Raw genomic sequence first — 144,179 nt, 5'->3', positions numbered from 1 at the left:
CTGTGCTGCATTATATTCTATGGGGCTGTGCTGCATTCCATTCTATGGGCCTGTGCTGCATTATATTCTATGGGCCTGTGCTGCATTATATTCTATGGGCCTGTGCTGCATTATATTCTATGGGGCTGTGCTGCATTCCATTCTATGGGCCTGTGCTGCATTACATTCTATGGGGCTGTGCTGCATTATATTGTATGGGGGCTGTGCTGCATTACATTCTATGGGGCTGTGCTGCATTATATTGTATGGTGGCTGGCTGCATTACATTCTATGGTGGCTGTGCTGCATTACATTCTATGGTGGCTGTGCTGCATTACATTCTATGGGGGCTGTGCTGCATTACATTCTATGGGGGCTGGCTGTATTACATTCTATGGGGGCTGGCTGTATTACATTCTATGGGGCTGTGCTGCATTACATTCTATGGGGGCTGTGCTGCATTACATTCTATGGGGGCTGTGCAGCATTACATTCTATGGGGCTGTGCAGCATTACATTCTATGGGGCTGTGCAGCATTACATTCTATGGGGGCTGGCTGTATTACATTCTATGGGGGCTGTGCTGTATTACATTCTATGGGGGCTGTGCAGCATTACATTCTATTGGGCTGTGCTGTATTATAGTCTATGGGGGCTGGCTGTATTACATTCTATGGGGGCTGGCTGTATTACATTCTATGGGGCTGTGCTGCATTACATTCTATGGGGGCTGTGCTGCATTACATTCTATGGGGGCTGTGCTGCATTACATTCTATGGGGGCTGAGCTGTAATGCTGGATACAGCTGTAATTATATGTTATATAGTCGTGTTACACTCCCCTCACTTCTTGTAGCCTACAAGTGTACAAAGATATTATACAGTCACCATGTGACAAGTGGGCCTGTGTGACTTCAAATGCCAGGGCTGAATTTTAGTCCCAGTCCGGCCCTGGTCTTCAAAAAAAAGTGAGCTTCAAATTCTCACAAAGTGGATATACTTCAGTCCTGTTAGTTTGTCGTATATCAGCCAGCCACTTTCTGCCACTTACATTGTGTTGTTTTATACACTGGGCCTGAGTTTTGGTTCAGTCTACAAAAAAAAGGGAGATTCAAATTCTCAACAAGTTTATATACACCTTCTACCTTGTTTTACAGTAGCATATAACGGTTGTTATTTTTTTCCAAAAAATGAGGAAGTCTGGTGGAAGAGCCCGTGGGCGGTGGTTGCCAGCTGGTACTGATGGTGGTGGTGGTCGTGGTGCATCTGGTGGTAGTGGCAAAAGCACAATAGCACCTAAGGCTGAAGGTGTTGAGCCAGCATCATCGTCTGGCTACCCAAAATGTTGATGATCTAACCTTCATTAAAATGAACCAATCATGGATTTCAAATTATTTTGCCCCACCTTCCCCTGCTGACACGTAGCTTGCCTGAAAAATGTCTTGCTTTTGGCCTCCTCTTACTGACTTCTCCAATTCCTCCATTTGCAGCTGCTGAATGTCCACCATAGGCCATTTTTATACCTCCCTAAATGGGCTGACTCCCCCCACAGGGCTGTGGTCACCACCTGGCGCAAGCACCCGTGCCGTTTGCCTGGACAGGTGGATGGGCCCACTCTTGGGCGATGGCACTGGCACAGGGTCCCTCATAGTACAATGAAGTGTCTCTGACGGTGGTGGTGCACAACCAACATCAGACACACCATCATAATATGAGGGGCCCTGTGCCAGTACCACCGCCCACGAGAGTGTCCCCCCGCTTGAACAGTGCTCTACCACTTGCAATACTTACCTCTCCCTGCTCTACCACTGTGTAGTCTGTGCTGTTAAATCCTTCAATGGCACTGCCAATACAAATTTATTGAAATGATAGATGATAGTTAAAATATACAGGGGCCCTGGCCTCCATTTAGACCAGTTAATACTTTGCGCCTACTACCACTGTCTGCTACTCAGCAGAGGAGCCCACCCCTGTACCCAGCTATGCCACCTGTTTATTTATGAACTTTTTTTGGCAGACATTTAGCCCACTTTATTATTTGGGCCTACTAACTTAGTCTGCTACTCAATACAATTTTCCAACACTGAGCAAAGCAATGTCGCCTGTTTATTTATGAACAATTTTTTGGCAGACATTTAGCCTACTTTATTATTTGGGCCTACTAACTGTGTCTGCCACTCATTACAGTTGTCCTCCACTGAACAAAGCAATGCCGCCTGTTTAGTCCTGTTACCACATTTGAACTGCATTTAGCCTACTTTGTTATTTGGGCCTACTAACTGTGTCTGCCACTCATTACAGTTTTCCTCCACTGAACAAAGCAATGCCGCCTGTGTAGTCCTGTTACCACATTTGAACTGCATTTAGCCCACTTTATTATTTGGGCCTACTAACTGTTTCTGCCACTCATTACAGTTTTCCTCCACTGAACAAAGCAATGCCGCCTGTTTAGTCCTGTTACCACTTTTGAACTGCATTTAGCCTATTTTATTATTTGTTCCTATATCTGTATTTTCTCCTCATCCTGCCCATTGCCCAGCCAGTGCTAGATGAGTCTGCTGGTACATTGACCCAGACCACTACATTCCCCTTGCACTCTACACAGCCAGAATCTGACCCTGCTGAAAGTCAGGTTCCCCTTCCCGCATACTATACCACCTTACACGGGGACAAAGAGGAAGGTGCAGATGAAAGTGCAGGTTCCTTCATCAGGTAAGGGGGCATACTCGTTGCCAACGTCACTGGCACAGGGCCCCTTAAAGTATGCAAAAGTGGGCCTGTGTGACTTCAAATGCCAGGGCTGAATTTTAGTCCCAGTCCGGCCCTGGTCTTCAAAAAAAAGTGAGCTTCAAATTCTCACAAAGTGGATATACTTCAGTCCTGTTAGTTTGTCGTATATCAGCCAGCCACTTTCTGCCACTTACATTGTGTTGTTTTATACACTGGGCCTGAGTTTTGGTTCAGTCTACAAAAAAAAGGGAGATTCAAATTCTCAACAAGTTTATATACACCTTCTACCTTGTTTTACAGTAGCATATAACGGTTGTTATTTTTTTCCAAAAAATGAGGAAGTCTGGTGGAAGAGCCCGTGGGCGGTGGTTGCCAGCTGGTACTGATGGTGGTGGTGGTCGTGGTGCATCTGGTGGTAGTGGCAAAAGCACAATAGCACCTAAGGCTGAAGGTGTTGAGCCAGCGTCATCGTCTGGCTACCCAAAATGTTGATGATCTAACCTTCATTAAAATGAACCAATCATGGATTTCAAATTATTTTGCCCCACCTTCCCCTGCTGACACGTAGCTTGCCTGAAAAATGTCTTGCTTTTGGCCTCCTCTTACTGACTTCTCCAATTCCTCCATTTGCAGCTGCTGAATGTCCACCATAGGCCATTTTTATACCTCCCTAAATGGGCTGACTCCCCCCACAGGGCTGTGGTCACCACCTGGCGCAAGCACCCGTGCCGTTTGCCTGGACAGGTGGATGGGCCCACTCTTGGGCGATGGCACTGGCACAGGGTCCCTCATAGTACAATGAAGTGTCTCTGACGGTGGTGGTGCACAACCAACGTCAGACACACCATCATAATATGAGGGGCCCTGTGCCAGTACCGCCGCCCACGAGAGTGTCCCCCCGCTTGAACAGTGCTCTACCACTTGCAATACTTACCTCTCCCTGCTCTACCACTGTGTAGTCTGTGCTGTTAAATCCTTCAATGGCACTGCCAATACAAATTTATTGAAATGATAGATGATAGTTAAAATATACAGGGGCCCTGGCCTCCATTTAGACCAGTTAATACTTTGCGCCTACTACCATTGTCTGCTACTCAGCAGAGGAGCCCACCCCTGTACCCAGCTATGCCACCTGTTTATTTATGAACTTTTTTGGCAGACATTTAGCCCACTTTATTATTTGGGCCTACTAACTTAGTCTGCTACTCAATACAATTTTCCAACACTGAGCAAAGCAATGTCGCCTGTTTATTTATGAACAATTTTTTGGCAGACATTTAGCCTACTTTATTATTTGGGCCTACTAACTGTGTCTGCCACTCATTACAGTTGTCCTCCACTGAACAAAGCAATGCCGCCTGTTTAGTCCTGTTACCACATTTGAACTGCATTTAGCCTACTTTGTTATTTGGGCCTACTAACTGTGTCTGCCACTCATTACAGTTTTCCTCCACTGAACAAAGCAATGCCGCCTGTGTAGTCCTGTTACCACATTTGAACTGCATTTAGCCCACTTTATTATTTGGGCCTACTAACTGTTTCTGCCACTCATTACAGTTGTCCTCCACTGAACAAAGCAATGCCGCCTGTTTAGTCCTGTTACCACATTTGAACTGCATTTAGCCTACTTTGTTATTTGGGCCTACTAACTGTGTCTGCCACTCATTACAGTTTTCCTCCACTGAACAAAGCAATGCCGCCTGTTTAGTCCTGTTACCACTTTTGAACTGCATTTAGCCTATTTTATTATTTGTTCCTATATCTGTATTTTCTCCTCATCCTGCCCATTGCCCAGCCAGTGCTAGATGAGTCTGCTGGTACATTGACCCAGACCACTACATTCCCCTTGCACTCTACACAGCCAGAATCTGACCCTGCTGAAAGTCAGGTTCCCCTTCCCGCATACTATACCACCTTACACGGGGACAAAGAGGAAGGTGCAGATGAAAGTGCAGGTTCCTTCATCAGGTAAGGGGGCATACTCGTTGCCAACGTCACTGGCACAGGGCCCCTCAAAGTATGCAAAAGTGTCTCTGCCAGTGGGAGGTGCCACCCGCCGTCAAACACACCGCCGTACTATGAGGGGCCCTGTGCCAGTGCCAACAAGTGGGCCCCCCCTGCTTGCTCAGGATCACAGCACTTGCAAAGTTGAAATACTTACCTCTCCCTGCTCCACCGCCGTGACGTATTCCGCATTTCCTGGGCCCACGAAAATCATGAGCCAGCCCTACCCCCCCCACAACTCTAGCCAAATGACCCCCAGTTTTCAATGCCTAACTATTATTATAAAGTAAATTAAGATTCACAAGCTTAAGTAATAAGAATTGATGTTTTTGGCATTAAAATGGGCACTGTAGGTGTTTTCCTGTCCTCCACTCACTGCCGACTTTGATTCCCCATTGACTTGCATTGGGTTTCGTGTTTCAGTCGGCCCCCGACTTTCCGCAATAATCGGCCAATTTCACCCGACCCGACTTTTGACAAAGTCGGTTTTCACGAAACCCGACACGATCCGTAAAAACTAAAAGTCGCTCAACTCTAGTCATAAGTATTCAGACCCTTTGCTCAGACACTCATATTTAAGTCACATGCTGTCCACTTGTGATCCTCCTTGGGATGGTACTGCTCCTTCATTGGAATCAAGCTGTGTTTAATGAAACTGACAGACTTGATTTGGAAAGGCACACACCTGTCTATATAAGACCTCACAGCTCACAGTGCATGTCAGACCAAATGAGAATCATAAGGTCAAAGGAACTGGCCAAGGAGCTCAGAGACAGAATTGTGGCAAGGCACAGATCTGGCCAAGGTTATAACAGAATATCTGGTGTGAAAAACTTGTTGCATCATTACCAAGAAGACTCATGGCTGTACTAGCGCAAATGGGTGCCTCTACCCAATACTGAGCAAAGGGTCTGAATACTTATGACCATGTGATATTTCAGTTTTTCTATTTTAATAAATTTTCAAAAAATTAGCCACTTCTGTTTTTTTCAGTTAAGCTGGGGTGCAGAGTGTACATTAATGAGAAAAAAATGAACTTTTTCAAATTTACCAGATGGCTGCAATGAAACAAAGAGTGAAAAATGTAAAGGGGTCTGAATACTTTCCGTACCCACTGTGCATTTTTAAATATACAGACAGTACTGTGGAAAAGTTTTAGGTAGGTGTGAAAAACTTTGCTGCAAATGTAAAATGTTTTACAAAATAGAAGTGTTAATAGCTTATTTTTAGCAATGACCAAAATGCAAAGTGAATGAACAAAAGAAAAATCTAAAATCAATATTTACTGTGACCATCCTTTGCCTTTAAAAACAGCATTAAAACATCAATTATTCTCGGCACACTTAAGGTACCTTCACACTAAGCGACGCTGCAGCGATACAGACAACGATGCCGATCGCTGCAGCGTCGCTGTTTAGTCGCTGTGTGGTCGCTGGAGAGCTGTCACACAGACGGCTCTCCAGCGACCAACGATGCCGAAGTCCCCTGGTAACCAGGGTAAACATCGGGTTACTAAGCGCAGGGCCGCGCTTACTAACCCGATGTTTACCCTGGTTACCAGCGTAAATGTAAAAAAATAAAAACACATACTCACATTCCTGTGCCCGGCGTCTGCTTCCCTGCACTCCTCCTGCATCCTGTGTCTGCACTGTGTGAGCGCCGGCAGTGCAGAGCACAGCGGTGATGTCACCGCTGTGCTCTGCTTTTACTTTACGGCCAGCACTCACAGTCAGTGCGGGAAGCAGATGGCGAGGGACGTGTGACAGACAGCAGAAGGTGAGTATGTACTGTTTGTTTTTTTTACTTTTACAATGGTAACCAGGGTAAATATCGGGTTACTAAGCGCGGCCCTGCGCTTAGTAACCCGATATTTACCCTGGTTACCATTGTAAAACATCGCTGGCATCGTTGCTTTGGCTGTCAAACACAACGATACACGCCGATCTGACGACCAAATAAAGTTCTGAACTTTCAGCAACGACCAGCGATAACACAGCAGGATCCAGATCGCTGCTGCGTGTCAAACACAACGATATCGCTATCCAGGACGCTGCAACGTCACGGATTGCTATCGTTATCGTTGCAAAGTCGCTTAATGTGAAGGTACCTTTACACACTGTTTTTAAGGAAACTCAGCAGTAGGTTGTTCAAAACATCTTGGACAACTAACCACAGATCTTCGACAGATGTCGCTGTGCAAATCTTTCTGTCTCTTTATGTAATCCCATACAGACCTGCTGATGTTTAGGTCAGGGCTCTATGGCAGCGATATCATGACTTCCATGACATCACGTTTTTCTTTACTCTGATAATTGTTCTTATTGACATTTGCTATATGTTTACATTTGTTCTTCTGCTGCAGAATAAATTTGGAGCCAATCAGAAGCCTTCAATGATGGTATTGCATGATGGATAAATACTTGTCTGTATTTCTATGCATTGTTGACATTTAGAAATCGGCAATTGAGGAATTGGAATTATTTTTTCCAATTACAAGATTTATTTACTTCAATGTCCAAGTACCATAAATACACTTTTACAGCTATTTTTCTTAAATACAGATCTCAACATAAGACTCTAGCAAACAGTTTTCATTTTTTAATTACATTTTTCTTCCATTAATCAAATCTCCACATCTAACCACAACAGGTTCAAACTACTTAAAAAGAGAGAGAGAGGTGTGTTGGATATTCAAGTCAAGGAGTTCCAAAACTACTTGGACAACCCTTCAGTCCTAAAATTAAAATAAGAAATGCCTATAATGATGATCCCACCTATTAGCTGCTGCTCATCAATATTCCATCAGAACAGATGTCTGAAAAAGTAACGGCTGTAGACATTGTTGCTAGTGATGACCGAATACATTTGGCACTATTCATTACTCGCACGAGTAGTACGGTATTCGGGCTATTCGTTACTCAGTGAGTCAGGGCCGGCTCCAGGTTTTTGAGGGCCCCGGGCGAAAGAGTCTCAGTGGGCCCCCCTTTAACATATACCACGATTCATGATCGCATATAAACACAGCCATGTAGTATATAACACAGCCCACGTAGTATATAGCACAGCCACGTAGCATATAACACAGCCATGTAGTATATAACAGCCCACGTAGCATATAACACAGCCACGTAGTATATAGCACAGCCAACGTATCATATAACAGCCCATATAGTATATAGCACAGCCACATAGTATATAACAAGGCCCACGTAGTTTATAGAACAGCCATGTAGTATACAGCACAGCCCACATAGTAGTATACAGCACTGCCCACACAGTAGTATACAGTACAGCCCACACAGTAGTATAAAGCACAGCCCACACAGTAGTATATAGCACAGCCCACACAATAGTATATAGCACAGCCCACACAGTAGTATATAGCACAGCCGACACAGTAGTATATAGCACAGCCCACACAGTAGACTACAGCACTGCCCACATAGTAGTATACCGCACTGCCCACATAGTAGTATATAGCACAGCCACACAGTAGTATACAGCACTACCCACATAGTAGTATACAGCACTGCCTACGTAGTATATAGCAGCCCATGTAGTACATAACACTGCCCACGTAGTATATAACACAGCCCATGTAGTATATAGCAGCCCACGTAGTATATAGCAGCCCAGCCCACGTAGTATATAGCAGCCCATGTAGTATATAGCAGCCAACGTAGTATATAGCAGCCCAGCCCACGTAGCATATAGCAGCGCAGCCCATGTAGTATATAGCATCCCACGTAGTATATAGCAGCCCAGCCCACGTAGTATATAGCAGCCCATGTAGTATATAGCAGCCAACGTAGTATATAGCAGCCCAGCCCACGTAGGATATAGCAGCGCAGCCCATGTAGTATATAGCAGCCAACGTAGTATATAGCACAGCCCACGTAGTATATAGCAGCGCAGCCCATGTAGTATATAGCAGCCAACGTAGTATATAGCACAGCCCATGTAGTATATAGCAGCCCACGTAGCATATAGCAGCCCAGCCCATGTAGTATATAGCAGCGCAGCCCATGTAGTATATAGCAGCCAAAAGTAGTATATAGCACAGCCCATGTAGTATATAGCAGCCCACGTAGTATATAGCAGCCCAGCCCACGTAGTATATAGCAGCGTAGCCCATGTAGTATATAGCAGCCAACGTAGTATATAGCACAGCCCACGTAGTATATAGCAGCGCAGCCCATGTTGTCATGATTCCCCAATGGCATGGGAACAACAGAAACACAAAAATAACAGACTAGCTCTCGGGTGATGGAAACTCAAGCTGACCGTGACCTAAATCTACCACACAACTAACAGTAGCCAGGAAGCATTCCTACGGCTGCCTAGATGCCATGCGCCAGCCGGAGAACTAACTACGCCTGGAAGAGGAAGGAACAGACCTGGCTTACCTCTAGAGAAATTCCCCAAAGATGATAGTAGCCCCCACGTATATTGACGGTGAGTTCAGAGGAAAAGACATACACAGTATGAAGGTAGATTTAGCAAAGCGAGGTCCACTTACTAGATAGAGGAAGGATACAAAAGAGGACTTCACGGTCAGCTGAAAAACCCTTTCAAAAACCCATCCTGAAATTACTTTAAGACTCCTGTGTCAACTCATGACACAGGAGTGGCAATTTCAGTCCACAAGAGCTTCCAGTAACAGGAAATGACAAAACTGTAAACTGGACAAGAAAAACAAAACAATAAGGACAAGAGTCCACTTAGCTGATCAGCAGACTAGTAGCAGGAACATGCAACTGAAAGACTCAGGTTACAATGATGAGCGGCAAGGAAGTGACTGGAGAGCAAGGCTAAATAGGGAACTCCCAAAACTGATGGAAGCAGGTGAGCTGAGGCAGAAAAGCACACACAAGTCTCCAGTACCACCAGCCACCACCAGGGGAGCCAAAAAGCGGATCACAACACCATGTAGTATATAGCAGCCAACGTAGTATATAGCAGCCCACGTAGTATATAGCAGCCCACGTAGTATATAGCAGCCCAGCCCATGTAGTATATAGCAGCGCAGCCCATGTAGTATATAGCAGCCAACGTAGTATATAGCACAGCCCACGTAGTATATAGCAGCCCACGTAGTATATAGCAGCACAGCCCACGTAGTATATAGCAGCCCACGTAGTATATAGCAGCCCAGCCCATGTAGTATATAGCAGCCCACGTAGCATATAGCAGCCCAGCCCACGTAGTATATAACACAACCCAATCAGTATATAAGAGCCCATACCTTGTCCTCCCAGCCAGGCTCTGCATCCCCCCGTCCCCCGCAATCCTTTGTTCCAGGTGACAGGTGCTGCACACTTCCTGTTTGGCGACGCTCGGCTCATTCTCCAGGCACTGGACAGTCGAAAGTCACTCTGCTCTGCGTATCCATGGTGACGGATTGTGGGCGGCTCTCCAGCAGCTGCAAAAGTCCCAGAGCTCCGTGCTGCCTCTGCCTCCTCTCTTCTAGCGTGCACCTCGGACCGCAGATGTCTGCCTCAGGGGCCACATGCGGGCAGCCTGCCCCTAACGCCGGCTCTAAATGGGCCCCCCTGTCTCGCCAGGGCCCCGGCACTTGCCCGGGTACGCCGGGTGCTGACGCCGGCCCTGCAGTGAGTAATAAGGTATTCGCCTCGGTATATTCGAGTGACCCACCCAGCATGTTTGGCCCTTTATTTACAGCCAATGAACATTCTGGGATGGCTTTGCCAATCACAGTAATGACGGCGCCATCTTTGGTGTGGCAATACTGTGGTTGACTGGCCTTCCGCGTCATAGGGACTATTTAACCCCTTCATGACCGTGGGATTTTCCGTTTTTCCGTATTCGTTTTTCACTCCCCTCCTTCCCAGAGCCATAACTTTTTTATTTTCCTGTCAATTTGGCCATGTGAGGGCTTATTTTTTGCGGGACGAGTTGTACTTTTGAACAACATCATTGGTTTTACCATGTTGTGTACTAGAAAACGGGAAAAAAATTCCAAGTGCGGTGAAATTGCAAAAAAAGTGCAATCCCACACTTGTTTTTTGCTTGGCTTTTTTGCTAGGTTCACTAAATGCTAAAACTGACCTGCCATTATGATTCTCCAGGTCATTAAGAGTTCATAGACACCTAACATGACTAGGTTATTTTTTACCTAAGTGGTGAAAAAAAATTCCAAACTTTGCTAAAAAAAAAAAATAATTGAGCCGTTTTCCGATACTTGTAGCGTCTCCATTTTTCATGATCTGGGGTCGGTTGAGGGCTTATTTTTTGCAAGCCGAGCTGGCGTTTTTAATGATACCATTTTGGTGCAGATACGTTCTTTTGATCGCCCGTTATTGCATTTTAATGCAATGTCAAGGCGACCAAAAAAACGTAATTCTGGCGTTTCGGATTTTTTTCTCATTACGCCGTTTAGCGATCAGGTTAATGCTTTTTTTTATTGATAGATCGGGCGATTCTGAACGCAGCGATACCAAATATGTGTAGGTTTGATTTTTTTTTTTATTGATTTATTTTGATTTAGGGCGAAAGGGGGGTGATTTAAACTTTTATGTTTTTTTTTATTTTTTTCACATTTTTTTTAACTTTTTTTTTTACTTTTGCCATGCTTCAATAGCCTCCATGGGAGGCTAGAAGCAGGCACAACTCGATCGCCTCTGCCACAGGGTGGCGCTCACAGCAACCGGTGATCAGTAACCATAGAGGTCTCAAGGACCTCTATGGTTACAATACTGAAGCATCGCCGACCCCCGATCATGTGACGGGGGTCGGCGATGACGTCATTTCTGGCCGCCCGGCCGGATGCGGTAGTTAAATGCCGCTGTCTGCGTTTGACAGCGGCATTTAACTAGTTAAACGCGCGCATTTTAAAATTACGTCACGGCTTGTGATTGGTTGCGTGCCGCCCATGTGACCGCGACGCGACCAATCACAGCTACCCGTGACGTAATTTCAGGTCCTGAATGCCTAATTCTGCATTCAGGACCTGAAAATTACGTCACGGCTTGCTGTGATTGGTCGCGTCGCGGTCACATGGGCGGCACGCAACCAATCACAAGCAGCCGTAATGTAATTTTAAAATGCGCGCGTTTCCTGCCTCCCGTGACGTCATGGCTTGTGATTGGTCGCGTCGCCCATGTGACCGCGACGTGACCAATCACAAGCCAGAACGTAATTTTAAAATCATCAATGCCTAGAATTAGGCATTGAGGACCTGAAAATTACGTAACGGCTTGCTGTGATTGGTCGCGTCGCGGCCACATGGGCGGCACGCGACCAATCAGAAGCCGTGACGTCACGGAAGGAAGTAAACGCGCGCATTTTAAGCAAAGAACGCTGCCGGTTCCCTCGGTGAGGTCCAGGCTGCGTCGGAGAGGTGAGTATAGCAATATTTTTTATTTTAATTCTTTATTTTACACATTGATATGGATCCCAGGGCCTGAAGGAGAGTTTCCTCTTCTTCAGACCCTGGGAACCATCAGGGATACCGTCCGATACTTGAGTCCCATTGACTTGCATTGGTATCGGGTATCGGTATCGGATTAGATCCGATACTTTGCCGGTATCGGCCGATACTTTCCGATACCGATACCTTCAAGTATCGGATGGTATCGCTCAACACTAATGTTAAGACAAATTGCCAAACAAAACATTTTGGCTGCTTTTACATTACGTCGTTGTAGGTCTTACAAAGTCACCAGAAGTCCAACCCTTGATCGATTTTAGAAGAGTCAGCCTATCTGCATTTTCCATTGACAGGCATGTGCGCCTATCCATTTTCATTGCAGCAGCCAAACTAAAAACCTGCTCAGACCAACACACGTGCAGCAGTGCATGGCAGCTCCTCCAAAGCATAGAAGGAGAGGGTGGGCCAAATGTGGAGCTTTGGCAGCCAATAGTTAACCCCTTTACCCCCAAGGGTCATTTGCACTTTAATGACTGGGCCAATTTTAACAATTCTGACCACTGTCCCTTTATGAGGTAATAATTCTGGAATGCTTCAACGGATCCTGATGATTCTGACTATGTTTTCTCGAGACATATTGTACTTCATGATAGTGGTAAAATTTCTTTGATATTACCTGCTAGGGTTGAGCGAAACGGATCGGTCATTTTCATAAGTCGCCGACTTTTTGAAAAGTCGGATTTCATGAAACCCGACCCGATCCCTGTGTGGGGTCGGCCACGCGGTACGCGACTTTCGCGCCAAAGTCGCGTTTCAATGACGCTAAAAGCGCCATTTCTCAGCCAATGAAGTGGACGCAGAGTGTGGGCAGCGTGATGACATAGATCTCAGTCCCCACCATCTTAGAGAAGGGCATTGCAGTGATTGGCTTGCTTTCTGCCACGTCACAGGGGCTATAAAGGGGCGTTCCCGCCGACCGCCATCTTACTGCTGCTGATCTGAGCGTAGGGAGAGGTTGCTGCTGCTTCGTCAGAAGCAGGGATAGTGTTAGGCAGGGTACATTCACCCCCATACCGCTTGTGCTGTAGCGATTTCCACTGTCCAACACCACCTTTTGTTTGCAGGGACAGTGGAAGCTACATTTTTTTGCCCCAGCGCTGTAGCTCATTGGGCTGCCCTAGAAGGCTCCCTGATAGCTGCATTGCTCTTTGTACGCCGCTGTGCAACCAACTGCTTTTTTCAAAGCACAAATCCTGTTGTTCCTTCCTTTTTGCACAGCTATTTGTTTGTTTGTCCACACTTTTGTTTTTTTTTGTGCAGCTGTCCACTCCTTGTTATTGCTGCCGGCCATACCTTGCTGAGATTACTGCAGGGAGATAGTAATTGTAGGACAGTCCCTTTTTTTTTTTTTTTTTTAATTCTCCCTGAAAAAAAAAAAAAATTGTGGGAGATTAAGATTGGCATTTCTGCTTGAGTGCCGGTCCTGTGTGTGCCATCTGTCTCAAATTATTGGGGCACATAAAACCTAGTGTGTCATACTGGGAATTTTTTTTTTTTTTTTTAATTCTCCCTGAAAACAAAAAAAATAGTGGGAGATTAAGATTGGCATTTCAGCTTGAGTGCCGGTCCTGTGTGAGCCATCTGTCTCAAATTATTGGGGCACATAAAACCTAGTGTGTCATACTGGGAATTTTTTTTTTTTTTTTAATTCTCCCTGAAAAAAAAAATAGTGGGAGATTAAGATTGGCATTTCAGCTTGAGTGCCGGTCCTGTGTGTGCCATCTGTCTCAAATTATTGGGGCACATAAAACCTAGTGTGTCATACTGGGAATTTTTTTTTTTTTTTATTCTCCCTGAAAACAAAAAAAATAGTGGGAGATTAAGATTGGCATTTCCGCTTGACTGCTGGCCCTGTGTGTGCCATCTGTCTCAAATTAAAACCTAGTGTGTCATACTGGGAATTTTTTGTTTTTTTTCAAATTCTCCCTGAAAACAAAAAAAAAAAGTGGGAGATTAAGATTGGCATTTCTGCTTGAGTGCCGGTCCTGTGTGTGCCATCTGTCTCAAATTATTGGGGCACATAAAACCTAGTGTGTCATACTGGGAATTTTTTTTTTTTTTTAATTCTCCCTGAAAACAAAAAAAATAGTGGGAGATTAAGATTGGCATTTCAGCTTGACTGCCGGCCCTGTGTGTGCCATCTGTCTCAAATTATTGGGGCACATAAAACCTAGTGTGTCATACTGGGAATTTTTTTTTTTTTTTAAATTCTCCCTGAAAAAAAAAATAGTGGGAGATTAAGATTGGCATTTCTGCTTGAGTGCTGGTCCTGTGTGTGCCATCTGTCTCAAATTATTGGGGCACATAAAACCTAGTGTGTCATACTGGGAATTTTTTTTTTTTTTAAATTCTCCCTGAAAAAAAAAATAGTGGGAGATTAAGATTGGCATTTCTGCTTGAGTGCTGGTCCTGTGTGTGCCATCTGTCTCAAATTATTGGGGCACATAAAACCTAGCGTGTCATACTGGGAATTTTTTGTTTTTTTTCAAATTCTCCCTGAAAACAAAAAAAAAAAGTGGGAGATTAAGATTGGCATTTCTGCTTGAGTGCCGGTCCTGTGTGTGCCATCTGTCTCAAATTATTGGGGCACAGAAAACTTAGTGTGTAACATTGGGCCTGATTTTCCTTTCAGTGTCAGCCACCTATAAAGGTATATATAAATCCTACAGAAGTTTGAGTTCACCTTATAAGTTGTTTTACATTAACAAATACCGTTACTTTGGTTACGTTTTGCAAACAATGAGGAAGTCTGGTGGAAGAGGTCATGGCCGTGGGCGGTCATTGTCATCTGGTAATGATGGTAGTGGTGGTAGAGCATCAGGTGGTCATGGTAAAAGCAATACAGCACCTAAGTCTCGAGTTGTTGAGCCAGGTTCGTCGTTTGGCTACACAAGGCCTCGAACACTCCCTTTTCTGGGAGTAGGAAAACCGCTTTTAAAGCCGGAGCAGCAAGAAAAAGTTTTGGCTTTCCTTGCTGACTCAGCCTCTAGCTCTTTTGCCTCCTCTTCTGGAACTGGTAAATGTAAAAGCAGCGCGTCCTTAGTGGATGTTCACGGTCAGGGAGAAGTCACTTCCTTGTCTTCTTCAGCAAGAACAACAGAGAAGGATGCGTCTGGCGACACAACGGGTTACTCCATGGAGCTCTTTACACATACCGTTCCTGGGTTAGAAAGTGAAACAGTTAACAGGCTATGCCCATTAGAAGTTGAATCGGACATGGTGTGCACAGATGCAGAGCCACAGCCAGATTACTATGCTGTTCCTTTGACTCAGACAAGAACATTGCCCTCGCAGTGTACTGAGCCAGAATCAAACCCAGCTGAGACTATGGTGCCCCGTCACGAACGCTATACCACCGGCTTACACGGTGACACAGACAAAGTTGCACACGAGATAGAAGAGGAGGTCATAGATGACCCAGTTGTTGACCCCGATTGGCAGCCATTGGGGGAACAGGGTGCAGGCGGCAGTAGTTCTGAAGCGGAGGAGGAGGAGACGCAGCAGGCATCAACATCGCAACAGATTCCATCTGCCGGGCCTGTATCTGGCCAAAAACGCCTGGCAAAGGCAAAACCAGTTGTAGGACAGCGTGGCCATCCGGTTAAAGAAGCTCAGTCTGCAATGCCTGAAAAGGTTTCCCATAGTAGAAAGAGTGCAGTCTGGCATTTTTTTAAACAACATCCAAATGATCAGCGCAAAGTAATCTGTCAAAAATGTTCAACTACCTTAAGCAGAGGTCATAATCTAAAAAGTCTAAATACAAGTTGCATGCATAGACATTTAACCACCATGCATTTGCAAGCCTGGACTAACTACCAAACGTCCCTTAAGGTTGTAGCACCCTGGGCGAATGAAGCTAGTCAGCAACGCTACATCCCTTCCATCACTGTAAGCCCACCATTTCCCGCACCACCTGCAGTATCTGTGCAGGTTTCGTCGCTAGGCCAAAGCAGCCAGGGAATCACTAGGTTCATAGTAGGAAACACTGCATGTAGGGCACCGGCAAGAATACCATCTCCATCCCTCTCTCAGTCTGCCATGTCCACCGGCACCCCCGCTAGTTCCACGATCTCCAGCTCTCCAGTCCAGCTCACCCTACATGAGACTCTCATTAGAAAAAGGAAGTACTCATCCTCGCATCCGCATACACAGGGTTTGAACGCCCACATTGCTAGACTAATCTCGTTAGAGATGATGCCCTACCGGTTAGTTGAAAGCGAAGCTTTCAAAGCCCTGATGGACTACGCTGTACCATGCTATGAGCTACCCAGTCGACACTTCTTTTCGAGAAAAGCCATCCCAGCCATCCACCACCATGTTAAAGAGCGCATCGTCCATGCACTCAGGCAATCTGTGACTACAAAGGTGCACCTGACAACAAATGCATGGACCAGTAGGCATGGCCAGGGACGTTACGTGTTTATCACGGCACACTGGGTGAATGTGGTGGATGCAGGGTCCACAGGGGACAGCAATATTGGGACAGTTCTGCCTAGCCCACAGTCTAGGAAACAGTTGGCTGTAGGCGTTCGCCCCCCTCCTCCTCCTCCTCGTCCTCCTGCAGAAGCGAGAGCTCCTCCACAGACCGCAGTCGCACAACCACTCCATCCGCAGCTGCCACTGTTGCACACCAGGTGTCCCATTATGGGACAGCTAGTGGCAAGCGTCAGCAGTCTGTATTGGCAATGAAGTGTTTGGGTGACAACAGACACACCGCGGAAGTTCTGTCCGAGTTCTTGCAGAAAGAAACTCAGTCATGGCTGGGCACTGTACATCTTGAGGCAGGCAAGGTAGTGAGTGATAACGGAAGGAATTTCATGGCTGCCATAGCCCTTTCCCAACTGAAATACATTCCTTGCCTTACTCACACCTTAAACCTGGTGATGCAGTGCTTCCTGAAAAGTTATCCGGGGTTACCCGACCTGCTTCTCAAAGTGCGCAGACTTTGCATATCCGCCGTTCGCCCGTACACTCCAGCCGTATGCAGAACTATCAGCGGTCTTTGAACCTTCCCCAGCATCGCTTAATCATCGATGTTGCAACAAGGTGGAACTCAACACTGCGCATGCTTCAGAGAGTGTGCGAACAGAGGCGTGCTGTTATGTATTTGTGGGAGGATACACATACACGGGCAGGCAGTTGGATGGCAGACATGGAGTTGTCAGGTGTGCAGTGGTCGAAGGTACAAGACATGTGTCAAGTCCTTCAGTGTTTTGAGGAATGCACACGGCTGGTTAGTGCAGACAACGCCATAATAAGCATGAGCATCCCCCTAATGCGTCTGCTGATGCAAAGTTTGACGCACATAAAGGAGCAGGCGTCTGCAGCCGAGGAAGAGGAAAGCCTTGATGACAGTCAGCCATTGTCTAATAAGGGCAGTCTACAGGACGAGGTAGTGGGCGAAGAGGAGGAGGATGATGGGGATGAGTATTTTTTAAATGAGGAAGCTTCTCCGGGGCCATTGGAAATTGGTGGTGTGGCAAGGCCGGGTTCAGGTTTTTTGAGGAAGACAAGTGACGTAGATTTGCCTGTAACTGCCCCTCAACCCAGCACAACCGCAGATTTGACAACTGGAACTTTGGCCCACATGGCGGATTATGCCTTACGTATCCTCAAAAGGGACCCACGCATTATTAAAATGATGACCGATGACGATTACTGGTTGGCCTGCCTCCTTGATCCTCGCTATAAAGGCAAATTGCAAAATATTATGCCACATGAGAACCTCGAACAAATATTAGCAACCAAACAAGCAACTCTTGTAGACCGTTTGATTCAGGCATTCCCAGCACACAGCGCCGGTGATGGTTCTCACACGAGCTGCAGGGGGCTACAGGGCAGAGGTGTTAGAGGTGCACAAATCAGAAGTGGCGTTGGACAGAGGGGTTTTCTGACCAGGTTGTGGAGTGATTTCGCAATGACCGCAGACAGGACAGGTACTACAGCATCTATTCAAAGTGACAGGAGACAACATTTGTCCAGTATGGTTACGAACTATTTTTCATCCCTTATCGATGTTCTCCCTCAACCGTCATTCCCATTTGATTACTGGGCATCCAAATTAGACACCTGGCCTGAATTGGCAGAATATGCATTGCAGGAGCTTGCTTGCCCAGCAGCTAGTGTGCTATCAGAAAGAGTATTCAGTGCTGCTGGTTCAATATTAACCGAAAAAAGAACTCGTCTGGCTACCCAAAATGTTGATGATCTAACCTTCATTAAAATGAACCACTCCTGGATTTCAAATTATTTTGCCCCACCTTTCCCGGCTGACACCTAGATTTCCTATAAAAAGGTCTTGCTTGTGGACTGGTCTTACTGAGTGTTCCAATCTGTTAATTTGCAGCAGCTGTTTGTCCAGCATACGACATGTTTACACCTCCCTAAATGGGAAAACTCCCCCCACGGGGCTGTGGTCTCGCCACTTGGCGCAAGCACCCATTAGAGTGCCGTTTGTCTGAAGAGGTGGGTGTGCCCGCTTTTGGTCGACGGCACTGCCACTGGGTCCCTCATAGTACAATAAAGTGTCTCTGGCGGTGGCGGCACGCAACCAACGTCAGACACACCATTGTAACATGAGGGGCCCTGGGCCTGTACCGCCGGCCACAAGAGAGTTCCCCCCCCAGCTCAAACTGTGCTCTACCACGTGCAAAATTATCTCTCACAGCTCCAACAATGTTTAGTCTATGCGCTGACATCCTTCAATGCCTGGCACTGACAATACCAATTTGTTGACATGTATGATGCTAGTTAAAATAGTCAGGGTCAGTGTCCTATATTGACACCAGTAAATACTTAGTGCCAAATTACTATGTCTGAAACTCAGCAGAGGAGCCCACCCCTGTACCTAAGTATGCCACACTTTGTTTTTTTGTTTTGCGAGACATTAACATCTATTTATTTTTTGGGAGTACTAACTGTGTCAGACACTCCTTGCAATCGTCCTCCGCTGACCACACCAATGCTGCCTGTGTACCCCTGCGAGATAACTCTAAGTGCCTTGAGCCTATTTTTATTTATTTTAGGCCTAGTAAGTCTGTCTGCGGTCCCTCCTTGCAATCGTCCTCCGCTGACCACACCAATGCTGCCTGTGTACCCCAGCGAGATAACTCTAAGTGCCTTGAGCCTATTTTTATTTATTTTAGGCCTACTAAGCCTGTCTGCAGTCCCTCCTTGCAATCGTCCTCCGCTGACCACACCAATGCTGCCTGTGTACCCATGTAACCTATTTAAAACTGCATAGAGCCTGCTTTTTTATTTTAGGCCTAGTAAGTCTGTCTGCTGTCCCTCCTTGCAATCGTCCTCCGCTGACCACACCAATGCTGCCTGTGTACCCCAGCGAGATAACTCTAAGTGCCTTGAGCCTATTTTTATTTATTTTAGGCCTACTAAGCCTGTCTGCGGTCCCTCCTTGCAATCGTCCTCCGCTGACCACACCAATGCTGCCTGTGTACCCATGTAACCTATTTAAAACTGCATAGAGCCTGCTTTTTTATTTTAGGCCTAGTAAGTCTGTCTGCGGTCCCTCCTTCCAATAGTCCTCCACTGACCACACCAATGCTGCCCGTGTACCCCTGGAACCTATTTTAAAGTTCATAGAGCCTATTTTTTTATTTTATTTAATATTAATAAAGCCATGATGTACTACGCTGTACCACGCTATGAGCTACCCAGTCGACACTTCTTTTGCGAGAAAAGCCATCCCAGCCCTCCACCAGCATGTAAAAGACCGCATTGTCCATGCACTCTGGCAATCTGTGAGTACAAAGGTGCACCTGACAACAGACGCATGGACCTGTAGGCATGGCCACGGAAGGTTACGTGTCCATTATGGCGCAATGGGTTAATGTGTTGGATGCATGGTCCACAGGGGACAGCCTACTAAGTCTGTCTGCAGTCCCTAATTCAAATTGTCCTCAATTCAGATTTTTTAAAAAATAGAAAACTGCATTTGGGCTACTAGTTTGGTTGTGGCCCACTAACGGTGTCTGCCGCTCCTGGGTGTTCTCCTCCTCCTGGGTGTTCTCCTCCTCCTGGGTGTTCTCCTCCAGGTTTCCTTGTCTGAGCTTCAACCTTCAGGCTCTCATTAAGTAGTTGTTTAGATAACACTGCATTAGCCCTACTAGTTTGGTTGGGGCCTACTAACGGGGTCTGCCGCTCCTGGGTGTTCTCCTCCTCCTGGGTGTTCTCCTCCTCCTGGGTGTTCTCCTCCAGGTTTCCTTGTCTGAGCTTCAACCTTCAGGCTCTCATTAAGTAGTTGTTTAGACAACACTGCATTAGCCCTACTAGTTTGGTTGGGGCCTACTAACGGTGTCTGCCGCTCCTGGGTGTTCTCCTCCTCCTGGGTGTTCTCCTCCTCCTGGGTGTTCTCCTCCTCCTGGGTGTTCTCCTCCAGGTTTCCTTGTCTGAGCTTCAACCTTCAGGCTCTCATTAAGTAGTTGTTTAGATAACACTGCATTAGGCCTACTAGTTTGGTTGGGGCCTACTAACGGTGTCTGCCGCTCCTGGGTGTTCTCCTCCTCCTGGGTGTTCTCCTCCTCCTGGGTGTTCTCCTCCAGGTTTCCTTGTCTGAGCTTCAACCTTCAGGCTCTCATTAAGTAGTTGTTTAGGTAACACTGCATTAGGCCTACTAGTTTGGTTGGGGCCTACTAACGGTGTCTGCCGCTCCTGGGTGTTCTCCTCCTCCTGGGTGTTCTCCTCCTCCTGGGTGTTCTCCTCCAGGTTTCCTTGTCTGAGCTTCAACCTCCAGGCTCTCATTAAGTAGTTGTTTAGATAACACTGCATTAGACCTACTAATTTGGTTGGGGCCTACTAACAGTGTCTGCCGCTCCTTGCTGTTCACCTCCACTGAACATAGCAGTGCCGTCTGTTTACTACTGTTACCAATTTTGAACTGCATTTAGCCTACTTACTTATTTGGGCCTACTCACTGTGTCAGCCTCTCATTACAGTTGTCCTCCACTGAACAAAGCAATGCCGCCTGGTTAGTCCTGTTAAAACTTTTGAACTGCATTTAGCCAACTTTATTGTTTGGGCCTATATCTGTGTTTCCTCCTCATCGGGCCCATTGCCCAGCCAGTGCTACATAAGTCTGCTGGTACATTGACCCAGGTCCCAGACCACTACATTCCCCTTGCATGCAACACAGCCAGAATGTGTCCCTGCTGAAAGTCAGGTTCCCCTTCCCGCATACTATACCACCTTACACGGGGACAAAGAGGAAGGTGCAGATGAAAGTGCTGGTTCCTTCATCAGGTGGGGGGGAATACTCGTTAGCGATGTCACTGGCACAGGGCCCCTCATAGTACGCAAAAGTGTCGCTGCCGGTGGGAGGCGCCCCCGCCGTGCAAACACACCGTCGTACTTTGAGGGGCCCTGTGCCAGTGCCAATGCCAAAGAGTGGGCCCCCCCTGCTTGCTCAGGATCACAGCACTTGCAAAATTGAAATACTTACCTCTCCCTGCGCCACTGCCGTGACGTGGTCCAGATTTCCTAGGCCCACAAAATACTTGACCAAGCCCTACCCCCAACAACTTTAGCCAAATGACCCCCAATTTCCAATGCCTAACTATTATCATAAGGGAAATTAAGATTGACAAGCTTCATTAACAAGAATGGATGTTTTTGCCATTAAAATGGGCACTCTAGGTGTTTTCCTGGCCCCCACTCACTGCCGACTATGCTGCCCCATTGACTTGCATTGGGTTTCGTGTTTCGGCCGATCCCGACTTTACGAGATAATCGGCCGATTTCACTCAACCCGAATTTTGAGATAGTGGAGTTCCGCGAAACCCGACTTGACCCTAAAAAAGTCAAAGTCGCTCAACCCTATTACCTGCGTTTATTTGTGAAAAACATGGAAATTTGGCAAAAATTTAGAAAATTTGGCAATTTTCCAACTTTTAATTTTTATGCCATGAGTATGCTGGTACCCCACATGTGGAAGAAAACTAATGTTTGGGCACATGTTGGGGCTCGAAAGGGAAGTAGTGACATTTTGTAATGCAGACTTTGATTGAATGGCCGGTGGGCATCATGTTCCGTTTGCAGAGCCCCTGATGTGCCTAAACAGTAGAAACCCCCCACAACTGACCCCATTTTGGAAACTTGACCCCCTAAGGAACTTATCTAGGTGTGTGGTGAGAATTTTGAACCCCCAAGTGCTTCACTAAAGTTTATAATGCCCGGGCGTGAAAATAAAAAATCCTATTTTTTTCCCACAAAAATTATTTTTTAGTCCCCAATTTTTAAGTTTCCCAAGGGTAATAGGAGAAATTGGATATCAAAAGTTGTTGTCCAAATTGTCCCGATTACGCTGGTACCCCATATGGGAGAAAAACCTGTTTAGGCACACGTTGGGGCTCGAAAGGGAAGTAATGATGTTTTGGAATGCAGACTTTGATGGAATGGTCTGCGGTCGTCATGTTCCATTTGCAGAGCCCCTGATCTGCCTAAATAGTAAAAAAAAACACAAGTGACATCATTTTGGAACCTAGACCCCCAAGGAACTTATCTAGATGTGCCCCCTTTTTGGAACTAATGTACTGTTTCCTGTAAAGTAAATTAGTAGCACATGGAGGTGTGGTACAATTTGAAGTAATCCTTCATACACAGGCCAGGTTTGTCGGGGCAGGTTTCGCATTGATAAATGGTGTCCTTGCTTATTCCCCTATTGTAACACACTCGGCACCTTTTTTTTGGCTTACCTTTTTTTCCAGTTGGCGGGACCACCCCCGGAAAATGCTGGCCTGGTACGATACAAGCACCTTCAGTTCCAGAAGTACTGGGGTCCGCCAAATATCAGGGTCTTAACCACTACCTCCTGGAACTGAAGGTACGACGTATTGGGGTGTGTGACGTGCACATCGTGACAGCAGGAAAGCGTTGAGCATTGCCATTTGTACAATGTGCACAGCCAGCTTTTTGTACCACACCTTGGCCTTTCTCAAAGCACTGTACGGTTGGAGGAGTTAATCAGAGAGATCAACACCTCCATGCTTTTGTTGTACCCCAGTACACAGTCTGGTTTGCTGACCTGTGTAGAGGTACCCCGTACAGTGCTGAGGGCGCTGCCATCACTGTGTATGTAGGTCAAGAGAAGAACATCCCTCTTGTCCTTGTACTTGACCACCAGCAGGTGGTCGCTACATTGGGCTCTGCTCTCACCTTTTCTGAGCATCTGCAAAAGTAACATCTTCGGGAGGCCTCTCTGATTTTTGCGGACAGTACCACAGGCTGCGGTACATTGCGCAGAGAGGGATTTGTAGAGTGGGACGCTGGTATAAAAGTTATCGGTGTAGAGGTGATCACCTTTATCCAGCAGTGGGTGCACCAAATGCCACACAATCTTCCCACTCACTCCGAGGACAGGAGGACACTCAGGGGGTTCAATCCTGGTGTCCTTCCCTTCGTACACTCTAAACCTGTGGATGTACCCTGAGGTACTCTCACACAGCTTATAGAGTTTGATTCCGTACCTGGCCCTCTTGCTGGGCAGGTACTGGCGGAATCCGAGCCTTCCCTTAAAATAGACTAAGGACTGTTATGATCCGGTGACCTTGGAGCCGCATGAGACTTTCTCAGGAGTAGGTGGAACCTATACTGACCGCAAACCCTAAACTGTCACCGCAACTAGAAGTAGCCGTGGGGTGTACCTAACACATCCTAGACACCTCGACACAGCCGGAGGACTAAATACCCCTATAGATGGAAATGGGAATTCTATCTTGCCTCAGAGCAGAACCCCAAAGGATAGGCAGCCCCCCACAAATATTGACTGTGAGTATTAGAGGAAAGACACACGCAGGCAGAAATCAGGATTTAGCAAAAGAGGCCACGCTAGCTAAATAGAAAAGGATGGGACAGAATACTAAGCGGTCAGTATTAAAACCCTAAAAATATCCACAGCAGATAATACAAAAATTCCACCATCTAACTAAAGACATGGAATGTATATCTGCATCTCCTGAGAATCCAACTTGACTGAAATATCCAAACACAGTCTAAGCTGGACAAGAAAAAACATAGAATAGTACTGAATTGTAAAGCACACAGCATGTGTGCTGCAGAAACAAAACCAGACACTTACCTTTGCTGATTTGGCAGCAGGGCAGGAGGAACCAGACAGATGCAAAACTTCCAAGAACAATGGACAACTGGCAAGGGCTAATGAATCCTGCACACCTAAATATCCCAGTCAGAACTGCAATCAGCAGGGACACCTGCCCAGGATTGCAACCCAGGGACAACTGCATTACTACCAACAACCACCGGAGCGAACCCAAGAGCAGAATTCACAACAGTACCCCCCCTTGAGGAGGGGTCACCGAACCCTCACCAGAGCCCCCAGGCTGATCAGGACGAGCCAGATGAAAGGCACGGACCAAATCAGCAGCATGGACATCAGAGGCAAAAACCCAAGAATTATCCTCCTGGCCATAACCCTTCCATTTGACAAGATACTGAAGCCTCCGCCTCGAAAAACGAGAATCCGAAATCTTCTCAACCACATACTCCAACTCCCCATCAACCAACACAGGGGCCGGAGGATCAACAGAGGGAACAACGGGCACCACATATTTCCGTAATAAAGATCTATGGAAGACATTATGGATAGCAAAAGAAGCCGGAAGGGCCAATCGAAAAGACACCGGATTAATAATCTCAGAAATCCTATAAGGACCAATAAAGCGAGGCTTAAACTTAGGGGAAGAAACCTTCAAAGGGACATGACGGGAAGACAACCAGACCAGATTGAGCCTCCTCCTGAGACAATACCAAATTGTCCACCACATGAGCCCAAATCTGCTGCAACCTGTCAACCACAGAATCCACACCAGGACAGTCAGAAGGCTCAACCTGCCCCGAAGAAAAACGAGGATGAAAACCAAAATTACAAAAGAAGGGCAAAACCAAGGTAGCCGAACTAGCCCGATTATTAAGGGCAAACTCGGCCAATGGCAAGAAAGCCACCCAATCATCCTGATCAACAGACACAAAGCATCTCAGATAAGTTTCTAAAGTCTGATTAGTTCGCTCGGTCTGGCCATTTGTCTGAGGATGAAACGTGGAAGAAAAAGACAAATCAATGCCCAGCTTAGCACAAAAGGCCCGCCAAAACCGAGAAACAAACTGGGAACCTCTGTCGGACACAATATTCTCCGGAATACCATGCAAACGAACCACATGCTGAAAAAACAACGGAACCAAATCCGAAGAGGAAGGCAATTTAGGCAAAGGCACCAAATGGACCATCTTAGAGAACCGGTCACAAACAACCCAGATGACAGACATCTTCTGGGAAACCGGAAGATCAGAAATAAAATCCATAGAAATATGCGTCCAGGGCCTCTCAGGGACCGGCAAAGGCACAAGCAAACCACTAGCACGGGAACAACAAGGCTTGGCCCGCGCACAAGTCCCACAGGACTGCACAAAAGAACGCACATCACGTGACAAAGAAGGCCACCAAATGGACCTACCAACCAAATCTCTGGTACCAAAAATACCAGGATGGCCAGCCAACACAGAACAATGAACCTCAGAAATCACTCTACTAGTCCATCTATCAGGAACAAACAGTTTCCCCACTGGACAGCGGTCAGGTTTGTCAGCCTGAAATTCCTGAAGAACCCGTCGTAAATCAGGGGAAATGGCAGAAAGGACCACCCCTTCTTTCAGAATGCCGACCGGTTCAAGGACCTCAGGAGAATCAGGCAAAAAACTCCTAGAGAGGGCATCAGCCTTAATATTCTTAGAACCTGGAAGATACGAGACCACGAAATCAAAACGGGAAAAAAACAAGGACCATCGAGCCTGTCTAGGATTCAGCCGCCTGGCAGACTCGAGGTAAATCAGATTTTTATGATCGGTCAAGACCACAATACGGTGCTTAGTGTTGTGAATTTGCTTTTTGCTCCCTCTAGTGGTTACTAGTTTTTTGACTCTGGTTTTTCTGTCTTTCCTTTTATCCGCACCTGGGTCGTTAGTTAGGGGTGTTGCTATATAAGCTCCCTGGACCTTCAGTTCAATGCCTGGCAACGTAGTTATCAGAGCTAGTCTGCTGTGCTCTTGTCTACTGATCCTGGTTCCAGTTATATCAGCTAAGTCTGCCTTTTGCTTTTTGCTATTTGTTTTGGTTTTGTATTTTTGTCCAGCTTGTTCCAAATCTATATCCTGACCTTTGCTGGAAGCTCTAGGGGGCTGGTGTTCTCCCCCCGGACCGTTAGACGGTTCGGGGGTTCTTGAATTTCCAGTGTGGATTTTGATAGGGTTTTTGTTGACCATATAAGTTACCTTTCTTTATTCTGCTATCAGTAAGCGGGCCTCTCTGTGCTAAACCTGGTTCATTTCTGTGTTTGTCATTTCCTCTTACCTCACCGTCATTATTTGTGGGGGGCTTCTATCCAGCTTTGGGGTCCCCTTCTCTGGAGGCAAGAAAGGTCTTTGTTTTCCTCTACTAGGGGTAGCTAGATTCTCCGGCTGGCGCGTGTCATCTAGAATCAACGTAGGAATGATCCCCGGCTACTTCTAGTGTTGGCGTTAGGAGTAGATATATGGTCAACCCAGTTACCACTGCCCTATGAGCTGGATTTTTGTATTCTGCAGACTTCCACGTTCCTCTGAGACCCTCGCCATTGGGGTCATAACAGTTTGCCAGGCCAGTATTAAATGTTTAATGCATTGCAGAAGAGGGATTATAAGAAAGAAGATTCTGAGTTTTTTTTTTTTCTCCTTCCCCTTTACCTCAGAGTGGCTATGCTTGCTGCAGACATGAATGTCCAGACCTTGATTACAAGTGTGGACCAGCTGGCTACTCGTGTGCAGGGCATACAAGACTATGTTATCAGAAATCCTAGGTCAGAACCTAAAATACCGATTCCTGAACTGTTTTCCGGAGACAGGTTTAAGTTTAGGAATTTCGTGAATAATTGTAAATTGTTTTTGTCCCTGAGACCCTGTTCATCAGGAGATTCTGCTCAGCAAGTAAAGATTGTTATTTTGTTCTTACGGGGCGACCCTCAGGATTGGGCTTTTTCGCTGGCGCCAGGAGATCCGGCATTGGCTGATCTTGATGCGTTTTTTCTGGCGCTCGGTTTACTTTATGAGGAACCCAATCTTGAGATTCAGGCAGAAAAGGCCTTGCTGTCTATGTCTCAGGGGCAGGACGAGGCTGAAGTGTATTGCCAAAAATTTCGGAAATGGTCCGTGCTGACACATTGGAACGAGTGTGCACTGGCCGCTAATTTTAGAAATGGCCTTTCTGAAGCCATTAAGAATGTTATGGTGGGTTTTCCCATTCCCACAGGTCTGAATGATACTATGGCACTGGCTATTCAAATTGACCGGCGGTTGCGGGAGCGCAAAACCGCAAATTCCCTCATGGTGTTGTCTGAACAGACACCTAATTCGGTGCAATGTGATAGAAAAACCGCAAATTCCCTCATGGTGTTGTCTGAACAGACACCTGATTTAATGCAATGTGATAGAATCCTGACTAGAAATGAGCGGAAAATTCATAGACGCCGGAATGGCTTGTGCTACTACTGTGGTGATTCTACACATGTTATCTCAGCATGCTCTAAACGTATAGCTAAGGTTGTTAGTCCTGTCACCGTTGGTAATTTGCAACCTAAATTTATTCGGTCTGTAACTTTGATTTGCTCACTGTCATCTTATCCTGTCATGGCGTTTGTAGATTCAGGTGCTGCCCTGAGTCTCATGGATCTCTCATTTGCTAAGCGCTGTGGATTTACTCTTGAACCATTAGAAAATCCTATTCCTCTTAGGGGTATTGATGCTACACCATTGGCAGCAAATAAACCGCAGTATTGGACTCAGGTTACCATGTGCATGACTCCTGAACACCGCGAGGTGATACGTTTCCTGGTTTTACATAAAATGCATGATTTGGTCGTTTTAGGGCTGCCATGGTTACAGACCCATAATCCAGTCCTGGACTGGAAGGCTATGTCAGTCTCAAGTTGGGGCTGTCGTGGTATTCATGAGGATTCCCTGCCTGTGTCTATTGCTTCTTCTACGCCTTCGGAAGTTCCGGAGTATTTGTCTGATTATCAGGATGTCTTCAGTGAGTCTGAGTCCAGTGCACTGCCTCCTCATAGGGACTGTGACTGTGCTATAGATTTGATCCCAGGCAGTAAATTTCCTAAGGGAAGACTGTTTAATCTGTCGGTACCTGAACATACCGCTATGCGTTCATATATCAAGGAGTCTCTGGAAAAAGGACATATTCGTCCGTCTTCTTCCCCTCTTGGTGCGGGATTCTTTTTTGTGGCAAAAAAGGACGGATCTTTGAGACCTTGTATTGATTATCGGCTTTTAAATAAGATCACTGTCAAATTTCAGTATCCTTTACCGCTGTTGTCTGACTTGTTTGCCCGGATTAAGGGTGCCAAGTGGTTCACCAAGATAGACCTTCGTGGTGCGTACAACCTTGTGCGCATTAAGCAAGGTGATGAATGGAAAACCGCATTCAATACGCCCGAAGGTCATTTTGAGTACTTGGTGATGCCTTTTGGGCTCTCCAATGCGCCTTCAGTTTTTCAGTCCTTTATGCATGACATTTTCCGGAAGTATCTGGATAAATTTTTGATTGTTTATCTGGATGATATTTTGGTTTTTTCTGATAATTGGGATTCGCATGTGGAGCAGGTCAGGTTGGTCTTTAAAATTTTGCGTGAAAATTCTTTGTTTGTCAAGGGCTCAAAGTGTCTCTTTGGTGTACAGAAGGTTCCCTTTTTGGGGTTCATTTTTTCCCCTTCTGCTGTGGAGATGGACCCAGTCAAGGTCCGAGCTATTCTTGATTGGACTCAGCCCTCGTCAGTTAAGAGTCTTCAGAAGTTCTTGGGCTTCGCTAACTTCTACCGTCGTTTTATCGCTAATTTTTCTAGCATTGTGAAACCTTTGACGGATATGACCAAGAAGGGCTCCGATGTAGCTAACTGGGCTCCTGCTGCCGTGGAGGCTTTCCAGGAGTTGAAACGCCGGTTTACTTCGGCGCCTGTTTTGTGCCAGCCTGACGTCTCACTTCCCTTTCAGGTTGAGGTGGATGCTTCGGAGATTGGGGCAGGGGCCGTTTTGTCGCAGAGAGGCCCTGGTTGCTCTGTTATGAAACCTTGTGCCTTTTTCTCTAGGAAGTTTTCGCCTGCCGAGCGAAATTATGATGTGGGCAATCGGGAGTTGTTGGCCATGAAATGGGCATTTGAGGAGTGGCGTCATTGGCTCGAGGGTGCTAAGCATCGTGTGGTGGTCTTGACTGATCACAAAAATCTGATGTATCTCGAGTCTGCTAAACGCCTTAATCCGAGACAGGCCCGCTGGTCATTGTTTTTCTCCCGCTTTGATTTTGTTGTCTCGTATTTACCAGGTTCAAAGAATGTGAAGGCCGATGCTCTTTCTAGGAGCTTTGTGCCTGATGCTCCTGGAGTCGCTGATCCTGTTGGTATTCTTAAAGATGGAGTTATCTTGTCAGCTATTTCTCCGGATCTGCGACGTGTGTTGCAGAGATTTCAGGCTGATAGGCCTGAGTCTTGTCCACCTGACAGACTGTTTGTTCCGGATAAGTGGACCAGCAGAGTCATTTCCGAGGTTCATTCCTCGGTGTTGGCAGGTCACCCGGGAATTTTTGGCACCAGAGATCTGGTGGCCAGGTCCTTTTGGTGGCCTTCCTTGTCAAGAGATGTGCGGTCATTTGTGCAGTCCTGTGGGACTTGTGCTCGAGCTAAGCCTTGCTGTTCTCGTGCCAGCGGTTTGCTCTTGCCCTTGCCTGTCCCGAAGAGACCTTGGACACATATCTCCATGGATTTCATTTCTGATCTTCCGCTATCTCAGGGCATGTCCGTTATCTGGGTGATATGTGATCGCTTCTCCAAGATGGTCCATTTGGTTCCTTTGCCTAAGCTGCCTTCCTCTTCCGATCTGGTTCCTGTGTTTTTCCAGAACGTGGTTCGTTTGCACGGCATCCCTGAGAATATTGTGTCAGACAGAGGATCCCAGTTCGTTTCCAGGTTCTGGCGATCCTTTTGTAGTAGGATGGGCATTGATTTGTCGTTTTCGTCTGCTTTCCATCCTCAGACTAATGGACAGACGGAGCGAACCAATCAGACTTTGGAGGCTTATTTGAGGTGTTTTGTCTCTGCTGATCAGGACGATTTGGTGACATTCTTGCCGTTGGCTGAGTTTGCCCTTAATAATCGGGCTAGTTCCGCCACCTTGGTTTCGCCTTTTTTCTGCAACTCTGGTTTCCATCCTCGCTTTTCTTCGGGTCATGTGGAGCCTTCTGACTGTCCTGGGGTGGATTCTGTGGTGGATAGGTTGCAGCAGATCTGGAATCATGTGGTGGACAACTTGAAGTTGTCACAGGAGAAGGCTCAGCGCTTTGCCAACCGCCGCCGCGGTGTGGGTCCCTGACTACGCGTTGGGGATTTGGTGTGGCTTTCTTCCCGCTTTGTTCCTATGAAGGTCTCCTCTCCCAAATTTAAACCTCGTTTTATTGGGCCTTACAAGATATTGGAAATCCTTAATCCTGTATCTTTTCGTCTGGATCTTCCTGTGTCGTTTGCTATTCACAATGTATTTCATAGGTCCTTGTTGCGGCGGTACATTGTGCCTGTAGTTCCTTCTGCTGAGCCTCCTGCTCCGGTGTTGGTTGAGGGCGAGTTGGAGTACGTGGTGGAGAAGATCTTGGATTCTCGCCTCTCCAGGCGGAGGCTTCAGTACCTGGTCAAGTGGAAGGGCTATGGTCAGGAGGATAATTCCTGGGTGGTCGCCTCTGATGTTCATGCGGCCGATTTAGTTCGTGCCTTTCATGCCGCTCATCCTGATCGCCCTGGTGGTCGTGGTGAGGGTTCGGTGACCCCTCACTAAGGGGGGGGGGTACTGTTGTGAATTTGCTTTTTGCTCCCTCTAGTGGTTACTAGTTTTTTGACTCTGGTTTTTCTGTCTTTCCTTTTATCCGCACCTGGGTCGTTAGTTAGGGGTGTTGCTATATAAGCTCCCTGGACCTTCAGTTCAATGCCTGGCAACGTAGTTATCAGAGCTAGTCTGCTGTGCTCTTGTCTACTGATCCTGGTTCCAGTTATATCAGCTAAGTCTGCCTTTTGCTTTTTGCTATTTGTTTTGGTTTTGTATTTTTGTCCAGCTTGTTCCAAATCTATATCCTGACCTTTGCTGGAAGCTCTAGGGGGCTGGTGTTCTCCCCCCGGACCGTTAGACGGTTCGGGGGTTCTTGAATTTCCAGTGTGGATTTTGATAGGGTTTTTGTTGACCATATAAGTTACCTTTCTTTATTCTGCTATCAGTAAGCGGGCCTCTCTGTGCTAAACCTGGTTCATTTCTGTGTTTGTCATTTCCTCTTACCTCACCGTCATTATTTGTGGGGGGCTTCTATCCAGCTTTGGGGTCCCCTTCTCTGGAGGCAAGAAAGGTCTTTGTTTTCCTCTACTAGGGGTAGCTAGATTCTCCGGCTGGCGCGTGTCATCTAGAATCAACGTAGGAATGATCCCCGGCTACTTCTAGTGTTGGCGTTAGGAGTAGATATATGGTCAACCCAGTTACCACTGCCCTATGAGCTGGATTTTTGTATTCTGCAGACTTCCACGTTCCTCTGAGACCCTCGCCATTGGGGTCATAACAGCTTAGCTCCCTCGAGCCAATGTCGCTACTCCTCAAACGCCCACTTCATAGCCAACAACTCCCGATTGCCGACATCATAATTGCGTTCAGCGGACGAAAACTTACAGGAAAAGAAGGCACACGGTTTCATCAAGGAACCAACCAGATCCCTCTGAGACAAAACGGCCCCTGCCCCAATCTCAGAAGCGTCAACCTCAACCTGAAACGGAAGAGAAACATCCAGTTGACACAACACCGGGGCAGAAGTAAATCGGCGTTTAAGCTCCTGAAAGGCAGAGACAGCCGCAGAGGACCAATTCGTCACATCAGCGCATTTCTTCGTCAAATCGGTCAAGGGTTTAACCACACTGGAGAAGTTAGCAAAGAAACGGCAATAAAAATTAGCAAAGCCCAAAAATTTCTGAAGGCTCTTCACAGATGTGGGTTGAATCCAATCATGAATGGCCTGAACCTTAACCGGATCCATCTCTATAGATGAGGGAGAAAAAAATGAAGCCCAAAAAAGAAACCTTCTGCACTCCAAAGAGACACTTAGACCCCTTCACAAACAAAGCATTATCACGAAGGATCTGAAATACCATCCTGACCTGTTTCACATGAGACTCCCAATCATCGGAAAAAATTAAAATGTCATCCAAATATACAATCATGAATTTATCAAGATAAGTCCGGAAGATATCGTGCATGAAGGACTGAAAAACAGATGGAGCATTAGAGAGCCCGAATGGCATCACAAGGTATTCAAAATGGCCTTCGGGCGTATTAAACGCAGTTTTCCATTCATCACCCTGCTTAATACGAACAAGATTATATGCCCCCCGAAGGTCAATCTTCGTAAACCAACTAGCCCCCTTAATCCTAGCAAACAAATCGGAAAGCAGAGTTAAAGGGTATTGAAACTTGACCGTGATCTTATTCAAGAGGCGATAATCAATACAGGATCTCAAGGAGCCATCCTTCTTAGCAACAAAAAAATAAATCCCGCTCCCAACGGTGAAGAAGATGGCCGAATATGTCCTTTCTCCAAAGACTCCTTAACATAACTCCGCATGGCGGTATGTTCAGGCACAGACAGGTTGAAAAGTCGGCCCTTAGGAAACTTACAGCCTGGAATCAAGTCAATCGCACAATCACAGTCCCTATGCGGTGGAAGGGAACTGGACTTGGGCTCATCGAATACATCCTGAAAATCAGACAAAAACTCTGGAATTTCAGAAGTGGAAGAAGAGGAGATTGACATCAAAGGAACGTCATTATGAACCCCCTTACATCCCCAACTAGTCACAGACATAGACTTCCAATCCAACACAGGATTATGTGCCTGCAACCACGGAAAACCCAGCACGATAGCATCATGTAAATTATGCAACACCAGAAATCGACAATCTTCCTGATGGGCTGGCGCCATGCACATGGTCACCTGTGTCCAGAACTGGGGCTTATTTTTAGCCAAAGGTGTAGCATCAATGCCCCTTAAAGGAATAGGGTTCTGCAAAGACTGCAGGGGAAAACCACAACGCCTGGCAAACTCAAAGTCCATTAAGTTCAAGGCGGCGCCTGAATCCACAAACGCCATGACAGAAAATGATGACAATGAGCAGATCAAGGACACAGATAATAAAAATTTAGGTTGTACAGTACTGATGGTAAATGAACTAGCGATCCTCTTTGTACGCTTAGGGCAGACTGAAATGACATGAGAAGCATCGCCACAATAAAAACTCAACCTATTCTGACGTCTGAATCCCTGTTGTTCCGTTCTAGACAGAATCCTATCACACTGAATTGACTCAGGCATCTGCTCTGAGGACAATGCCACAGCGCGCACAGTTCTGCGCTCCCGCAAACGCCGATCAATCTGAATGGCCAGAGACATAGAATCACTCAGACCGAAAGGCGTGGGAAATCCCACCATAACATCTTTAACGGATTCAGAAAGACCCTTTCTGAAAATTGCCGCCAAAGCATCATCATTCCATTTAGTCAACACAGACCATTTTCTAAATTTCTGACAATACAATTCTGCCGCTTCTTGACCCTGAGACAGGGCCAACAAGGTCTTCTCCGCTTGATCCACAGAATTTGGTTCATCATATAATAATCCTAAAGCCTGAAAAAAGGCGTCTACATTAAGCAAGGCCGGATTCCCAGATTCCAGGGAAAATGCCCAATCCTGAGGATCGCCGCGCAGCAGGGAGATGACAATTTTAACCTGCTGAATGGAATCACCAGAGGATTGAGGTCTCAGAGCAAAAAACAGTTTACAGTTGTTTTTAAAACTCAAAAATTTGGACCTGTCCCCAAAAAACAAATCAGGAGTAGGAATCTTAGGCTCTAAAACTGGAGTCTGAACAATATAATCAGAAATACCCTGTACCCTAGCAGCAAGCTGGTCTACACGAGAAGCTAATCCCTGAACATCCATGCTAGCACAAGGCTCCTCAGCCACCCAGAGAAAAAGAGGGAAGAAAAGACAAAGCAGGCTACAGAAAAAAAAATGGCTCTTTCTTCCCTTCTTCTGAGATGCATTTAACTCATTGTAGGCCAGTTGTACTGTTATGATCCGGTGACCTTGAAGCCGCATGAGACTTTCTCAGGAGTAGGTGGAACCTATACTGACCGCAAACCCTAAACTGTCACCGCAACTAGAAGTAGCCGTGGGGTGTACCTAACACATCCTAGACACCTCGACACAGCCGGAGGACTAAATACCCCTATAGATGGAAATGGGCATTCTATCTTGCCTCAGAGCAGAACCCCAAAGGATAGGCAGCCCCCCACAAATATTGACTGTGAGTATTAGAGGAAAGACACACGCAGGCAGAAATCAGGATTTAGCAAAAGAGGCCACGCTAGCTAAATAAAAAAGGATAGGACAGAATACTAAGTGGTCAGTATTAAAACCCTAAAAAAATCCACAGCAGATAATACAAAAATTCCACCATCTAACTAAAGACATGGAATGTATATCTGCATCTCCTGAGAATCCAACTTGACTGAAATATCCAAACACAGTCTAAGCTGGACAAGAAAAAACATAGAATAGTACTGAATTGTAAAGCACACAGCATGTGTGCTGCAGAAACAAAACCAGACACTTATCTTTGCTGATTTGGCAGCAGGGCAGGAGGAACCAGACAGAGATGCAAAACCTCCAAGAACAATGGACAACTGGCAAGGGCTAATGAATCCTGCACACCTAAATACCCCAGTCAGAGCTGCAATCAGCAGGGACACCTGCCCAGGATTGCAACCCAGGGACAACTGCATTACTACCAACAACCACCGGAGGGAACCCAAGAGCAGAATTCACAACAAAGGACTCATCCAAGCCGATGTCCCTTTTGGGCACGTACACTTCAGCAAACTTTTTGTTGAGGTTTTCGATGACTGGCCAAACTTTGAACAGACGGTCAAAGTTGGGGTCATCTCATGCGCACTGTGCATTATTGGAATAATGCAGGAACTTGTGGATGGCCTCAAAACGCTTCCGAACCATGACCATTCGGAACACTGGAGTGTTATATAAAATATCTACACTCCAATATTGCCGAATTTCTGGCTTCTTCACGATCCCCATGTGGAGGACCAGGCCCCAAAACTGCATAATTTCAACTGCGTCTACAGGAGACCAGTTGAAAAAAGATGAACTGGGGTTTTGCTCCAAAAATTGCCAAGCATACAAATTAGTTTGCTCCACCATGAGGTTAATAATATCCTCAGAGAAAAAGACTTTGAAAAAGTCTGTTTCTGTGAGGCCGGCAGTGTCAAACTTGATTCCTGATTCTGCCACAAAATCAGGAATCAGTGGCTCATAATTTTCGGGGGGTGAGGTCCATATGGGGTCCGCAGTGGGGAGCGCTGGTTCAGGAATGGTGGGTGCTGCCTCATCTTCTGTCCTGGGGCGTCTGCGTGGCGGTTCCGCAGGACCCGAGGAGGAAGATGAGGAGGAGGAGGAAGAGGATGAAGAATCGGAAAAGTAAAGAAAAGTGGGATCCTCTCCCTCGCTATCAGTGTCGGAGGCAAGGAAAGAACATGCCTCCTCCAATGAATAGCGCTGTTGGGATGAACGGGACGAGCGGGACATTTTTGTGTGAATATGGTGCTTGGGTGTACCTTATTGATAACTGTATGTGTATGTGTGGGGGGATAGTGATTGGTACAAACTATTATCTGAAAAGAAAACGCTAAAAGAAAAAAGCAAATAGGGAGAAAAAAATACCTGTGAAAAGAAAAGTCTAAAACAGCAGGCCCTAGCTCTGATAAGTGAACTGTTTCACTTATGAAAGTTTGGCGGCTGCTTGATGTGCGCATGGGGGTCGGGCAAGGAGGGGTGAAAAAAAAAGGAAAACGGCAGGCACAAGCTCTGATAAGTGAACTGCGTCACTTATCAAAATTCGGCGGCTGCTGGATGTGCGTTTGGAGATGGCAAAACTAAAAGTGTCTAAACCAGCAGGCCCAGCTCTGATAAGTGAACTGTTTCGCTTATCAAAGTTTGGCGGCTGCTTGATGTGCGGATGGGGTAGGGCAAGGGGGAGTGGACAAAAAAGGAAAATGGCAGGCGCAAGCTCTGATAAATGAACTGTCACTTATCAAAGTTTGGCGGCTGCGGGATGTGTGTACGGAGGTTGCGCCAAGGGGCTGAGGGAAAAAAGCGAGAGCGAGAGTTGATCGGTGAACTATGTCACCAATGAACGCTCGGCAGCTGTTAAATGGGCGCACGGGAGTAGGTGCAAAGGGGGGGTGGAGGGGGTAAAAATAGGGGGAAGGGGGGATAGGGTGGATGTGGGGATTGGGAAGGGATCAGTGATTATAACGTATGGTTGTAGTCAGGTGGCGCAAAGGGGGTTGAAAAAAAAAGGAAAACGGCAGGCAAAAACTCTGATAAGTGAACTGCGTCACTTATCAAAGTTTGGCGTCTGCGGGATGTGTGTACGGAGTTGGCACAAAGGGGGCTGAGGAAAAAAGCGAGCACGAGCGTTGATCGGTGAACAGCATCACCAATTAACGCTTGGCGGCTACTAAATGTGTGCATGGAGGCAACGCAAATTGGGGTGAAGGGGGGTAAAAAGAGGTGGAAGGAGGGATTGGGGTGGATGTGGGGATTGGGGTGGATGAAGGGGGATTGGGCAGGGATCAGGGATAAAACTTACGTTTTAGTTCTCTTCTTTCTTTAGCAGGGATTGTGGTGCTACAGGCCTCTGTGGCACCACAATACCCAGCACAGCAGGGAGATCCAGCAGGGAGATCCAGCCACGAGATCCAGCAGGGAGATCCAGCAGTATGACCGCTCTGTAGGAATTCTCAGCTACAGTGAGGACCCCTGCAGAGTGGTCATACACAGGTCAGGCAGGTGACAGACAGGTCACAGAGCGGTCATACCGCTGCTGTGACCTGTCTTTGGTGGGATCGACCATAACATCGATCCCACCAATCAGAGCTTTCCTGGTCACCCTGGCAAATGCTGGTGACCTGGCTGTAGCCTGCCTAGGATCGGAGCTGTTAGCTCTGATCCCAGGCAGGTCACAGCCAGTTCACCTGCAGGGCACAGAGCGGTGACAGCATGAGCGCTGCTGTGCCCTGTGATTGGCGCAATCGACAATGACATCGATCGTGCCAATCAGCTCCTGCAGGCCCTTCTGGGCCTGTCCTAGGTTGTAGCCTAGGATCGGTGCTATTAAAGCACCGATCCAGGCAGGTTCCGGCAGGGAGAAAGGTTCCGGCAGGATCCAGGCTGGTTTGATTGGTGCGATCGATGCGATCGGCGATCGCGCCAATCTGGGGTCTTTTCGCCGGTGCCTGGTACCCGATCCTAGCCTGTGACATCATTGCTTCAGCCGCTCCGATTGGCTGAAACAATGAGAATGGCTGTAATTGGCTGTTCAGAATTGAACAGCCAATCACAGCGATCTGGAGGGTGGGTGGTGACAGTGCCCTGGATGCCGACACCATCTTCTCTAAGGTAAGATGGCTTCGGAATTTTAATGTGATCACCGTGACTTAAGTCGCGGTATCGCATTAAAGGCATGACGTACTATCCCGTCAAGGGTCAGATAGGCCCAGGTCACCTCGACGGGATAGTACGTCTAAGGTCAGAGAGGGGTCAAAGGGCACTGAAGAATAAAGAAGGACACTGGTATGGTCACTTAAGTAGTCCTTCACTATCTTGGTCAACTCCCTCCTCATCATATTTACATCCACAGATAGCCCTTGCTGATGTGACGTCTGATGAAAATGTGTCAGTTGGTGGCCATTCCCCCCCCACTCAGTTGCACCTGGTGTGAGTGGCCCTCCTCTGTAATCCTTGTGGGTGAAAAGAGCAGCTACCTATGCCAGCAGCATTGTCTGAGGGTAATCTTTTTAGCAAGTTTTCCACAACGGCCCTTTGGCATACATGCACTAAAAATGGCACGTCTGCCTCCAACATGAGAGAAGCAAATATCTCCTTGTACCGTGGGTCAAGAAATGTGCTCAGCCAGTATTTCATGTTGGACAAAATGTGTTTTACGCAAGGGTCACGGGAAACGCATCTGGACATGAACTCTGCCATGTGTAGCAGACTACAAAGAGTCAAACATTAAGTATCCTCACCAGGAAGAACACTAACCATCCTCTCCTCCTCATGAAGCATAGCCTCCTCATCCTCCTTCTCTTCAGACCATTCATGCTGGACAGGCATGAAGCTGGGATTGGGAGTTCCCTCTGTGGCACAGACCTAAACCTCCTGTTCTGCCTCATCCTCCTCCTCCTCCTGTTCCTCGTCATCACCAAATGTGGCTTGAGAATATTGTGTGATGCTGGGCTGTGTGGTATCAATCACTGTAAAATCTTGCTCCATAGCCACCTGCTCGGCATTCAAAGCTTCCTCTTTTAGGTTCTGCAGTGAGCGTTTTAATAGACAGAGCAGCCGGATTGTTACACTGAAAATAGCATAATCAATATTCACTATCTTGGTGCAGTACTCAAAGTTTTGAAGAACCTCAGAAATGTCATCGATCCAAACTCACTCAGCAGTATGTGTGGGGGTTGAATGTTACTCTGACAGGCATTGAGAAGCTGGAATTCAGACACTTCTCTATGCTGCTCACTAAGCCTTGCCAACAAATGAACCACCTACCACCTCAACACATTTATCTAACTATCCCTGTGTTGCACTTTCAAAATTGTCTTCATAACCATGATCCTTGTATCTTGTTCTAACACACATTATGCATTTAATAGCCCTCTGTGTCTGTACTTTTACACATACTGGTTGGTATCCGGTTCATGCAACATTACATGAACATCCAATTTCTTACATTATGGCTGGTCAGAACAATGAAAGGAATTGTTACCATCCACCTTTTGTGTCTCCCCTATTTCCTCATAGATTGTAAGCTTGTGAGCAGGGCCCTCATTCCTCTTGGTATCTGTTGTTTATGTGATTATTGTTATTCCGTAATGTCTTTTATTGACTGAACAAGTCCCTTCTAAAATGTAAAGTGCTGTGAAATATGTTGGCGCTATAGAATTAAAATGATTATTATTATTATTATTATTATTATTATTAAAGGTCATAAATCAGTAGTTTATGATGCAAATTAAAGTGCTGCTGAAGCAAAGGTAGTCTGCCGAAAGCCTGAGATGATTTTCAGAAATGTGCGCTGGCACGCCGTACCTTGGCAATTAAGTCCAGCAAGTCAGGGTATGTTTTAAAAAAATGCTGTACAACCAAGTGGGTCATGCATGTAATGTGTTTACCAGCTTGCCGAGCTTTAATGCTGCCACCAAGTTACACCATTATTGCATACAATCAGACCTGGCTGGAGGTTCAGCGGGGAGAGTGTTATGACCCCAATGGCAGAGGGTCTCAAAAGTAAATACCAAGTCTGCAAACACAAAAAGCCAGCTCATAGGGCAGTGGTAACTGGGCTAACCGTATACCTAATCCTAGCACCACAAATAGCAGCAGCCGGGGAACGTGCCTACGTTGGTTCTAGACGTCTCGCGCCAGCCGGAGAACTAACTAACCCTAGAAGGGAAAAGATAGACCTTTCTTGCCTCCAGCAAAATCAGGAATCACATTTAGTACAAGCTGGACAAAAAATAAGAGCAATGCAAATAACCAAAAAACAAAGAAGCAGGACTTAGCTTAATTTTGCAAGAACCAGGACCAACAGACAGGAGCAAACAGAAAGGAACTGATTACAACGATGCCAGGCACCAGACTGAGAATTCAGGAAGTTTATATAGCAACACCCCTGGACTAACAACCCAGGTGGGTGCCAAACTGAGGAAAGACAATCCCAGAGTCATATCTGTTGTGAATTTGGTTTCTGGGCTCCCCCGGTGGTTTCTGGTGGTACTGCACTTGTGTGCTTCATCTCCTCTGTTCACCTGTTTCCATCAGGATGTGGGAGTTTTCTATTTAGCCTTGCTCCTCAGTCATTTCTATGCCGGCCAACAATGTTACCAGAAGCCTTTCTGTTGCATGTTCCTGCTCCTAGACTACTATCAGCTAAGTTGGACTTGTAGTCCTTAGTTTGTTTTGCATTTTTGTTCCAGTTCTCTGTGATTGAATATTTCTGAGGCTGGAAGCTCTTGTGAGCTGAAATTGCCACTCTGGTGTCATGAGTTGATATTAGAGTCTTAAAGTAATTTCAGGATGGTATTTTGAAAGGGTTTTCAGCTGACCGTGAAGTTCCCTTTTCTGTCTTCCTACTATCTAGTAAGCGGACCTCAATTTGCTAAACCTATCTTCATACTTCGTATGTCAATTTCCTCTGAAATCACCGACAATATATGTGGGGGCTACTGTCTGCCTTTTGGGGAAAATTTCTCTAGAGGTAAGCTAGGTCTGTATTTTCCTCTGCTAGGGTCAGTCAGTCCTCCGGCTGGCGCTGGGCGTCTAGGGATAAAAACGTAGGCACGCTACCCGGCCACTGTTAGTTGTGCGGTAGGTTTAGCTCACGGTCAGCTCGAGTTCCCATCTTCCAAGAGCTAGTCCTTTTGTATGCTTTACTACGTTCTCTTGCCATTGAGAACCATGACAGTTTGGCCGGCCAAGGGTTAAAATAATTGGCAGAAGAAAGGAGAGAAAAGAAGTCTGCAGAGAATTTTTTTTTTTTTTTCCTGAGTTTGCTCATTAGTTGATTCATTAGCATCTCTGCTTACTGCAGCCTTCGTCTCTCTCTCCTTCTAATCCTTGAATGGTTCTGATTTCACCTGATTAAATGGATCCTCAGAGTTTAGCTACAGGTTTGAATAATCTCGCTATGAAGGTTCAAAGTTTACAGGATTTTGTTATTCATGCTCCTATATCTGAACCTAGAATTCCTTTACCTGAATTTTTCTCTGGGGATAGATCTCGCTTCCAGAATTTCAAACATAATTGTAAATTATTTTTGTCTCTGAGATCTCGCTCCGCTGGAGATCCTGCACAGCAGGTCAGGATTGTAATTTCCTTGCTCCGGGGCGACCCTCAGGATTGGGCATTTGCTTTGGCACCAGGGGATCCTGCGTTGCTCAATGTGGATGCGTTTTTCCTGGCTTTGGGGTTGCTTTATGAGGAACCTCATTTAGAGATTCAGGCTGAAAAAGCCTTAATGGCCCTGTCTCAAGGGCAAGATGAGGCTAAAATATACTGCCAAAAATTTCGTAAGTGGTCTGTGCTTACTCAGTGGAATGAGTGCGCCCTGGCGGCGAATTTCAGAGAGGGTCTCTCTGATGCCATTAAAGATGTTATGGTGGGGTTCCCTGTGCCTACAGGTCTGAATGAGTCCATGACAATGGCTATTCAGATTGATCGGCGTTTGCGGGAGCGCAAACCTGTGCACCATTTGGCGGTGTCTACTGAGAAGGCGCCAGAGATTATGCAATGTGATAGAATTCTGTCCAGAAGCGAACGACAGAATTTTAGGCGAAAAACTGGGTTGTGCTTCTATTGTGGTGATTCAACTCATGTTATATCAGCATGCTCTAAACGTACTAAGATGGTTGACAAGTCTGTTTCAATTGGCACTTTACAGTCTAAGTTTATTCTATCTGTGACCCTGATTTGCTCTTTATCGTCTATTACCGCGGACGCCTATGTCAACTCTGGCGCCGCTTTGAGTCTTATGGATTGGTCCTTTGCCAAACGCTGTGGGTTTGATTTAGAGCCTCTGGAAGTTCCTATACCTCTGAAGGGTATTGACTCCATGCCATTGGCTAGTAATAAACCACAATACTGGACACAAGTAACTATGCGTATTAATCCGGATCACCAGGAGATTATTCGCTTCCTTGTGTTGTATAATCTACATGATGTGTTGGTGCTTGGATTGCCATGGCTGCAATCTCATAACCCAGTCCTCGACTGGAAAGCAATGTCTGTGTTAAGCTGGGGATGTCATGGGACTCATGGGGACGTACCTTTGGTTTCCATTTCGTCATCTATTCCCTCTGAGGTTCCGGAATTTTTATCTGATTATCGTGACGTTTTTGAGGAGCCTAAACTTGGTTCACTACCTCCGCACAGAGATTGCGATTGTACTATAGATCTGATTCCGGGCAGTAAGTTTCCAAAGGGTCGTTTATTTAATCTATCTGTGCCTGAACATGCTGCTATGCGGGAATATATTAAGGAGTCCTTGGAAAAGGGACATATTCGTCCTTCGTCATCTCCCTTAGGAGCCGGTTTTTTCTTTGTATCTAAAAAAGATGGCTCTTTGAGGCTGTGTATTGATTATCGGCTTTTGAATAAAATCACGGTTAAATATCAGTATCCTTTGCCACTGCTTACTGATTTGTTTGCTCGAATAAAGGGGGCCAAGTGGTTCTCTAAGATTGATCTTCGTGGGGCGTATAATTTAGTGCGAATTAAGCAGGGGGATGAGTGGAAAACCGCATTTAATACGCCTGAGGGCCATTTTGAGTATTTAGTAATGCCTTTTGGTCTTTCAAATGCCCCTTCAGTCTTTCAGTCCTTTATGCATGACATTTTCCGTGAATATTTGGATAAATTTTTGATTGTGTATCTGGATGATATTTTGATTTTTTCGGATGACTGGGACTCTCATGTCCAACAGGTCAGGAGGGTTTTTCAGGTTTTGCGCTCTAATTCCTTGTGTGTAAAGGGTTCTAAGTGCGTTTTTGGGGTTCAAAAGATTTCGTTTTTGGGGTACATTTTTTCCCCCTCTTCCATTGAGATGGACCCTGTCAAGGTTCAGGCTATTTGTGATTGGACGCAACCCTCTTCTCTTAAGAGCCTTCAGAAGTTTTTGGGCTTTGCTAATTTTTATCGTCGATTTATAACTGGTTTTTCTGATGTTGCTAAACCGTTGACTGATTTGACTAAGAAGGGTGCTGATGTTGCTGATTGGTCCCCTGCTGCTGTGGAGGCCTTTCGGGAGCTTAAGCGCCGCTTTTCTTCCGCCCCTGTATTGCGTCAGCCTGATGTTACTCTTCCTTTTCAGGTTGAGGTTGACGCTTCAGAAATCGGAGCTGGGGCGGTTTTGTCGCAGAAAAGTTCCGACTGCTCCGTGATGAGACCTTGTGCGTTCTTTTCTCGTAAATTTTCGCCCGCTGAGCGAAATTATGATATTGGTAATCGGGAGCTCTTGGCTATGAAGTGGGCTTTTGAGGAGTGGCGTCATTGGCTTGAGGGGGCTAGACATCAGGTGGTGGTATTGACCGACCACAAGAATTTGATTTATCTTGAGTCCGCCAGGCGCCTGAATCCTAGACAGGCGCGCTGGTCGTTATTTTTCTCTCGGTTTAATTTTGTGGTTTCTTACCTACCGGGTTCTAAAAATGTGAAGGCGGATGCCCTTTCTAGGAGTTTTGAGCCTGATTCCCCTGGTAATTCTGAACCTACAGGTATCCTTAAGGATGGAGTGATATTATCTGCTGTTTCCCCAGACTTGCGACGGGTCTTGCAGGAGTTTCAGGCGGATAGACCTGATCGTTGCCCGCCTGGTAGAATGTTTGTTCCTGATGATTGGACCAGTAGAGTCATCTCGGAGGTCCATTCTTCTGCATTAGCAGGTCATCCTGGAATCTTTGGTACCAGGGATTTGGTGGCTAGGTCCTTCTGGTGGCCTTCCCTGTCGCGAGATGTGCGAGGTTTTGTGCAGTCTTGTGATGTTTGTGCTCGGGCCAAGCCTTGTTGTTCTCGGGCTAGTGGATTGTTGTTATCCTTGCCTATTCCGAAGAGGCCTTGGACTCACATCTCCATGGATTTTATTTCTGATCTCCCTGTTTCTCAGAAGATGTCTGTCATCTGGGTGGTGTGTGACCGTTTCTCTAAGATGGTCCATTTGGTTCCCTTGCCTAAATTGCCTTCCTCATCCGAGTTGGTTCCTCTGTTTTTTCAAAATGTGGTGCGCTTGCATGGTATTCCGGAGAATATCGTTTCTGACAGGGGAACCCAATTCGTGTCTAGATTTTGGCGAGCGTTCTGTGCTAGGATGGGCATTGATTTGTCTTTTTCGTCTGCTTTCCATCCTCAGACTAATGGCCAGATCGAGCGTACTAATCAGACCTTGGAGACTTATTTGAGGTGTTTTGTGTCTGCGGATCAGGATGATTGGGTTGCCTTTTTGCCCTTGGCGGAGTTTGCCCTCAATAATCGGGCTAGTTCGGCCACCTTGGTTTCTCCTTTCTTCTGTAATTCGGGGTTTCATCCTCGTTTCTCTTCCGGTCAGGTGGAGTCTTCGGATTGTCCTGGAGTGGATGCTGTGGTGGAGAGGTTGCATCAGATTTGGGGGCATGTGGTGGACAATTTGAAGTTGTCCCAGGAGAAGACTCAGCATTTTGCCAACCGCCGTCGTCGTGTTGGTCCTCGTCTTTGTGTTGGGGACTTGGTGTGGTTGTCTTCTCGTTTTGTCCCTATGAAGGTTTCTTCTCCTAAGTTTAAGCCTCGGTTCATCGGCCCGTACAAGATATTGGAGATTCTTAACCCTGTGTCCTTTCGTTTGGACCTCCCTGCATCTTTTTCTATTCATAATGTCTTCCATCGGTCATTGTTGCGCAGGTATGAGGTACCGGTTGTGCCTTCCGTTGAGCCTCCTGCTCCGGTGTTGGTTGAGGGTGAGTTGGAGTACGTTGTCGAGAAGATCTTGGACTCCCGTGTTTCCAGACGGAGACTTCAGTATCTGGTCAAGTGGAAGGGCTACGGTCAGGAGGATAACTCTTGGGTGACAGCCTCTGATGTTCATGCCTCCGATTTGGTCCGTGCCTTTCATAGGGCTCATCCTGATCGCCCTGGTGGTTCTGGTGAGGGTTCGGTGCCCCCTCCTTGAGGGGGGGTACTGTTGTGAATTTGGTTTCTGGGCTCCCCCGGTGGTTTCTGGTGGTACTGCACATGTGTGCTTCATCTCCTCTGTTCACCTGTTTCCATCAGGATGTGGGAGTTTTCTATTTTGCCTTGCTCCTCAGTCATTTCTATGCCGGCCAACAATGTTACCAGAAGCCTTTCTGTTGCATGTTCCTGCTCCTAGACTACTATCAGCTAAGTTGGACTTGTAGTCCTTAGTTTGTTTTGCATTTTTGTTCCAGTTCTCTGTGATTGAATATTTCTGAGGCTGGAAGCTCTTGTGAGCTGAAATTGCCACTCTGGTGTCATGAGTTGATATTAGAGTCTTAAAGTAATTTCAGGATGGTATTTTGAAAGGGTTTTCAGCTGACCGTGAAGTTCCCTTTTCTGTCTTCCTACTATCTAGTAAGCGGACCTCAATTTGCTAAACCTATCTTCATACTTCGTATGTCAATTTCCTCTGAAATCACCGACAATATATGTGGGGGCTACTGTCTGCCTTTTGGGGAAAATTTCTCTAGAGGTAAGCTAGGTCTGTATTTTCCTCTGCTAGGGTCAGTCAGTCCTCCGGCTGGCGCTGGGCGTCTAGGGATAAAAACGTAGGCACGCTACCCGGCCACTGTTAGTTGTGCGGTAGGTTTAGCTCACGGTCAGCTCGAGTTCCCATCTTCCAAGAGCTAGTCCTTTTGTATGCTTTACTACGTTCTCTTGCCATTGAGAACCATGACACATATCACTAGTGACCACAAGAGGGAGCCAAAAAAGTCTAATTCACAACAGGAGAGCCACTGATTGGTCTGTACTTTTGATCACCTTCAACAGCTTGGCTGCGTTGTCAGCTATATCACCTAAACAGATGAACTTCAGAAGAGCATGCTGCCTCTTTGGCAAGGCAGTGCTGCAGACCTCCCAGCTGGGGAGTGATGGAGAGGCTACTTTTGGTGAGGAGGAGGAGGGGATATGGGAACTGTAATATGAGGAGACTGAAACCATGATGGAAGTTGGGACCGCTATTCTTGGTGTGAGTAAGATGTGTGATATCCAGGCTCTGACTCTTTCCCAGACTGCACCAGGTTAACCCAGTATGCCATAAGGGAGATGTAGCATCCTTGTCCATTAGAACTTGTCCACGTGTCTGTAGTAAAGTAGACCTTCCCTGTGAGTGCATTGACCAGAGCACAGCTGATATTGTGCAACATGCGCTTATGTAACGCGCTGAAGGTTCACCTGGAAAAAAGTGTCAGATAGTAAACGAGTACCGTGGGGCTGCCGCCGCTAAGAGGTCACGGAAAGACTCAGTTCCCACAAGTCGAAACGTTAACATTTCCATGGCTACCAATCTGGTTATGTCGATGTTTAGCATTTTGGTCTGTGGGTGGATCGATATTTCTGCTTTTTGTTAAACGTCACGGGCAGATACAAGTGAACACTGCACTGGGACAATGAACTGGACGTGGTTGCTGACTGTTATGTCTGTGCAACTGCAGGTTGTGGGCAGGAGCGCCTGCTTCATGGACAGTAGATTGGGAAGGCAGTCACCATCAGAGAAAGAGTTTGTACGCAGGTGTTCTGCCCACCTACTGGGATGTTTGGCTGCCATGTGCTTTTGCATGTTGGTGGTGCCCAGTTTGGCAGTATTCTTGCCTCTTCTTAGCTTGGTTTGGCAGATGATGCAAATTACAGTTGTTTTGTCTGAAAAAAACCCATAAAAAACTGCCACACAGGGGAACAACGCACCCTTGGCCTGTTATCTAGCCACTGCTGGGGGGCTCTGTGGAACAGTTGACAGAGTTCTCCTTCTGGGCAAACCGCTACCTCTTTTTGCTTGTTATTGTGCTACAGCCCAATCCCTGTCAGCACTGCTGTGCTTGCTAGGTGTGCCACCGTGCCAGGTTGGATCAGTGGCCTCATCATTGACCACATCATCTTCCAATTCCCCAATCTGAGGAGGATGAGGCTGACCTGATAGCAACTGTGCATGATGATTATCATCCACCTCTTCAGACATGAATTGACCTTCCCCAAAGTGGCTTTCTCTTGGCCGTTGATGCTCAAATGTTTGGACATCACTGCACGCCACCGCCTCATGATCCTCTTTAGTGGTGCACATTGAGAGGCCTGACAAATTACAAGGGAATGTAAACAGTTCCTCAGAGCGGCCAGAGTTGGGGTCATATGTCTCCTGGCACTCTTGATGGTGGGAGGAAGGAGGACCAGGTTGAGGATTCAGAGACCCAGCATCTTGGTTACTGAGATTGGAACATGTGGAAGACTTCTGTCATGTCGGACGCTGTTCACACTAGGGTGTCCGACAGACAGCGGTAATTCCTCATTCGTCCACTATATGCTGAGTGGCGCCGGCTAGATTGATCCAGATTGTCCGGGGTTAATCTGGCTGGTACTCGGGTTGGAGGCTTAGTCACGCCCATTGCCTTTAAATAGTTTTGCTGGGCTTTGGGCGTCGCCGATTATAGCTTGTGTCTTGTGCCTGGTGATCTCCGTCTGGAGTGGTGGTCTAGGAGAGGAAATATCGTATCTGGTGGTGTATTATCCTTCGTTATATTTCTCCTTCCTATATTTGTATTGTTTTGCCATGTGCACATTCTAGTGTTTTCCTGTGTGTCTGCAGCGTGATGCGTTTTTTAGTTTTCCCTGTCTGTGCTTTCTGTAGGGGTTGGTGAGAGGTCTTATCTCTGGGTGGCGGGTGGAGGTTTCAGCTTAGTACTGAAACAGGACTCAGGGTCAGGCCTGGCGGCCCAGACATGCACACCTTCAGTGTAAACTCTGGGAGAGGGACAGACAGGGTTTCCCTAGTTTGAGGGATATTGCAGGGGCCCGGGTAATCAGCTGTAGTCTACCCAGTACCCCCGTGACAACTTCATGGTGCTGCTTTTCAATACACTGAGCCTTTGTCTGCCATCCAACCCACATCATCCTGACAATTGTCTGGGTTCATCAGTGGTGTACCACGCTGACCACATTTTGACAGCTAGAGCGAGATCCAGCCACCTTCTGTCTATAACACGACCTTTGTGTACCCCACCAATTCATGTCCCTTAATGTCACTCTTTCTCATATTGAATGCTTTATGGTTATGAAAAAATAATTTCCCAGCTTTATTTTTGACAAATACCCTCACAGAGGTGTTATGTACATCTTCAATATATCTAGCAATGTGCGGTAATTTTTTTTTAAGATATCAGCTTTATTACACACGGCAATAGAAGACTTATGAAAATCAGAGATAGTCATGCTTGCATATCTCTGCAGTCTTTGCACCAGTCGCACAACTGTTAGATTTTTATACATTTATTTTACTCACTTATATAGCGCCATTAATTCACAGCGCTTTACATACAGCATCAGCATTGTCCCCATTGGGACATTGGCGGTAACAATTAGTGATGAGCGAGTATACTCATTGCTCGGGTTTTCCCGAGCACGCTCGGGTGGTCTCCGAATGTTTGTAAGTGCTCGGAGATTTAGTTTTCGTTGCCTCAGCTGCATGATTTACAGCTGATAGACAGCTTGAAGTCATGTGGGGATTCCCTAGCAACCAGGCAACCCCCACATGTACTCAGGCTGGCTAGCAGCATTAAATCATGCAGCTGGGTCAACAAAAACTAAATCTCAGCAGTTAAAAACACTCTGAGACCACCCGAGTGTGCTTGGGAAAACCCGAGCAACGAGTACACTCGCTCATCACTAGTAATAATCTGACTGCCAATCAGAGCTCATGTTTGTTGCGCTGTTATGTAAATGACAGCATGGAAAACAATTGATGTTCAGGCCCCCCACTCATTTGAATGGGATCCAGGTTTGTGTACCGTTTTTTGTGCCCTAACAAAACTTTTTTTAGATGTTCGTCGGAACCCACCAGACTCAAACATCCATGAGTTCTCCATTAACACTTTATTTGTGCGGCATATGAAAAGCAGAAAATTTAAAACATCCAAAAACAACTGCAAAACTGTCTTTTTTCTCTTTCTCTCCATAAGGAGTTAATAAAAGATAGGTAATAAGTTTTATGCACCTAAAAATGCTGCCACCGACAAATGCAACTCATCCTAAATACAACAACCCCTCATATAGATATGTTAATGAAAAAATAAAAATAGTATGGCTCCTGGAATGTGACAATAAAACAATTGTCCCAAATTGGGTAAGTCCTTGGAAAATCACTCCCACCAAAATTTGTATCCTCCTAACATGTTGCAATCATTATATAGCACTGTGTACCTTCTCTTGCTCATTTTGCCTTCCTACCCAGATGATTCTCTAATAATGCTCTATGTTGAAACAAGAAATCTCATTCCCTGCATGAATTATGCCCCTCTTCAACTCCTGACCCAGTTAAGGTACCATCTCACAGTGGCACTTTGGTCGCTACGACGGCACGATCCGTGATGTTCCAGCGATATACTTACGATCTCGCTGTGTCTGACACGCTACTGTGATCAGGGACCCCGCTGAGAATCGTACGTCGTAGCAGATCGTTTGAAACTTTCTTTCCTTGTCAAGTGTCCCGCTGTGGCGGCATGATCGCATCGTGTAACAAAGGTGTGCACGATATTGTATACGATGTGCGCACAGTAACCAACGGCTTCAACATCGCAAATACGTCATGAAATTATCGCTCCAGCGCCGTGCATTGCGAAGTGTGACCGCTGTCTACGACTCCGGAGCGATAATGGAGCGACGCTGGAGCGTCACGGATCGTGCCATCGTAGCGACCAAAGTGCCACTGTGAGACGGTACCCTTACTCTCTTCCTCCACCCTACCATGGACTTTTGTGTCTACAAAGAGCTTAAAAGAATTCAGCTAGTCAGGTTTTAATCTCGTGATGTCATTGTCACTCTGTGACAGTCTTCTGTAAGGAAGAGAGGCATCACATTGTCCCTGGAACTGGGAACCTAACTATCCCTGTCCCGGGAGTAATCTTAAAGATATAAAGGTCCTTGTTTCTGACCTTATTATGTTCCTGTTAAACCCTAATCTGCCCCCCCCACTCCATGAAGCATGGGACAGGAATGTAAGGTAAGCAAGACAAAACAAGAATAACAGAAAACCTCCCTCATACAAAAGCACTAACCAACAATATGGAGGAGGATAGGGACAAGGAGGAATAAGCTAAATGGGATTAGGGACCAGGAGATAAACACACACGTACTTCAGTAAACCACATATCTCTACTACTACTATAACTCCACCCCAACTAATTAGCTTTAGCACTCAGCACTGGAAAACAAATGTTTCACTGGCTGAGACTAAAAGCCAAGAGCCAATATATTTTGAGGGAGTAAATGATAAGGATTTGCAGCTGAGTACAACAAGGCTCTATGGTCTCAACCAGCATGGAAAGAGTCATTAACCCTCCCAGCACTGAAGGAAAGGAAATGCCATTAAAATAGGACATGAATCACAGTATCTGTAAAGAAGACCTGTGATTCATTGCAAGGTGTGACCGTCTAACTCCAGGTCTTCCAGGTGGACATCACACCTTCATGACAGTCATTGATGTGATGGAAAAAATGAGAATTAGCTGGGTAGAAAGGCAAAATGAGCAATTGTAAGTACACAGTGACATATAATATGATAATTTCAATATATTAGGAGAATAACATTTTTGATCAAGGTGCTTCATGAAGGGATTAGTAATGATAATAATAATGTTAGTGATTTTCACCTTGCAGCGCTGGGGTCCTGGGTTCAAATCCTACCAAGGACAACATCTGCAAGGAGTTTGTATCTTCTCCCTGTGTTTATGTGGGTTTCCTCTGGGTACTCCGGTTTCCTCCCACAAGCCAACAACATACTGATAGTGAGCCCCAATAGGGCCAGTGTTGATAATGTCTGTAAAGCAGTGTGGAGGTAATGGCACTATATAAGTTAGTAAAATAAATAAATAATAATAGTAATGTAACTCATAATGTAGAAATCTAATATGGTCAACTGAAAAATGCATTACATACTCTATGGAACAGTACATTTTTATATGTTGAGTAGTTATGTAAATAGCATACCAATATTATAATTGCATGAAAGCGTGGACTGTAGTATTGTGTCCAAACAAGAAGATTGCTATTTAGTCTGTTGTCCCCCTGCTTTGGAAAAGCAGAAACTGCACTGATTGTGTCTAAGGTCCATTGTCAGTGCAGTTTCCACGGTTCATAAGGGATAAAGACTGATGGTGACATACTAGTCACATGGTGACAGAGGACCTTCTGGGGGATTCGGAATTGTCTGTTAGTGTTTAGAAAGGGAGACGTTTCTCTGCCAATGAGGAAAGGTGTTTTGGGGCAAACTTATAGTCTGAGCTATTGAATGGAGAGACATTAAAATTCTGCAAATGGTTGAGACACAATGGTGCTGGCAGTGAAGCGGGTGTGGAATGATATAGTGGTACTGCTGGTGAGGAGCACAAAGCCTCTGCATTTAGTTAAGGGGTAAGTAGAAGGGCACAGTGTTGCTGAATATGGGTTGGTGGGAAGTGGGAGTCACAATGCTGCTGTCAATGGTGGAGGGTTGAGTAAGTCAATGCTGTTGACAGTGGTGATGCTGCTAGGGATGTATTTAGTGCAGCACTACAATATTTTTTGCTTCTGGAGTGGTATTTAATGTAGCACCATAGTATTTGGTGCTTCTGAGGTGGTATTTAGTACTGAACTGTTGTGTTTGTTTAGTGCTGTTGAACTGTGCTATTTTAAACTGTGTTGCTGTGCGGTATTTGTTTCGGCTTTTGGAGGTATAATGTGTTGTACTGTGGTATTTGTCTTTTTTGGAAAAACAAATAATATTTAGCACTTCACTTTTTTGGCACTGGGAGGTATGTGTATTTAGTGTTTAATTTGGTGCTGCTATGGAAGTATTTTGTGCTGCACTGTGGTGTTTGTTTTTGTGTTGCTGGAGAGGTATTTTCTGCTATATTGTTGTACTCGATGCTTCATGGGAACTATGTTTTCCTCTGTATGATTTTGGAGAAAATTCAATGGAGAAAGTGTGCGAGTACTGGCACCTTTCCATGGGCTGGGTTTGCTGCACTAAGTTGGATGGCAAAGGGGAGATCAAAAGGTGGAAAGCATATCTATAAGGGCACCTATAAAGTATCTAATGGCATTTATGGCAAATCCAATGGATACGCCATAAACGTCTAAAATGAGACTACACCCTAACCCAAGACGTCTCAAAAAAACTGACAAAGGTTAAACATTTGCCATAATATGTAGTGACCGCCACTATTTTTCTGTTACGTAGCGGCCAATATTGTATGTGAGCTAGTGGAGTTTGTGTTTATGCGCTGCTTTTCAATCAGAGTCATGCCCTGATGCATGTATCTAAAGGCAAACTGTCGGCAATAACTTTGTAGTCCATACTTAATTCATTGATAAATTAAAGGCTGGAGAATTTGGAAATTGTTCCAAGTGCAGTCATGACAAACTGAAAAGAAAAAATGTTTAGAAGACAATATGATGACTACCCTTTCTTACATATTCATGTGTATATATATATATATATATATATATATATATATATTTAGTCAATTTTCGTAGAGGCTGCAGTAGTGGAAGTGGTACTTAATGTGCTAATACTAGTTAAAAAAAAACTTTCAGTCCTTTCCAGGTATTTAATGGCTCTTAAATGCCTTGTGATTTAAGAAATGGCACAGACTGCACACAACTCAGCACTTCTCAGCTAAATGATACCACTGAAAAAGATTACATCATTGAGGTTAAATGACAGGATTTTTAACTTCCAAAAATTATAGGCAATTTATAAAATGTCCATGTATATTCTAAGCACTGGCTTCTCATGATTGTATTAACCGTACCTACATTTTTTCAGAATCTTGGTTTCATTCATTTAAAGTAGCAGTGACACGGCTTTGTAGTCTATGCTTTCTATCGTATCCAGACTCCTCTCTGTGCACTCTCAGGTACAAGCTGTGCACTCCTGTCTCTCGAGCTGCACACCTTTTTTTTCAAGAAATCAATGACGGTCTCAGGGCACAGATCCCCACTAAGCTTTTTACAATTAAGAGGAAAAAAATATAAAATTTTTATTTACAATTTAGTTACTCTTTAGTGGTTTATGCTGTGCTAGTATTCAATTAAAACAATAAGGTTATGGAGCGTATTGCAGACATTCATTAAATACACAACTATATTGTCACTAGAATAGAGCAGATCTGCCAAGATTCATATTATTATTATACATAGAAATTTGATTTGTAGCAAGTTATTTGATGTGAATTGAATGTTCCTTACTATGTGCTTGGTTCTCTATAGACACCAAAGAATAATAAATGTAGGTAGTAAAATAAAAATGAATACTCACCTCACAGCTCATCTGTTCCGACTTCCTCCTTGCCTGTCTTCCGGTTCTTCTTCCTTATTTTTTTCTCTTTCCTTCATCACTTCATCAGCTTCACTCCAGACTCAGGCTTCTGGCATGTCTAGGCCTCTGACGTCACTGCAAACTGTGCCAACACTTGGGTGATGTGCCTCGTCATGTCGTGATGTCATGGCTCACAGGGACGTCAGAGGCCCAGTCACGCCGGAAGTCCTAGCCTGGAGTAAATAGCCCAAAAGGATGCTTTCATTGGGGAAGTGGAAAAGAAGAGGAGAACCTGATGGCAGGCTGTGGTGATGGCAGGACAGGTGAGCAGTAAGGTGAGCATTGTTATTTTTTTCTTAATTGTTTGCATGGTCCTTTTTCAGCAAAATGGCGTCAGTCACAAAGTGAACAAATGACAAAAAAAATCTGTATTATAGAGAACACAATTTTTTTGTAAAATTTGAAGAGCATTGAATTTCACTCAAATAAAGTCACTTATCTCTAATTGTCATCAAACATGCCTATGGGAAAAAGGCAATACAAATACTACAATGAAAATGTAAAGAGACATACCAGAGTTTTTATTAACATTATTGGCATGGGGTTACATAGTAGTATTGGGTAAAGTAGTGTATCTTAATTTATTCAATAACAGTGAAAGGGAATCTGTCACCTCCAAAATTGTATATGAGCTGCGGCCATCGGCATCAGGGGCTTATCTACAGCATTCTGTAATGCTGTAGATAAGCCCCTGATGTAACCTGAAAGATGAGAAATAAAGGTTACATTATACTCACCCAGGGGCTGTCCCGCTGCGTTTCGGGTCCGATGGGCGACGTGGTCCAGTCCAGCGCCTCTTATATTCATCAGATGACGTCCTCTTCTTGTCTTCTTGTCGCGGCTCCGGCACAGGCGTACTTTGTCTGCCCTGTTGAGGGCAGAGCAAAGTACTGCAGTGCGCAGGCCTCTCTGACCTTTCCCGGCACCTGCGCACTGCAGTACTTTGCTCTGCCCTTAGCAGAGCAGATAAAGTACGCCTGGGCTGGAGCCGCGACAAGAAGACAGGAAGAGGACGTCATCTGATGAAGATAGGAGGCACTGGACCAGACCGCGACGCCCATTGGACCCAAGCAGAACCAGGACCGCCCCTTGGTGAATATAAAATAACCTTTTTTTCTCATCTTGCAGGTTACACCGGGGGCTTATCTACAACATTACAGAATGCTGTAGAAAAGCTCCTGATGCCGGTGGCCACAGTTCATATACGATTTTGGGGGTGACAGATTCCCTTGAAGTGTGAATTAATAAGTGGAAGAGAGACAATTACTTGACTTTGGACAATTAGTAACACTGGATGATTTATGTTATATGACCTATTTTGAGTTCAGTAATGATTGTATTCTACTGAGCACCATACACAGCTACGGATTGGGACTGAAATTCAGCCCGGGCAGTTGCAATCACACAGGTCCATTTTGTCAACTTTGCCAAGCACCAGATGGGGATAAATTACTAATATTACCCTGGATGGTGGAAAGCAAGATTTACTACAAGACCAATATTTCTAATGATACCTGTGGACTGCTGGGGTAAGTGACGGAGTCAGCAACTATGTGCTCCATAACAAGTGTTAACAGTATGGGTGTCTTGAGAACACCAATTCTGTTATCAACATAGCAGACAAGGCGGCCCATGACCAGACAGGCCCTTCTGGCATTTGACAAAATTGCCAGATGGCCAGTCCGACCCTGACAATACACCTAATAGTTCTGATCTGTTGTTCCTTATTTTAGTTTTATTTCAACTCTCTTCCCTGTTTTGTGGTCCACTAGTGAAACATAGAATTGGGGAAACATTGAGACACTAAGTCTAAAGGAATTTCTGTATAGGAAATAGTGTGGGTTTAATATATGAGGTGATAATACCTCTGAATTGGGTTCTTATTTTTTCCTGTATTTTGGTATCTCTACCTACTATTTTACTTTTTTGATGGTGTTATCATTATTAATTTGCTTGTCTTCTGTCGGAGCTAAGTTTTGTCAGTTAGTCATTGTTTACATATTAAAAACCTAAATGTCAGGCTCATCTAATGAGATGGATCCTCTAAGCCTCAAGTCTAGATTGGGACACAGACCATGGGTGCTGTGTAGCAAGCAGGAAGGCACATGTGGAGCAGGCATTTGGTGCATTGGAGACCATAGGAACACAATAGCAGTTGAAGAGAAACTTGGAAATTCAAAGCAGCTCTCTGAGAAGCAGGGGAACCACAGGTGAAGTGCAACAATGAATGTTCAATATAAACAGAGTCCAAGAAATGAATATGACTTACTGCAACATAGAGGTAAATCCAACAGAAGGATTTCATAAGGTTAACTAGCAAGGCAGATGATGTGCAGGGTCACCAAGGTACATGCAGAATAGGAACAGAAGGTGGAGCACACTAAACAAACCAACACAGGACTAAGAGTTTTAATACCAAGAAACAGGGGTATGTCTTAGTGGGCCTTAAATAGTCTTCGGCAGTTGATGTCATGGAGGCATGCTGGGGCACTGGTAAAATCTCATATGGAGCACAGTAGAAAGCATTGGCCATAAGGGAAGGTGAAGAAGCTTTACCAAGCCAAGGTAGATGTGTAGCACTAAGTTTTAAGCTGCTATGATCGAATGACAGCCTTTTTGTGTCTGTATTATTTTATACATTTTCTAATTGTTAAACATGACTACAAATCTTCAACCACTTTACCAAAATAATTTTTCATTTTTTTCATATTCAAATAAAAATAAATCTGAAAAAAAAGCCAAACAAGAAAAAAATCTTGAGAATAAAACATGCATTCTTCAAGCTTTTTTTCTCAAAATATAATTATGCTTTAAACAGACAGCAGATGACAGCTGACCAGCTTGACACTTAAAAACATAAATGAAATTGATGAGAGCTTTATCTGTGTCTTCTAGTGTCTCACATTTGCCTTTCTTATGCTCACTACATGTCATGCATTTGACATAAGTACATTGCTTTGCAATTACATCAAAGACTGTGTGGTTTTATAAAGCACAATTTGTTTCTTGATGTCCTTTCTTTGCTGTCTATTAAGGGTCATTTTCAGGTGCCCCTTAGGAGTAATGTAACTGAAAGGATAAAAAGATTGCAATGTATTACTAGTCATAAAAGAGCATTAAAAAAAGAGAAGACAAGTTAAGACATGGTATTAATTATCTAGGACATAAGGGTGCTAATCTCTTTCACAGTCAGCCTCTACTGCTGACAAAATCTCTACTTTGATAGTCAGACTATGAAACATTCTAATATCTAGCGAAGGTCACTCATTTCAAGTATTCTTATTTCATTTTTACCATTTTATCTAATATATTACAAAATATATTTCCAAAGCTCTCTATGACAACTACATGTGAAAACACATCAAGTTAAACATTTAAAGTAGCAATCCAGTGACTTTTATTTTTTCAAAATCATTCTAATTAGAAGTCCACAAAAATCTGTAATTCAGCTAGCATTATCTTATTTAGTTGTTTCTTTCTATTTAAAAAAAATATAGATTCCCTGTTCTCAGTGAGGTCAACTGATCTCATAGTGACCCACCAGAACTTTCAGAATGATCAAATTGTATAGGCTGTAACTCATACTTTTTCCACAGGATGGGGTGGGAGAGAAACTTCTATCACAGATACTAATAATAATTGCGCAGCTACTGTCACACATATATAATGTAGAAGATCACAGTTCTGCCTCCACGACTGTATACTTCTAACTTAAGCTTATTCAGGAGAATATGGGAAGAGAGTAATCACAGTGCTAGTACAGGAAGCAGAGATGGTGATGGCTCTGGCTGCCCATGTGATGCTCTATTGATTCATCATGGCATTTTTAGCAGGATAATAAATAATAATAATAATTTTATTTATATAGCGCCAACATATTCTGCAGCGCTTTACAATTATAGAGGGGATTTGTACAGACAATAGACATTACAGCATAACAATAAACACAGATCAAAACAGATACCAAGAGGAGTGAGGGCCCTGCTCGCAAGCTTACAATCTATGAGGATAAAGGGGAGACATGAGAGGTGGACGGTAACAATTAGTTTAGTAGTTCAGACCAGCCATAGTGTAATAGTCGGGTGTTCATATAAAGCTGCATGAACCAGTTAACAGCTTAAATATGTAACAGTACAGACACAGAGAGCTATTTAATGCCAAAATGTATGAGAACATGATGCGAGGAACCTGAATATGGTTGAAGTTTTTTGAATGGGCCACACAGGGATAGTTAGGTTAATGCGTTGAGGCGGGAGGCCAGTCTGAACAAATGTGTTTTTAGGGCATGCTTAAAGCTGTGGGGATTGGGGATTAGTCGTATTAACCTGGGAAGTGCATTCCAAAGAATTGGCGCAGCATGTGAAAAGTCTTGGAGACGGGAGTGGGAGGTTCTGATTAATGAGGATATTAACCTCCGGTCATTAGCAGAATGGAGGGCATGGGTAGGGTGGTAGACAGAGACCAGGGAGGAGATGTAGGGTGGTGCTGAGCCATGGAGTGCTTTGTGGATGAGAGTAATAGTTTTGTACTGGATTCTGCAGTGGATGGGTAACCAGTGTAATGACTGGCACAAGGTAGAGGCATCAGTATAATGATTGGCGAGGAATATGATCCTGACTGCAGCATTCAGGACAGATTGGAGAGGGGAGAGTTTGGTAAGAGGGAGGCCAATTAGTAGAGAGTTACAATAGTCCAGACGAGAATGAATAAGTGAAACAGTAAGAGTTTTTGCAGGGTCGAAAGTAAGAAAAGGGCGAATTCTAGAAATGTTTTTGAGGTGCAGATAAGAAGAGCGAGCCAGTGAGCGGATGTGGGAGGTGAATGAAAGCTTAGAATCAAGTTTGACCCCAAGGCAGTGGGCATGTTGCTTGGGAGTAATGGTGGAACCACACACGGAGATGGCAATGTCAGGAAAAGGTAGGTTAGCAGAGGAAGGAAAAACAAAAAGTTCAGTTTTTGACAGGATCAGTTTCAGATAGAGGGAGGACATGATGTTGGAGACAGCGGTAAGACAATTACTGTGTTTTCTAGAAAGGCAGGCATGATATCAGGAGAAGAAGTGTATAATTGGATGTCATCAGCATAGAGATGGTACTGGAAACCAAATCTACTGATTGACCAATTGGGGCAGTATACAAAGAGAAGAGGAGGGGGCCTAGGACTGATCTTTGAGGAACTCCAACAGTAAGGGGAAGGTGAGAGGAGGAGGAACCAGCAAAAGATACAGTGAAGGAGCGGTCACAGAGATAGGAAGAGAACGTCCTTGAGGCCAATGGAGTGTAACATAGTGAGGAGATGATGGTCCACAGTGTCGAATGCTGCAGAGAGATCCAAGAGAATTAGCATGGAGTAGTGACCGATAGATTTAGCTGTTAGTAGATCATTAGAGACTTTAGTGAGGACAGTTTCAGTAGAGTGTAAAGAGCGGAAACCAGATTGAAGAGGGTCGAGAAGAGAGTTATCTGAGAGATAGTGGATAAGATGGGAGTGGACCAGGCGTTCCAAGAGTTTGGAGATGAAGGGGAGATTAGAGACAGGTCTATAGTTAGTGGCACAGTTTTGGGTCAAGGGATAGTTTTTTAAGTAATGGATGTATGATGACATGCTTAAATGAGGAGGGAAAGATACCGGAAGAGAGAGAAAGGTTGAATATTTTTGCTAGGTGAGAGGTGACAGTAGGGGAAAGGGACTGGAGGAGATGTGACGGAATAGGGTCACTGGTGCAAGTGCTCAGGCGAGAAGATGCAAGGAGCCTGATTACTTCTTCTTCTGTGACTAGTTCAAAATCAGAGAGTGAGCTAGATGCAGTGGGGGAGGGAGGACAGTGCATGGTCTGAGGGGATTGAGAGATAATTTCCTGTTGTTGAAACTCCTAAACCCTTCATCCAATTTTAATGTGGATACTCTCAAATGAAAGCTGAAAGTCTGAACTTCAACTGCATCTGAATTGTTTTGTTTAAAATTCACTGTGGTAATGTCTATAACCAAAATTAGAAAAATGTTGTCTCTGTCCAGATATATATGGACTTAACTGTATATAGTACTTGGGCTGTGTTATATACTGCATGGCTGCTATATACTACGTGGGCAGTATTATATACTGCAAGGGCTGTGTTATATACTACGTGGTATGTGTTATATACTGCGTGGGCTGTGTTATATACTGTGAGGGCTGTGTTATATACTGCGTGGACTGTGCTATATATTACATGGGCTATGTTATATACTACGTGGCTGTGTTATATACTATGTGGCTTCTATATAGTATGTGGCTCCTATATACTACGTGGCTGTGCTATATACTATGTGGCTGTCTGTGTTATGTGGGCTGTGTTATATACTACGTGGCTGTGTTATATACTCTGTGGCTGTGCATTCTAGAATACCAGATGCGTTAGAATCAGGCCACCATCTAGTTTTTGATAAGACAAGGTCCTCTACCCCTCTTTACCAATCTGTCACTGTTTATTGAGATATCTTCATTGGGCCCCTGAAGTACATAACAATCACTGCAACCAGACACGAGGCCCATCGTAGCAGCACTATTTTTAGCTGTATGTGAGTACACAGATGGCTATTCAGTTAAAAAGTATTGAAGATCAGAGACCCACTAGCTCCCGTTTCAGGTAGCACAATATCATTCATTACTGCATTGCACCGAAAACACTAAGCTTTAAAGGAAAAAGAAGGAGTTACTTGTTGTGGGAGTGGAAACAGTTGAGAGGAATCTTTTAAATTGTAATGTAAAGTGAACAGTGCCAAAATATGGGCTATTATTACCATGAGGAGGACATTATTGGGGACATTTTTACCGTATGGTGGCTTGGATGGGAGATATTATTACTATATTGGGATCAGAATAGGGCACATTATTACAGAATTGGGGCCAGAGTGAGAGACATTACTGTATGGGGATCATAATGGGGTAATGGGGGACAATTACTGTATAATGGCCAGAATGCTGTCTTGGTATGACAGTGGGTGGGAAACATATGCGCCATAAGGTTTTAGAATGCTGTGCACATGCCCACTGTAGACTGACAAATCTCTGGAGGCTGGCCTTGCGCATTGTTGTGAATTTGCTTTTTGCTCCCTCTAGTGGTTACTAGTTTTTTGACTCTGGTTTTTCTGTCATTCCTTTTATCCGCACCTGGGTCGTTAGTTAGGGGTGTTGCTATATAAGCTCCCTGGACCTTCAGTTCAATGCCTGGCAACGTAGTTATCAGAGCTAATCTGCTGTGCTCTTGTCTACTGATCCTGGTTCCAGTTATATCAGCTAAGTCTGCTTTTTGCTTTTTGCTATTTGTTTTGGTTTTGTATTTTTTGTCCAGCTTGTTCCTTATCTGTATCCTGACCTTTGCTGGAAGCTCTAGGGGGCTGGTGTTCTCCCCCCGGACCGTTAGACGGTTCGGGGGTTCTTGAATTTCCAGTGTGGATTTTGACAGGGTTTTTGTTGACCATATAAGTTACCTTTCTTTATTCTGCTATCAGTAAGCGGGCCTCTCTGTGCTAAACCTGGTTCATTTCTGTGTTTGTCATTTCCTCTTACCTCACCGTTATTATTTGTGGGGGGCTTCTATCCAGCTTTGGGGTCCCTTCTCTGGAGGCAAGAGAGGTCTTTGTTTTCCTCTACTAGGGGTAGTTAGATTCTCCGGCTGGCGCGTGTCATCTAGAATCAACGTAGGAATGATCCCCGGCTACTTCTAGTGTTGGCGTTAGGAGTAGATATATGGTCAACCCAGTTACCACTGCCCTATGAGCTGGATTTTTGTATTCTGCAGACTTCCACGTTCCTCTGAGACCCTCGCCATTGGGGTCATAACAGTTTGCCAGGCCAGTATTAAATGTTTAATGCATTGCAGAAGAGGGATTATAAGAAAGAAGATTCTGAGTTTTGTTTTTTTTTTCTCTCTTTCTCCTTCCCCTTTACCTCAGAGTGGCTATGCTTGCTGCAGACATGAATGTCCAGACTTTGATTACAAGTGTGGACCAGCTGGCTACTCGTGTGCAGGGCATACAAGACTATGTTATCAGAAATCCTAGGTCAGAACCTAAGTTACCGATTCCTGAACTGTTTTCCGGAGACAGGTTTAAGTTTAGGAATTTCAAGAATAATTGTAAATTGTTTTTGTCCCTGAGACCCTGTTCATCTGGAGACTCCGCTCAGCAAGTAAAAATTGTTATTTCGTTCTTACGGGGCGACCCTCAAGATTGGGCTTTTTCGCTGGCGCCGGGAGATCCGGCATTGGCTGATATTGATGCGTTTTTTCTGGCGCTCGGTTTACTTTATGAGGAACCCAATCTTGAGATTCAGGCAGAAAAGGCCTTGCTGGCTATGTCTCAGGGGCAGGACGAGGCTGAAGTGTATTGCCAAAAATTTCGGAAATGGTCCGTGCTGACACATTGGAACGAGTGTGCACTGGCCGCTAATTTTAGAAATGGCCTTTCTGATGCCATTAAGAATGTTATGGTGGGTTTTCCCATTCCCACAGGTCTGAATGATACTATGGCACTGGCTATTCAAATTGACCGGCGGTTGCGGGAGCGCAAAACCGCAAATTCCCTCATGGTGTTGTCTGAACAGACACCTGATTTAATGCAATGTGATAGAATCCTGACTAGAGATGAGCGGAAAATTCATAGACGCCGGAATGGCTTGTGCTACTACTGTGGTGATTCTACACATGTTATCTCAGCATGCTCTAAACGTATAGCTAAGGTTGTTAGTCCTGTCACCGTTGGTAATTTGCAACCTAAATTTATTCTGTCTGTAACTTTGATTTGCTCACTGTCGTCTTATCCTGTCATGGCGTTTGTAGATTTAGGTGCTGCCCTGAATCTGATGGATCTGTCATTTGCTAAGCACTGTGGTTTTACTCTTGAACCATTAGAAAATCCTATTCCTCTTAGGGGTATTGATGCTACGCCATTGGCAGCAAATAAACCGCAGTATTGGACACAGGTTACCATGTGCATGACTCCTGAACACCGCGAGGTGATACGTTTCCTGGTTTTGCATAAAATGCATGATTTGGTGGTTTTAGGGCTGCCATGGTTACAGACCCATAATCCCGTCCTGGACTGGAAGGCTATGTCAGTGTCAAGTTGGGGCTGTCGTGGTATTCATGGGGATTTGGGGGTCTTGACTGATCACAAAAATCTGATGTATCTCGAGTCTGCTAAACGCCTTAATCCGAGACAGGCCCGCTGGTCATTGTTTTTCTCCCGCTTTGATTTTGTTGTCTCGTATTTACCAGGTTCAAAGAATGTGAAGGCCGATGCTCTTTCTAGGAGCTTTGTGCCTGATGCTCCTGGAGTCGCTGATCCTGTTGGTATTCTTAAGGATGGAGTTATCTTGTCAGCTATTTCTCCGGATCTGCGACGTGTGTTGCAGAGATTTCAGGCTGATAGGCCTGAGTCTTGTCCACCTGACAGATTGTTTGTGCCTGATAAGTGGACCAGCAGAGTCATTTCCGAGGTTCATTCCTCGGTGTTGGCAGGTCACCCGGGAATTTTTGGCACCAGAGATCTGGTGGCCAGGTCCTTTTGGTGGCCTTCCTTGTCAAGGGATGTGCGGTCATTTGTGCAGTCCTGTGGGACTTGTGCTCGAGCTAAGCCTTGCTGTTCTCGTGCCAGCGGTTTGCTCTTGCCCTTGCCTGTCCCGAAGAGACCTTGGACACATATCTCCATGGATTTCATTTCTGATCTTCCGCTATCTCAGGGCATGTCTGTTATCTGGGTGATATGTGATCGCTTCTCCAAGATGGTCCACTTGGTTCCTTTGCCTAAGCTGCCTTCCTCTTCCGATCTGGTTCCTGTGTTTTTCCAGAACGTGGTTCGTTTGCACGGCATCCCTGAGAATATTGTGTCAGACAGAGGATCCCAGTTCGTTTCCAGGTTCTGGCGATCCTTTTGTAGTAGGATGGGCATTGATTTGTCGTTTTCGTCTGCTTTCCATCCTCAGACTAATGGACAGACGGAGCGAACCAATCAGACTTTGGAGGCTTATTTGAGGTGTTTTGTCTCTGCTGATCAGGACGATTGGGTGACATTCTTGCCGTTGGCTGAGTTTGCCCTTAATAATCGGGCTAGTTCCGCCACCTTGGTTTCGCCTTTTTTCTGTAACTCTGGTTTCCATCCTCGCTTTTCTTCGGGTCATGTGGAGCCTTCTGACTGTCCTGGGGTGGATTCTGTGGTGGATAGGTTGCAGCGGATCTGGAATCATGTGGTGGACAACTTGAAGTTGTCACAGGAGAGGGCTCAGCGCTTTGCCAACCGCCGCCGCGGTGTGGGTCCCCGACTACGCATTGGGGATTTGGTATGGCTTTCTTCCCGCTTTGTTCCTATGAAGGTCTCCTCTCCCAAATTTAAACCTCGTTTTATTGGTCCTTACAAGATATTGGAAATCCTTAATCCTGTATCTTTTCGTCTGGATCTTCCTGTGTCGTTTGCTATTCACAATGTATTTCATAGGTCCTTGTTGCGGCGGTACATTGTGCCTGTAGTTCCTTCTGCTGAGCCTCCTGCTCCGGTGTTGGTTGAGGGCGAGTTGGAGTACGTGGTGGAGAAGATCTTGGATTCTCGCCTCTCCAGGCGGAGGCTTCAGTACCTGGTCAAGTGGAAGGGCTATGGTCAGGAGGATAATTCCTGGGTGGTCGCCTCCGATGTTCATGCGGCCGATTTAGTTCGTGCCTTTCATGCCGCTCATCCTGATCGCCCTGGTGGTCGTGGTGAGGGTTCGGTGACCCCTCACTAGGGGGGGGGTACTGTTGTGAATTTGCTTTTTGCTCCCTCTAGTGGTTACTAGTTTTTTGACTCTGGTTTTTCTGTCATTCCTTTTATCCGCACCTGGGTCGTTAGTTAGGGGTGTTGCTATATAAGCTCCCTGGACCTTCAGTTCAATGCCTGGCAACGTAGTTATCAGAGCTAATCTGCTGTGCTCTTGTCTACTGATCCTGGTTCCAGTTATATCAGCTAAGTCTGCTTTTTGCTTTTTGCTATTTGTTTTGGTTTTGTATTTTTTGTCCAGCTTGTTCCTTATCTGTATCCTGACCTTTGCTGGAAGCTCTAGGGGGCTGGTGTTCTCCCCCCGGACCGTTAGACGGTTCGGGGGTTCTTGAATTTCCAGTGTGGATTTTGACAGGGTTTTTGTTGACCATATAAGTTACCTTTCTTTATTCTGCTATCAGTAAGCGGGCCTCTCTGTGCTAAACCTGGTTCATTTCTGTGTTTGTCATTTCCTCTTACCTCACCGTTATTATTTGTGGGGGGCTTCTATCCAGCTTTGGGGTCCCTTCTCTGGAGGCAAGAGAGGTCTTTGTTTTCCTCTACTAGGGGTAGTTAGATTCTCCGGCTGGCGCGTGTCATCTAGAATCAACGTAGGAATGATCCCCGGCTACTTCTAGTGTTGGCGTTAGGAGTAGATATATGGTCAACCCAGTTACCACTGCCCTATGAGCTGGATTTTTGTATTCTGCAGACTTCCACGTTCCTCTGAGACCCTCGCCATTGGTGTCATAACAGCGCATCACCAAAATCATCGTAATCTAATCTCTGATGATGCTGGGAAAAGTGGGCGTAACAGAACAAATGCACATGCAAACAATTAAGGGATGATGAGGCTTATACTTATATCACGTGACTTCACATGATGGGTCTCATGATATTGGTCATTCAGGAAATGGCTCACAGAGGGGGAGATTTGATCTAGCCTTTTCCTTGTACATGGCGTGTGCTCCAGCACCCGTACACTTATCTATTAGATGCCGATACATACAGATGCTACATATTTTCTGTTCTGGGTAGATCTTCTGATTTCCTGAACAACGATTTCCTGAACAGGTATTTAAACCCCTCAATTTGATGTGTTTTTGTGGTACCAGTTTATCATTTGCCAGATCCACCATCAGGAAACTGGTATCATAGTCCTATTTTTTGCAATGTGTAGTTTTCTCCCCTGATGATCATGATAGGTGGAAACACATCAGAGGCACGCAGAGCAAGTGTAGGGCAATTTCCACATAGGGTCAGATGTGGACTGCCCTTGTCAGGGTAGGCATTTTGGGAAGACCCAGGCCAGCACAGTAATGCTATGTCCCCCTATGGTCTTTTCCAAACCCCGCTATAAAGGATGCACAGGTCTATGCAGAATTGACATATACATTAAGACCTCAGCCCCTGGACATGGACATATTTCATGAATATTATTGTTGCTAAGTCTGATGTACTGTATGTGTGTATCTGACCACTGTCAGCTTAACCTATAAACCTTGGTCTCATAAAATTATTGCTATTAAGACTGTTAACTATATATATATACGACCATTGTCATTCTAATCCTTTAATCTCAGTCTGAAATAATCTTTGTTGCCCAGGCTGATAGATATGTGTTTATCTATGGGTAATTTTATCTAGTGCAGTTTTGCGTATTTTAACTATTATTAAAAGTTATGCTCATAGTTATACTCATACTCACAGTTTGCTGACATACATCTATAGCAAAATGGTATCAATAAAAACGTTGTCTCGCACCACAACAAATAAGCCATCACACAACTCTATCGACTGAAAAATGAAAATGTTGCAGGTCTTGGAAAATGGCAACATAACCCCCAAACAATTTTTTGCAAGCTTCTGATTTTTTTCACTACTAAAATAATAAAAAAACTGGACATGTTTGGTATTGCCGTAATCGAACTGATGAGCAGATTCATATGCTGAACACAATGAACTCTGTAAAACAAATCCCCAAAACAATGTCAAAATTGCGTTTTTTTCCAATTTCTCTCCCCTTGGATTTTTTTTTTCATTTTCCAGTCCACTACGTGGTAAAATGAACATTGTAATTCAAAATTACAACTCGTACCGCAAAAAAAGCCCACATATGCCTAAGTGGACTGAAAAAAAAACAGTTACGGCTCTGGGAAGAAGGGGAGGTAACAAAATCCCATAATGTGGTGGTGCACCATCTTGGGTGTCAGGTCTGAGCATTCCTACATGAACAGTTTCCTGGAAAGTGGATTGGTCATTATGGGCCAGTTGAATGGCCACTAAGGTCTTCCGATCTGACCCCCTTAGACATTTATCTTCAGGGTCATCTGAAGGCAATTTTCTATGCTGTGAAGATACGATATGTGCAGCATCTGAAACAACGGATACTGGAAGCCTGTGCTAGCATTTCTTCTGTGGTGTTGCTATCAGTGTGTCAAGAGTGGGAGAAGAGGGTTGCATTGACAATCAAACACAATGGGCAGCACCTTGAACACATTTTGTAAGTGGTCATAAACATGTAAATAACTCATGAAAGAATAAAGTTATGTTAAGACCAAGCACACCATTGTTTTTCTAGTGAAATTCTCAATAAGTTTGATGTGTCACATGACCATCTTTCCATTGAAAAAAATAAAGTTGGAGCCAAATGGCCGACTTCAAAATGGCCGCCATGGTCACCACCCATCTTGAAAAGTTTTCCCCCTACCATATACTAATGTGCCATAAACAGCGAGTTGAAATCTTCAACCATTCCCATTTTATTTAGGTGTATCCATATAATGGCCCACCCTGTAGTTCTAGCTTTGTAATAGGTTCTATTTAACCCCTTACCGACCTCCGCCATACTAGTACTGCAGAGGTTGCATCTCATCCTTTGATGCGGGCTCCAGCAGTGAGCCTGCATCAAAGCCGGGACATGTTAGCTGTTTTGTACAGATGACATGTGCCCGCAATAGCGGCGGGTGGAATCCCGATCAACCCGCCACTATTAACTAGTTAAATGCCGCTGTCAAAGCGACATTTAACTAGCGCTGCTGGCCATCGGAACCTCTATAGTTGTTGATGCCGGAATGCTATGAGCGCCACCCTGTGGTCGGCGCTCATAGCAATGCAGTAAATCTACTACATAGGAGCAATCTGAGCTTCACTCCTATGTAGCAGAGCCGATTGAGTTGTGCCAGCTTCTAGCCTTCTATGGAGGCGATTGAACCATGGCAAAAGTAAAAAAAAGTTTTACAAAATATGAAAAAAATAAAAAAATAAAAGTATAAATCACCCCCCTTCGACCCATTCAAAATCAAACAATAAAAAAAGTCAAACCTACACATATTTGGTATCGCCGCTTTCAGAATCGCCTGATCTATCAATAAAAAAAGGATTAACCTGATCGCTAAACGGAGTAGCAAGAAAAAATTTGAAACGCCAGAATTACGTTTTTATGGTCGACAAGACATTGCATTAATATGCAATAACGGGCGATCAAGAGAACGGATCTGCACCGAAATGGTATCATTAAAAATGTCAGCTTGGCTCGGAAAAAATAAGCCCTCACCCGACCCCAGATCACGAAAAATGGAGACAGTATGGGTATCGGAAAATTGCACAATTGTTTTGTTTTTTTTAGCAAAGTTTTGAAATTTTTTTTACCACTTAGATAAAACATAACCTAGACATGTTTGGTGTCTATGTACTCGTAATAACATGGAAAATCAAAATAGCAGGTCAGTTTTGGCATTTAGTGAACCTAGCAAAAAGCCAAACAAAAAACAAGTGTGGGATTGCACTTTTTTTTGCAATTTCACCGCACTTGGAATTTTTTTCCCATTTTCTAGTACACGACATGGTAAAACCAATGGTGTCGTTCAAAAGTAAAACTTGGTCATATTGATGGAAAAATAAAAAAGATATGGCACTGGGAAGAAGGGGAGCAAAAACCGAAAAAGCAAAAATGGAAAAGGGCAAAGTCTTGAAGGGGTTAAAGCATGACCCCACCATCATTTCTTTTTCCATTGCATTCCCGCTGGAGTGGTGTTACTAGTCTACATTCCCTGCCCCTAGTATAAGGCCGGCGTCACACTCAGCATATGAAAATACGGTCAGTTTTTTACAGCCGTAATAGTCAGTAATTGTCCCAAAACACTGTTCCGTATTCAATGCGAGGATGCGATTTTTACACACAAATTTATCCGTGTGTCATCCGTATGGCATCCGTATGGCTTCAGTACGGCGATTTTTTTGCGCAGGCTTGCAAAATGGACATATCATGGATCCATCGGCTCAAATATTCTTAAAAACATATATACAGTCTATATATATATCTATATATGTCAGTGAGACACATATATATATATATATACACTCACCGGCCACTTTATTAGGTACACCTGTCCAACTTCTTGTTAACACTTAATTTCTAATCAGCCAATCACATGGCGGCAACTCAGTGCATTTAGGCATGTAGACATGGTCAAGACAATCTCCTGCAGTTCAAACCGAGCATCAGTATGGGGAAGAAAGGTGATTTGAGTGCCTTTGAACGTGGCATGGTTGTTGGTGCCAGAAGGGCTGGTCTGAGTATTTCAGAAACTGCTGATCTACTGGGATTTTCACGCACAACCATCTCTAGGGTTTACAGAGAATGGTCCGAAAAAGAAAAAAAATCCAGTGAGCGGCAGTTCTGTGGGCGGAAATGCCTTGTTGATGCCAGAGGTCAGAGGAGAATGGGCAGACTGGTTCGAGCTGATAGAAAGGCAACAGTGACTCAAATCGCCACCCGTTACAACCAAGGTAGGCCTAAGAGCATCTCTGAACGCACAGTGCGTCGAACTTTGAGGCAGATGGGCTACAGCAGCAGAAGACCACACCGGGTACCACTCCTTTCAGCTAAGAACAGGAAACTGAGGCTACAATTTGTACAAGCTCATCGAAATTGGACAGTAGAAGATTGGAAAAACGTTGCTTGGTCTGATGAGTCTCGATTTCTGCTGCGACATTCGGATGGTAGGGTCAGAATTTGGCGTAAACAACATGAAAGCATGGATCCATCCTGCCTTGTATGGAGCATCTTTGGGATGTGCAGCCGACAAATCTGCGGCAACTGTGTGATGCCATCATGTCAATATGGACCAAAATCTCTGAGGAATGCTTCCAGCACCTTGTTGAATCTATGCCACGAAGAATTGAGGCAGTTCTGAAGGCAAAAGGGGGTCCAACCCGTTACTAGCATGGTGTACCTAATAAAGTGGCCGGTGAGTGTATATATATATATATATATATATATATATATATATAGTTATAGTTATAGTTATATTTCATATAGCACTAGATAGCATAAAAGCCGGTAATTCAATTGCCGGCTTTTGCTATCTCCTTCACAAACCAGACAGGATATGAGACATGGTTTAGGCTACGTTCACATTTGCGGCTAGCGCCGCAGCGTCGGGCGCCGCAGCGGCGCCGCATGCATCATGCGCCCCTATATTTAACATGGGGGCGCATGGACATGCGGTGCACTTGCTTTTTGCGCCGCATGCGTCCCTGCGGCGCCCGCGTCGGGGCGCAGAGGACGCAGCAAGTTGCATTTTTGCTGCGTCCGAAATCAATGAAAAAAAGGATGCATGCGGCGCAAAACGCAGCGTTGTGCATGCGTTTTGCCGCGTTTTTGTTTGCGTTGTGCGCTGCGGCGCCGACGCTGCGGCGCACAACGCAAATGTGAACGTAGCCTTACATACAGTAAACCATGTCATATCCCTTCTTTTATTACATGTTCCTCTTTACTAATGTAACAAGTGTCTCTGTGTAAAATTTGGGGTCTCTAGCTATTAAATTAAAGGGTTAAATCCCAGAAAAAAATTGGCATGGGCTCCCGTGCAAGTTTCTCCGCCAGAGTAGGAAAGCCAGTGACTGAGGGCAGATATTAATAGCCTAGAGAGGGACCATGGTTATAGGACACCCCCCTGGCTAAAAACATCTGCCCCCAGCCACCCCACAAAAGGCACATCTGTAAGATGCGCCTATTCTGGCACTTAGCCTCTCTCTTCCCACTCCCGTGTAGCGGTGGGATATGGGGTAATGAAGGGTTAATGTCACCTTGCTATTGTAAGGTGACATTAAGCCAGGTTAATAATGGAGAGGCGTCAATTATGACCCCTATCCATTATTAATCCAATAGAATGAAATGGTTAATAAAACACACACACATTATTAAAAAGTATTTTAATGAAATAAAGACACATGGTATTTTAATATTTTATTATACTCTTAATCCTCCTGAAGACCCTTGTCACCTGAAATAAAGTTAAACAAAACAAACAACAATATTCCATACCTTCCATCATTCAGTCTTGTCCCATGCTGTAAATCCATCTGAAGGGGTTAAATCATTTTACACCCAGGAGCTCTGCTAATGCAGCTGTGCTCCTGTCTGTAAAACTTTGTGAATTAATGGAATGCAGGGGAATGTCCTGTGGTTACCTCGAGTCGCGGTGATGCGCCCTCTGCTGGATGAACTCATATGAACTTGAGCTTGGGAAAATATTCTGAAAAGTTCCCACACTCGAGTTCATATGAGTTAATCCAGCAGAGGGCGCATCACCGCGACTCGAGGTAACTACAGGACATTCCCCTGCATTCCATTCATTCACAAAGATTTACAGACAGGAGCACAGCTGCATTAGCAGAGCTCCTGGGTGTAAAATAATTTAACCCCTTCAGATGGATTTACAGCGTGGGACAAGACTGAACGACGGAAGGTATTGAATATTGTTGTTAGTTTTGTTTAACTTTATTTCAGGTGACAAGGGTCTTCAGGAGGATTAAGAGTATAATAAAATATTAAAATACCATGTGTCTTTATTTCATTAAAATACTTTTTAATAATGTGTGTGTGTTCTATTAACCATTTCATTCTATTGGATTAATAATGGATAGGTGTCATAATTGACGCCTCTCCATTATTAACCTGGCTTAATGTCACCTTACAATAGCAAGGAGACATTAACCCTTCATTACCCCATATCCCACCGCTACACGGGAGTGGGAAGAGAGAGGCTAAGTGCCAGAATAGGCGCATCTTACAGATGTGCCTTTTCTGGGGTGGCTGGGGGCAGATGTTTTTAGCCATGGGGGTCCTATAACTATGGTCCCTGTCTAGGCTATTAGGCTATTAATATCTGCCCTCAGTCACTGGCTTTACCATTCTGGTGGGAAAATTGCGCGGGAGCCCACGCCAATTTTTTCCGACATTTAACCGTTTATTTTAGCAGCTACAGCGCTGAAATTTTGCACATACACACTACTAACATTAGTAGTGTGGAATATGAAAAAAAATGGGGATATGAGATGGTTTACTATATGTAAACCATGTCTGATATCCTGTTGGGTTTGTGCAGGAGAAATGAAAAGCCGGCAATTGAATTACCGACTTTCACAGATATCGCGCTGAATGAAATCTAAATACAGAATATATATATATGTGTCTCAATGACATATATATATATACACTCACCGGCCACTTTATTAGGTACACCATGCTAGTAACGGGTTGGACCCCCTTTTGCCTTCAGAACTGCCTCAGTTCTTCGTGGCATAGATTCAACAAGGTGCTGGAAGCATTCCTCAGAGATTTTGGTCCATATTGACATGATGGCATCACACAGTTGCCGCAGATTTGTCGGCTGCACATCCCAAAGATGCTCCATACAAGGCAGGATGGATCCATGCTTTCATGTTGTTTACGCCAAATTCTGACCCTACCATCCGAATGTCGCAGCAGAAATCGAGACTCATCAGACCAAGCAACGTTTTTCCAATCTTCTACTGTCCAATTTCGATGAGCTTGTACAAATTGTAGCCTCAGTTTCCTGTTCTTAGCTGAAAGGAGTGGTACCCGGTGTGGTCTTCTGCTGCTGTAGCCCATCTGCCTCAAAGTTCGACGCACTGTGCGTTCAGAGATGCTCTTAGGCCTACCTTGGTTGTAACGGGTGGCGATTTGAGTCACTGTTGCCTTTCTATCAGCTCGAACCAGTCTGCCCATTCTCCTCTGACCTCTGGCATCAACAAGGCATTTCCGCCCACAGAACTGCCGCTCACTGGATTTTTTTTCTTTTTCGGACCATTCTCTGTAAACCCTAGAGATGGTTGTGCGTGAAAATCCCAGTAGATCAGCAGTTTCTGAAATACTCAGACCAGCCCTTCTGGCACCAACAACCATGCCACGTTCAAAGGCACTCAAATCACCTTTCTTCCCCATACTGATGCTCGGTTTGAACTGCAGGAGATTGTCTTGACCATGTCTACATGCCTAAATGCACTGAGTTGCCGCCATGTGATTGGCTGATTAGAAATTAAGTGTTAACAAGAAGTTGGACAGGTGTACCTAATAAAGTGGCCGGTGAGTGTACTGTATATATGTTTTCCATAACATTTGAGCACATAAATCCATTAGATGTCGGTTTTGCAAGCCTGCGCGAAAATCTCGCAGTAGGGATGCCATACGGATTACATACGGAGGATGTCATGCGCAAATTACGCTGACACACCCTGACTACGGATCAATATTTTGGGAACATTTCTCCGTATCACGGCCGTAGTACGGATGTATAATACGTGGCGTATTGTCTTACGCCAAGTGTGACCCCAGCCTAATACTCACCAGCCACTATCTTTACCTTTTAGCAGCGCCGCTCCGGTTGTCTTCTGCAGGTTGGGACCTGGCAGATTGCTCCAGTGTTTGGTATCACCGTAATCTTCCTGATGTGCAGAATCATAAGCCAAGGTCATTTTACACTGTAAAAACAATTCCCAACAAACAATGTCAGAATTGTGGGTTTTTTTTTCACAATTTCTCCTCACTTGGATTTTTTTTTCTGTTTTCTAGTGCATTCTGTGGTAAAATGAATGGTGTCATTTAAAAATAAAACTAGTCCCACAAAAAACAAGCCCTCATATGTGTATGTGTACAGAAAAATAGAAAAGTTATGGCTCTGGGCAGAAGGTGAGGGAAAAAAAAAACACAAAACCGGAAATTGGCTGTCACTGGGAAGGGATTAAAGGAACATGAGGAGCCAAAATACCAGGCACTCTATTCACTTTCAGCTGATTTGTTGTAGAAGTAACTGTGATTTTCCTGTGTATTTTAATGGGATTTTACAGAATTCCATGTGCTTGCCATTGCCTCTAAAACATCCAGAATCAGAAGAATGGAGCTGATTTGCAGTTGCAGAAGTGTGTATGAATCTCTGCTTACAGTATTTCTCCAGCCAAGACCACTTCTCTAGCAGGACGGACAATATGGAAATCTCGCATGAATGTTTTCTTTCATATTTATAATGATACACAGAGCAGTGAAAGGCAATCCAGTCATCATTAAAAGAGGTTTGCTGCCCCAAAACTGGCCAAAGAGCGCTACATAATTATTGTTGAATTATCACTGCATTATTTAACTCAATAATGCCCTGGACATTTTTAACCTTCGGAGCAATACAACATTTTGATATGTTTATTCATGCCATTCCTTAACTAATGAAGTCTTCATTTTTGATCAAACACCGCAATCTAGGACAATGTTTTTGAAAGGCAAAGTGTAGTTTCTATCCATGTCATATTTGGATACATATATTGCACGTTAGCATCCACTCTTTTATCAGATGATAGGACACCAGTAATTTAAACCCTTCCCGACCTCCGCCGTACTATTACGGCGGAGGGCGGGTCCCCTGCTTTGATGTGGGCTCTGGCGCTGAGCCCACCTCAAAGCCAGGACATGTCAGGTGTTTTGAACAGCTGACGTGCCAGTAATAGCGGCGGGTAAAATCGCGATTCACCCGCTGCTATTAACCAGTTAAATGCCGCTGTCAAACGCTGACAGCGGCATTTAACCGGCGCTTCCGGCCGCACGGCCGGAAAAGATCACATCGCCGTCCCCTGTCACATGATCGGGTGTCAGCGATGCGTCAGGATAGTAACCATAGATGTCCTTGAGATCTCTATGGTTACTGATGCCGGCCTGCTGTGAGTGCCACCCTGTGGCCGGCGCTCATAGCAAGCCTGCAATTCAGCTATATAGCGGCGATCTGATGCTGCTATGTAGCTTAGCCGATTGAGTTTTGCCAGCTTCTAGTCTCCCATGGAGGCTATCGAAGCATGGCAAAAGTAAAAAAAAAAAGTTTTAAAAAATAAGGAAAAAAAAATATATGTATGAAAGTTTAAATCACCCCCTTTTGCCCCTTTCAAAATAAAACAATAAAAGAGAATCAAACCTATACATATTTGGTATCGCCGCATTCAGAATCGCCTGGTCTATCAATAAAAAAAAGGATTAACCTGATCGCTAAATGGCATAGCGAGAAAAAAATTCAAAATGCCAGAATTATGATTTTTTTTGGTCGCCGCGACATTGCATTAAAATGTAATAACGGGAGATCAAAAGAACGTATCTGCACCAAAACAGTATCATTAAAAATGCTAGCTTGGCATGCAAAAAATAAGCCCTCACCTGACCCCAGATCACGAAAAATGGAGACGCTACGGGTATTGGAAAATTGCGCAATTTTTTTTTTTCTACCACTTAGATAAAACCTAACCTAGGCATGTTTGGTATCTATGAACTCGTAATGACCTGGAGAATCATACTGGCAGGTCAGTTTTAGCATTTAGTGAACCTAGCAAAAAAGCCAAACAAAAAACAACGGTGAGATTGCATTTTTTTTGCAATTTCACCGCACTTGGAATTTTTTTCCCATTTTCTAGTACACAACATGCTAAATCCAATGATGTCTTTGAAAATGCCACTTGTCCTGCAAAAAACAAGCCCTCACATGGCCATATTGATGGTCAAATAAAAAAGTTATGGCTCTGGGAAGGAGGGGAGCGAAAAACGAGAACACAAAAACGGAAAAGGGCAAGGTCGTGAAGGGGTTAAAGTGGAAAAAATAGTGGAGTAGGTTACATGTTGTATGGAAAATTTGATGAATATGGTACAAAGTAATGTACTTTATGACTGTTCATTGTCTGGACAACTTTTGTTTATTACGTTTGCCTACATAGTGCCACCATATTCCAGAGGGCTGTACAGACTTTTTCATTGCTGTGCTCATTAGGGCTCACTCTAAATTATGCAGGTAAGTGATCCAATAAAGTAGTAAATGGTTAGTAAAATAGAGGAGAACCACTCAAATTGTGGAGTGCTCACCTTGTGAGGTTGTGCTATAAAAGACACCATTGAGGATTTGTGAGTATAGGGGCTGCTTCTAATGCTTCCCCTCGGGATGCCAGCTGGAGAGGAACTCCGCCAGTGTGGTCTATGAGCACAATTCAGTCATGTTAGCTGGGACGCTGCTGTCATTGTTATGCCACGCGTGCGTTGCAACCGAGGCCATTAATGGGCTGTAGTCCTTACACTTCTCTTGGACAAAACTCGGGCGTTCAGGAAAGGTGTGAGTGCTTCAGCCCAATAGAGACTGTTGATTGTTTGCAGTATTCGCATGGCATTACAATGTCATGTGAATGCCAGTAGACTCAGAGCCGACATTGCTGGAATGACATGGACGTACTAGTTGAGTGTTTTCTTTTGATAGAATACATAATTTAAGAAGAGGTTGTGCTAGTAATGGACAACTTTAATATGATCACCCTAAGTGTATGTAAACTTATGATCATCACAAGTGTAGATTTCTTTATTATTATTATTTATTTATATAGCACCATTGATTCCATGTTGCTGTACTTACAGTAAACAAACTAACAATGACAGAATGATACAGAGGGGAGAGGACCCTGCCCTTGCGGACTTACATTCTACAGGATGGTGGGGAAGGAGACAATAGGTTGAGGGTTGCAGCAGCTCCGGTGTTGGTGAGGCGGTAGCTCCGGTAGTGGTGAGGAGGCAGCGGGGTCGGTGAAGGCTGTAGGCTTTCCTGAAGAGGTGGGCTTTCAGGTTCCATCTGAAGGATCCGAATGTTGTTGATTTCTTCAGGCATAATCTTCTGGTAGCTTATATGGTAACATTTGGGTCCCAATTCATGATTGCATTTTTGCCCATTTTCTTATTGAATTCCTCTCAATCAGTGACTTTTTGATTTGTTTCCAATTTATCAGCAATTTCCTCCTTTAAAAAGTTGCTATAGTTGTTTAGTTAGATTCTGATTTTTACATACTTGTCTTTTCCAGATGTTTTAGACTGATTCATCAAATACAAAATTACAAAATTTGGTGCAAATATATTTCAGTTACCCCGGGAGTGTTTATGTATGCTAGTAGTTTTAGTACAATTTTTGCACCATTTTGCAAAATGTGTGATTTCTTGCTCTTAAAAGTCACAAAATGGGGCAAGGACAGAAAAAAGGAGCATTTTTAATTTTACGCAATATTCATGAATTAATTGCACGATTCTGAAGAACTTAACAAAAAAAAAAACTGGCAATGAAAGCCATAAGACAGAAAAGAAAAGTGACTTAAAGGGAACTTGTCATGTAAAACAACACAAACAAACTGCAGGTATAAGGTTAATGTGCAAGTTAATAGCGTTCTGAGACTGTGCGGCACCCGCGCTGAGAGCCCCGGTGCCGAGAGGAAATTAACTTTATTCCCCCAGGCAAAGTTTGGTGAAAAGAGAGACGCAGCTGTCAGTCAGTGCCTGGGGCGTTACCACAGCCACTGCTCACTATACACAGAACGATGACTAAAACCGTGCCGGCGCCACCCCTAAGACTGAATGCTGCCGGGGTGCAATAAAGTCCATTTCCCGGCAGCGGGGCTCTCAGTGCAGAATGCTGTTAACCTGCAGATTAAATCCATATCTACAGGTCAATAACATTATAATTTATAACACATGACAGGTTCCTTTTAAACAAAAATATGCAAATGCGGAATCGTGGCCATGCTGTTATACTTCATGTGTAGATGGCTAATGCAGCAAATATTCAAACAATGTAGTGACTAAAAGTTACATTTATATCAAAATATGTTCAGTAGCTTAAATGCCACATAAAAGCCATAATCGGCTGAGCTGACCGGTTTCTGCCTAGTAATGCATCTTTATTTCACATAGCCGATACAATAATATCTCTTTTTCCAACTTTATTAGTTTAGAATATGTAATGTAAAGCCGTGCTCTTTATAAAGTAGCGGTAATCAGTTTGCAATCTGCAATACATTTTATTTTGCAAAGTATTTAAGTCAGTGAGATGGGAAGCAATACCAGGCGCTGACTCACATCTTTATCAAATGAATAGGAAATGAAAAGTAAATTAGCTCTAGATTTAAATGCATGGGAAATGCAGATTGCTTTGCATTTATATTTGATTTAATGAGAGATATCATGACCTTCCATTAATCAAAGTGTATTACTTAAAGCACCACTTATGCATACATTTCTAGCACGTCAGCACATTACTTGATATGTACAGTAGGCTTCTGGTTAATTATACCAGTCTGTTTCCAATACTGATATGTACAGTAAAATAAATATTTATTCAAGTAATCAAATTCATTCTAACTACCTGCATAATCACTGCAGCTAATGCTAGATCGTGTACTCTGTAGATATTTATTGAATGCTATACTTCCAGTTTGTTTCTTTCAGGAGAATCATATTGGGTTGGGTATAGGTCCTGCATACAAAACTTAATGGGGAGATTTATCATGAAAGGAATTTCTAAGGGTACGTTCCCCCGATCTGGAAGTAGCAGCACTTTGGACAGTGTATGTTTGCTGCGTCCAATGCGCTGCCTTCTATTGAACGCAGGTAAATCCGCATGTGTTCTCTGAATCTTGCGGATTTACCACATTCAATAAAGTGTTTGCAACTATCCATGCATAGGGGACATGAGATTTCTAGTAATCCCATCCACTATGCTGTAACATCTGTCCCTCACAGGTTTGACGCTGCATAACTTCACAGAGTCAAACCCGCAGCAGTTCCTGATTATGGGCACCTACCCTAAGCCATTTTTGCTCAAGGCTTTTATCGCACCAAATCTATCGAAGTTTTGCACTATCTATATATATAATTGTCTAACGGTTTTTCCGTCTGTCTGTCTGTCTGTCTGTCTGTCCTGGAAATCCCGCGTCTCTGATTGGTCGAGGCCGCCAGGGCACAGTATCGACGTAGATGTCATAATGGTTGCCATGGCGACGATGATGTCATAAAGGTTGCCTCGACCAATCAGCGATGGGCACAGTCTGCTGCAAATTCTGGAATCATCATTGTCCATATACTACGGGGACATGCATATTCTAGAATACCCGATGCATTAGAATCGGGCCACAGTCTAGTATTTAATAAACATGCATCTTCAAATATAACACATAGTCTAGAAATGTTTTTCAGTTTTTACAACACTTCCCTGTTAGAGACCAGCAAATATTTCAAACTTTTGTAATGAAGTGAAAGTCAGGCAAAAAAAAATCTTTCAAAGTATGTAAAAGAAAAGGTGCAAGAAGAATTAAAAATTCCATCCGATGTGCCTGAATATAACAATATGTTGTCCTTTGTTTTAAGCCACAATTATGATTTAAATCGTTAGAGGTCCCCTTATAACAGGAAATAGTAGAGTAGTAACAGAGGCCAACAGATCATATATGCTGACAGACAGAGACCCCAAAGACTAAGAGGTCCATTCCAATATATAAAAAGGCATGGCTTCCTCACGTTTATTTGATTACTTGTCTGTACAAGAGCTCTAAGATTATGTTCCCACGATGAGATTTAGATGATTTTTGGATATTGCAGATTTTCTGCACCATTTCTGCAACCATTAAGTAAAACAGGTTAGGCTGCTTTCACACTAGCATCGTATGACGCACGTCGCAATGCGTCGTTTTGGGAAAAAAGCGCATCCTGCAAAATTGCTTGCAGGATGCATTTTTCCTCCATAGACTTGCATTAACGACGCATTGCGACGGATTGCCACACGTTGCATCCATCGTGCGACGGATGCGTCGTGTTGCATCGGACCATCGGCACAAAAAAAGTTACATGTAACGTTTTTTGGTGCATCGTGTCCGCCTTTTCCGACTGCGCATGCGCAGCCGGAACTCCGCCCCCGCCTCCCCGGACATCACAATGGGGCAGCGGAGGCGTTGAAAAACTGCATCCGCTGCCCCCGTTGTGTTTTTTTGGCACAGTATGCGTCAGTACGTCGTCACGTCGCATTGCGACGTGCGTCGTACGACGCTAGTGTGAAAGTAGCCTAACTTGTATTTTTTAAAAAAATATGCAGCGAAAAAAACTTAACAAAAACTAATTGTGGGAACGTAGCCTAAGCCATTAACAAATTGGAGAGAACCCCAAATACACCCTCACTAGAAATCCTAAAACCAACTTTTATTAATTATTCGTTAAAATTCATAGAGGGTATTATATAAAAAAAGAATGTCCCTAATCTGCCTGCTTAGTCATCTAATCATTATATAGCTTGCTGCGCTCTTTATGCAAGTGGGTAACACCCCGAGGTGCTGCCCTCTGTCTGGCAGAACAGGACATATATTAGCACACTAGTCCCCACATCTGCAGCATCATCAGGGGTTGGGATATAGGCTAGCATGGCGACAGGCCATACAAGTCATCTATATATAGCCTCTGTATACTTTAGGGGCCAATGAGTGAAGATCTCACAAATTGCAGGAAGTGACAGCAACCATATTGAGTAAATCAGCGTGCTAGAAAGAGATAGCCAATAGGAATTGAACTATGTTGTTTAAGAGGCCCTTAGTGATTCGATGTGGATCAGAAGCGTCTTACATCATGGAGATCACGGACCAATTGGATAATTATTTACCCCTATGCTCCAATCGATATCAGACCTCGATATAGAATTATCATACTGACTTACCACTTGCTAATTGGATCGTGGATAAACGCATCATCATCACTTCTCTCCAATCCCATGCATACTCGTCACCAGCGCATCATCAGACAATAAACCAATTGTGTCTGAATATGCATATTCATGAATGACGATGATGCAAAATGTTATGATTGTCTGGAAAATGTGACATGCCATATAGACAGCTCGCTGCAAGAATGGAGCATTTTCAAGCCATATTCAAACAGGCAGATAGATGCTTGCCGCACTTATTGCAAAGCTATGATCACTACATCATCAGCTATTATACTGATCGTGTATAATTGTACATCTACGTTAATAATGTGATGCCGTATGCGGTAATCATATCCAATAATATACATGTATAAATAATGGTGATGTAGTAGGCTGTGATTAATAAATATATACAGTGGGTACGGAAAGTATTCAGACCGCTTTAAATTTTTCACTCTTTGTATAATTGCAGCCATTTGGTAAATTCTAAAAAAGTTCATTTTTTTCTCCTTAATGTACAATCTGCACCCCATCTTAACTTACAAAAACAAAGAAATGTAGTAATTTTTGCAAATTTATTAAAAAAGAAAAACTGAAATATCACATGGTCATAAGTATTCAGACCCTTTGCTCAGTATTGAGTAGAAGCACCTTTTGAGCTAGTACAGCCATGAGTCTTCTTGGGAATGATGCAACAAGTCTTTCACATCTGGATTTGGGGATCCTCTGCCATTCTTCCTTGCAGATCCTCTCCATCAGGTTGGAGAGTGAGCGTTGGTGGACAACCATTTTCAGGTCTTTCCAGAGATGTTCAATTGGGTTTAGGTCAGGGATCTGGCTGGGCCAGTCAAGAATGGTTGCAGAGTTGTTCTGAAGCCACTTCTTTGTTACTTTAGCTGTGTGCTTAGGGTCATTATCTTGTTGGAAGGTGAAGCTTCGGCCAAGTCTGAGGTCCAGAGCACTCTGGAAGAGGTTTTCATCCAGGATATCTCTGTACTTGGCTGCATTCATGTTTCCTTCAATGACAACAAGTCGTCCTGTCCCTGCAGCTGAAAAACACCCCCCATAGCATGATGCTGCCACCACCATGTTTCACTGTTGGGATTGTATTGGGCAGTTGATGAGCAGTGCCTGGTTTTCTCCACACATACCACTTAGAATTATCACCAAAAGCTCTATCTTCATCTAATCAGACCAGAACATTTTATTTCTCATAGTCTGGGAGCCCTTCATGTGTTTTAGCAAACACGGCTTTCATATGTCTTGCACTGAGGGGAGGCTTCCGTCGGGCCACTCTGCCATAAAGGCCCAACTGGTGGAGGGCTGCAGTGATAGTTGACTTTGTGGGTCTTTCTCCCATCTCCCTACTGCATCTCTGGAGCTCAGCCATAGTGATCTTGGGGTTCTTCTTTACGTCTCTCACCAACGCTCTTCTCCCACGATTGCTCAGTTTGGCTGGACGGCCAGGTCTAGGAAGACTTCTGGTGGTCTCAAACTTCTTCCATTTAAGAATTATGGAGGCCACAGTGCTCTTAGGAACCTTGAGTACTGCAGAAATTCTGTTGTAACCTTGGCCAGATCTGTGCCTTGCCACAATTCTGTCTCGGAGCTCCTTGGCCAGTTCCTTTAACCTCATTATTCTCTTTTGGTCTGACATTCACTGTGAGCTGTGAGGTCTTATATAGACAGGTGTGTGCCTTTCCAAATCAAGTCCTATCAGTTTAATTAAACACAGCTGGACTCCAATGAAGGAGTAGAACCATCTCAAGGAGGATCACAAGGAAATGGACAGCATGTGACTTAAATATGAGCGTCTGAGCAAAGGGCCTGAATACTTATGACCATGTGATATTTCAATTTTTCTTTTTTAATAAATATGCAAAAATTTCCACATTTCCGTTTTTTTCAGTCAAGATGGGGTGCAGATTGTACATTAATGAAAAAAAGAACTTTTTTTAATTTACCAAATGGCTGCAATGAAACAGAGTAAAAAATGTAAAGAGGTCTGAATACTTTCCGTACCCACTGTATGTGTGCTGTAACAAAACACTCCGGGATCGCCTTTGCTGGGGTCAAAGGTCACGTGGTTTGTGCATTAAACTCTGAGGCGACAGCAGGTTTCCAAGTAGACTGACCTCAGGTCAGGTTTATTAAAATGAAAGCAAATACAGAAAACAAAACATAAAAATAAATCCTTGCCTGTCCGGCGCTAACTATACAAATACATTCCTATCTAACAACTGGGGGGCTTCTCCCACCCAGCTAACATTACACAGGTCACGAGCACAGCTCTCACTCACGGTTGTCTCACACAGACAGGCATTCTGTGTGCCCCAGGCTGACACCTGAAACCTCCAGCTGGTCAGCCTTTATTCCTGCACTTATTAACCCCTCGGTATCCTGAAGATACTGAGCGGCCTAATTCACATAGGACAAATACCTGGGCGAGATATACCTGCCCCCGACTACCAGACCGACATGACTCTTACATATCCTCCCCCCCTGCTCAGACCACTCAGGTCGAGCAAGAATACTCTCGAAACAGTGTACTCGGGACAGGGCATCAGCGTTCCCCATCTGCACCCCGGGGCGGTGCTCCACCGTGAAAGAGTAAGCCTGCAGAGCAAGGAACCACCGGGTTACCCGACTATTACGGTCCTTGTGGAGATGCATCCACTTGAGAGGGGCATTGTTGTGAAATTGGATTTTGGGCTCCCCCGGTGGCCACTGGTGGAATTGAACTTGTGTGCATCATCCTCTCTGTTCACCTGTTTCCATCAGGATGTGGGAGTCGCTATTTAGCCTTGCTCCTCTGTCACTTCCATGCCGGTCATCATTGTAATCAGAAGCCTTTCTGTGCATGTTCCTGCTGCTAGACAACTCCCAGCTAAGTTGGACTTTAGTCCTCGTTTGTTTTTGCATTTTGTTCCAGCTCACAGCTGTTGTTTCGTTTCTGTGTCTGGAAAGCTCTTGTGATCTGAAATTGCCACTCTGATGTTATGAGTTAATACTAGAGTCTTAAAGTAATTTCAGGATGGTGTTTTGATAGGGTTTTCAGCTGACCATGAAAGTGTCCTTTCTGTCTTCCTGCTATCTAGTAAGCGGACCTCAATTTTGCTAAACCTATTTTCATACTACGTTTGTCATTTTCATCTAAAATCACCGCCAATATATGTGGGGGCCTCTGTCTGCCTTTTGGGGAAATTTCTCTAGAGGTGAGTCAGGACTGTATTTTCCTCTGCCAGGATTAGTTAGTCCTCCGGCTGGCACTGGGCGTCTAGGGATAAAACGTAGGCAACGCTACCCGGCTACTGTTAGTTGTGCGGCAGGTTTAGTTCATGGTCAGTTTAGTTTCCATCCTTCCAAGAGCTAGTTCTTATGTTTGCTGGGCTATGTTCTCTTGCCATTGAGAACCATAACAGTTTGACCGGCCCACAAAGGGTTAAATTAATTGGCAGAGAAAGGAGAGAAAAGAGAAGTCTGCTGAAGATTTTTTTTTTTTTTTTTTTTTTTCCTTCAGTTCTGAGTGTGCTTATAATTGAATCTCTTGCAAGTCTGCCTATATTGCAGCCTTTCTCTCTCTCTCTCTCCTTCTAATCCTGGAATGGCTCTGTGTTCACCTGTTTAAAATGGATATTCAGAGTTTAGCTGCAGGTTTGAATAATCTCACCACGAAAGTTCAAAATTTACAAGATTTTGTTGTTCATGTTCCTATATCTGAACCTAGAATTCCTTTGCCTGAATTTTTCTCGGGGAATAGATCTTGCTTTCAAAATTTCAAAAATAATTGCAAGTTGTTTTTGTCCCTGAAATCTCGCTCTGCTGGAGATCCTGCTCAGCAGGTCAGGATTGTGATTTCCTTGCTCCGGGACGACCCTCAAGATTGGGCTTTTGCATTGGCTCCAGGGGATCCTGCGTTGCTCAATGTGGATGCGTTTTTTCTGGCCTTGGGGTTGCTTTATGAGGAACCTCATTTAGAGCTTCAGGCGGAAAAGGCCTTGATGTCCCTATCTCAGGGGCAAGACGAAGCTGAAATATACTGCCAAAAATTCCGTAAATGGGCTGTGCTTACTCAGTGGAATGAGTGCGCCCTGGCGGCGAATTTCAGAGAGGGTCTCTCTGATGCCATTAAGGATGTTATGGTGGGGTTCCCTGTGCCTGCGGGTCTGAATGAGTCCATGACAATGGCTATCCAGATCGATAGGCGTCTGCGGGAGCGCAAACCTGTGCACCATTTGGCGGTGTCTACTGAGAAGACGCCAGAGAATATGCAATGTGATAGAATTCTGTCCAGAAGCGAACGGCAGAATTTTAGACGAAAAAATGGGTTGTGCTTCTATTGCGGTGATTCAACTCATGTTATATCAGCATGCTCTAAGCGTACTAAGAAGCTTGATAAGTCTGTTTCAATTGGCACTTTACAGTCTAAGTTTATTCTATCTGTGACCCTGATTTGTTCTTTATCATCTATTACCGCGGACGCCTATGTCGACTCTGGCGCCGCTTTGAGTCTTATGGATTGGTCCTTTGCCAAACGCTGTGGGTATGATTTAGAGCCTCTTGAAACTCCTATACCTCTGAAGGGGATTGACTCCACCCCATTGGCTAGTAATAAACCACAATACTGGACACAAGTAACTATGCGGATTAATCCGGATCACCAGGAGATTATTCGCTTTCTTGTGCTGTATAACCTAGATGATGTGTTGGTGCTTGGATTGCCATGGCTGCAATCTCATAACCCAGTCCTCGACTGGAAAGCTATGTCTGTGTTAAGCTGGGGATGTAAGGGGACGCATGGGGACGTACCTTTGGTTTCCATTTCATCATCTATTCCCTCTGAGATTCCTGAATTCTTGTCTGACTATTGTGACGTTTTTGAAAAACCTAAGCTTGGTTCACTACCTCCGCACCGGGAGTGCGATTGTGCCATAGATTTGATTCCGGGTAGTAAATACCCTAAGGGTCGTTTATTTAATCTGTCTGTGCCTGAACATGCTGCTATGTGAGAATATATAAAGGAGTCCTTGGAAAAGGGACATATTCGTCCTTCGTCATCTCCCTTAGGAGCCGGTTTTTTCTTTGTGGCTAAGAAAGATGGCTCTTTGAGGCCGTGTATTGATTATCGGCTTTTGAATAAAATCACGGTTAAATATCAATATCCGTTGCCACTGCTGACTGATTTGTTTGCTCGCATAAAGGGGGCCAAGTGGTTCTCTAAGATAGATCTCCGTGGGGCGTATAATTTGGTGCGAATTAAGCAGGGGGATGAGTGGAAAACCGCATTTAATACGCCCGAGGGCCACTTTGAGTATTTGGTGATGCCTTTTGGTCTTTCAAATGCCCCTTCAGTCTTTCAGTCCTTTATGCATGACATTTTCCGTGATTATTTGGATAAATTTATGATTGTGTATCTGGATGATATTTTGATTTTTTCGGATGACTGGGACTCTCATGTCCAGCAGGTCAGGAGGGTTTTTCAGGTTTTGCGGTCTAATTCCTTGTGTGTGAAGGGTTCTAAGTGCGTTTTTGGGGTTCAAAAGATTTCCTTCTTGGGATATATTTTTTCCCCCTCTTCCATCGAGATGGATCCTGTCAAGGTTCAGGCTATTTGTGATTGGACGCAACCCTCTTCTCTTAAGAGTCTTCAGAAATTTTTGGGCTTTGCTAACTTTTATCGTCGATTTATTGCTGGTTTTTCTGATGTTGTTAAACCATTGACTGATTTGACTAAGAAGGGTGCTGATGTTGCTGATTGGTCCCCTGCTGCTGTGGAGGCCTTTCGGGAGCTTAAGCGCCGCTTTTCTTCCGCCCCTGTGTTGCGTCAGCCTGATGTTGCTCTTCCTTTTCAGGTTGAGGTCGACGCCTCTGAAATCGGAGCTGGGGCGGTTTTGTCGCAGAGAAGTTCCGATTGCTCCGTGATGAGACCTTGTGCTTTTTTTTCGCGTAATTTTTCGCCCGCCGAGCGGAATTATGATATTGGGAATCGGGAGCTTTTGGCCATGAAGTGGGCTTTTGAGGAGTGGCGTCATTGGCTTGAGGGGGCTAGACATCAGGTGGTGGTATTGACTGACCACAAAAATCTAATTTATCTTGAGTCCGCCAGACGCCTGAATCCTAGACAGGCGCGCTGGTCGTTGTTTTTCTCTCGGTTTAATTTTGTGGTGTCCTACCTGCCGGGCTCTAAGAATGTTAAGGCGGATGCCCTTTCTAGGAGTTTTGAGCCTGACTCCCCTGGTAATTCTGAACCTACAGGTATCCTTAAGGATGGAGTGATATTGTCTGCCGTTTCTCCAGACCTGCGGCGGGCCTTGCAGGAGTTTCAGGCGGATAGACCTGATCGTTGCCCACCTGGTAGACTGTTTGTTCCTGATGATTGGACCAGTAAAGTCATTTCTGAGGTTCATTCTTCTGCGTTGGCAGGTCATCCTGGAATCTTTGGTACCAGGGATTTGGTGGCAAGGTCCTTCTGGTGGCCTTCCCTGTCACGAGATGTGCGAGGCTTTGTGCAGTCTTGTGACATTTGTGCTCGGGCCAAGCCTTGTTGTTCTCGGGCTAGTGGATTGTTGTTGCCCTTGCCTATCCCGAAGAGGCCTTGGACGCACATCTCGATGGATTTTATTTCGGATCTTCCTGTTTCTCAGAAGATGTCTGTCATCTGGGTGGTGTGTGACCGTTTCTCTAAGATGGTCCATTTGGTTCCCCTGCCTAAGTTACCTTCTTCTTCCGAGTTGGTTCCTCTGTTTTTTCAAAATGTGGTCCGTTTGCATGGTATTCCGGAGAATATCGTTTCTGACAGAGGAACCCAATTCGTGTCTAGATTTTGGCGAGCATTCTGTGCTAGGATGGGCATAGATTTGTCTTTCTCGTCTGCTTTCCATCCTCAGACTAATGGCCAGACCGAGCGGACGAATCAGACCTTGGAGACATATTTGAGGTGTTTTGTGTCTGCAGATCAGGATGATTGGGTTGCTTTTTTGCCTTTAGCGGAGTTTGCCCTCAATAATCGGGCCAGCTCTGCCACCTTGGTGTCTCCTTTTTTCTGTAATTCGGGGTTTCATCCTCGATTTTCTTCTGGTCAGGTGGAATCTTCGGATTGTCCTGGAGTGGATGCTGTGGTGGAGAGGTTGCATCAGATTTGGGGGCAGGTAGTGGACAATTTGAAGTTGTCCCAGGAGAAGACTCAGCTTTTTGCCAACCGCCGGCGTCGGGTTGGTCCTCGGCTTTGTGTTGGGGACTTGGTGTGGTTGTCTTCTCGTTTTGTCCCTATGAGGGTTTCTTCTCCTAAGTTTAAGCCTCGGTTCATCGGCCCGTACAAGATATTGGAGATTCTTGGCCCTGTGTCCTTCCGTTTGGACCTCCCTGCATCTTTTTCTATTCATAATGTTTTTCATCGGTCATTATTGCGCAGGTATGAGGTACCGGTTGTGCCTTCCGTTGAGCCTCCTGCTCCGGTGTTGGTTGAGGGCGAGTTGGAGTACGTTGTGGAAAAAATCTTGGACTCCCGTGTTTCCAGACGGAAACTCCAGTATCTGGTCAAATGGAAGGGATACGGTCAGGAGGATAATTCTTGGGTGACTGCCTCTGATGTTCATGCCTCCGATCTGGTCCGTGCCTTTCATAGGGCTCATCCTGATCGCCCTGGTGGTTCTGGTGAGGGTTCGGTGCCCCCTCCTTGAGGGGGGGTACTGTTGTGAAATTGGATTTTGGGCTCCCCCGGTGGCCACTGGTGGAATTGAACTTGTGTGCATCATCCTCTCTGTTCACCTGTTTCCATCAGGATGTGGGAGTCGCTATTTAGCCTTGCTCCTCTGTCACTTCCATGCCGGTCATCATTGTAATCAGAAGCCTTTCTGTGCATGTTCCTGCTGCTAGACAACTCCCAGCTAAGTTGGACTTTAGTCCTCGTTTGTTTTTGCATTTTGTTCCAGCTCACAGCTGTTGTTTCGTTTCTGTGTCTGGAAAGCTCTTGTGATCTGAAATTGCCACTCTGATGTTATGAGTTAATACTAGAGTCTTAAAGTAATTTCAGGATGGTGTTTTGATAGGGTTTTCAGCTGACCATGAAAGTGTCCTTTCTGTCTTCCTGCTATCTAGTAAGCGGACCTCAATTTTGCTAAACCTATTTTCATACTACGTTTGTCATTTTCATCTAAAATCACCGCCAATATATGTGGGGGCCTCTGTCTGCCTTTTGGGGAAATTTCTCTAGAGGTGAGTCAGGACTGTATTTTCCTCTGCCAGGATTAGTTAGTCCTCCGGCTGGCGCTGGGCATCTAGGGATAAAACGTAGGCAACGCTACCCGGCTACTGTTAGTTGTGCGGCAGGTTTAGTTCATGGTCAGTTTAGTTTCCATCCTTCCAAGAGCTAGTTCTTATGTTTGCTGGGCTATGTTCTCTTGCCATTGAGAACCATAACAGGGCATGGTCCGTGACCAGCCTAAACTTCCTACCTGCCAGGTAATATTTGAGGGAGTCGAGAGCCCATTTGATGGCTAGGCACTCTTTTTCAATCACGGCATACCTCTGCTCATGTGCATTCAGTTTCCGACTGAGGTAGAGGACCGGGTGTTCGACTCCGTCCCTTACCTGGGAAAGTACAGCTCCGATACCAGTATCAGAAGCATCCGTTTGCACCACAAACTCGCTGCTGAAATCAGGAGTCACTAGTACGGGCTGAGAGCACAAAGCCCGTTTCAGACTGTGGAAGGCCTCTTCAGCCGCTGAGGTCCATTTTACCATGACGGAATCCTTCCCTTTGGTAAGATCCGTCAAGGGGGTAGCCATGGCCGCAAAGTTGGGTATGAACTAGCGATAATAGCCGGCAATGCCCAGGAAAGCTTGAACTTGTTTCTTGTTCACTGGTTGCGGCCAGCCCTGAATTGCCTGTATTTTGTCGATCTGGGGTTTAACCACTCCTCTGCCAATCACGTAACCCAAGTATCGGACTTCTTCAAGGCCGATGTGACATTTCTTAGGATTCGCCGTTAAGCCTGCGTCTCTCAGGTCATCAATCACCGCCTGTACCTTCCGGAGGTGAGCTTCCCAGTCCACGCTGTAAATTATGATGTCGTCTAGGTAGGCAGAGGCGTACTGCCTGTGGGGCCTCAAGACTCGATCCATCAATCTCTGGAACGTTGCTGGGGCTCCGTGAAGTCCAAACGGCATGTAGATATACTGGAACAGCCCTTCCGGTGTAGCAAATGCTGTCTTCTCTCTGGCCGCCTCGGCCAGAGGGATCTGCCAGTACCCCTTTGTTAGATCCAGGGTCGTAATATATCGGGCTTTACCCAGCCGATCGATCAACTCATCGACCCGGGGCATAGGGTAGGCATCAAATTTAGAAACCGCATTCAGTTTCCGAAAGTCATTGCAAAACCGTATAGAGCCATCCGGCTTAGGTATCAACACGATTGGACTGGACCAGGCGCTGTGCGACTCTTCAATGACTCCTAAGTCCAACATGGCCTTCACCTCCCGGGAGACAGCTTCACGGCGTGCTTCCGGAATCCGGTATGGCTTCACATGAACTGTGACACCAGGCTCTGTGACAATCTCATGTTTCACTAGCCTAGTCTGGCCAGGTTTTTCCGAGAAAAACTGTTGGTTCTGTAACAAAAACTGCTTAACCTCAGATTTTTGTCGTTCAGAGAGAGTCTCGGCAATCTGCACCTCCGGTATGGTAGGTGAGCAAACCGGACGGGGCAGATCCGCTGTTAGGGCAGCGCGGTCTTTCCAGGGTTTTATCAGATTCACATGATAAATCTGCTCTGGTTTTCTCTTACCAGGCTGGTGCACTTTATAGTTCACTTCTCCAACTCGTTCCATGACCTCAAAGGGGCCCTGCCATTTTGCCAGAAATTTACTATCCACCGTAGGGATTAGGATCAACACCCTATCCCCGGGTGCAAACGTACGGACCTTGGCGCCTCTATCATAACTTTGCCTCTGGGCTCCCTGGGCCTGTAACATATGTTCCCTAACAAGGGGCATGACAGCAGCAATCCGGTCCTGCATTTGCGTTACATGGTCTATCACCGTTTTAAAGGGAGTGACTTGACCTTCCCAGGTTTCTTTTGCGACGTCCAACAGTCCACGGGGACGACGGGCATATAATAGCTCGAAAGGCGAGAATCCTGTGGAAGACTGGGGAACTTCCCTAATGGCAAACAGCAAATAGGGTAACAAGTAATCCCAGTTCTTCCCATCTTTGTCTATCGCCTTCCGGAGCATCTGTTTTAAGGTTTTATTGAACCGCTCAACCAGGCCATCTGTTTGAGGGTGATAGACAGACGTACGCAACTGGTCTATTTGTAAGAGCCTGCAGAGCTCCTTCATCACCCTTGACATAAAGGGAGTCCCCTGGTCGGTGAGTATCTGTTTTGGAATTCCCACCCGACTAAACACTTGTACCAACTCTTTGGCGATCGTTTTGGTAGCAGTGTTACGCAAAGGGATGGCTTCGGGGTAACGAGTGGCATAGTCCATGATGACGAGGATATGTTGATGCCCACGTGCGGACCGGGGAAGGGGCCCAACCAAATCCATCCCAATTCTCTCAAACGGGACCCCAATAATAGGGAGGGGTACCAAAGGGCTACAGAACCGAGGTTTAGGTGCCGAGATTTGGCACTCTGGACAGGACTCACAATAGTTACGCACATCATTGTGTATTCCGGGCCACACAAAACAATGCAATATCCTTTCTGTGGTTTTTTGTACCCCCAGATGTCCCCCCATTATATGTCCGTGGGCCAGGTCCAGTACCTTCCGCCGATAAGGTTTGGGTACCACTAACTGTTGCACAGTGTCTTCCCCTTTTTTCTCTACCTGGTAGAGTAAATCATTCTCAAGAACCATGTACGGGTACGCTAGCCTAGTGTCAGGTTCTACGGGTATGCTATCTATCACTTTTACATTTTTCCTAGCCTGAGTCAGGGTAGGATCTTTCATTTGTTCGCTGTGGAAGTCATCCAACTGAACTCCCAAATCGGGTAGGCAGGGTGCTGGATGGCTGTCTGCCTCCGCCTCTCACTGAGTTTCCTCAGTTTCCTCAGTTTCCCCCGCCATAACTGAGAAGGGGAACTGAAGGTTAGATTCAATAACCTCCCCAGCAACATCTTCCTGTGGGGTCTCATCTAGGAACTCGGGACCTCCAGATGGCATGGGGGAAGATTCACGGTTACAGCTACCGTGATGGAGCAACTGATTCTCCCACAACTGCCAGAAATGAGGAAAATCCCTGCCCAGGATTATATCATGTAACAATGCGGGAACGAGTCCCACTTTGTGTTGCACAGACCCATAGGGAGTGGAGATACATATGACCGCTGTAGGATATGAGCAGGTGTCACCATGCACACACGTTACAGAAAATTTATCAGACGGACCAGATGGAAGTGCCACCAGACTGGCTTTCACCAGAGTCACCACACTTCCAGAGTCTAGCAATGCCACAACATTTTTCCCATCTACAGACAATTCACGCAGATGTTTCGCTGTATCATTTTGACCCGCATTCACACTTACTAGCCGTGTAACCAAAGACATGCGTTTCTTAGAGTCCGTAACGTCGCACTGCATGGGTTCAGTGGTAACAGGACAGTTTGCAGAAACATGGCCCTTCTCATGGCAACGGAAACATCTAACAGGCCCCCTATTGAAACCAGAGTCCGACACCCTTGATCTCGGGGTGCGAGCAGTCCCGTGTTCCTCCCCCACAGTTTTTGGCAATTTTCCTTCACCCGCAGTCCCTGGAACAGTCTTACCGGTTCCACGAGGAGGAGGTACAGTTCGGGTAGTAGCGGTATCATCAGGAAGTCCTTCTGCCACGGAATAACGCTCCACCAAGTCCACCAATTGATCCGCTGTCGCGGGATTTCCTTGGCTCACCCACTTTTTCAGCGCCGGTGGTAGTACTCTCAGGTACTTGTCCAGAACGATCCGCTGGATTATCTCCGGAGTTGTCAGTACCTCGGGTTGCAGCCATTTCTTTATCAAGTAGATCAGGTCGAACATCTGCGACCTCGGCGGTTTATCTGGCTGATAGGTCCACTGGTGTACCCTCTGTGCACGGACAGCCGTCGTCACACCGAGCCGGGCCAGGACCTCAGCTTTCAGCCTCTCAAAGTCCTGAGCGACTTCCGGGTCCAAGTCATGGTAAGCTTTTTGGGCCTCACCGGAGAGAAACGGAGCAATTAGATCGGCCCATCGTTCCTTCGGCCACTTCTCTCTCAACGCTGTCCGCTCAAACGTTGTCAGGTACGCCTCGACGTCATCTTCTGCGGTCAGCTTTTGCCAGTACCGACTCACATGGATTCTCCTGGACTCTGCTTCCGGGTTAGCCTCAGGCATGCTCACCAAGCGCTGCGCCACCTGTTGGAGAAGCTGGCGGTCTGCAGTCGTCACGTCCACCAACTCCTTCAGCTGTGCGGCCATCAAGCGATTAGCTTCCTGCTGTACGACAGCGGACTGTACTAGGGCTTTCACCACGTCTTCCATACTGTCGCCTGTGCCACGGAATGCCCGCATTCTCCACCACAATGTAACAAAACACTCCGGGATCGCCTTTGCTGGGGTCAAAGGTCACGTGGTTTGTGCATTAAACTCTGAGGCGACAGCAGGTTTCCAAGTAGACTGACCTCAGGTCAGGTTTATTAAAGTGAAAGCAAATACAGAAAACAAAACATAAAATTAAATCCTTGCCTGTCCGGCGCTAACTATACAAATATGTTCCTATCTAACAACTGGGGGGCTTCTCCCACCCAGCTAACATTACACAGGTCACGAGCACAGCTCTCACTCACGGTTGTCTCACACAGACAGGCATTCTGTGTGCCCCAGGCTGACACCTGAAACCTCCAGCTGGTCAGCCTTTATTCCTGCACTTATTAACCCCTCGGTATCCTGAAGATACTGAGCGGCCTAATTCACATAGGACAAATACCTGGGCGAGATATACCTGCCCCCGACTACCAGACCGACATGACTCTTACAGTGCCTTATATGTTATGACCCCAATGGCGAGGGTCTCAGAGGAACGTGGAAGTCTGCAGAATACAAAATCCAGCTCATAGGGCAGTGGTAACTGGGTTGACCATATATCTACTCCTAACGCCAACACTAGAAGTAGCCGGGGATCATTCCTACGTTGATTCTAGATGACACGCGCCAGCCGGAGAATCTAGCTACCCCTAGTAGAGGAAAACAAAGACCTTTCTTGCCTCCAGAGAAGGGGACCCCAAAGCTGGATAGAAGCCCCCCACAAATAATGACGGTGAGGTAAGAGGAAATGACAAACACAGAAATGAATCAGGTTTAGCACAGAGAGGCCCGCTTACTGATAGCAGAATAAAGAAAGGTAACTTATATGGTCAACAAAAACCCTATCAAAATCCACACTGGAAATTCAAGAACCCCCGAACCGTCTAACGGTCCGGGGGGAGAACACCAGCCCCCTAGAGCTTCCAGCAAAGGTCAGGATATAGATTTGGAACAAGCTGGACAAAAATACAAAACCAAAACAAATAGCAAAAAGCAAAAGGCAGACTTAGCTGATATAACTGGAACCAGGATCAGTAGACAAGAGCACAGCAGACTAGCTCTGATAACTACGTTGCCAGGCATTGAACTGAAGGTCCAGGGAGCTTATATAGCAACACCCCTAACTAACGACCCAGGTGCGGATAAAAGGAATGACAGAAAAACCAGAGTCAAAAAACTAGTAACCACTAGAGGGAGCAAAAAGCAAATTCACAACACTTATATAAATATGCATGAGTAAATGTGTTGTGTATACCCAGGTGAGCCAGGTGGAGAGGGGGTGCCCAGACACAAGTCCAGAACATGGACCCTTCATTCTCAGTGTTCGCCCTTGATGAGAAGTTACAGTTGCTGGATTGCCAAACATCCAGGACTGTCCGTAAAAATAGGGCACTTTTTTTGCCTCCTGCAAAAAAAAACATTTACGGCGTCAGAGATTTTTTTAAGCTGAAGAAACTTCTATAGATTATTTTTATTGTAATTATCATCATTTTACAGTTTACAGTGAATGCAGGTCATGTCTTCATATGAGAATTATGGGCCATTGACATACTGTATATCACTTATAGTCATAGTAACTTATTAATGTTCTCCAATACATCTATAAAAAATATTGTCTGTCTATGATTTTTTGATAAGCTGTCCAAAAAAATAAAAGGTGAAGTTGGCAATGTTGTATGATTGTATGCAGCTACAAAATCGTTGTGGTACATATAAAACAACTTTCCATAGTTAATATATGAAATTATCTGTGTATTAATCTCCACTTTCAGGACAAAATATTGATGTTGTGACTTTGTTATGGGAAGGAAATATTCATGCTGTGAATAGCACCTGTATTTCTCAGCAAGTATCAAGGCACTGACAAGTTACACTATATCTTCAGAATAATCATCTGTTTTTCTATGAACTGTTGGTCTCTTGGGTGCCATGTAAAGCTCGGGTCAGTATCCAGACATTTTCCTTTCTTCGCTCAAGTAGGAAGGAAAGTTGTCCATGGAATTTTTATATGAGCAAGAGAGTTAATTGTATAACCCAAGTGGATGTAGAGGTCAGACTAAGAGTATATACTACCACAGGATGCCAGGAAGTCAAGTGTAGAAAAATAACCAGGCTTTAAATAAAATATTATAAACTAAACAGAGATAATACTGCCACAACATGTCGCAGGACATCCTGAGGAAGAGCTGATAACATGCACACTATGACAATATTTACAAGTTAACCATTGAAAAAGATTGTTTAAATGTGTGAATATCAATCATAATAATGATTCCTATAAGCAGCAATTTCCATCCCTCACGCTGATGAAAGCCAACAAGACTGTTGTGGATCTGTTCAAACTGAAATAAATTACTGTATAATATCAAGCGGCATCCATACTATTGTTAGGAGTCGAGTTCCCGCTGCTGCACAGGAGGAATCTCAAGCCGTGTCTGCTGCGGTCTACCATTCTGCATCGGCCGCAGTGGAGCCTGCTCAGCGGAAATGTCGGTCCCAGAGTCTCACTGAGTCTGATACTGTGCAAAGGGTTACTGCTGTCTCTCCAGGCTCTGCTATTGTACCCTGCACTGATCTGCGGTGAGCAGGCTTTTCTGGGACTAAAGTCCTGCTTTGCACACACTGAGCATGCCCAGGGTAAGATCTCTCAGTGGAGATCAAGGGTCACATGCTCAGGTACTGCAGCAACTTCCTTTGGTCCTCCAGGAAGGTCCTGTACCTGATCAAGTTCTGTGGCAGCCTTCCATTGGTCCTTCTTGGAAGGTCCTGTAGGTGCTGCAGCTATATAAGGTTCTCATGACCGCACGGCCATGCGCTAGTGTCAAATATGTACGAGCTCAGCGCCAGTGTGGTCGTGTGTATAGTCAGGGACCCGGCTGAAATAAGCCCCTAGAATGCTGGCACCTCCGGCGAGGAGTTTATGTGTGAATTCAGGGCTGGCTAATAGCCGATAGAATTCCGGCTCCACCGGAGAGGAGCTGCGTGTTGGTTGGACTGCATGACCACTGTCAGCTCTACACAATAGCTGTGTCCCCTGTGAGCTAAACAGGGCACAGCGTTCTCTTTACTATGGGCTCTGTGAAGTAACAGAGTTCATTTTTTCTAATTTGCTTCGCCGCCTTACTTAGCAGCAGGTTCTTTCCTGCACGGTGGATCCCGGGTTGCGAACGCACCTATCCCATCTAATAAATATATTCGGTGCGTTCCGCCAACCCTAACAGTACACTAGCGCCAGGATCTGGCTAAGTAATGGCGGATGAACAGCGATTGCAGGGGTACATCCAGCTGCTGGAGGGCTGGTTGGCGTCTCTTGAGCGTGCAACCTCGGCGGTGGATGTTACCGCAACAGCTGTTCAGGCTGCTAGCATGGCTGCAGCAGCTTTACCCACTGCCACCTCTGTTCCGACTTTATCTCACCTCCCATTGCCTGAGAGATACTCTGGGGACAGTAAGTCCTGTAGGGGTTTCGTGAGCCAGTGTGGTATACACCTCAAGCTCCTGGCTGCACGTTTTCCCACAGAGCGGGCAAAGGTGGGATTCATAATCTCTCTCCTGTCGGACAGAGCATTGGAGTGGGCTACGCCGCTGTGGGAGTGCAACGATCATGTGGTGTGGAGTGTTCCTCAGTTTTTGGACACTCTGAAACAGATCTTTGTAGGACCTCAAGTCACCCATGATACAGCGCTCCAACTGCTGGCTTTGACTCAGGGTTCAACCATGGTCAGCCATTTTGCCGTTCACTTCCGGACATTAGAATCTGAGTTGGAATGGCCAGATAAAACCCTCATTCCTGTATTTTGGAGGGGGCTGGCTGACCATGTGAAGGACGCTTTGGCCACTAGGGAGATTCCCGCCACACTGGAGGAGCTCAAAGCTGTATCAACTCTCATAGACCTTTGTTTTCACGAGCGAAGGTTGGAGCGAGCCCAGTGTAGGCAGAGGTTTCGGCTGGCTCCCACCTTCGCCAGACCTTTGGAATCTCCAGTCCAGGTGTCCGAGTCACATGAGGCCATAGAGGTGACACAAGCAGGATCTAAGTCCCAGTCCGCTCGTGCACTTAAGGTCTGTCATATTTGCCGGCAGTCAGGACATCTTGCCTCCAAGTGTCCTCAGCGGTCAGGGAAACGTCAGCGTCTAGTGGCAGTTGGAGGAGGTACACTAGACACGGCGACGTGTGCCTCTAAGTTGTCCTTCAAGGGGACAATTACCATAGGCCCATCCACGCTTATGGTAGAGCTATGCGTGGACTCTGGGGCGGAGCGTAATTTTATGTCATCCACTTTCGCCCAGCATCATGCAATGCCCCTGGTGATGCTCGCCAAACCAGTAACCGTTCAAGTGGTAAATGGGTCGACACTACCCTCACAGATTACCCGCCAAACCATTCCTTTCACTCTTTCTGTGTCTCCATCACATCAGGAGATTATCTCCTTATTGGTCATTCCTGAGGGAATTGATGAGGTCCTGTTGGGGATACCATGGCTACGCTATCATTCTCCTCATATAGAGTGGTCCTCAGGGAGAATTTTGAGATGGAGTAAATCCTGTGAGGGTAGATGTCAGAGGGAGTGTGTTCAGGTTGCTACTACAGAGGTACCCGCAGATCTTTCCTCTCTCCCCAAGCACTATTGGCCCTATGCGGACGTGTTCTCCAAAAAGGCTGCGGAGACCCATCCACCTCACTGCCCCTATGACTGTCCTATTGACCTCTTGCCTGGTGCTGAGCCTCCCCGGGGTCGAGTCTATCCATTATCTCTCCCGGAGACGGAGGCAATGTCTCAGTACATCCAAGAGAATCTGGAAAGAGGATTCATTAGGAAGTCAGTGTCACCTGCAGGGGCTGGGTTCTTCTTCGTACAGAAGAAGAGTGGAGACTTACGTCCATGGATAGACTACAGGGGTCTTAACTCCATCACCGTTAAGAACAAGTACCCATTACCCCTGATATCTGAGCTTTTTGATAGGCTACGGAGAGCAAGGGTATTTACAAAATTAGATCTGCGGGGTGCTTACAACCTGATTCACATCCGTGAGGGGGACGAATGGAAGACGGCTTTTAACACCAGGGATGGGCACTATGAATATCTGGTGATGCCCTTCAGGCTCTGTAATGCCCCAGCCGTTTTCCAAGACTTTGTGAACGACATCTACTGGGAGATGCTCACCACCTCGGTCGTAGTCTATCTGGATGATATTCTCATCTACTCTCCAGACATTGACTCCCATCGGAGAGAGATGTTCACAAAGTCTTCGACCTCTTACGGGCAAACTCCCTCTACGCCAAGTTGGAGAAGTGTGTGTTTGAGCAGGAGTCCTTGCCTTTCCTTGGTTATATCATCTCTTCCCAGGGTTTGGCTATGGATCCTGGCAAGCTACAGGCTGTGATAGACTGGCAGGAACCCCATTCACTTAAAGCGGTGCAGCGCTTTATGGGGTTCATTAATTACTATCGTCAGTTCATCCCACACTTCTCAACTTTGGTAGCTCCCTTGGTTGCCCTCACCAAGAAGGGAGCAAATCCCAAGTTGTGGTCAGAGGATGTCTCCAAGGCCTTCCTCACGGTTAAGTCACACTTCGCTAGCGCTCCCATTCTACATCGCCCCGATGTAGATAAGCCATTTATCATGGTGGTGGATGCCTCATCCGTTGGTGCTGGAGCAGTCCTTTTCCAAAAGGATGCTCAAGGTCGGAAGCATCCATGCTTATTCTTCTCCAAGACCTTCACACCGGCGGAGAGGAATTATTCCATCGGGGACAGGGAGTTGCTAGCCATGAAGTTGGCTTTCTCAGAGTGGAGACATCTCTTGGAGGGAGCTCGCTTTCCCTTCCAGGTTTTCACTGACCACAAAAACTTGGTATATCTACAGACGGCCCAGCAGCTGAATTCTCGCCAGGCTAGATGGTCCCTGTTCTTCTCCCTTTTTCATTTTACTCTTCATTTTCTCTCCGGGGAGAAGAACAATCGCGCTGATGCTCTCTCCCGCTCCGTAGTGTCATCTGAGGAGGAGGAGCCTTGGCTTATTGTCCCTTCTGAGAGCCTGAGAACTGTAGCTCCGGTTTCGCTAGCTGTGCCCCCTAGCAAGACTTTCGTGCCAGCGAATTTGCGACCGGAGGTTCTCTCTTGGGCTCACTCGTCCAGAGTGGGTGGGCATTTTGGGACCAAAAGGACATCCGAGCTTTTGGCGAGAACGTACTGGTGGCCTCATATGGCCCGTGATGTCGGGGACTATATTCTGGCGTGCGTTTCCTGAGCCCAGAATCGGTCTCCTCGGCAATGGCCTGCTGGGTTGCTTTACCCCCTACCGGTGGCACACAGGCCTTGGGAAATGGTCGGGATGGACTTCGTGGTGGGCTTACCCAAGTCACGTAGCTGCACCGTTATCTGGGTTGTCACCGATCATTTCTCTAAGATGATGCACTTGGTGCCGCTTCCACGGTTACCTTCTGCACGGGCCTTGGCGACGTTATTCCTAAAGCACATTTTCCGTTTACATGGAATGCCTGATAAAATTGTCAGCGACCGGGGTCCCCAGTTCGCGTCTCAGAATTGTAGAGAGCTCTGCCATTTACTCAGCATAGAGTTGAATCTCCCCTCTGCATACCATCCCGAGACGAATGGGTTGATAGTGAGGACCAACCAGACACTGGTGACATACTTGCGACATTTTGTCTCTGCTAGGCAGGATGATTGGGCATCTTTGCTACCTTGGGCAGAATTTGCCTTGAACAACGCCGCAGCCGATTCCACTGGGCAGACTCCTTTTCTCCTTAATTACGGCCAGCATCCGCGTGTCCCTGTGCCCATGCCCGTGTCATCCACCGATTCTAGGGTGGTAGACTGGGCGGTGGAGGCACGTGACATCTGGGACCACACACATGATGCCATCCGGGGCTCCAAGGAGAGAATGAGGGTTTCTGCTGATACACACCGGCGCCCCGCTCCAACCTTTGCTCCTGGTGACTTAGTGTGGCTCACCACCCCTAACATCAGGCTGTGAGTTGAGTCCACTAAGTTTGCGCCTCGCTACATTGGCCCGTTCAAGGTTCTGGAACAGGTCAACCCTGTGGTCTACCGTTTGGCTGTGCCTCCATGCCTTGGTATCACCGACACTTTTCACGTTTCCCTCTTAAAGCCCGTTCATTTGTCCCGGTTTTCAGAGTCATCTGCCGGGACATGGGGTTCATCCTCGGATGAGTTTGAGGTGAATGCTATCGTGGGGTGCAAGGTGGTACGTGGCAAGAAATGTTATCTGGTGGACTGAAAGGGTCACGGTCCAGAAGATAGAACCTGGGAACCTGTGGAGCACATTCGGGCTCCGCTGCTCATTGCAGCTTTTGAGCGTAGCGAGGCTCAAGGAGGGGGGGCCCTAGGAGAAGGGGTAATGTTAGGAGTCGAGTTCCCGCTGCTGCACAGGGGGAATCTTGAGCCGTGTCTGCTGCGGTCTCCCATTCTGCATCGGCCGCAGTGGAGCCTGCTCAGCGGAGACGTCGGTCCCAGCGTCTCACTGAGTCTGATACTGTACAAAGGGTTACTGCTGTATCTCCAGGCTCTGCTATTGTACTCTGCACTGATCTGCGGCGAGCAGGCTTTTCTGGGACTAAGTCCTGCTTTACACACACTGAGCATGCCCAGGGTAAGATCTCTCAGTGGAGATAAAGGGTCACATGCTCAGGTACTGCAGCAAGTTCCATTGGTCCTCCAGGAAGGTCCTGTACCTGATCAAGTTCTGTGGCAGCCTTCCATTGGTCCTTCTTGGAAGGTCCTGTAGGTGCTGCAGCTATATAAGGTTCTCATGACCGCACGGCCATGCGCTAGTGTCAAATATGTACGAGCTCAGCGCCAATGTGGTCGTGTGTGTGGTCAGGGACCCGGCTGAAATAAGCCCTAGAATGCTGGCACCTCCGGCGAGGAGTTTTGTGTATGCAGTCAGGGACCTGGCTGAAATAAGCCCTAGAATGCTGGCACCTCCGGCGAGGAGTTTATGTGTGAATTCAGGGCTGGCTAATAGTCGATAGAATTCCGGCTCCACCGGAGAGGAGCTGCGTGTTGGTTGGACTGCATGACCACTGTCAGCTCTACACAATAGCTGTGTCCCCTGTGAGATAAACAGGGCACAGCATTCTCTTTACTACGGGCTCTGTGAAGTAACAGAGTTCGTTTATTCTAATTTGCTTTGCCGCCTTACTTAGCAGCAGGTTCTTTCCTGCACGGTGGATCCTGGGTTGCGAGTGCACCTATCCCATCTAATAAATATATTCGGTGCATTCCGCCAACCCTAAGAACTATACACTATAGCAAAGTCGTAGCTAGGGATTTGGTTCAGTGTCGGCAAAACTTGTGAGTGGGCCCCTAACCATGAAACCATGATTACAACTGGGTCACACACCCTAATAGTGGAGGAGAACCTCAGCAGATGACTGTGTGGCGCCCCAGGGTCCTGGTCATCACAGTATCATTGCTTTCCTTACGGGGAGAATGATGTTACGCTTAGAGGCAAGGAAGGATAACTTTCAACAGGTAAACACAAGCATGCAACATGTTCACACTCCAGGCCACAAGGGGAAGCTTTTGATCCTATTCCTAGGTGACTCCCCTATATATATTGTGGTTTGGAGGGAAAGTCAAGTATTTCCTGTCAGAGAGACAGAGGGAAGGAAAGAGAGGGGCCGTGCAGCCACGAGAAAGTGCTGCATGTTATGACCCCAATGGCGAGGGTCTCAGAGGTACGTGGAAGTCTGCAGAATACAAAAATCCAGCTCATAGGGCAGTGGTAACTGGGTTGACCATATATCTACTCCTAACGCCAACACTAGAAGTAGCCGGGGATCATTCCTACGTTGATTCTAGATGACACGCTCCAGCCGGAGAATCTAGCTACCCCTAGTAGAGGAAAACAAAAGACCTTTCTTGCCTCCAGAGAAGGGGACCCCAAAGCTGGATAGAAGCCCCCCACAAATAATAACGGTGAGGTAAGAGGAAATGACAAACACAGAAATGAACCAGGTTTAGCACAGAGAGGCCCGCTTACTGATAGCAGAATAAAGAAAGGTAACTTATATGGTCAACAAAAACCCTATCAAAATCCACACTGGAAATTCAAGAACCCCCGAACCGTCTAACGGTCCGGGGGGAGAACACCAGCCCCCTAGAGCTTCCAGCAAAGGTCAGGATATAGATTTGGAACAAGCTGGACAAAAATACAAAACCAAAACAAATAGCAAAAAGCAAAAGGCAGACTTAGCTGATATAACTGGAACCAGGATCAGTAGACAAGAGCACAGCAGACTAGCTCTGATAACTACGTTGCCAGGCATTGAACTGAAGGTCTAGGGAGCTTATATAGCAACACCCCTAACTAACGACCCAGGTGCGGATAAAAGGAATGACAGAAAAACCAGAGTCAAAAAACTAGTAACCACTAGAGGGAGCAAAAAGCAAATTCACAACAGTACCCCCCCCTTAGTGAGGGGTCACCGAACCCTCACCACGACCACCAGGGCGATCAGGATGAGCGGCATGAAAGGCACGAACTAAATCGGCCGCATGAACATCAGAGGCGACCACCCAGGAATTATCCTCCTGACCATAGCCCTTCCACTTGACCAGGTACTGAAGCCTCCGCCTGGAGAGGCGAGAATCCAAGATCTTCTCCACCACGTACTCCAACTCGCCCTCAACCAACACCGGAGCAGGAGGCTCAGCAGAAGGAACTACAGGCACAATGTACCGCCGCAACAAGGACCTATGAAATACATTGTGAATAGCAAACGACACAGGAAGATCCAGACGAAAAGATACAGGATTAAGGATTTCCAATATCTTGTAAGGCCCAATAAAACGAGGTTTAAATTTGGGAGAGGAGACCTTCATAGGAACAAAGCGGGAAGAAAGCCATACCAAATCCCCAACGCGTAGTCGGGGACCCACACCGCGGCGGCGGTTGGCAAAGCGCTGAGCCCTCTCCTGTGACAACTTCAAGTTGTCCACCACATGATTCCAGATCCGCTGCAACCTATCTACCACAGAATCCACCCCAGGACAGTCAGAAGGCTCCACATGACCCGAAGAAAAGCGAGGATGGAAACCAGAGTTGCAGAAAAAAGGCGAAACCAAGGTGGCGGAACTAGCCCGATTATTAAGGGCAAACTCAGCCAACGGCAAGAATGTCACCCAATCATCCTGATCAGCAGAGACAAAACACCTCAAATAAGCCTCCAAAGTCTGATTGGTTCGCTTCGTCTGTCCATTAGTCTGAGGATGGAAAGCAGACGAAAACGACAAATCAATGCCCATCCTACTACAAAAGGATCGCCAGAACCTAGAAACGAACTGGGATCCTCTGTCTGACACAATATTCTCAGGGATGCCGTGCAAACGAACCACGTTCTGGAAAAACACAGGAACCAGATCGGAAGAGGAAGGCAGCTTAGGCAAAGGAACCAAATGGACCATCTTGGAGAAGCGATCACATATCACCCAGATAACGGACATGCCCTGAGATAGCGGAAGATCAGAAATGAAATCCATGGAGATATGTGTCCAAGGTCTCTTCGGGACAGGCAAGGGCAAGAGCAAACCGCTGGCACGAGAACAGCAAGGCTTAGCTCGAGCACAAGTCCCACAGGACTGCACAAATGACCGCACATCCCTTGACAAGGAAGGCCACCAAAAGGACCTGGCCACCAGATCTCTGGTGCCAAAAATTCCCGGGTGACCTGCCAACACCGAGGAATGAACCTCGGAAATGACTCTGCTGGTCCACTTATCCGGGACAAACAGTCTGTCAGGTGGACAAGACTCAGGCCTATCAGCCTGAAATCTCTGCAACACACGTCGCAGATCCGGAGAAATAGCTGACAAGATAACTCCATCTTTAAGAATACCAACAGGATCAGCGACTCCAGGAGCATCAGGCACAAAGCTCCTAGAAAGAGCATCGGCCTTCACATTCTTTGAACCTGGTAAATACGAGACAACAAAATCAAAGCGGGAGAAAAACAATGACCAGCGGGCCTGTCTCGGATTAAGGCGTTTAGCAGACTCGAGATACATCAGATTTTTGTGATCAGTCAAGACCACCACACGATGCTTAGCACCCTCGAGCCAATGACGCCACTCCTCAAATGCCCATTTCATGGCCAACAACTCCCGATTGCCCACATCATAATTTCGCTCGGCAGGCGAAAACTTCCTGGAGAAAAAGGCACAAGGTTTCATAACAGAGCAACCAGGGCCTCTCTGCGACAAAACGGCCCCTGCTCCAATCTCTGAAGCATCCACCTCAACCTGAAAGGGAAGTGAGACATCGGGCTGGCACAAAACAGGCGCCGAAGTAAACCGGCGCTTCAACTCCTGGAAAGCCTCCACGGCAGCAGGAGCCCAGTTAGCTACATCGGAGCCCTTCTTGGTCATATCCGTCAACGGTTTCACAATGCTAGAAAAATTAGCGATAAAACGACGGTAGAAGTTAGCGAAACCCAAGAACTTCTGAAGACTCTTAACCGACGAGGGCTGAGTCCAATCAAGAATAGCTCGGACCTTGACTGGGTCCATCTCCACAGCAGAAGGGGAAAAAATGAACCCCAAAAAGGGAACCTTCTGTACACCAAAGAGACACTTTGAGCCCTTGACAAACAAAGAATTTTCACGCAAAATTTTAAAGACCAACCTGACCTGCTCCACATGCGAATCCCAATCATCAGAAAAAACCAAAATATCATCCAGATAAACAATCAAAAATTTATCCAGATACTTCCGGAAAATGTCATGCATAAAGGACTGAAAAACTGAAGGCGCATTGGAGAGCCCAAAAGGCATCACCAAGTACTCAAAATGACCTTCGGGCGTATTGAATGCGGTTTTCCATTCATCACCTTGCTTAATGCGCACAAGGTTGTACGCACCACGAAGGTCTATCTTGGTGAACCACTTGGCACCTTTAATCCGGGCAAACAAGTCAGACAACAGCGGTAAAGGATACTGAAATTTGACAGTGATCTTATTTAAAAGCCGATAATCAATACAAGGTCTCAAAGATCCGTCCTTTTTTGCCACAAAAAAGAATCCCGCACCAAGGGGGGAAGAAGACGGACGAATATGTCCTTTCTCCAGAGACTCCCTGATATATGAACGCATAGCGGTATGTTCAGGTACCGACAGATTAAACAGTCTTCCCTTAGGAAACTTACTGCCTGGGATCAAATCTATAGCACAGTCACAGTCCCTATGAGGAGGCAGTGCACTGGACTCAGACTCACTGAAGACATCCTGATAATCAGACAAATACTCCGGAACTTCCGAAGGCGTAGAAGAAGCAATAGACACAGGCAGGGAATCCCCATGAATACCACGACAGCCCCAACTTGAGACTGACATAGCCTTCCAGTCCAGGACTGGATTATGGGTCTGTAACCATGGCAGCCCTAAAACAACCAAATCATGCATTTTATGTAAAACCAGGAAACGTATCACCTCGCGGTGTTCAGGAGTCATGCACATGATAACCTGTGTCCAATACTGCGGTTTATTTGCTGCCAATGGCGTAGCATCAATACCCCTAAGAGGAATAGGATTTTCTAATGGTTCAAGAGTAAAACCACAGTGCTTAGCAAATGACAGATCCATAAGACTCAGGGCAGCACCTGAATCTACAAACGCCATGACAGGATAAGACGACAGTGAGCAAATCAAAGTTACAGACAGAATAAATTTAGGTTGCAAATTACCAACGGTGACAGGACTAACAACCTTAGCTATACGTTTAGAGCATGCTGAGATAACATGTGTAGAATCACCACAGTAGTAGCACAAGCCATTCCGGCGTCTATGAATTTTCCGCTCATTTCTAGTCAGGATTCTATCACATTGCATTAAATCAGGTGTCTGTTCAGACAACACCATGAGGGAATTTGCGGTTTTTCTATCACATTGCACCGAATTAGGTGTCTGTTCAGACAACACCATGAGGGAATTTGCGGTTTTGCGCTCCCGCAACCGCCGGTCAATTTGAATAGCCAGTGCCATAGTATCATTGAGACCTGTGGGAATGGGAAAACCCACCATAACATTCTTAATGGCTTCAGATAGGCCATTTCTAAAATTAGCGGCCAGTGCACACTCGTTCCAATGTGTCAGCACGGACCATTTCCGAAATTTTTGGCAATACACTTCAGCCTCGTCCTGCCCCTGCGACATAGCCAGCAAGGCCTTTTCTGCCTGAATCTCAAGATTGGGTTCCTCATAAAGTAAACCGAGCGCCAGAAAAAACGCATCAATATCAGCCAATGCCGGATCTCCTGGCGCCAGCGAAAAAGCCCAATCCTGAGGGTCGCCCCGTAAGAACGAAATAACTATTTTTACTTGCTGAGCAGAGTCTCCAGATGAACAGGGTCTCAGGGACAAAAACAATTTACAATTATTCACAAAATTCCTAAACTTAAACCTGTCTCCGGAAAACAGTTCAGGAATCGGTATTTTAGGTTCTGACCTAGGATTTCTGATAACATAGTCTTGTATGCCCTGCACACGAGTAGCCAGCTGGTCCACACTTGTAATCAAGGTCTGGACATTCATGTCTGCAGCAAGCATAGCCACTCTGAGGTAAAGGGGAAGAAGAAAGAAAAAAAAAAAAAAAACTCAGAATCTTCTTTCTTATAATCCCTCTTCTGCAACGCATTAAACATTTAATACTGGCCTGGCAAACTGTTATGACCCCAATGGCGAGGGTCTCAGAGGTACGTGGAAGTCTGCAGAATACAAAAATCCAGCTCATAGGGCAGTGGTAACTGGGTTGACCATATATCTACTCCTAACGCCAACACTAGAAGTAGCCGGGGATCATTCCTACGTTGATTCTAGATGACACGCTCCAGCCGGAGAATCTAGCTACCCCTAGTAGAGGAAAACAAAAGACCTTTCTTGCCTCCAGAGAAGGGGACCCCAAAGCTGGATAGAAGCCCCCCACAAATAATAACGGTGAGGTAAGAGGAAATGACAAACACAGAAATGAACCAGGTTTAGCACAGAGAGGCCCGCTTACTGATAGCAGAATAAAGAAAGGTAACTTATATGGTCAACAAAAACCCTATCAAAATCCACACTGGAAATTCAAGAACCCCCGAACCGTCTAACGGTCCGGGGGGAGAACACCAGCCCCCTAGAGCTTCCAGCAAAGGTCAGGATATAGATTTGGAACAAGCTGGACAAAAATACAAAACCAAAACAAATAGCAAAAAGCAAAAGGCAGACTTAGCTGATATAACTGGAACCAGGATCAGTAGACAAGAGCACAGCAGACTAGCTCTGATAACTACGTTGCCAGGCATTGAACTGAAGGTCTAGGGAGCTTATATAGCAACACCCCTAACTAACGACCCAGGTGCGGATAAAAGGAATGACAGAAAAACCAGAGTCAAAAAACTAGTAACCACTAGAGGGAGCAAAAAGCAAATTCACAACAGCTGCAGCTCCTGGACAGAGACAACACCGAAAGAAGGACATATTGTAGTGAGCGTGTAGGAAGGCGAAGCACAGGCGAGGACACCAGTGGAGCAGAGCAGTGAACAGCTACCTCCCTGGCAAGCACAGACACCGGTAGCCGGTACACTGAGGTTGTGTGGGACTCTAAGACACATAGCAGAAACTGGCAGAACAGCTGAATTGTAAGTTACCTGTCTGCCTCAATACCCACTCAATATACCATCTAGCTGCCATAACATCACCCCAGAGGACCCCTTAAAGCAGCATCGGTCCCCACTGACCGAATACCATAGGTTGCATCATGAACATAAACTTTATTCAATTTCCCTTTTACATGGACGCCCAGGGCCACGGACTGGGTCGCCGCCATGACACATCCCCTTAAGTACTGGACCCAGGACCGAGTACTCCATGGCCCTGGCAGGTGACTCAACTGCACCTTTGCTGAAAATATTCTCTATATAAAGACTAACATTGATATTACCGCCATATGGTCAGTAGTAGATACCAGTCCTATAGATCATGTAAGAGATCACAGCACAGTTATAGATAATAATAATAATAATAAATTTTATTTATATAGCGCCAATATATTCCGCAGCGCTTTACAGAGGGGACTTGTACAGACAATAGACATTACAGCATAACAGAAATCACAGTTCAAAATAGATACCAGGAGGAATGAGGGCCCTGCTCGCAAGCTTACAATCTATGAGGAAAAGGGGAGACACGAGAGGTGGATGGTAACAATTGCTTTAGTTGTACGGACCAGCCATAGTGTAAGGCTCGGGTGTTCATGTAAAGCTGCATGAACCAGTTAACTGCCTAAGTATGTAGCAGTACAGACACAGAGAGCTATTAACTGCATAAAGTGTATGAGAACATGATGCGAGGAACCTGATTATGGTTTAAGTTTTTTTGTTTTTTTTAATGGGCCACACAGGGATAGTTAGGTTAATGCGTTGAGGCGGTAGGCCAGTCTGAACAAATGAGTTTTTAGGGCATGTATTAACCTAGGTAGTGCATTCCAAAGAATCGGCGCAGCACGTGTAAAGTCTTGGAGACGGGAGTGGGAGGTTCTGATTATTGAGGATGCTAACCTGAGGTCATTAGCGGAGCGGAGGCACGGGTAGGGTGGTAGACTGAGACCAGAGAGGAGATGTAGGGTGGTGCTGAGCCATGGAGTGCTTTGTGGATGAAGGTAGTAGTTTTATACTGAATTCTGGAGTAGATGGGTAGCCAATGTAATGACTGGTACAAGGTAGAGGCATCGGTGTAACGGTTGGTGAGGAATATGATCCTGGCTGCAGCATTCAGGACATATTGGAGCGGGGAGAGTTTGGTAAGAGGGAGGCCAATTAGTAGAGAGTTACAATAGTCCAGATGAGAATGAATAAGTGAAACAGTAAGAGTTTTTGCAGAGTCGAAAGTAAGAAAAGGGCGAATTCTAGAAATGTTTTTGAGATGCAGATAAGAAGAGCGAGCCAGTGATTGGATGTGGAGGGTGAATGAAAACTCGGAATCAAGTATGACCCCCAAGGCAGCGGGCATGATGCTTTGGAGTAATGATTTAACTGCACACGGAGATGGCAATGTCAGGCAAAGGAAGGTTAATAGAGGGAGAAAACACAAGGAGTTCAGTTTTTGACAGGTTCAGTTTCAGATAGAGGGAGGACATGGTGTTATAGACAGCGGTAAGACAATCCCTGGTGTTTTCTAAAAAGGCAGGCGTGATATCAGGAGAAGAAGTGTATAATTGGGTGTCGTCAGCATAGAGATGGTACTGGAAACCAAATCTACTGATTGTTTGTCCAATAGGGGCAGTATACAAAGAGAAGAGGAGGGGGCCTAGGACTGATCCTTGAGGAACTCCAACAGTAAGGGGAAGGTGAGAGGAGGAGGAACCAGCAAAAGATACAGTGAAGGATCGGTCAGAGAGATAGGAGGAGAACCAGGAGAGAACGGTGTCCTTGAGGCCGATGGAGCGGAGCATAGTGAGGAGGAGTTGATGATCCACAGTGTCGAATGCTGCGGAGAGATCCAAGAGAATTAGCATGGAGTAGTGACCATTAGATTTAGCTGTTAGTAGGTCGTTAGAGACTTTAGTGAGGGCAATTTCAGTAGAGTGTAAAGAGCGGAAACCAGATTGAAGAGGGTCGAGAAGAGTTATCTGAGAGATAGGGGGTAAGACGGGAGTGGACCAGGTGTTCGAGGAGTTTAGAGATGAAGGGAAGATTAGAGACAGGTCTATAATTAGCGGCACAGTTTTGATCGAGGGATGGTTTTTAAGTAATGGATGTATGATGGCATGCTTAAATGAGGATGGAAAAATACCGGATTTGAGAGAAAGGTTGAATATTTTTGTTAGGTGAGAAGATACAGCTGGGGAAAGGGACTGGAGGAGATGTGGCGGAATGGGGTCACTGATGCAAGTGGTTGGGCGAGAAGATGCAAGGAGCCTGATTACTTCTTCTGTAACTGGTTCAAAGTCAGAGAGTGAACTAGATGCAGTGGGGGAGGGAGGACAGTGCATGGTATGAAGGGATTGGGAGATAATTTCCTGTCGAATGTGGTCAATTTTTTCTTTGAAGTAATTGGCCAGATCATCAGCGTGGAGATCCGTGGTTGGGGCCTGCACTCTTGGGTTGAGTAGGGACTGGAAAGTGTCAAAGAAACGTTTAGGGTTATTGGACAGCGAGGTGATGAGGGTGTTGAAATAGGTTTGTTTGGAGAGGTGAAGAGCAGAGTTGAATGTTTTTAGCATGAACTTATAATGGATGAAATCTTCGGGTAGATTAGATTTTCTGCGCACCTGGAGCACCGCTGCAGGAAACGTGTTTGCAGCGTGTGCCACGGTTGTCGCCATCTGTGCCAAGTTGTTCTATGTATAGGAGGTGCAGCTTCATCCAGGGCACTTTGCAGGGTTTCATTGTAATGCTTCAGAGCAGAATCAGGACATGAGATGGAGGAGATAGGGGCCAATGAGGACTGCAAGTTCTGCATAAGTTTCTGGGTGTTAATGGCCTGTATGTTTCTATAAGTGTGGAAAGTGGGGGTGACCTGAGCGGGATGGGAGTTCTTAAAAGAGAATGAAAGAAGGTTGTGGTCAGAGAGCAGGAGAGGGGAGTTTGTGAAATCGTCCACTGAGCAAAGCTGGGAGAAGACCAAGTCGAGGGAGTTTCCATCTTCATGCGTTGGAGAGTTAGTATGCTGCGAGAGGCCGAAAGAGGAGGTTAGAGATAAAAGGTGAGAAGCAGATGGGGAGAGGGGAGAAGCAATGGGGATGTTTAAATCACCCATGGTGAGGGTGGGGGTATCACAGGAGAGAATGTGTGGAAGCCAGGTGGCAAAGTGATCCAGGAACTGATGAGAGGGGCTGGGAGGACGATACACCACCGCCACTCGCATGGAGAAGGGGATGTAGAGTCTGACAGCATGGACCTCAAAGGAAGGGAAGACAAGTGAGGGTACTTGGGGGATAACTTGGAAGGTACATTTGGGTGAGAGGAGCAGACCAATGCCTCCACCTGCTCTGTTGTCCGATCTTGGGGTATGAGAAAAGTGTAGTCCACCATATGAAAGAAAGAAAACCAATTGATTACCTTTGTCGAATAGACCGCATACGTAACATGTCTATTAGCCATCAGTGGCTGATATTTGCAGCGTCTATTGTAGCGGAAAGTATATACATGTTCAACGCCATATACTTAAACTCATAAAAAATAATATTAATATAGTATAATGCACCCCCCCAGAGGCAGACTATATAGTATAATGCACTCCCCATACGCAGACTCTGTATAGTATAATGCACTCCCCATGGGCAGACTCTATAATATAATGCACTTCTCATAGGCAGACTCTATATACAGGGTGGGCCATTTATATGGATACACCTAAATAAAATGGGAATGGTTGGTGATATCAACTTCCTGTTTGTGGCACATTAGGCACACAATGGGCAGCACTTTAACACATTTTATAAGTGGTCATAAACTTGTAAATAACTCATAAAATAATAAAGTTACGTTAAAACAAGGCACACCATTGTTTTTCTTGTGAAATTCTCAATACATTTGATGTGTCACGTGACCCTCTTCCCATTGGAAAAAATAAAGTTGGATCCAAAATGGCTGACTTCAAAATGGCCGCCATGTTCACCACCATTCTTGAAAAGTTTCCCCCATCCCATATACTAATGTGCCACAAACAGGAAGCTGATATCACCAACCATTCCCATTTTGTTTAGGTGTATCCATATAAATGGTCCACCCTGTACAATATGATTCAACATGATTTATGAAAATTGACACTGTGGATATTCTGCTTCTTCTTTATAATTTTTTAAACACAAATTATAATAATTATGTTTCATGTATTAAATGGATTGGATATTCCGTTTCTTCTTATCGTGTTTCTTAATGACATATGCATTTTACTTCTTTGTGCCCTTACTCCTTTGAAAAAACTTAATTGATTTTATCTATATATTGTAGTTGCTGCTGAAAATGTTTTGTATGATCGAAACATCACACAGTGATACAGTAGATTGCATGATTTATATGATTAAAATTCTTCATTATTTGCATTTAGCATTGGAGTGCCGTTTCTTCTTAATTTTTGCAATGAGAGCCGCATGATGTGGGGGCTGAGAGCCTGATCCCAGTGATGAGTCCCTTCTAGACTATGTGATGCTGTTTCAAGAAAATCAGTGATTTATCAGTAGGAGATTATCTCTACGGACTAGTTTTCTCATGTCATGTAGTCCTCCTGCTCTGCATAACTTCACCCCACCACTGATTAGCTTTCTGACAAAGTACAGTGTACACAGATAGCTGCTAATCGGTAGTGTGGGCAGGGTTATACAGTGGTCAGCATTTGAGCACTGCTAGTTCTTCAGCTGAGAAAACAATGATTGAATCAAAATTACAGCATTTAGACCAGAAAGTGACCCATTGCTGGAATCAGAGTTTCAGCCCCTACATCAAGCTGCTCTCAGAATACATAGCAAAAAATTACTGACAAATTCCCTTTTAATTGATAGACTAAACATACAGAGCACTTATTAGGCTTATACAGAAGCCACCTCTAGGTGGCACTAGAGAAGCATTTTTTTTTTTCATGGAAGAGAGCAGTTACATATTTTGTTCCACAAAATCATTGCTCTAAAGAGTTCCTGCAGTCTGGATCTACACAAGATCTAATATCTCAGAGGTAATATTAATAATGCAAGTACAAACTAATTGTTTTCCAAACACACACAACTCTGGCAAAAATTAAGAGACCAGCACATCAAAGCCCTGTGTAAGATAGCGCTTACTGCATGTGTTGGGGGACACACGCTTAGCAATGGGATTCAGTCACACAGGTGTAAGGGGGTTGACTAATGCCATGAAATGTTATGTATATTTAATATTTATTTATGCTTTAAAATATTGTATTGTTTCCAATATGTATTAGGGAGAGCGAAGTACCCTAGTTGGCCCACTAGATGGCAGTGGAGAGTTACTCATCCTGTAAATAGTTAAGTGGGAGGAGCTAGTGATAGTTGGGTTCAGAACAGCTGAGAATTTGAATCAGTTGGGCGGTGGCTCCCTGTCAGGGCAGTCAGCTCTGCAGCAGCCCAAGTTCCAGTCAGGCAGCATCAGGGCCAGGAAGGCTATGAGAGAAAGAAAGAAGGCTTTGAAAGGGTCACTGACAGTGCAGTATAAGTGGTACTGTGGCTGTAGGTGCTAGAAAAGAACTAAGCAGTATGGACAGGTCACTTAGAATGTGGCTACTTGCTAAGTGGATGGATGTACTCGGGACCAGGGCGAAACGGGCACATAGGACGCTGCAGGACCGGTGAGCATGGTCTGTTCCGGAAGCAGGCTTAGCAAAGATGAAGGAAAGACAGAGAAAGAGAAGAAGCTGTGTAAAGCAAAGCCTGATGTAAATGCTGACAAGGAAAGATAAGAGACAGGGACAGAGAAGAAACTGTGTATTGTAAAGCCTGCTGTAATGCTGAAAAGTACCGTTATGTGCCTGTTTCAAGTAAAGTTTATTGTTGAAGCATTCAACTGGACTGTGACTCTGATTATTTTGCTTTGACTGAGGAAAACGTGCAGATTTTTATATGAAGCCCCTAGGGAAAAGGAGCTGCAGGTATGCTGACTGAGAGTCATGGAGTGTATGTGAGGGGAGGTCAGGGTGTGCAAGAGACTTTTGCCTCAGCCACGGCTACCACCCTGCCCCACCCTTACACTTGGCGCAGTCGGCAGGATGCTGAAATCGTGCAGCATGGGAATGCTGTGAGAAAAGAGAATGATATGCTGAAAGCAGCAAGTGAAGTCAATGTGATTGAAGCTGCAAAGTAGAGAAGCAGTGATGCTCTGCAAGTGGCAGACAATATGGACAAGACTAAAAATGTGAATCCAGATGCCCTGGAAATGACAAGTTTCTTTGCTGTAGCTGCTGACACCTTGCCAGGAGAGGAAATTGTGAGGAGAAAAGAGACTAAAACTGCCACTTTATTGGATGTGACTGAAACAAAGGACTTAACAAAAACCATGAGTTTGACTAAAGTGCTTTTTGTGCCCAAGATGGTGACCACAAAGATGGCAGTGAGTGTCCCTGAGGTAAAGAACGACAGTGGTGACTCTGTCCTTCGTGGGCATGGCTACTCAGACAGAGCACGAAAATTTGACTGCCAACAGTGTCTGACCCGCCCATAGTGGGTGTGGCTAAGGAAGAGAGGGGGAGTAGAGGAGGCCGTAGCTTACCTGTCCCGGAAATTCCCCCATGCACCAGACTGGCGGCTGCCAGAGCCAGGGAGGAGTGATGAGCCTGTCCAGCGATACCAGGAGAAGAGGCCTGCCCCACCGATGCTGACATTGCCGAGTTACGAGTCTGTCCAGTGACACTGGAAGAGGAGGCCTGCACCACTGATGATGATGTTGCCAATCCAGCAAAGACCAGGGGGGACTTCTGCCCTTGAGGAACCCAGACCGGAAGCCGGAAATGAGCCAGATCCTGATGCAGTAGTGTCAGAGCACACCGCAGAAGGATACAGCGATCTCAAGATTGAGCATGGCTAATGTGACTAGAGTGGTGAGTGTACCCCAGCCCCTTACCTCAGAAGTAAGGTCTGTGCCACAACCTCTGGTCCCCAAGGCCCAGTCTCCCTACGCTTCTGTGATGTATCTGGGTGCCTCCTGTTCCTACCAGCCAGGAGAGGGCCCTCTTCTGTTGCCTAGCCAGGCCACCTGGATTGAGAATGTGATCAGGAGTAAAAAACAATGGGACAGGTGCCATTAAATGACTACTGCTGATAAGGGACTATTCTGCATCCCTGCTAATGTGGTGCTTGGACCTTGTTCAAGCATGTTACCTCCCTGCGTGGAGTATTTGTTGCAACTAGAGTTGAGCAACTTTTACTTTTTTCGGATCAAGTCAGGTTTCGTGAAACCTGACTTTGTCAAAAGTCGGGTCTGGTGAAATCGGCCGATTATTGCGAAAAGTCGGGGGCCGACTGAAACACGAAACCCAATGCAAGTCAATGGGGAATCAAAGTCGGCAGTGAGTGGAGGACAGGAAAACACCTACAGTGCCCATTTTAATGCCAAAAACATCAATTCTTATTACTTAAGCTTGTCAATCTTAATTTACTTTATAATAATAGTTAGGCATTGAAAACTGGAGGTCATTTGGCTAAAGTTGTGGGGGGTAGGGCTGGCTCAAGATTTTCGTGGGCCCAGGAAGCACAGAATACGTCACGGCGGTGGAGCAGGGAGATGTAAGTATTTCAACTTTGCAAGTGTTGTGATCCTGAGCAAGCAGGGGGGGCCCACTTGTTGGCACTGGCACAGGGCCCCTCATAGTACGGCGGTGTGTTTGACGGCGGGTGGCACCTCCCACTGGCAGAGACACTTTTGCGTACTATGAGGGGCCCTGTGCCACTGATGTCATCAACGGGTATGCCCCCCCACCTGATGAAGGAACCTGCACTTTCATCTGCACCTTCCTCTGTGTCCCCGTGTAAGGTGGTATAGTATGCGGGAAGGGGAAAATTACTTTCAGCAGGGTCAGATTCTGGCTGTGTAGAGTGCAAGGGGAATGTAGTGGTCTGGGTCAATGTAACAGTAGACTCATCTAGCAGTGGCTGGGCAATGGGCAGGATGAGGAGGAAACACAGATATAGGCCCAAATAGTAAAGGAGGCTAAATGCAATTCAAAATTGGAAACAGGACTAAACAGGCGGCATTGCTTTGTTCTGTGGAGGAAAACTGTAATGAGTGGCAGACACAGTTAGTAGGCCCAAATAATAAAGTAGGCTAAATGCAGTTCAAATGTGGTAACAGGACTAAACAGGCGGCATTGCTTTGTTCAGTGGAGGAAAACTGTAATGAGTGGCAGAAACAGTTAGTAGGCCCAAATAATAAAGTAGGCTAAATGCAGTTCAAATGTGGTAACAGGACTAAACAGGTGGCATTGCTTTGTTCAGTGGAGGAAAACTGTAATGAGTGGCAGACACAGTTAGTAGGCCCAAATAATAAAGTGGGCTAAATGTCTGCCAAAAAATTGTTCATAAAATAAACAGGCGACATTGCTTTGCTCAGTGTCGGAAAATTGTAATGAGTAGCAGACTAAGTTAGTAGGCCCAAATAATAAAGTGGGCTAAATGTCTGCCAAAAAATTGTTCATAAATAAACAGGTGGCATAGCTAGGTACAGGGGTGGGCTCCTCTGCTGAGTAGCAGCCAGTGGAAGCAGGCGCAAAGTATTAACTGGTCTAAATGGAGGCCAGGTCCCCTGTATATTTTAACTATCATCTATCATTTCAACAAATTTGTATTGGCAGTGCCATTGAAGGATTTAACAGCACAGACTACACAGTGGTGGAGCAGGGAGAGGTAAGTATTGCAAGTGGTAGAGCACTGTTCGAGCTGGGGGAACACTCTCTCGTGGGCGGCGGTACTGGCACAGGGCCCCTCATATTATGAAGGTGTGTCTGACGTAGGTTGTGCACCACCACCATCAGAGATACTTCATTGTACTATGAGGGACCCTGTGCCAGCGCCGTCGCCCAAGAGTGGGCCCACCCACCTGTCCAGGCAAACGGCACTCGCACGGGTGCTTGCGCCAGGTGGTGCCTACTGCCCTGTGGGGTGAGTCAGCCCATTTAGGGAGGTATAAAAATGGCCTATGGTGGACATTCAGCAGCTGCAAATGGAGGAATTGGAGAAGTCAGTAAGAGGAGGCCAAAAGCAAGACATTTTTCAGGCAAGCTACGTGCCAGCAGGGGAAGGTGGGGCAAAATAATTTGAAATCCATGATTGATTCATTTTAATGAAGGTTAGATCATCAACATTTCGGGTAGCCAGACGTGTCCTTTTTTTCGGTCAGTATTGAACCAGCAGCACTGAAGACTCTTTCTGATAGCACACTAGCAGCAGGGCAAGCGAGCTCCTGTAATGCATATTCTGCCAATTCAGGCCAGGTGTCTATTTTAGATGCCCAGTAATCAAAGGGGAATGACCTGTGAGGGAGAACATTGATAAGGGAGTAAAAGTAGTTTGTAACCATACTGGAGAAATGCTGTCTCCTGTCACTTTGAATCGATGCAGCAGTACCTGTCGTGTCAGCGGTCATTGCGAAATCACTCCACAACCTGGTCAGAAAACCCCTCTGTCCAATGCCACTTCAGATTTGTGCACCTCTAACACCTCTGCCATGTTGCTCCCTACGGCTCGTGTGAGAACCATCACCACCGCTGTGTGCTGGGAATGCCTGAACCAAATGGTCTACAAGAGTTGCTTGTTTGGTAGCCAATATTTGCTCAAGGTTCTCATGTGGCATGATATTTTGTAATTTTCCTTTTAATCGTGGATCCAGGATACAGGCCAACCAGTAATCGTCATCGGTCATCATTTTGATAATGTGGGGGTCCCTTTTTAGGATATGCAAGGCATACTCAGCCATGTGGGCCAATGTTACAGGTGTCAATTCACTTCTTGTGCTGGGTTGAGGAACACTTTCTTGCAAATCAACATCACTTGTGTCCCGCAAAAAAATCTGTACCTGACCTTGCAATGCCACCAGTTTCTATTGCCCCCTGAGAAGCATCCTCCTCCCATAAATATTCATCCCCATCATCCTCCTCCTCCTCTTCTTAGTCCGCCACCTCTTCCAGGAGAGTTCCCTGAGCAGACAATGGCTGACTGTCATCAGGGCTTCCCTCCTCCTCGGCTGCAGACGCCTGCTCCTTAATGTGCGTCAAACTTTGCATCAGCAGACGCATTAGTGGGATGCTCATGCTTATGATGGCGTCATCTGCACTTACCAGCCGTGCATTCCTCAAAACACTGATGGACTTGACAGAGGTCTTGTAGCTTCGACCACTGCACACCAGACAACTCCATGTCTGCCATCCAAGTGCCTGCCCGTGTATGTGTATCCTCCCACAAATGAATTACAGCACGCCTCTGTTCGCACAGCCTCCGAACCATGTGCAGTGTGGAATTCCACCTTGTTGCAACGTCGATTATTAGGCAGTGCTGGGGAAGATTCAGCAATCGCTGATGGTTCAGCATACAGCTGGAGTGTATGGGCGACCGGCAGATGTGCGAGCAAAGTCTTCGCACCTTCAGGAGCAGGGCTGGTAACTCAGGATAATTTTTGAGGAAGCACTGCACCAACAGGTTCAAGGTGTGAGCCAGGCAAGGTATATGTTTCAGTTCTGAAAGGGCTATGGCAGCCATAAAATTAATTCCGTTATCACTGACTACCTTACCTGCCTCAAGATGTACACTGCCCAGCCATGACTGAGTTTGTTGCTGCAAGTACTCGGCCAGTACTTCCGCGGTGTGTCTGTTGTTGCCCAAACACTTCATTTGTAACACAGCCTGTTGACGCTTACCACTAGCTGTTTGATAATGGGACACCTCCTGTGCAACACTGGAAGCTATCGCTTCCGGAGGAGGACGAGGAGGGGTGGCGAACGCCTACAGCCAACTGTTTCCTAGACCGTGGGCTAGGCAGAACTGTTCCACTATGGCTGTCCCCTGTGGACCCTGCATCCACCACATTAAGTCAGTGCGCCGTGATGGACACGTAACATCCCTGGCCATGCCTACTGGTCCATGCATCTGTTGTGAGGTGCACCTTTCCACTGACTGATTGCCTCAGTGCATGGACAATGCGGTCTTAGACATGATTGTGGAGGGCTGGGATGGCTTTTCTCGCAAAGAAGTACCAACTGGGTAGGTCATAGCGTGGTACTGCGTAGGCCATCAGGTCTTTGAAAGCTTCGCTTTCAACCAACCGGTAGGGCATCATCTCTAACGAGATTAGTATAGCAATGTGGGCGTTCAAACCCTGTGTACGCGGATGAGAGGATGAGTACTTTCTTTTCCTAACGAGAGTCTCTTTTAGGGTGAGCTGGACTGGAGAGCTGCATATGGTGGAACTAGCGGTGGTGGTGGTGGTGGACATGGCGGATTGAGAGAGGGTTGATGATGGTATTCTTGATGTTGGATTACATACAGTGTTTCCTACCAATAACCTAGTGATTCCCTGACTGCTTTGGCCTTGCGACGATACCTCCACATTTGCTGCTGGTGGTGTCCTAACCGGTGGGCTTACAGTGAGGGAAGCAATGTAGCGTTGCTGACTACCTTCATTCTGAGCAGGTGCACCAACGGTACGGGACGTTTGGTAGTTAGTCTAGGCTTGCAAGTGCATGATGGTTAAATGTCTAAGCATGCACGTTGTAATTAAATTTTGAAGATTCTTCCCTCTGCTAAAGGTCTTTGAGCATTTCTTACAGATAACTTTTGACTAATCATTCGGATCTTGGTTAAAAAATTGCCACACTACACTCTTCCTACTATGGAATACCTTTTCAGGCATTGCACGCTGTGCTACTTTCACCGGATGGCCACGCTGTCCTAAAATTGTTTTTGTTTTTGACAAACGTTTTTGGCCTTATACGGGCCTGCCAGATGACAGCTGTTGCGATGTAGATGGCTGCTGTGGATCATCCTCCTCCGCTTCTGAGCTACTGGCAGCAGCACCCTCTTCCTCCAATGGCTGCCAATCTGGGTCAACAACTGGGTCATCTATCACCTCCTCTTCAATGTCATGTGCACCTTCCTCTGTGTCACCATGTAAGGTGCTATAGGGTTCGGGACGGGGCACCATAGTCTCATCAGGGTCAGATTCTGGCTGAGTACACTGCGAGGGCAATGTAGTGATCTGAGTCAATGGAACAGCATAATAATCTAGCTGTGGCTGTGCATCAGTGCACTTCATGTCCAATTCATCTTGTAATGGGCAGTTAACAATTTCCCTTTCTAACCCAGGCACGGTATGTGTAAAGAGCTCCTTGGAGTAACCTGTAGTGTCGCCTGACGCATCCTTCACTTTTGGTTTGGGTGAAAGACACAAGCAAACGTCTTGTTCCTGACCGGAAGCATCAACTGATGACTCGCTGCTTTTATATTTGGAACTTTCTGAAGAGGAGGCGAAAGAGCTAGAGGCTGAGTCAGCAAGGAAAGCCAAAACTTTTTCCTGCTGCTCCAGCTTTAAAAGCTGTTTTCCTACTCCCAGATATAGGAGCCTTCAAGGCCTTGTGTAGCCAGACGATGACGCTGGCTCAACACCTCCAGCCTTAGGTGCTATTGTGCTTTTGCCACTACCACCAGATGCACCACCACCACCACCACCAGTACCAGCTGGCAACCACCGCCCACGGGCTCTTCCACCAGACTTCCTCATTTTTTGGAAAATCTAACCAAAATAACAACCGTTATATGGTACTCTAAAACAAGGAAGAAGGTGTATATAAACTTGTTGAGAATTTAAATCTCTCTTTTTTGGGGGGAGACTGAACCAAAACTCAGGCCCTGTGCATAAAACAACACAATGTAAGTGGCAGAAAGTGGCTGGCTGATATACGACAAACTAACAGGACTGAAGTATATCTACTTTGTGAGAATTTGAATCTCACTTTTTTTGGGGGGAGACTGAACCAAAACTCAGCCCCAGTGTATATAACAACGCAATCTAAGTGTCAGTAAGTGGCTGGCTGACATAAGACAAACTAACAGGACTGAAGTATATCCACTTTGTGAGAATTTGAATCTCACTTTTTTGGGGGGAGACTGAACCAAAACTCAGGCCCAGTGTATAAAACAACACAATGTAAGTGGCAGAAAGTGGCTGGCTGATATACGACAAACTAAAAGGACTGAAGTATATCCACTTTGTGAGAATTTGAATCTCACTTTTTTTGGGGGAGACTGAACTAAAACTCAGGCCCAGTGTATATAACAATGCAATCTAAGTGGCAGAAAGTGGCTGGCTGACATACGACAAACTAACAGGACTGAAGTATATCCACTTTGAGAATTTGAATCTCACTTTTTTTTTGGAGACTGAACCAAAACTCAGGCCCAGTGTATAAAACAACACAATGTAAGTGGCAGAAAGTGGCTGGAAGATATATGAAAAAATACAAGGACTGTAGTACAATTTCAGTCTCCCTACAATGATTTCAGGACAAGTATGGCAGCAATAAAAAGGACTGCTGCACACAAAAGTGTGGACAAATAAACAAGATAACTGTGCAGAAAGGAGCAACAGGATTTTTGCTTTTAAAAAAGCAGTTGGTTTGCACAGCAGCGTGCAAACAGCAATGCAGCTATCAGGGAGCCTTATAAGGCAGCCTAATAAGCTACAGAGCTGATGCACAAAAATATAGCCTCCACTGTCCCTGCAAAAACAAGGTGGTATTGGACAGTGGAAATTGCTACAGCACAAGCAGTTTGGGGGTTAATCTTCCCTCCCTAACTATATCCCTTCTTCTGACGAAGGTGCAGCAACCTCTCCCTATGCTAAGATCGGCAGAAGTAAGATGGCGGTCGGCGTGCACACCCCTTTATAGCCCCTGTGACGCCACAGAAAGCAAGCCAATCACTGTCATGTCCTTCTCTAAGATGGTGGGGACCGAGACCTATGTCATCACGCTGCCCACACTCTGCGTCCTCCTTCATTAGCTGAAAAATGGCGCTCAAAGCGTCATATGAAACGCGACTTTTGCGCGCAGATCGGCGACCTCATGGCCAATCCCACTCTAGGATCGGGTCGGGTTTCATGAAACCCGACTTTGCCGAAAGTCGGCGATTTTTTAATTTGTCCTATCCATTTCGCTCAACCCTAGTTGTAACCAATAAATGTGTTCTGTGAACAGTCCGGGATGACCATTGTTAAAGGAAGGGGGAATATTAGGGATTAACTAAAGCCATGAAATGTTATGTATATTTAATATTTATTTATGCTTTAAAATATTGTATTGTTTCTAGTATGCATTAGAGAGAGCCTAGTACCCTAGTTTGCCCACTAGATGGGAGTGAAGAGTTACTCAGCCTGTAAATAGTTAAGTGGGAGGAGCTAGCAACAGAGTTCAGAACAGCTGAGAATTTGAATCAGTTGGGCAGTGGCTCCCTGTCAGGGCAGTCAGCTCTGCAGCAGCCCAAGTTCCAGTCAGGCAGCATCAGGGCCAGGAAAGCTATGAGAGAAAGAAAGAAGGCTTTGAAAGGGTCACTGACAGCGCAGCATAAGTGGTACTGCGGCTTTAGGTGCTAGAAAAGAACTAAGCAGTATGGACAGGTCACTTAGAATGTGGCTACTTGCTAAGTGGATGGATGTACTCGGGACCAGGGCGAAACAGGCACATAGGACGCTGCAGGACCGGTGAGCATGGTCTGTTCCGGAAGCAGGCTTAGCAAAGATGAAGGAAAGACAGAGAAAGAGAAGAAGCTGTGTAAAGCAAAGCCTGATGTAAATGCTGACAAGGAAAGATAGGAGAGAGGGACAGAGAACAAACTGTGTATTGTAATGCCTGCTGTAAATGCTGAAAAGTACCATTATGTGCCTGTTTCAAGTAAAGTTCCTTGTTCAAGAGTTCAACGGGACTGTGACTCTGATTATTCTGCTTTGACTGAGGAAAACGTGCAGATCTTTATAGGAAGCCCCAAGGGAAAAGGAACTGCAGGTATGCTGACTGAGAGTCATGGAGTGTATGTGAGGAGAGGTCAGGGTGTGCAAGAGACTTTTACCTCAGCCACGGCTACCACCCTGTCTGACCCTTACATACAGTTAGGTCCCTATATATTTGGACAGAGACAACATTTTTCTTATTTTGGTTATAGACATTACCATAATGAATTTTAAACAAAACAATTCAGATGCAGTTGAAGTTCAGACTTTCAGCTTTCATTTAAGGGTATCCACATTAAAATTGGATGAAGGGTTTAGAAGTTTCAGCTTCTTAACATGTGCCACCCTGTTTTTAAAGGGACCAAAAGTAATTGGACAGATTCAATAATTTTAAATAAAATGTTTATTTTTAGTGCTTGGTTGAAAACCCTTTGTTGGCAATGACTGCCTGAAGTCTTGAACTCATGGACATCACCAGACGCTGTGTTTCCTCCTTTTTGATGCTCTGCCAGGCCTTCACTGCGGTGGTTTTCAGTTGCTGTTTGTTTGTGGGCCTTTCTGTCTGAAGTTTAGTCTTTAACAAGTGAAATGCATGCTCAATTTGGTTGAGATCAGGTGACTGACTGGGCCATTCAAGAATATTCCACTTCTTTGCTTTAATAAACTCCTGGGTTGCTTTGGCTTTATGTTTTGGGTCATTGTCCATCTGTAGTATGAAACGACGACCAATCCGCTTTGCTGCATTTGGCTGGATCTGAGCACACAGTATGGCTCTGAATACCTCAGAATTTATTCCGCTGCTTCTGTCCGGTGTCACATCATCAATAAACACTAGTGACCCAGTGCCACTGGCAGCCATGCATGCCCAAGCCATCACACTGCCTCCGCCGTGTTTTACAGATGATGTGGTATGCGTTGGATCATGAGCTGCACCACGCCTTCGCCATACTTTTCTCTTTCCATCATTCTGGTAGAGGATGATCTTGGTTTCATCTGTCCAAAGAATGTTCTTCCAGAACTGTGCTGGCTTTTTTAGATGTTTTTTAGCAAAGTCCAGTCTAGCCTTTTTATTCTTGATGCTTATGAGTGGCTTGCACCGTGCAGTGAACCCTCTGTATTTACTTTCATGCAGTCTTCTCTTTATGGTAGATTTGGATATTGATGCGCCGACCTCTTGGAGAGTGTTGGTCACTTGGTTGGCTGTTGTGAAGGGGTTTCTCTTCACCATGGAGATTATTCTGCGATCATCCACCACTGTTTGTCTTCCGTGGACGCCCAGGTCTTTTTGCATTGATAAGTTCACCAGTGCTTTCTTTCTTTCTCAGGATGTACCAAACTGTATATTTTGCCACTCCTAATATTGTAGCAATTTCTCGGATGGGTTTTTTCTGTTTTCGCAGCTTAAGGATGGCTTGTTTCACCTGCATGGAGAGCTCCTTTGACCGCATGTTTACTTCACAGCAAAACCTTCCAAATGCAAGCACCACACTTCAAATCAACTCCAGACCTTTTATCTGCTTAATTGAGAATGACATAACGAAGGGATTACCCACACCTGTCCATGAAATAGCCTTGGAGTCAATTGTCCAATTACTTTTGGTCCCTTTAAAAACAGGGTGGCACATGTTAAGGAGCTGAAACTCCTAAACCCTTCATCCAATTTTAATGTGGATACCCTCAAATGAAAGCTGAAAGTCTGAACTTCAACTGCATCTGAATTGTTTTGTTTAAAATTCATTGTGGTAATGTCTATAACCAAAATAAGAAAAATGTTGTCTCTGTCCAAATATATATGGACCTAATTGTAGGTATGATTTTCTCTATTATACAGTCCATGCAGTTTATTTAGGCATCATAAACCACCATGTTACATATCACACATATATAGTTCATAGTACACCACAGCTTCAATCACTTTTCAGACACTACACCCGCCAGACCTCCGCTGACTAGTTCCCGGGGGTGTCAGTGTGCCATATCAATGTCTTACTCACTTAGCAAGACATTAGGTTGCAGTCTCTAAACATGCCGGACGTCACTTCATCCAGTTACCGTGGGAGACCACACAGTTCATTAACTGTCCCTCATCAGTGTATATAGTCTCCCATTCTCTTGGTTACCTTACAGGAGCTCCTGCTCCACATGCTAACTCCTCATCAGTCCTCTCTCCCTGGGAAACTGCCAAACTGGGATCATTGTCCCGGACAATGCTTTTCTCACCAGGCCACCCGACAGTTCCAGACCCAAAGAAGGATGGTAGCTTCCCCAACACAGTAGCCGTCACAGGCTCTGCAAGACCATGACCTCACCCCATGCTCTTCAGGAATCCAGTCCTACTCCCAGGACCTCCTAACACAGAGGCCATGCAGGTCTACAGCCTCTCCGTGTGCTATTCAGGATGTCCATCTACTCATAGGACTGCCCAACACACAGGCCTTCAGGTCTATGGCCTCTCCATGTGCTATTCAGGAATCCAATCCTACTCCCAGGATCTTCCAACACACAGGTCTTTAGGTCCATGGCCTCTCCATGTGCTATTCAGGAATCCAGTCCTACTCCCAGCACATTCCAACTCACAGGCCATCCAGTACCTTACACACCGACCATTCAAGTCCATACACTCTGACCATGTAACCAGACCTCAGTCACATTATATCACTGTAGCCACCCTCCATAGGTGGGAAGTGTGTGCGGTTATTCAGACCTGCCCAGCTCTCCAACTAACCCTGCAAGCCTCCCTTTACAACTACACAAACACTTGTGGGACTACAGGTCTCAGAACAACAACATTACATGCTTACAGCACAGAAGACCTCCTCTGACTGCCCTGCACTCCCATGGCCTCAATATGCCTCCTTGCGTATTTTGAGGGGAACATACAACGCCCCCTAGCTGTAACAGGGATCACTGCCTCACACCTGTCATGAGCAGCCCAATCTCCAGACCTGAACCCCATTGAAATCCTCTGGAATGTAATCAAGAGGATGATGGATAGTCACAAGCCATCAAACAAAGAAGAACTGCTTACATTTTTGCGCCAGAAGCAGTGTGAAAGACTGGGGGAAAGCATGCCAAGACACATGAAAGCTGTGACTAAAAATCATCATTATTCCACAACATATTGATTTCTGAACTCTTTCTGAGTTAAAACATTAGTATTGTTGTTTCAAAATGATTATGAACTTATTTTTGAGGTCTGAAAGCATTGTTTTTTTTAATTTTTACGATTTTTCTTTGTCAGAAAAAGAATACAAAATTTATTGCTTGGAACTTCGGAGACATGTCAGAAGTTTACAGACTAAAAGAACAATTTACATTTTACTCCAAAATATACCTATAAAGAGAAAAATGAGACAAACTGAACATTTTGCAGGGGTATCTTAATTTTTGCCAGCGCTGTATAATATTATTGTACACGACTAACAGGCAAGTTAATGTGCAATCAGCCAAAAACATTTATAAAAGAGAATAACGCGTGAATCATTGTATTGTTGATTATGCCCCATGCACTGACAGTAGTATTCTGCAACCAGTGCAAGGCCTCTCGTTTTTATATTTTTTTATTATACCAAAATGAAATATATCTCTTTCCTGAACGTTGCCAATTGAATATATATATATGTATATATATATATATATATATATATATATATATATATATATATATATATATATATATATACCGTATTTTCCGGCGTATAAGACGACTGGGCGTATAAGACGACCCCCCAACTTTTCCAGTTAAAATGTAAAATCTTCTTAAAAGTCGGGGGTCTTCTTATAAACCGTGTCGTCTTATAGGGCCGTGACTTTTGTGCCTATTGGGGGGGGGGGAGTGGGCCTGATGACGACGAGGGGGCGTCTCACAGGAAAGTGAGTATCCCCCATTACCTCATTGTATCACTGCAGCGTGGGGTCTCTGCTGGGAGCGGCGGCGGCTCCTCTTCTATAGTGTGGGGCCTCTGTGCTGCTGGGCGGCTTATCTTCAGGCAGTCGGGGCTCTCCCGGAGACAGCTCCATTGCTGCTATGCGGTGACCTCCGGGAAAATGGCCGCTGGGGGCGGCGCATGCTCAGATTCAGATCTGAATCTGAGCAGCGGCCATGTTCCCGGAGGCCACTGCATTGCACCGATGGAGTTGCCGGCAGGGCCTCCGGGCTTTAAGGAGATACCGGAGGAGCCCCGACTGCCTGAAGATAAGCCGCCCACGCCGCCCAGCAGCACAGAGGCCCCACACTATAGAAGAGGAGCCGCCGCCCCACAGCACAGCCGCCGCCGCTCCCAGCAGAGACCCCACGCTGCAGCGATACAGTGAGGTAATGGGGGATACTCACTTTCCTGTGAGACGCCCCCTCGTCGTCATCAGGCCCACTCCCCCCCCCACCCACTATACACCGGCGTACAAGGCGATACCCGGCGTATAAGACGACCCCCGACTTTTAAGAAGATTTTCAGGGGTTAAAAAGTCGTCTTATACGCCGGAAAATACGGTATATATATATATATATATATATATATACATATATATATATATATATATATATATATATATATATATCTGTTTCACTTTCTATTCTCCTGCCAGGATCTGTAAAGCTATTTATTTGAGTGATGGCTTCTGTACACTTATTAAACTGGCCATTTACAACTCACAACTCTCTGCCAGTAACCAGATTGAGTAGTGCTGAATTTGTCATTAAATGGTCGCAGTCAAAACTTTAAAATGAAATCTGTCACCAAGTTTTTGCCATCTAATCAGAGAGCAGCATAATGTAAAGAAAGAGACTCTGATTCCTTAAGTGAACCTCTTTATGTAATTTTGATAAAATCAGTTTTATCAGCAGAAAGTTATCGTTAGAGGACTAGTAAACCTGACATGTAGTCCGCCATATTCATGGCTCTGTGTAGCCTCGCTCTCAACACTGATAGGAAGCTTTCTGCCTATGCACAATGCATGCAGAAAGCTGCTAATCAGTGTTGTGGGTGGGTGGGGTTATACAGGCCTCAGCATTAGAGAGAGAACTGCTACATCTGCAGTAGATAAAACAGTGATTTTCTCAAAACTGCAGCAAGCAGCACAGTGACACATCGCTGGAATCAGCATTCCTACTCCGATATCATGGTGCTTACAGATGGGGTAGTGAAAATATGCTGAGAGATTTTTAAGGGTATGTTTACTTCACATTTTTTCAGGTTATGTTGGAGTGGGTCCACTCCTAAGCCTGCTTTAAAAAGCAATAACAAAACTCTCAAAATAATGAAAATATTCATTTTTATGTAATAATGTCTTGCTGTTTTTATGTTCTGGTCTTGTAACTGGTTTAAGTTTGAAAAGATGTGGTTAAAAGAAGTGACCTAACCATTATTCAGTCATCTTCCACTCTGAATATACTGAATACTTACCAGTACAAGTCAATAGGAAGACTCAAAATAGGTATTTCTAACATTTTTTTTAGCATTTGGCTTTAAAATAACACTATATGTTTCTACATAGTTGAATGTGGAGTTAAAAATTAAAACATCCAGAAAAATGCTAGTAAAAGAAAGATGTAAAAAAAAGCCAGGAAAACACTAAACAAAATGTAGGAGGTCAAAAAAACTTTAAAAAAAAGTGCTCCGGAAACAACCAAATGAATGCTAAAATAGACACTTCAAGCTTACAAAATGCAGAGAATAGGAGATTTTCCTGAATTGTCTTCCACTTGAAACCCTGATTTTTCTGGGGGGCCCTGAAAAAGATGTCATGGGTATAAGTCTTAATTGTGTCAATTTTACTTTCTTAAAATTCTTTTTATTAGGGTTTTTTTTACAGTATAGGGGATAATGGGTCAGGAAAATAAGGAAGGGAAAGGAAGGCAACCAAACAAAGGAAATGAAGAAAAGGGTTAGAGAGGAAGATGAGAGACAGAAAATGAAGGGAAAAGAAGATCATCTTAACATACCAAGTGTGAAAACAACATAAAATAAAGTATAGATTAAAATAATTCTGGCAAAGTAATATTTTGTGTCAATTTTATGTAAATTGATTTCTACCTGAGATAACTCGTTGACCTTAGTACATACAATGTTCCTGGGTTTATGTGATCTTTCTATTGAATGCACTCTCTTAGCAGAATATCTGCACATGACAAGCTACCATGTAATCTGGCTTTCAAAATCATATACAGTGGTTCTATTATAAGCTTTGAAATCTCTCTTCACTACATCAATGCTTTTTCTTTCTGCCAATAATAAAAGAAGTGTCTTCAAATGGTATCACTTCAAGGCTATAATTATTAACAAAATATATGTAATTATCACCATTACCACTGATCATAATAATTTGCAACTATGACACTGCACACTAGTTAAATTCTTTGCTATTATCAAATTACAATAAATTTCGCCTTGAGTATCCTATCTAAAGAATACCATAGTCAATAAGAAAACAATGTTTTTTTTTTTTATTTTCTGCATGTTTTTTTATGTGTTATAACTAGAGATGAGTGAATATTTTAAAATTTGAACTCACCAGATTCACCTAATTTTTCCAGGAAATTTGATTTGAATTGGAAATAATATAAAGACTTAAAGAATTGCCCTAAAAAACATTTGTTTAACAATATTCTCTTTTACACATACACTAATTTTATTCACTGCTTTGTTGTCCAAAATCACCATCTATAGGCTTCTTCACAAATCACAATTGAATTATGTATTTCTGTGATCACGGTTGAACCGGAACATTTTTTGCCAGCACTTTCAAAATCACAGCAAAACAATATGTTTTCACAACTATTACAGTACAGAAACACAACATGTTCTCAATGAGTGAAATCAGCCTTACAGTTTCTTCAGAATTTTATGACTCTCTTTTAAATCTCTTTGGCTTAGTTATATTGTCCATTTTAAATGGCCGATGCAGTGTTGCAATTGACATAGCACTTATGAAAACAATACTAGCGCTGTACCTATTACTGATTGAATGTCTGAGAACATAACTTTTCATTCTAGTCAAGTGCCTTCTGCGCAGCTTGACTAGATGTGCGCATCGGAGAGCACTATAACACTTGATGCCTATACCCACAGAAGGTCAGAAGACTGCAAAGGATAGAAGAAAACAGTAATGCACAGACATGACATTTCCTCTCAAGTTGCTGACATCACAGGAACAGAGTGACGCTGATGGGAGGCGAGATGTATGAGGTGAATGAAGTGCAGAGGCAGCGGCAACGTCCTGCCCATTGCCTGAATTGCGTACTTTACATACATGGATAGAAGATGATTTCTCAACAACAACACATCTGATATATCACTCTTTTCAGCATTCCATAACCTCTATGCCCTTAGTAATAGTTTAGATAGATCAAATGTGGTGACAGATTCCCTTTAAGACACTCATAAGACCATATGAACAAGTCATTTTTACAAAGAAATTCATATATTCATTCTTTTCAGCTTTTCTCAATTCTTTTACCATACTATGACTAAGAACAAATACTGTATATACTCAAGTATAAGCCGACCCGAGTATAAGCCGAGTCACCTAATTTTGCCACGGAAAACTCAACTCAAGTATAATCCGGGTATGTATTATCCCCTCATCCCTATCCCCGTATGCATGGTTCCCCCATCCTGTCCTGTTCTGTGTGGCTCCCCCGGTCGCCTCATTGTATGCATGGCTCCCCGTTCCATCTTGTATGCATGGCTCCCCCGTCCCATACTTGTAAGCATAGCCCCCGTCCCATCCTTGTATGCATGGCTCTCCGCCTCATCTTGTTTGCATGGCTGGGCTCCCCTGTCCTCCCCCGTCATTCTCACCCTCCTCGTGCCGTTGCTGAACGTCCCTGCATCTCCATTGTCCTGGCGTGGCAGCTTCTTCCTGTGCTGAGCTGTCACATGGTACCACTCATTAAGGTAATAAATATGCGTTCCACGCCTATAGGAGTGGAAACGCATGCATATTCATTACCTTAATGAGCTGTACCACGTGACTTCTCAGCACAGAGACATTCAGCGATGGCATGAGGAGGGTGAGTATGATGTCACAGCAACCGTCTCCTGCCGCTGCTCCCCTCCCTCTCCCTGCTGGCTTTCTGGACCATGACTCCTGTATAAGAGAAAGGGGAGCATTTTCAGCACAAAAAAAGTGTTGAAAATCTTGGCTTATACGCGAGTAAATACGGTAGTTCAAAGCGCATCAGCCTTGTGCATTCCCAGGGATATGCAATTTTTACTAATATGATAAAAAATGTAAAAAAAAAAACAATTTTAATCATATTTATAAATAAATAGTTGTTTTTAACACTTACCTCTCCTGGTCTATTTCTGGATATCTTCCCTACCAAGTTATCCACATATGGGGTATTTCTACATTCAGCAGAAATTGTGGGACACATTTTGGGGACATTTTTACCATTTCCCAGTGTAAAATTGTAAAATCTGGGGCTAAAACTAAATTTTTCTGGTGAAAATATAATTATTCTTTCTTCACTGCCCACTGGTATAAAATTCTGTAACACATCTGTTTTGTCAATATGATCAATGCACCCCTAGTGGAGTTCATTGAGAAGTGTGGTTTATAAAATGGGGTCACTTATGGGGAATTCTGCTGTTCTAGCACCTCAGGGGCTCTGCCAATGTGACATGGCACCCTCAAACCAGTCCAGGAAAATCTGAACTTCAATATAACGCTCCTTCCTTTCTCACCTTTGCTCTGTGCCTCAAAAGTAGTTTTCAACCACATATGGCATATCTTTGTAATTAGGAGAAACTGCACAACAAGTTTTAAGGGCCATTTTCTACTGTTAGCCTTTTGAAAATGAAAAAAATTGGTGCTAAATCAACATTTTTCTGGGGAAAATATTTTTCTCTCATTTTCACAGATCAACATTGTAAAATTCTGTGAATCACTTGTAGATACAAGGTGCTTAGGCCACAACTAGTTAAATTCCTTGAGGGGTCCAGTTTCCAAAATGGGGTCAGTTGTGGGGGTTTAAATGGTTTAGGAACATCAGGAGCTCTCCAAACGCAACATGACACCCGCAGACCATTCCATCAAAATCTGTGTTCTAAAAAGTCACTCCTTCCTTTCCAAGCCCTGGCGTGAGCCTAAACAGTAGTTTTTCCCAACATATGGGGTATCAGCATACTCAGAAGAAATTGAACAACAGATTTTTGGTTCCATTGTATCATGTTACTTTTGTGAAAATAAAAAATTTGGGTCTAAAATAACTATTTTGTGGGAAAAATTTTATTTTTTTATTTTTATTGGCTCAATGTTTTAAACTTCTGTAAAGCATCTAGGGGTTCAAGGTCCTCACAACACATCTAGGTAAGTTCTCTGAGTGGTTTAGTTTCCAAAATGATGTCACTTCTTGGGAGTGTCTACTGATTAAGCACATCAGGGGCTCTCCAAATGCGACATGACGTCGGCTAATTATTTTTGCAAATTTTGCAGTAAAAAAAGTCAAATAGCGCTCCTTCCCTTCCAAAACTTGCCATGCTCCCAAACAGTAGTTTTCCTTAACATATGGGGTATAGGCGTACTCAGGAGAAATTACACAACAAGCTTCTTAGTAAAATCTTCCCTGTTACCCTTGTGAAACTGTAAAATTTGGGGCTAGAGACATTTTTGTGGGAAAAATGTGTATTTTTATTTTCATTGCTCAATGTTATAAGCTCCTGTGAAGCACCTTGGGGTTCAAGGTGCTCACTACACATTTAGATAAGTTCTCTGTTGCTTATTGCTTCCAAAATAGGGTCACAGGTGGAGGTTTCCACTGTTTAGGCAAATCAGGGGATCTCTAAATGTGATATGGCATCTGCTAATTATTGCACACATTTTGCATTCAAAAAGTCAAATGGCACTCATTCCCTTACATGCCCTGCCCTGTGCTCAAACAGCGGTTTTCCCCCACATATGTGGTATCATTATCCTCAGGAGAAATTGTGAAACAAATTTTTTCCTGTTACCCTTATGAAAATAAAATATTTGGGTCTGAAATAATTTTTATGGGAAAAATGTTACATTATTTATTTTTACGTCTCAATGTTATAAACTTCTATGAAGCACCTGTCACGGGGGAACTGAAGCAGACACAATAAAACCCAAGAAAGGCAACTCCTGAACCGAAAATACACATTTCTCAAGTTTTGCATGGAGCTTATTTTCCCTGAGAAGCTGTAACACCTGCCTCACATGCTCTAAATGAGAATCACGGTCGCATGAATAAATGAGAATGTCATCTAGGTACACAATAACGAATTTCCCCAGAACATGCGAGAATACATCATTTATGAAATGTTGAAAAACTGCAGGCGCATTTGTCAACCCAAATGGCATCACCAAATTTTCAAAATGACCCTCAGGAGTATTAAAAGCCATCTTCCACTCATCACCTTGACGGACTCTTATGAGGTTGTAAGCCCCCCTGAGGTCAAGCTTGGAAAACCACTTAGCACCAGCCACCTGGTTGAACAAATCAGGTATCAGTGGCATAGGGTATGGATCACGAATAGTGTTGAGCATTCCGATGCTGCAAGTATCGGGTATCGGCCGATACTTGCTGTATCGGAATTCCGATACCGGGATTCCGATACTCTTGTGGTATCGGGTATCGGGTATCGGAACAACATTAATGTTAAAATGTGTAAAATAGAGAATTAAAATAAAAAATATCGCTATACTCACCTGTCCGACGCAGCCGGGACCTCAGCGCAGGAACCGGCAGCGTTGTTTGTTTAAAATTCCCGCTTTTACATGGTTACGCGAAGTCCCGGCTTGTGATTGGTCAGGGCGGCCATGTTGCCGGGCCGCGGACCAATCACAGCAAGCCGTGACGAAAATACGTCACGGCTTGCTGTGATTGGTCCGCGTCCCGGCAACATGGCCGCCATTAACCAATCACAAGCCGTGACGTCACGGGAGGCTGGAAACGCGCTCATTTTAAAAAGGGCGCGTGTCCAGCCTCCCGTGACGTCACGGCTTGTGATTGGTTGCGTCGCGGTCAACCAATCACAAGCCGGGAGGCTGGACACGCGCCCATTTCAAAATGAGCGCATCCAGCCTCCCGGCTTGTGATTGGTTGATCGCGGCGCAACCAATCACAAGCCGTGACGTCACGGGAGGCTGGACACGCGCCCATTTCAAAATGAGCGCGTCCAGCCTCCCGGCTTGTGATTGGTTGATCGCGGCGCAACCAATCACAAGCCGTGACGTCACGGGAGGCTGGACACGCGCCCATTTTAAAATGAGCGCGTGTCCAGCCTCCCGTGACGTCACGGCTTGTGATTGGTCAGGGCGGCCATATTGCCGGGACGCGGACCAATCACAGCAAGCCGTGACGTAATTTCGTCACGGCTTGCTGTGATTGGTCCGCGTCCCAGCAACATGGCCGACCTGACCAATCACAAGCCGGGAATTCACGTAACCAAGTAATAGCGCGAATTTTAAACAAACAACGCTGCCGGTTCCCTCGCTGAAGTCCCGGCTGCGTCGGACAGGTGAGTATAGCGATATTTTTTATTTTAATTCTTTCTTTTACACATTTATATGGTTCCCAGGGCCTGAAGGAGAGTTTCCTCTCCTTCAGACCCTGGGAACCATCAGGAATACCGTCCGATACATGAGTCCCATTGACTTGCATTGGGATCGGGTATCGGTATCGGATTGGATTCCGATACTGTGACGGTATCGGCCGATACTTTCCGATACCGATACTTTCCGATATCGGAAAGTATCGCTCAACACTAATCACGAACCGTAATCTGGTTTAACTCCCTGAAATCCAGACACGGGCGTAGTCCTCCATCTTTCTTTTTAATGAAGAAGAACCTCGTTGCCACCGGTGAGGACGAAGGCCTGATGTGCCCTTTGCTCAGACTCTCAGCAATGTAATCTTTTAAAGCTTGCCTCTCAGGACCAGAGATGTTGAACATCCTTGCTTTTGGCAATTTAGCCCCTGGTTTAAACCTAATAGTACAGTCATAGGGGCGATGTGGTGGCAATTCTGAGCAACTCTTCTCTGAGAACACATCTGCAAAATCCAGCAGTGACTCAGGAATGCTTGGAGTCACAGCGGACACACATGTGGCCAGGCAATTCTCCTTGCAAAATCCGCTCCACTGAATTATGTCCTGAGTTCTCCAGTCAATAACCGGGTTGTGCATAGATAACCATGGAAAACCCAGAACCATTTGTGCAGGAAGATTACTGAGCACCCTACATGTAACCTGCTCAGAATGTAGGACCCCAATGTGGAGTTTCACCTCAGCCACAAACTCAGTAATCTCCCCCTGTGGGAGAGGGGTAGCATTAATGGTGACCACTCGGATAGGATGAAGCAATTTTTCGACCGTGAACCCGGCCGTGCGCGCAAACTCCTCATCAATGAGATTAATGGCCGAACCACTATCCACAAAAACAGTGATTGGCAGCTCTCTGCCAGCGACCATAACTCTGGCAGGGAGCATACATTGAGAGACCACCATGGAGGATATGCATAAGCTCAGATTGGCCTCCTCCACACCCTCTGAGCTTAGTAGATTTCCGCCATTGCGCTTTTTTTAGGAAACAGAGGACAAGCATTTACATAATGTCCCTTTTTACCACAGCAAAAACAGAGTCCCTGCTTCCTGAGTGAGGGGGCTTGATGACGTGACACCCCTGCAATTTGCACACGCTCCGTGGGCTCACCTGCAGCAACCTCACGTGCACCTACAGCCTCCCCCATAGGCGGCGTCTCTAGCGCCCCTTAATGCAACCGGCGATCAATGCGGACAACAAGACTCATGGCAGACTCTAGAGAAGCAGGAGTCTCATACATCAGAAGGGCTTGTTTAACCCTTCTCGAAACCTAACATACAAACTGACTCCCCAGCGGCGGGTCATTCCATTGTGTGTCCACTGCCCAGCGGCGAAATTCAGAACAGTAATCCTCCGCCATTTGCTCCCCCTGGCAGAGAGCGCATATTTTAGATTCTGCTAGAGCCAATCTGTCAGGATCATCATAAATGAGTCCAAGAGCAGAAAAAAAACTCTCTACTGAGTTAAATGCAGCTGAATCAGAAGGTAATGAAAACGCCCATGCTTGGGGGTCTCTATTCAGTAATGACAAAACCAAGCCCACACGCTGAGCCTCATTACCTGAGGAAAGCGGGCGCATACGAAAACACAATTTGCAAGCTTCACGGAAAACAACAAATTTACTACGTTCCCCAGCAAACCTCTCAATTAAAGGGATTTTTGGCTCTGCAACTCTACCTGCAGTTTCCACTTACACATTAGATACCACAAGACCCTGTTGCTGAACTGCCCCCTTCAATTCAGTGACCTGTAAAAACAGCGCCCTCAACTGGCGGTTTATGGAAGTCATGGGATCCATGACATACAAAAAAAAAAATATATATATATATATTTTTTCTTTTGGGATGATTATAATGTCACGGGGGAACTGGGTAGACTAAGGTTGGTTACCTGAGCCCCTGCGATATCCCTCAGGCTAGGGAAACCCTGTCTGTCCCTTTCCCAGAAGTTACACTAAAGGTGTGCATGTCTGGGCCGCCAGGCCTGACCCTGACTCCTGTTTCAGCCCTAAGCTGAAACCACCTTCCGCCACCCAGTGAAGAGACCACACACCAATCCCCACAGAAAGCACAGACAGGGAAAACTGAAAAACGCACCACGCCGCAGACACACAGGAATACACTATAATGTGCACAGGGCAAAACAAATACAAATAGGAAGGAGGAATATGACAAATGATTATGCACCACCAGATACGATATTCCTACAACAACCACTCCAGACCGGAATCACCAGGCATAAAGCACAAGCTATAATCAGCGACGCCCAAAGTCCAGCGCGACTATTTAAAGGCCGTGGGCATGACCCAGCCTCCAACCTGATTACCAGCTAGATTAACCCCGAGCAAGCTGGATAAAATCTAGCTGACTCCACTGAGCGTGTAGTGGATGTAAGTGGAATTACTGCTGTCTGTCGGACGCCCTAGTGTGAACAGCGTCCGACATGACAGCACCTGAGGATTCAAGGAGCTCACCACAACCCTAGATAAGTTCCATGAAGGGTCTAGTTTCCAAAATCAGGCCACTTGTGGGGATTTACACTGTTTAGACACATTAGGGGCTCTCCAAACGCAACAAGGTGTCACAAATTTTGCATTCAAAAAGTAAAATGCTGCTCTTTCCCTCCTGAGCCCCACCATGTGCCCAAATCTACATCTATACACACACACATACAGTACATACAGGGTAGGCTAATTTTAACATTGAGATAAAATATCAAAAATAAAATCCAGAAAATCACATTGAATAAATTATATAAATTTATTAATATTTTGCAGTGAGAAATAAGTATTTGATCCCTCTGGCAAACAAGATTTATTACTTGGTGGCAAAACCCTTGTTGGCAAGCACAGCAGACAGTCTTTTTTTGTAGTTGATGATGTTTGTGCACATGTCAGGAGGAATTTTGGTCCACACCTCTTTGCAGATCATCTCTAAATCATTTACATTTTGAGGCTTTCACTTGGCAACTCGGAACTTCAACTCTCTCCATACGTTTTCTATGGGATTAAGGTCTGGAGACTGGCTAGGCCACTCCATGACCTTATTGTGCTTCTTTTTGAGCCACTCCTTTGTTGTCTTGGCTGTATGTTTTGGGTCATTCTCTTGCTGGAAGACCCAGCCACGACCCATTTTTAATGTCCTGGAGGAGGGAAGGAGGTTGTCACTCAGGATTTTACAGTACTTGGCTCCATCCATTCTCCCTTTGATGCGGTAAATTAGTCCTGTGCCCTTAGCAGATAAACTCCCCCAAAGCATAGTGTTTCCACCTCCATGCTTGACAGTGGGGACTGTGTTCTTTGGGTCATAGGTAGCATTTCTCTTCCTCCAAACACGGCGAGTTGAGTTAATGCCAAAGTCCTCAAATTTTGTCTCATCTGGCCACAGCACCTTCTCCCACAGAATCATCCAGGTGTTCATTGGCAAACTTCAGACTGGCCAGCACATATGCCTTCTTGAGCAGGGGGACCTTGTGGGCACTGCAGGATTTTAAACCTTTACGGCATAATGTGTTAGCAATGGTTTTCTTGGTGACTGTGGTCCCAGCTGCCTCGAGATCATTAACAAGTTCCCCCGGTGTAGTTTTGCGCTGATCTCTCACATTCCTCATGATCAAGGATACCCCACGAGGAGAGATTTTGCATGGTTCCCCAGATCAATGTCGATTGACAGTTATTTTGTATTTCTTCCATTTTCTTACTATCGCACCATCAGTTGTCTCCTCACCCAGTGTCTTACGTATGGTTTTGTAGCTCATTCCAGCTTTGTACAGGTCTATGTTCTTGTCCCCGACATCCTTATAAAGCTCTTTGTTCTTGTCCCTGTTGCTGACTGATTAATTGAGCCTGTGGACAGGAGTCTTTTATAAAAGGTGACTATGTAAGACAGCTGTCTTTAATGCAGGTAACGAGTTGATTAGCAGCGTCTAGCTGGTCTGTAGGAGCCAGAACTCTTAATGGTTGGTAGGGGATCAAATACTTATTTCTCACTGCAAAATGAAAGTAAATTTATACAATTTATACAATGTGATTTTCTGGATTTTATTTTTGATATTCTATCCCTCAATCTTAAAATTAACCTACCCTTTCCCCTTCACCTCCGGAGCTTTTTTCGTTTTCGTTTTTCGCTCCCCTCCTTCCCAGAGCCATAACTATTTTATTTTTCCTTCAATATGGCCATGTGAGGGCTTATTTTTTCCGGAACGAGATATATTTTTGAACGATATCATTGGTTTTACCATGCCATGTAACAGAAAACAGGAAAAAAAATCCAAGTGCGATGAAATTGCAAAAAAAGTGCAATTGCACACTTGTTTTTTGTTTGGCTTTTTTGCTAGGTTCATCAAATGCTAAAACTAACCTGTTGTTATGATTTTCCAGATCATTACGAGTTCATAGACATCAAACATGTCTAGGTTCTCTTTTATCTAGGTGGTAAAAAAAAATTCCAAAGTTTGGTAAAAAAATAAAATAAAATTGAGCAATTTTCCAATACCGGTAGCATCTCGAATTTTTGTGATGTGAGGTCAGGTGAGGGCTTATTTTTTTCATCCCAAGCTGGCGTTTTTAATTATGCCATTTTGGTGCAGATACGTTCTTTTGATCGCCCGTTATTGCATTTTAATGCAATGTTGTGGCGACCAAAAAAAAGGAATTTTGGCGTTTAGATTTTTTTTCTCGCTACGCTATTTAGCAATCAGGTTAATCCTTTATTTTTTTTGATAGATAGGGCGATTCTGAACACGGCGATACCAAATATGTGTAGGTTTGATTTTTTTTTTTTTATTGTTTTATTTTGATTGGGGCGAAAGGGGGGTGATTTGAAGTTTTATATATTTTTTATTTTTTTATATTCTTAAACACTTGTTTTTTTTAATTTTGGCATGCTTCAATAGCCTCCATAGGAGGCTAGAAGCGTTCACTACACGATCGCCTCTGCTACATAGAGGTGAAGCACAGATCACCTCTATGTAGCAGAAATGCAGGGTTGCTTTGAACACTTACCACAGGGTGGCGCTCAAAGCAATTGGCCATCAATAACCATAGAGGTCTCAAGGGGACCTCTGGTTGTTATGGCAATGCACCGATGACCCCCGATCATGTGACGGGGGTTAGCGGTGCGAGCACCCCCGGCCGTGCGGCCGGGAGCGCTAGTTAAATGCTGCTGTCAGCGTTTGACAGCGGCATTTAACTAGTTAATGGGCGCGGGCGGATCGCGATTCCGCTCGCGCTCATTGCGCACACATGTCAGCTGTACAAAACACTGCCGGAGCACACCTCAAAGCAGGGGTTCTGCCAGCTGACGTACTATTCCTTCAGCTGGCAGAAAGGGGTTAAAATTATAGACTGTTCATGTCTTTGTCAGTGGGCAAACTTACAAAATCAGCAAGGGAACAAATGCTTATTTCCCGCACTGTATTGTCTCTCTGATGGTTGTCATGTGGATTATACCTGCCACTTTTCTGCAGTACATTTGAGGCTTTGTCTTCTATATGATGTCACGCTTGATTAGTATTGCATTTTTATTACACATTTATCATATAGCAATAGTGACACCATATAGTTCTATAGTTGGGTCCCTTCATATAGGGGTTTCTATCTACACATTTTTACTTACTGCATGACCACTTTACTTACCATTCATCTGATTTGGAGTCATAGGTTACTGTTATCTACGGGTTATTTTCCCCATTGTGTCTTCCAATCACCATTTTTTTAAATAAGTCTTTTCCTTGGTTGTTTGTTTTTAATGTTTTTTAACATGTCTCTTTGGCACTTATGCACCCAATAAAGCCTTGTTATTTATATACTTTTTGGTGTGTGCACTATTTATTTGCGCTGTCTCTTCTTTCTTCCTCCCCACACATTTATATTAGCGCAATTAGTTGCACCCCCTCTGTACTTCTATTATTGTTGGCGCTGCCCACTTCATTGCTTCAAGACATTCACCGAAGTGAACCGAACCTTGAAAGGTCCGCTCATCTCTGGTTTTAATAAACTATTGAAACTGATTATTTATAGCAAAGTCTGCAAATGACAGATATTCCACCTTACCAGTCTGATCATTAGAAAGGACATAACATTGAAGATATTGCTTTATTGCCCGATTGAAATGTTCAGTTTGACTACTGGTTTCTAGATTTGTGGGTGGAAAGCACATGAAAAGTACAGTTCTTTATAGATCTTATTGTATAATTAAAACCAGAAGGCTCTTGGTCGGAAATAATATTTTCCAGTATTCCATGTAAAAGCGTATTGTGTTTAATGAATGTACTTAATGTTTGAGAGTTAGGAACCTATTAAGAGGATCAAAATGACTCTATTTACTAAATCTTCTATGATCACCTATATAGCAGTCTTTCCCTCAGAAGATAGCAAATCCAAGGAACATTAAAAGATGATATGGAGTGGAAAATTCCACAAAATAGGTTCTGGGTAATTTGGCTTCACAGGCAGTAATATACTCCTTACAATCCTGAACAATTCTAGGCTGCCAAAAATTCTAGGTTACTACTTGGATAGTACTAGGAATTTAAATTGGGGGAGGACAATTGATTTTTTGTGGAGGAGCACTATTAATCTTGGGACCTATGGATCTCCTTCATTAGATCTAGGGACACCAATAGCACAATACCTTGTTACAACACAGCTTCAACTGCAATCACAGAGGCATCTACCTCCACTATGAAAGGACATTCTATGTCAGGCTTGACCAATATAAGATCAGCTGAGAAATGTTATTTTAACTCAGAGAAGGCACTGGTTGTTCCAGGTTTCCATTTAACAACGTCAACTCATTTCTTCGATAAATCGGTCAATGGTATGGCTGTTTCAGCAAATATTCTAATAAGCTTGTGATAATAATAGCAAACCCCCAAAAAGCTTTAGAGACTTGAAGTGAACCCAAACTTTAATAGGCTTGAACTTTATAAGGATCCACTTGGAAACCTTTGGAGATCAAGGTATACCCCAGAAAGTTTTCCTCTTGAACCAGAAAAACACATTTTCCAAGTTTAGCAAAGAAAAAATGATGTCTGCGTCTTTGGAATACAATGCATACATGTTGTATATATGACTCATCATTGGGTGAATAAACCAAGATGTCATCTAAATAGATAACTACATATTGCCCACTTACATATCCGAATGTCTTTAAAATTTTGTAAAACAGCTAGGTTAATACCTGTCCAAGATGACATTACTAGAGATTCATAGTGAGTGCAAGGTGTATAAAATTTTGTCTTCCACTCATTCTCTTTACTTATACGGATAAGGTTATATGCACCTCATAAGAGCAAGTAAAGGTACCTTCACACGAAACGACGCTGCAGCGATAGCGACAACGATGCCGATCGCTGCAGCGTCGCTGTTTGATCGCTCTCCAGCGACCAACGATGCCGAGGTCCCCGGGTAACCAGGGTAAACATCGGGTTGCTAAGCGCAGGGCCGCGCTTAGTAACCCGATGTTTACCCTGGTTACCAGCGTAAAATGTAAAAAAAACAAACAGTACATACTTACATTCGCGTCCCCCGGCGTCCGCTTCCTGCACTGACTGACTGACTGAGCGCCGGCAGTAGCAGGGCACAGCGGTGACGTCACCGCTGTGCTGTGCTTTCACTTTCACTTTGCGGCACTCAGTCAGTGTGGGAAGCAGATGCCGGGGGATGCGAATGTAAGTATGTACTGTTTGGTTTTTTTACATTTTACACTGGTAACCAGGGTAAACATTGGGTTACTAAGCGCGGCCCTGCGCTTAGTAACCCGATGTTTACCCTGGTTACCAGTGTAAAATATCGCTGGTATCGTTGCTTTTGCTGTCAAACACAACGATACACGGCGATCGGATGACCAAATAAAGTTCTGAATTTTATTCAGCGACCAGCGACATCACTGCAGGATCCTGATCGCTGCTGCGTGTCAAACTAAACGATATCGCTAGCCAGGACGCTGCAACGTCACGGATCGCTAGCGATATTGTTACAAAGTCGTTTTGTGTGAAGGTACCTTTAGATTGTGCTGCTGATTATAGAGATTAGACATGAGGATTGGAGGATACTGATTATTATCAGCAATCTCCTTAAGTTGCTGATAGTCAATACATAGTCTCACACCAACATCTTTTTATCAACAAAAAAGAAACATACCCCAACTTCTTATGATGTCTAATGAACCCTTTTGGGATGATCTGAATGGGACAAATTTCCACAGTTAAGGGAGTACCGTAAAGAGCAAGATGGGGGAGAAGGTGATGGTAACACTCACCTACAAAGGTTGTGTAAGGATACAACGCTTTTAGAACCCACATGTGCCAAAGCTGTAGCCCTGTGGCCAGTGGCGTAGGAAGGGGGGTGCGGGGGGGCGGGCCACCCCGGGCGGCACAATGCCGGGGGCGGCTCCGACCCAGAGAGGAGGAGGAAGAAAAAAAAAAAAAGAGACGCGGGCCCTTTAAATCTTCGGGCGGCGCCGACCGCCGCCACGACCAGCCCCCCCCCTCCCGGTGCCAGCGCTGGCATTGGGCCCCCCTTTAATACTCACCTCTCCTGGTTCCTGCGGCAGCTGCAGCGTCTTCAGCGCCCTCTGACTCTGCGACGTCTCAGGGCAGAGGGTGCGATGACGTCATCACTGCGCGCTCAGCCTCTCTGTCCTGAGCGTTGCAGAGCCGGAGAGACGCTGAGTGCACGGGACCTGCGCTGGGAACGGGAGAGGTGAGGATTTTACTTTTTTTTTTTTTCTTTATGTCTGACTCAGACAGACTGGGGGCAATATGCTGGAGACAGACTGGGGGTAATATGCTGGAGACAGACTGGGGGCAATATGCTGGAGACAGACTGGGGGCAATATGCTGGAGACAGACTGGGGGCAATATGCTGGAGACACACTGGGGGCAATATGCTGGAGACACACTGGGGGCAATATGCTGGAGACACACTGGGGGCAGATTGCTGGACGCACTGGGGGCAGATTGCTGGACGCACTGGGGGCAGATTGCTGGATGCACTGGGGGCAGATTGCTGGACGCACTGGGGGCAGATTGCTGGACGCACTGGGGCAGATTGCTGGACGCACTGGGGGCAGATTGCTGGACGCACTGGGGCAATGCTGGACACACTGGGGGCAATGCTGGACACACTGGGGGCAATGCTGGACACACTGGGGGCAATGCTGGACACTGGGGCAGATTGCTGGACACACTGAGGGCAATGCTGGACACTGGGGCACATTGCTGGACACACTGGGGGCAATGATGGACACTGGGGCAGATTGCTGGACACACTGGGGGCAATGCTGGACACTGGGGCAGATTGCTGGACACACTGGGGGCAATGCTGGACACTGGGGGCAATTCTGGACACTGGTGGCAATGCTGGACACTGGGGCAGATTGCTGGACACACTGGGGGTAATGCTGGACACTGGGGCAGATTGCTGGACACACTGGGGGCAATGCTGGACACTGGGGCAGATTGCTGGACACACTGGGGGCAATGCTGGACACTGGGGCAGATTGCTGGACACACTGTGGGCAATGCTGGACACGGGCAGATTGCTGGACACACTGGGGGCAATGCTGGACACTGGGGGCAATGCTGGACACTGGGGGCAATGCTGGACACTGGGGCAGATTTCTGGACACACTGGGGGCAATGCTGGACACTGGGGAAGATTGCTGGACACACTGGGGGCAATTCTGGACACTGGGGCAGATTGCTGGACATACTGGGGGCAATGCTGGACATTGGGGGCAATGCTTGACATTGGGGGCAATGCTGGACACTGGGGGAAGATTGCTGGATGCACTGGGGGCAGTGTTGTGAATTTGGATTCTGGGCTCCCCCGGTGGCCGCTTGTGGAATTGGACTTGTCATCCTCTTTCCTGTTTCACCTGTTTCCATCAGTAGTGGGTGTCGCTATTTAAGCTCATTTCTCTGGTGGTTTCTTGCCGGTCAACAATGTTATCTGATGCCTCTCAGTGCTTGTTCCTGCTTCTGACAACTACTAGATAAGTTGGACTTTTGTCCATGTTTCGTTTTGCCTATTTGTTCCAGTTCACAGCTGAAGTTTTGTTACTGTGTCTGGAAAGCTCTCGTTGATCAGGGATTGCTACTCTGGTGTTATGAGTTAATGCCAGAGTTTAAGGTAATCTCTGGATGGTGTTTTGTTAGTGTTTTTCTGCTGACCATGAAAGTATACTATCTGTCTTCTGCTATCTAGTAAGCGGACCTCAAATTTGCTAAGACTATTTTCCTGCTGCGTTTGTTGTTTCATCTGAACTCACCGTCATTATATGTGGGGGGCTACTGTCTTCTTTGGAATATTTCTCTAGAGGTGAGCCAGGTCTTATATTTCCCTCTGCTAGCTATTTAGGTCTTAGGCCAGAGCTGGGCATCTAGCAATAAATAGGAAATGCTACCTGGCTATTTCTAGTTGCGCGGCAGGCTTAGTTCATGGTCAGTATAGTTCCATCTTCCGAGAGCTTGTCCCTCTATAGGCTTGCTATGATCTCTGCCTGCAGAGATCATGACAGTTTGACCGGCCAAT

Source organism: Ranitomeya variabilis, chromosome 7 (genome assembly GCF_051348905.1).
Source record: "Ranitomeya variabilis isolate aRanVar5 chromosome 7, aRanVar5.hap1, whole genome shotgun sequence".
Lineage (NCBI taxonomy): Eukaryota > Metazoa > Chordata > Amphibia > Anura > Dendrobatidae > Ranitomeya > Ranitomeya variabilis.
The sequence above is the reverse complement of the archived record's forward strand: the minus strand, read 5'-3'. Positions refer to the sequence as shown.